General features: G+C 41.0%; 9 protein-coding genes, 1 non-coding gene and 4 pseudogenes across 17 annotated transcripts in view; 3 read left to right on the top strand and 11 right to left on the bottom strand.

Moving 5' to 3' along the window:
• Window positions 1-6111, top strand: part of LOC105056100 (uncharacterized) — an 8132-nt gene extending 2021 nt beyond the window's left edge. Inside the window, exons 5-9 of one of the 2 annotated variants that reach the window (XM_010938181.2) lie at window positions 1627-1837; window positions 3747-3792; window positions 4168-4288; window positions 4404-4476; window positions 5370-6111. In XM_010938181.2, the coding sequence (XP_010936483.2) occupies window positions 1627-1837; window positions 3747-3792; window positions 4168-4288; window positions 4404-4476; window positions 5370-5652 (734 nt within the window). In that variant the 3' untranslated portion in view covers window positions 5653-6111. The remainder of the gene's footprint in view (window positions 1-1626; window positions 1838-3746; window positions 3793-4167; window positions 4289-4403; window positions 4477-5369) is intronic. The other variant, XM_073247810.1, reaches the window with a different exon arrangement.
• Window positions 6112-15344: 9233 nt separating this feature from the next.
• On the top strand, window positions 15345-18860 carry LOC105056120 (F-box protein At5g07610-like). Its single transcript, XM_010938194.2, has 2 exons — window positions 15345-16311; window positions 18610-18860. The coding sequence occupies exons 1-2, from the start codon at window positions 15345-15347 to the stop codon at window positions 18858-18860; spliced, it is 1218 nt and encodes a 405-aa protein (XP_010936496.2).
• Window positions 18861-19230: 370 nt separating this feature from the next.
• Window positions 19231-19662, bottom strand: LOC105056121 (serine/threonine-protein phosphatase 7 long form homolog). Its single transcript, XM_010938195.2, has one exon. It carries the CDS (start codon window positions 19660-19662, stop codon window positions 19231-19233), a length of 432 nt encoding a protein of 143 aa, XP_010936497.2.
• A 2505-nt stretch (window positions 19663-22167) lies between these two features.
• Window positions 22168-39943, bottom strand: LOC105056101 (histone deacetylase 5). 5 transcript variants are annotated; one of them, XM_073248062.1, is made up of 13 exons: window positions 39651-39939; window positions 37925-38126; window positions 37556-37702; window positions 37318-37430; window positions 31884-32095; window positions 30598-30662; window positions 30098-30268; window positions 29912-30004; window positions 28305-28646; window positions 24641-24834; window positions 24369-24516; window positions 23897-23961; window positions 22168-22590 (listed from the first exon to the last, which is right to left on the bottom strand). In XM_073248062.1, the coding sequence occupies exons 1-13, from the start codon at window positions 39806-39808 to the stop codon at window positions 22461-22463; spliced, it is 2040 nt and encodes a 679-aa protein (XP_073104163.1). In that variant the 5' UTR covers window positions 39809-39939; the 3' UTR covers window positions 22168-22460. The 5 variants fall into 5 exon arrangements, with proteins under 5 accessions (XP_073104163.1, XP_073104164.1, XP_010936484.1 ...); XM_010938182.4 differs by lacking the exon at window positions 22168-22590 and adding an exon at window positions 22640-23384 and having other exon boundaries at window positions 39651-39937; XM_073248064.1 differs by lacking the exon at window positions 22168-22590 and adding an exon at window positions 23245-23384 and having other exon boundaries at window positions 24780-24834; window positions 39651-39941.
• Window positions 39944-51920: 11977 nt separating this feature from the next.
• On the bottom strand, window positions 51921-53032 carry LOC140853176 (uncharacterized; annotated as a pseudogene).
• A 198-nt stretch (window positions 53033-53230) lies between these two features.
• On the bottom strand, window positions 53231-54460 carry LOC140853228 (uncharacterized; annotated as a pseudogene).
• Window positions 54461-66544: 12084 nt separating this feature from the next.
• LOC105056122 (F-box protein At5g07610-like) lies at window positions 66545-70097 on the top strand. The gene is made up of 3 exons (XM_010938196.2): window positions 66545-67492; window positions 69850-69922; window positions 70006-70097. Exons 1-3 carry the CDS (start codon window positions 66545-66547, stop codon window positions 70095-70097), a joined length of 1113 nt encoding a protein of 370 aa, XP_010936498.2.
• Window positions 69640-123385, bottom strand: LOC105056123 (histone deacetylase 5-like). 2 transcript variants are annotated; one of them, XM_073248058.1, is made up of 13 exons: window positions 123109-123385; window positions 122014-122215; window positions 121645-121791; window positions 121407-121519; window positions 115235-115446; window positions 113947-114011; window positions 113445-113615; window positions 113259-113351; window positions 77668-78009; window positions 72065-72255; window positions 71790-71940; window positions 71318-71382; window positions 69640-70805 (listed from the first exon to the last, which is right to left on the bottom strand). In XM_073248058.1, the coding sequence occupies exons 1-13, from the start codon at window positions 123264-123266 to the stop codon at window positions 70640-70642; spliced, it is 2076 nt and encodes a 691-aa protein (XP_073104159.1). In that variant the 5' UTR covers window positions 123267-123385; the 3' UTR covers window positions 69640-70639. The 2 variants fall into 2 exon arrangements, 1 of the variants encoding a protein (XP_073104159.1); XR_012136477.1 differs by lacking the exon at window positions 113259-113351 and having other exon boundaries at window positions 70733-70805; window positions 71790-71927; window positions 72062-72255; window positions 123109-123381.
• TRNAY-GUA (transfer RNA tyrosine (anticodon GUA)) lies at window positions 80509-80592 on the bottom strand. Its single transcript has one exon. It is a non-coding gene; the product is annotated as a tRNA-Tyr (tRNA).
• Window positions 91654-92724, bottom strand: LOC140853289 (uncharacterized). Its single transcript, XM_073247739.1, has 2 exons — window positions 92254-92724; window positions 91654-92165 (listed from the first exon to the last, which is right to left on the bottom strand). Exons 1-2 carry the CDS (start codon window positions 92722-92724, stop codon window positions 91677-91679), a joined length of 960 nt encoding a protein of 319 aa, XP_073103840.1. The 3' UTR covers window positions 91654-91676.
• Window positions 103365-104506, bottom strand: LOC140853422 (uncharacterized). Its single transcript, XM_073248059.1, has 2 exons — window positions 103995-104506; window positions 103365-103906 (listed from the first exon to the last, which is right to left on the bottom strand). The coding sequence occupies exons 1-2, from the start codon at window positions 104463-104465 to the stop codon at window positions 103397-103399; spliced, it is 981 nt and encodes a 326-aa protein (XP_073104160.1). The 5' UTR covers window positions 104466-104506; the 3' UTR covers window positions 103365-103396.
• Window positions 123386-125608: 2223 nt separating the features above from the next.
• On the bottom strand, window positions 125609-126701 carry LOC140853244 (uncharacterized; annotated as a pseudogene).
• A 761-nt stretch (window positions 126702-127462) lies between these two features.
• Window positions 127463-128378, bottom strand: LOC140853175 (uncharacterized; annotated as a pseudogene).
• A 6495-nt stretch (window positions 128379-134873) lies between these two features.
• On the bottom strand, window positions 134874-141689 carry LOC105056103 (ureide permease 1). Of its 2 annotated transcripts, XM_019854373.3 has the most exons (9): window positions 141004-141266; window positions 140745-140912; window positions 139961-140243; window positions 138460-138598; window positions 137767-137941; window positions 136801-136841; window positions 136594-136718; window positions 135928-136302; window positions 134874-135405 (listed from the first exon to the last, which is right to left on the bottom strand). In XM_019854373.3, exons 3-9 carry the CDS (start codon window positions 140195-140197, stop codon window positions 135250-135252), a joined length of 1248 nt encoding a protein of 415 aa, XP_019709932.1. In that variant the 5' UTR covers window positions 140198-140243; window positions 140745-140912; window positions 141004-141266; the 3' UTR covers window positions 134874-135249. The 2 variants fall into 2 exon arrangements, with proteins under 2 accessions (XP_019709932.1, XP_010936487.1); XM_010938185.4 differs by lacking the exons at window positions 140745-140912; window positions 141004-141266 and adding an exon at window positions 141466-141689.
• Between the last annotated feature and the right edge of the window lie 2119 nt (window positions 141690-143808).

The raw sequence follows: 143808 nt of genomic DNA, 5'->3' as shown, positions 1-143808 counted from the left end.
TGACTTACATATATGGTGAACAAAAATGGGAACCTTGTAATCCTGCAATTCCATTGCTTCTGAAAAGTTAGATACTTTGGATGGTTCCTAACACATGGCCAAGATATCTAATCAAGGTTAAACACTTCAATTTTAGGATACGTTTTGCTCTTTTGACACATCGTTTCCGGCAAATTTAGGCCATAAATTAATGAAATTAAAAAAATAAATAAGAAGAAAGAAAAAAGAATCAACTATGGAGAAGGATAATAATACATCATGTTTGTAAACCATACTTACCTAGAATGTCATTTGTGCGTCAATATTTTGGAGCAAGAACAAGATGTGTTGAAAAATTTTATCTGCCACCAAGGAAAAAGAGTACATTTTATTGTGAAGATACCACATATTATGGTCTGCTATATCGTCATGTACTGTCCAGTATGAGATTAATGCCATATCAGTATACTATCTCATATTGTACGAGCTGCATACTGATACTATAATAGGATGGTGCCAATATGGGATCTGGTATTGAGACTGCAAACCTTGCTACATATTCTTCTGGAACTGATTAAAATATGTGTATGATTGCCATGGTGTTCTTCTAGGCTTTGGCAGGCAAAAGTTTAAACTTTTGGGAAGCTTGGCTTTTGGTTTGAAATTATGCATGGCTTCCAAAAACCATTGAACATAGATGGATCATGAGGAACATGTTTCCACAAGGGGGAATTTAACAATCATGCATGGTAAATTTCAAGAATTGATGCCTTCATATACTATTTAGCTACCTCTAGTCCACTAAATTACCAAGACATTTGAATAAACATGAAACATATTAAATTGTTAACATTGTTATGGGCAACCAAAATCATTGTCATAAATATGCATAAAGAATACGCAGTGTATCTTTTTTCTTAAATAAGTCAAGAATTGATGCCGTATTAGTGTGTAACATCAACATATAGCTTAGCGCTGATTTTCCAAAAGAATGTTGGTGGTAGACTGGTGGCCAGGGGGCAATGTAATGCTTAGGGGCTAGGCGAGTGCCCGAAGATCAAGGTGGTCCAGAAAATAAAGAAATAAAAAGATAGAAATATTAAAAGAATTTTAGTGATCTAAAAATGAAACTAAAACAATTCAATTTAGACGTGGTTAGTCATTGGGAAGAACCAACTTGGAAACATTTAACACTGATTCATAAATCAATATAATCCTCTATATTTGAACATGATTCAAAGCATTCCGATGGGTACCTAAAGTGGGTGCCTAGGTATCTGCCTGAACGATCCTATAGCACATTGCTAAATAGTACCTTCATTTTGAGAGAGAAGATGCTATACGTTTTTGATAAAAAATATGTGATGGGGATGATTATATATCCTACCTAAAAAGAACCATTTGCATCATTTATTTATTCATAGAGTCATAGTAAATATACAATCAATTGTCCTTGTGTAACTTGTAGGATTACTGAAATATTTTGCAGATTCATTTTTTTTTTTTTCTAACTTCGTTTTGCCCAGTCTGTGGTCATCGTCTATAAACTTAATTGTTAATTTTTATTATTTTGTCAAAAAACTACTGAAAGTTGATATTTTGAATAATAGATTTGTACCATTGTTTTGTTTTTCCTATTCTATTCAGGGGATACACTTGGCTCTTTTGTGTATGTGCCATGTGAAGTTATGAAACAGCGCATGCAAGTGCAAGGCACCAGAAAATCCTGGAGTTCAACTGTGATGAAAGGAAATGTCTCTCAAAAGTCTGGTATGCAGATGTATGGTTATTATACAGGAATGTTTCAAGCAGGTCACTCAATTTTGAAGGAGCATGGTCTGAAGGGATTATTTGCTGGGTATCATAATCTTCTCAATATTTATTAAGTCAAAGTTACAAATGCAAAAACATCAGCATAGCTTTTTTCACAATTTTAATTTTCTTTGGGTTGATTCAATTTGTACCCCCCCAGTTTGTAGATTCAACCTTTTCAGTTTTCAAATCTAAGATGAAGAGCTCAAATGTTTTTATGTGAGTGTATATGCCTTGTTCTGGCTCAGGCCGATTCTGCTGCCATTTAGAAAGAGTCAGGTTGGAAGACTGTTTTCCCTCTATTAAAATATCATTTAGGTTGGGAATTCTGATATGACTATTATCAAGTATCAAAAGCCGGTAGCCTGTCATCCAATTCCATGCACAATTTTTTCACATGCAATATTAATATTATTGCATGGTAAGGTTTAGTAACAGAATGGCCGATCCTCTGCTCCAATGTTCGAAAATCACAAGAGAAAACAATTGGTATTTGAGAAAACTTTGAGACATGGTAAATGGCTATCTCTGGGAAGTATATAGCAGCCACTGGTGCCAATATCTCCTAGGCATTTTATGGCATGGGTCTCAACATTGGAAGATTAAAGTAGAATAGGAGCATGTGGCTATGGCTAGAATGGGCGTCATTTGCTGTCTGTTCTTCTTATGTTTTTTCCTCAATTCTTTCTTCGTATAACCACTAAAAGAAGGATTTGGCATAGTTCATTAGTTCTTTTCCACATCAATGGTGCTTGCATTTACCCTGCTGATAACCATATAAGGGGAGTAAGTTTTCCTAAACATTGCTGACATAATTACACCTGGCTTCCTTCAATATCTCTTTGAATAAAGCCGACAGGTTTCCCTTCAATTATTGAAAAAAAAAAAAAGTAAAACTGTGCCAACTGTATGGGGGTCATTCATGTTAATGATCTAGACTGCTCATTGTCTTCTACATACCTCAAACCAATGTTTGAAAACTCGGTTTTGGTTGGATTTGTCCAGTTTAGATTTCAGCATTTCAGCGGTTTTGGAAGTTTCGCTCCAAGTTTCAAAATCTTGGTCAAGAAATTCAAGAAATATTAAAAAAAACAAAAAATAGAAGAAAAATAAAAGAAACTAGACAAGTTATTTGATGAAATTTTGGGTATTTTGTGTTCTATATAATCTGTATTTGTAGTTTTTGACAGTATGAGGCTGACAATATATTACTGTATTTTGCTTTGAACATATTATGTATAAAATATATAATATTTCCTTCTTGAACTTCAGATGTTAAAATTCATTATATTTACCAATTTTAAAGCCTTTTAGTACCAAGTGCATTCAAATATATTCTTATTTTCTAATAGAAGTCACAAATACATTGGAATCTTATGTTTTTGAAGTTAAGTTTCTATTTAATCATTTGCATTTAGTTAAAGAATGTTATTTATTTTATTGAAAGAAAGATACTATATCTTTGAAATCTCTCATATGTAGTTGTTTAAATTCATCTTCACAATATGTTGTCATAAATCTGTTTTTGGATGCCTTCGCTCATCAAGGTTATATTCACCCTTGATGCCATTTTTAACTCGAAAAAAAGAAAAACGATTGAAAATAATATTATATAGGCTGTATACTTAAATTTAAAAAAAAAAAATCATCTTGATATAATTGTAAACACCAAAATAATGCTTAAAAGAAGCATTTGTAGTTTTGGTCAGTTTCAGCCAGTATTGGCCAAAACAACTGAAACTGGACCAAAACCAATCAAAATTGTTGACATTGACCAAAACCCGAATCAAGGGGCAGTTCGGTTTGGTCCTGTCCAAGCTGATCAATTTCGACCAACATTTGAAACCTTGCTTCAAACCATTCATTTATAACCTGTACTTTTTTAATGCAGAGACAAGTTATGCATATATGGATTTCTCTTTTTCACGGTGATGTATATTGAGTTGTTTTTACAGATATTGGTCTACACTTGCAAGGGATGTGCCTTTTGCTGGACTGATGGTATGTCCTGGTCAATCACTTACATTACTTGATGGTGTTTTGATATTGTTGTTTTAGTTGCATGCTTGTTGGTGCATTAAGTCATAGAGCATTAGGTCTGATTGCCTGTCTTTCTCAAGTAGCTGCTCCACCACATTAACGAGTTCAAATTCCTAACCACTATAATGAGAGTTTATCCTCAAAATTGTGTATAGCTATCGTCTTTTTGGTCATGTTGCCTCTCTATTCTCTTATTGCTTGTCTTTAGTTTGTCCATTTCAGGTTCTGATATTTGTATCTAAATCAGAACTATTGTAAGCTTTTTGTTGCAATATGTAAATTTCATTGTTCCTTGAGTTCTAGTTTTTGATAAAATATTTTCTTTATAATTTGCAGGTTACTTTTTATGAAGCGCTGAAAGATTTGACGGAGCATGGGAGGCAAAAATTTATACCTGATGCTGACTTGCGTCTTGGTAGTTCTTTTGAGGGACTTGTATTGGGAGGATTAGCTGGCGGTAAGTTTTGCTCTTGCTTATGTATTGCCTTCTCTTCTCTCTCTTTGAAACTATGAGCTTCTTGTCTTGACATGTAAATGGGTAAAGTTTTCTATTGTTGTTAATGGTTCTGCAGGATTTAGTGCATATCTTACCACTCCTTTGGACGTAATAAAGACAAGAATGCAAGTACAAGGATCCGCTATGAGGTGCAATAGTTATTTCTATACTAAGGCTCCATATGTATTAAGTTTAACCCCCTCCATCCCCCCTTCTCTCTCTCTCTCTTTCACACACACACACCCAGATGGGGTGGTTTGTCTCACATAAAATTTTATTGTTGTAAATTTCACCACATGTTTACCAATTTCACATGGTGATGCTATACTTGTGCCTCTACTCTTTTTTTTTTACCTTTTCTCCTTCCCCTCCCCCTGATTATACAACCATAAAGAGCAAGCCCTGTCCTTATTTGGCTTGCTGTTTGATTTCTATTCCAGCATAAATTAGTTTCTACATACCCCTATATGCAAGCTTAAGAACCCTTTTACAAACTGCCGATCTCTTTAGTTCCTTTGTGAAATATGGTCCAACCACCTCAAATCAGTTCTATATATCCTTTTTTTTTTCCAGTTCTGAATTATTTACTGACCCTTTTTATCCTTTCTAGAAGTCACAACCGTTATTGCTTTTTCTTGCCAATCTTATTTGCTGGCCTTGAAGTTTTTACTGTTCTGTATTTATGATGACAGTGTAAGACAATTCTTAGGATTACCCGAAAGCATTTCCTTGTTTGCTACGATAATGTGCACTAGTTGATCCCGCTGTCAAACTGAGGAAATTTTGACTTTTGTCACTTTTATTTACTGTCTAAAGTACTCTAGTGATTCATATTTTCTTAAGCAGCTAATGTCATTGGTTTCTGATGTCATTTTCGGGCTGTTATCCTTTGTTATTTATTTATTTATTTTTAAATTTTAATTTGTGGTTAGTTGGTTTGAGGTCTCTTAAGCTAAATCCAGAAGAATCTGTCGGTAAGCTATTTCAGTGTCTACTGCTTGAACGGAAAGTTGCATCCTTTGATTTGGTTTTGCTTTGCCAGGTATAATGGATGGCTGGATGCTTTTAGAAGTATATGGGTGTATGAGGGCTTGAATGGTATGTTCAGAGGCAGTGTCCCTAGAATAATATGGTATGTCCCAGCCTCCGCCCTCACCTTTATGGCAGTGGAGTTCCTGAGAGGTCATTTCAATGAGAAATTGGATGCTGATGTCCGTGAAGTCAGTAAGTTAACAATTGACACCAGCTCTAAATTCGAGAAGCAGCTTAAGTTTCTGCACTTTCTCATGAAACCGTCATGGGATTGTGTTTTGATGCATTATTGAGGCTTTGAGAATGGAAGCCAAAGCTTCCCAGCAGAATCAGGCAATTAAAATAGAAATACTTGTATTCAATGGATTGTTCTACGGTCAAATCATTGATTGAACTATAAGATTCGCATCAGATTTTTCTATTTTCATCCGATAGAAAGGACACAAACTACAGTGTTATGGAAGCCTACTGCTTGTCTGATGTGTCCAGATGTACACAACCTGGTTTGAGGAAGCAACTTTCTTTTGGTACTTTGAGGGAGCAAGTTTTTGCTTCCATTTCAAACATGAAATGGAAGTATTTGGCCCCAAATTGGCAGGCAACTGCAATTTTTCAAGCAAGGGCAACATGTGCTTGTTCGAGGCTCATAGATATATTTTTTTTTTCCGAAGAAACTAAGAAATCCTTGGTGTTTGTGGCAATGAATTTTGCTAATGAGTAATGAAAATCGAGCGCTCCTTTCTTCCAAATAATGCACCTTATTATTTTGTACGTTACATGAATATAATAGTGCTTACGATGTTCCATGTAAATTTGATTTTTCTAAAGCTTTTGATAAGCTAAACATTAGTTTCCTCAATCTTTTGGAGGTAGAGGTTTCCCACCTTTATGGGCCCTTTGGATAAGAAAGATTCTATAATCATTCAAAGTTGTTGCTATCATCAATTAACGGGGATGTTGAAAATTGGATCTTATGTAAAAGTGGATTTCGATAGGGTTATCTTTTATCGTCCTACTTGTTTATTTTTGCTGTGGATGCTCTTCGTAAGCAATTCAATAAAATAGCTTTAGCCAACTCTTTGAGGGGGTTGAAAATTTATAGATTTGTGGAGGTACCAAGATATTCTTCTATGCTGATGATATTTTTATTTTTGGAAAAGCTAACAAGGATTATCTATCCATCCTCAAGGTGATTCTCTACTATTTTAAGACGGTCTCTGGTCTTGCAATTAACTACCATGAAAGTTCAATGTCCCTCATGGGCAATAAATCTAATTAACTACTTAAACTCTCTATCTGGCTCAATTGCAAATTTAAAACTTCCCTATATCTTATTTTGGTTTTTCTCTAAAAGATGGCAAATGAGCTAAGAATGATTGGATGTCACTAATCTGTAAAATGGAATCAAAGTTGGCTGCTTGGAAAGGAAGATTTCTTTCTTTTAGGGGGTGCTCATTTTGGGGAATGCTATTTTCTCTGTCATTTCTCTACAGTATTTATCTATTTTAAAATTCCAGAGTGGGTGGTGGAAAAGCTTGATAAACGTAGTTGCCTCTTTTCTTTGATGGGTTCAGATTTTGTTCATGATTTATGTTGCAAGGTGAATTGGACCAAGATCTGTGTACCTGAAAAATGAAGGTCTAAGCATTAAAAATTTGAAAATCTTCAACCTTTCCCTTCTTGCCAAGTGGGTTAGAGAGTCATCCAACATGACTTAGGTTCTTGATGTGGGCAAATAGGTTGGTTCTACCTCGAAAGATGCAAACTCTCTTCCATTTGGAAACCACAAAGAAATTGTTCATCTATTTGCTGTGACATTTCTTCTACTTTTCCTCACTTGTGGAATAGATCTCACTTTCTGATTGGCAATGGGCTTAAGGCTCAAGTATGGAAAGATTGTTAGATTTCCCATATACCTCTCTACTTGCTCTTTTAATTTATATCATTGCTCTAGATGTAAATCTGCTGTTATTCCCAAACATTTTAATTCCAAAAGCATGTGGATCTTATTCTGTCCTTTTAACATCCCTTTCAAGCTCAAAGGGAATTTGAGGATCTATATGATATATGTTGACAGCCTTGCCTATCCTGTCTTTTGATTCATGGCATTTTTCTGTTTAGATAATAATCGTGAATGATTTTTTTTGTTTAAGGGATAACCAAAAATAGATTATCATCTTCTTTTAAAGAGAATGAAAACTCTTGTATAAAATGGGGAGGACCCCTAAAGCTGTAATACGAAAAAAAATGAAAAGAGAATTCCTCCTTTCTCAAAAATTCCTCCTCCTCTCCCATCTCTAGTTTTCAACATGGTATCAGAGCTCCCGGGATCTGATCCATGATTTTTTTCTCTCCTTTCCGAATCCTTTCTGATCCATGATTTTTTTTCCAAATTTTTTTTCTCCCTTTGCTGTTGTCCTCAAAGTTTCTTTGAAACTGCAGCCCGCAGCCATCTCCTCCTCCTCTTCTTCTTCTTCTTCTCGTCACCACCCCGCCTCCATCACTGTCGCCTCCGTGCACGCTGTCGCAGATTGCTGTCCTCGCCGTCCAAACCCCATCACCACCGTAGATCGCTGTCCTTGCCGTCCAAACCCCATCGCCGCTGCCGCTTGACCCTCTTCCCCTATGCTTCGCAGATCAGCCCATCACCATCGTAGAACGCCACCGCAGATCGTCATCCATCGCCCATCATTGTCCTCGCCGTCTAAACCCCATCACTGCTCGTCGCTCGCCCTTCTTCCCCTCTACTCTTTCATTGCCGCCGCCTCTGTGCACACCGCCACCTCCTTCATCGACACGTCCATACCCCATCGCCACCGCAGACCGCCGCCCCCACCCCGAGCGCCTCCGCACACGCCCTCCGTGCACACGCCCACAACCCATCGAATGCCGCCCATCATCCATGCCCCCCTCCCACTGTGAAACAGGGAAAGGTCAGCCCTTTCCCTCTTTAGTTATTTCTTTTTTTTTTCTTCTTCCAAAAAAAAAAATGAAAATGAAAATCATCCGGTAGTTTTTTTGAGCATACTTGGAAGTGCCAGACGGTGTTATTGAAGAAGAGTTTGAGAAGCCAATCGATGAGGTGGTCCGCACCTCTGACTCTTGGTCTGTGATAGACAATCCTTCTCTCTTGATTAGCTCTGTTCGACTTGACGGACCTCTCACCTATCTTATGTGGTCTCGGAATGTGCAGCTATATATCAAAGCTCACGAATTTGAAGGATTTCTCACTGGAACTGCTGTTAAGCCGCAATCCGGAGATACAGAAATTTTGAAATGGGAATCAGAGAATTCCTTTGTCATGGCTTGGCTTCTCAACTCTATGGTGCCTTCTGTTGCTCAAGGTATGTCATTTTTTGAAACCACTCGAGAAATTTAGGAGGCTGCTACCCAAATTATTCACAACAGGGTAATACTGCTCAAGCGTTTGAGCTCAAACGTAAGGTGCGTACTCTTTGACAAGGGGATCTCTCTATCACTGCTTATATGGCAGAACTCCAATGTATATGATCTGAGCTGGATTTTTATCATCCCTTCAAAGCTTGTTGTTCTGAAGATGCTATTATGTTCAATAAATTCACTGACAAAGAGCGAATCTTTGATTTTCTTGCTGGACTCAATGATGAATTTGACCCAATCAAGGTTCAGATTCTGGGTCGGAGTACAGATCTGCCTTCCCTTGAGCAAATCTTCTCTCTGATTCTGAGTGAAGAGACTTGCTGTCGTGTGATGATTGTTCTGGATACTATCTGCTCTGCAATGGATGGTTGTCCAACCCTAGTCACAATCTTAACAATCTCATGGAGTGGAGATATGCGGATATGCTCCTATTGCAATAAAATGAAACATGTTCGTGATACCTATTGGTAGCTACATGGCCATCCCTCTGATTATGGTCGAGGTGGTCGTCGAGAAAGAGGACGTTCTGGTGCAACTATTGATCATCATCAGATCAATCTTTCTAAGCACACAGAGAAAGATGTTTCGTCTACGAAGGCATTAACTCCTCCACCCATTAATACTGGAAGTTCATTATCTACTGATGAGATGCTCCGTCGAATTATGGACCGACTTAATGTTCTTTCTGGCAGTGCTCCTTCTACTAACGGTTTGCCTAGCAAATCCTCCAGTTTTCCATCAATTTTCTTCTCTCATTTTGCACAATCCAAGCTCTCTCATATTAAATCTAGTTCATTAACTCTTGATACTTTTACCTCTTTCATTAATACTGATAAGATGTGGGTCATAGGCTCTGATGCCACTATGCATATGACTGGTACTTCTGATAGATTTACGTCTTACTCATTCTGTTTTGATAAAGTTCGTATAGCTGATGGCTCTTTTCGATCTGTGTCCGGAAAGGGATCCATCACCTGTACACAACCATAACACTGTCTTCTGCTTTGCATGTCCTTAGTTTTTTCACTAATCTATTGTCTATCCATTCCATTACAAATGATCTGAATTGCAAAGTTACATTCTTCCCTACTTATTGTGTTTTTCAGAAGCTGACAACGGAAGAGACAATTGGGCATGGTAAAATGCACAATGGGCTCTACTACCTAGATAACGGGAAGCTACAAAACTATCAGAAAGCTGGTATGGTTATTTCATCATTTACTGATGCCATGAATGAACTTCGGTTACAGCACCATAGACTTGGACATATCTCCTTTTCTGTGTTATCAAAACTATTTTTCAGTTTATATAATTCTTGTGCTAAAGAACAGTTAGTTTGTGATGCGTGTGAATATGCTAAGCACATTCGAAATACTTATCCGACTTCAAGAACTCGTAGTACTAAATCATTTGATGTTGTTCACTCTGATGTGTAGGGATTTTGTAGTACTGTTCTATTTCTGGACATCGTTATTTTGTGACTTTTATTAACTGCTATAGTAGAGTGACTTGGGTATATCTTCTAAAGGCTAAAGATAAGGTTATACGCTGTTTCAAAGAATTTTATAAATTAGTTGATACCCAGTTTAGTATCAAAATTAAAGTATTGAGATCTGATAATGGCACAGAATATATGCATAAGAATTTTATGAGTATTTAACTAATGGAATTATCCATCAAACTACCTGCGTTGACACACCAGCCCAGAATGGTGTTGCTGAACGGAAGAATCGACATCTTTTGAAAGTTTCTAGATCTTTGTTATTTGCTATGCAGGTTTCAAAAATCTTATGGGGTGAGGCAGTTCTCACTGCGGTTTATCTGATTAACCGGATGTCTCTTCGAACTCTGGAGTATAAGGCACCACTTGAATACCTATAGGAGTCTTTTTTTTATTGTACCTCCTCGGGTATTCAGGTGTGTGTGTTTTGTCCGAGATCATCGTCCTACAGTCGGCAAACTTGATTCAAAAGCTTTGAAGTGTGTCTTTGTAGGCTATCCTGCTACTTAAAAGGGTTATAAATGCTATTATCCTCCTGAAAGGCGGGTATTTGTCAGCATGGACGTCACTTTTCGAGAGACTGAAGCCTTCTTTGATAGTGTTTCAATAATTCAGCCAGCTACTCAACTATTTTTAGTCCAACAGTTCATTTGCTCTCCTAGTATCCCTTCTAGAGCTACTGGTCAAGAGGGAAAGATTATAGTAACTGAGGAGATTGAGCAGGAGCAGGAGCAAACTGATGAACAGCTGGATAGTGACTCCAATCGACAGGGGGAGTCTTCGACTGAGCCCATTATGCATTCTATCGCTATCCAACAGTCTTTCTTTGACTCAGCTCCAGCATCCTCATTTGACAATGGTGATATTCCTCCTCCTGACCCTACCTTGAATCTACCTATTACTCATAGAAAAGCTTCTCGTTTTCATATTCTTCCTTCTCGATATCATTATGATATTGCTAATTTTATTTTCTATGAGTCTACATCATCTACATATAGGTTATTTATTGCATCATTAGAAGCCATCTCTGTACCAATGCACTAGAAAGAGGCTATGATAAATCCTAAGTGGAGGGAAGCAATGCTTGAAGAAATGCGAGACTTGAAAAAAAAAATCAGACTTGGGAATTGGTTCTCTTACCTACTAAAAAACAATCAGTAGGTTGCAAATGGGTTTATACTGTGAAACAAACACCTGAGGGTATAGTTGATCGCTACAAAGCTCGTTTAGTTGCGAAAGGGTATACACAGACATACGACATTGATTATGAGGAGGCTTTCGCCCCCGTAGCCAAGATCAACACAGTTCGGACCCTTATTTCTTGTGCGGCAAATCTCGACTGGAGTTTATTCCAACTAGATGTGAAAATGCCTTTTTACATGGTAATCTTCAAGAGGAGGTGTATATAGAGATTCCTCCTGGATTCACTCGTACAGAAACTGCTGGCAAGATTTGCCGATTGCGCAGGTCACTCTATGGACTAAAGCAGTCACCCAAAACATGGTTTGATCGCTTCTGTCGTGCCATACCTGAAATTGGTTACCACCAGAGTAATGTAGATCATACTATGTTCTTCTATTATAATAAAGGGAAGGTTGCTATCCTAATTGTTTATGTTGATGATATTATTCTTACTGATGATGATCTCCCAGAATTGGCCCGTTTGAAGACTCAATTGGCACAATCTTTTGAAGTCAAAGATTTGGATAACTTGTGGTACTTCTTTGGGATTGAAGTAGCCAGATCGTCTCATGGCATCTTTCTTTCTCAATGAAAATACATTCTGGATTTATTGACTGAAACAGGAATATTAGAATGTCGACATGCTGTCACACCTATCGAGCAGAATCATCATCTTACTACTGATAGTGGTGAGCCAGTTGATCGTGAGCGATATCAATATCTTGTTGGCAGACTGATCTATCTATCTCACACAAGACCTGACATAGCCTTTACAGTCAGTGTTGTGAGTCAGTACATATATGATCCCCGTAAATGCCATTAGGAAGCTGTATATAGAATTCTTCGATATCTTAAGAGTTGCCCAGGGCGTGGTCTTCTTTTCTCTCATCATAAACATCTCAAAGTTGAAGTCTACTCTGATGCTGATTGGGCAGGCTCTATAGATGATCGTCGATCAACCTCAGGCTATTGTACTTTTGTTGGGGGTAATCTTGTGACTTGGCGCAATAAGAAATAAGATGTTGTTGCTCGATCTAGTGCGGAGGCTGAGTATCGAGCTATGGCTCAACGCATTTGTGAGGTCTTATGGTTGAAACAATTGCTCATTGAGTTACGTCTTTTTCAGCTCTTCTCTATTTCTGTACTATGATAATAAGACGGCTATTAATATTGCTAATAATCTTATTCAACATAACAGAACTAAGCATATAGAAATTGATCGCCATTTCATCAAAGAGAAGCTGGATTAGAAAGTTATCTGTTTATCATTTATTAAATCTTCAGAATAATTGGCAGGCATTCTAACGAAGGGTCTCAATGGTTATATGTTTTCTTCAATTTGCAGCAAGATGAGACTTCGTGATATCTTCATCTCATCTTAAGGAGGAGTGTTGACAGTCTTGTCTACCTTGTCTTTCCATCCATGGTATTTTCCTGTTTAGGTAATAATCGTGAATGATTTTTTTTGTTTAAGGAATAACCAAAAATAGGTCATCACTTTCTTTTAAAGAGAATGAAAACTCTTGTATAAAATGGGGAGGACCCTAAGGCTGTAATATGAAGAAAAATGAAAAGAAAATTCCTCCTTTCTTAAAAATTCCTCCTCCTCTCCCATCTCTAGTTTTCAACAATATACTTCCCTTAGTTCCTAATTTAAAAGATAAAGACAAATTTTTGTGCAACCTCAATTTTCGAGTGGCTTCTCCACTGCTTCCTTGTATAAATTTCTGATCTCCAGAGGTGTTAATTGGGCTCCTGCCAAATTAATTTGAAACTTACTACTCCTCAGAAGGTTAAATGTTTTCATTGACTCGCTATTTCCTACAAACTAAATACTAGAGATCTCCTTCAAAGAAAGCTGAATCGGAATTTGGATGGTTGTGTGCTTTGTGCCTGTATGGTGGAATCCACTGATCATATCTTTTGCTCTTGTTTTTTTGTTTCTGAAATTTAGGAGACTATGATAGTAACCTTCAATACTCTTCCTAAGTTGAAAATCAAGAATTTTTACAAAGAGCTGCATGGCTCCATTCTTATGCTCATTGTGGCGAAAAAGGTTATCTGGTGCTGTTGGATTGAAAGAAATTTTTGCATTTTCTTGAAGGAGTACTCTACTGTTGCCTCTGTTGCTGATCACAAGTCTTTCTCCTTATGTAACGATTGGTCCTCTCTTTGTAGCCATAAGGAGTTGGTTGCTTTTACTAATTTTTGGCATAATGTTAAGAGATGCTGGAGATCAATTTAAATTTATCCTTGGTTTGGTTTAAGCTGGGCTCAAGTTGTTTTTCCTTGCCGAAAATGATGAGTTGCCTTGCTTATCAAGATGAAGCCTGATTCATGGTTTCTCCTTTCTCTCTGATCCAGCTTTACTGCTTAATTCATGAGACTGATGATATTGATATGGTTCCTAATATGGTTGCTGCTCAAACCCATGATGCTTTGGCATTATTTCTGATGCTATTGTCCTATACTTTTCAGAAGTTTCTCTTAAAGTTTCTGTTGTCTTAAAAACTCAGAAGTTTTCTTGGGTTCCTGTCAGAGTTATTTTCAATATTTTGGTGCTTTTGAAGCTGTACTCCATGTTTTTTCCTGCTACGATCCTTAACTGATCCTCTACTTCTCCACTCTTTATATCAGATTGGATGGTAGGGGAAACTTCCTTTTGCAGCAGCTTGGTTCCTGTTTTTATTTTTAAACTCCATGCTTGTCTGAGCCTGTTTTTACCTTATTTTTGTTGTATTTCTTAGCATATATCTCCTCCTGTTTCTTGTACTTTCTCTTATCTAACATACATTTTATAATTATTTTATTATTAATAAGATGCCGGTGACTAATGGGTTAACTATCTGTTAGTCTCCAATTTCATCCAAAAAAAAAAAAAAAATAGAATGTTGAAATTGTAAGCAAGATTTGGTTTCTTCGCTTCATCATGTCTTGGTAAACATGTTTAAAGAGATCTCTATATTTTGACTTCTCTTTAATTGAGAATGTGGAATGAAGTATTTAAGAAAGTGGAAGATGTGTGGCTGGAAAACATCTTTATGGAATTTGCACCTAAGAAGCAGGGTAAGCTCCACTCGCCCAGTCTGCTTGGTGTTAGCATGTAACTGGGAGCATCGAGCTAGCAGTATTTTAGTAGATTTCAATAACATCTCGCGAGAAAATATCTCAAGTAAAATAATTTTATCCGGTAAATATATTAATGATGCCACCTTCAATTATAATTATTCAAATTTTGATCGGAGTCTATTCATAAAGAAATCCGAAGAAGAAGGCTTCTAAGTTATGCTTCCATGACAGTTATAAACCGATGGATATCACATGCTTGAATCGGTTAGTCCATAGATTCTTATAAGATAATCCAAATATTGTCGGTTTCCTTCCATCAAAGAAACCACCTCAGACATAATGGATAGTTACGAATAGCCCAACAACTAAACCTTGCTTGTGGCTACATATAGACACGTGTTCAACACATCACCTAGGCCGTGACTTTAGTACAGTTAGATTGACCTACGAAAATTAGTTCGAAAATTGGTGTAGCATCGACGTAGAACCCACCCATGCCAGATGAAGGCCGGATCCCAGAGCCACCAAGTGATGAATAGAATCTGACAACTGAAGCCAATTGGAGTTGGGTCCGGGTCAAGCCGAACGATGAGATGACCTGTCGACCTTGGGCTTCAGCTTTCGGGTATGATCCATCCGTCTACATGGACGCCAGTACGTTTCCTACTCCAATTGGGAGTTTACCCACTGCCAGCTTATGATCCATCCATCTACGTGGACAACTTCCTCACTAGATTAATTCTACTCGAACTTGGAGTACCTACGGCATATTATAAATAACCTTCACCTCGGCTACGTCAATCTCACGAAGCCCTTCTTTGTATTCCATCAGCCATGGCCTCCACACCAAGACGCCTCTGCGACGACGAAGTCTCCGAGATCCTCTCCTTCCTCCCAGCAAAATCCATCATGAAGCTCCGAACCCTCAGTCGGAACCTTCTGCAATGCTCCACATGCGACCACTTCCTCCTTACACAATCCCACCACACCAAAGCCGACTCCGGCTTCTTCACTCAGCCATACTCCGGCCTTCTCAACCTCACTCCCCTCGACCCCAATGCCGGCATACCCAGTGAAAACCTTCACTTCTTGCGGCGCACCCAAAGGGTCGTCCTCGCCTCAGCTAATGGTCTCCTATTCTGCTCGAACCAGTCTAGAAGCTTAAGCAGCTTGTGTGTGTACAATCCCGTGCATCCCATCGCCACGCTGCGCTTCATCCCGCCGCCGACGACCGGCGAAGAATACCACAACCGGTCATGCATCGCCGTCGCCGTCGACCCGATGTCGAGAGACTACAAGCTGGTGTGCCTCACAACGACGCCGGAGTGGTCCTCGTTTTACCGGTGCAGGGTCTACGTTTCAGCAGACAATGCATGGAAGTTCGACAGGATGGTAGACGGAGGTCCGAGAAATCTGCAACTGGAGTATCCGGTTATTTGCGACGGGGCAGTGTACGTGGCTTCCACTTGTGGGACCTACATGCGTACGGGTCCGTACATTGTCCGCTTCGATATCGAAGGGGAGGGCTCCGAGATTCTTCCGATGCCGGTGGAGGCAATGAAGACGTCTGCTTACGGCCATGAGGCTAAGATTGGAAGGTGGGGTGAGAAATCTTTGTGCTTGATAACTTGCGAGGGTTCTTCGATTTTTAAGCTGTGGGTGATGTCTCGGGATCAAGGGAACATAACATGGGCCGAAATATATCGAGTTAGCGTGATGGAAGTGGGGATTGCAAGCCCGGGAGAGGTGGACGCGTTTATATTGATCAATAGCGACACGCTGGTTTTTGGGATGAATGGGTGTATGTATAGCTACAGTGTCAAAGAACGAGCGTTGAAGGAGTTGCAAGAAGACTACCCATCGGGATATCCGATTTTGATTCCGTATGCGAACTCCCTACGGCCCTGCTGAAGATATGAAAAGCTCGGCTGCTGAAGATTAATTAGCGATTTTGGACGGGAGAAGTGGAAATATTTTCTCAGTCCAGTACAAGCGTTTGCTGTAATTAACTTCAGGAGTTTGTGTTTCCTCGCAAGCCTTCGCAGTACGAGACTACGAGCTGTTTTTTGATTTTTTTTTTTTGCTGGAAATGTAATTTCTTCGTTTATTAATTTGTTCAATACTCTGACCTAGTATTAAAATATGGTCATGAGATAAGAGCTTGATTGTTTATCTTCTGTCAGACTTTTGGATGCCTTTTTTTTTCTTTTTCTTTCAATAAATTACAAGAAAAAAATTCCTCCAATATATTTGACCTTCTTATGCAAACACTATGCATTTGATCACCCTCGGTACATGCTCTTGGATGCTTTTGCCCCTGTCGCCTCCTATGCAAGTAGGGATGGCAATCATATCAGGTCGAATCATATACGAGTCAGATTAAAAAATCTGAAATGTATAAGATTTGAAGTATGGATGTATTATATTTAATTAATAAGCAAGTAGTAACCTGAACCAGCATGTTTAATCTATTTGATAAACATATCGTATTGGGTCAGATCCGCTGGCAAATCTACTTACCTATTTATTATATGCATGTATAATTCTGCTTAACCGGCAATTAAAGTGGTTAACTCCCTGCTTAACCTGCTTGTTTGCGGCAATGGAGCATTTATGCTACAAATAACAAATATCTAATTGGAGGGTGATCGGTCGATAGTTATCAGCTGGCTTCTTGGCGGCGAATCTTTACTCCATCCTAACCTCTCTGATATTTTATGGCTTGTTACCGAATTAATATTAATTTTATAAAAAAATATTAAAATAATATTCTTTCAAAATTATTTATCAAAATATTGTTCAAAATAAAGCCGTCTTATGATAGGATGATTTTTTATGTTGGCTCACCAATCTGACCACAGCTGTAAAAGACAGGTAGACCATAGAATGAGTTGCTCTAGGATGATTTTGGGTTTAGTTATTCTTTTAATACTTCCTTTTTAGTCATTTATTTATTTAGGCATCAATTAGTTATCTTGATTGCTTATTTAGAATAGTATGTAGTGCTTTTCAATTTAGATTTTTGTTTGCAGCGGCTATTTGGCACGGATCGACCCATGGGATTCTCCATGCATCTCCAACTTGATGAAATGCTAATTTTGGCATTCTCCAAAGATCTTTATCTATTAAAAAATTTTTAATTTTTTTGAGATATAAATTCAAATTTCTCCAACCTTGTTTATAATTAACACTATAGGATATTTTAGAAATAATAGACAATCTCAAACTCCAACTATATAACCTGTATCAAGCTCAACAATTAATTTTTTGCGCAACTAACAAAAATTGTAACATGTGCTTTCAGATTGAAAAAAAAATTGTAATATTAATTTCAAAATAATATAATCCAATAGTTGATTATAAAGTTTTTTAGCAAAAAAAAATGTACAAGTATCGCAATGATCGAGAGGTGTATATATCAAGATAATGGAGCCTCCTCCACGTCCGCCTCTCATAAATGTATGTCATCTCTGGCCACTGGCGTGATGGCTCAGACACAGTATCGATCAGTGGGGAGGGAGGTATTGGCGTGCTTAGACTATCAACATGTGTCTGGCTCTACTTCAAAAAACTCTCAATCGACCCCTCCTCTGACCATCCCATGCTGATCGACGTGTTGCTCATCGAGTTGGTACGACGTGTCTCCTGACTCGCTCATCCTCTGTGATATAGATGCATCATCTACAGAGAGGTCAAAGTTCGAGAAGTCAGGATATGAGATGTGCTGGGCATATAAAGTGATACTCAGATCATCTGCCAATGACATAGTCTGAAGTCATCTATCCTCTGAGACGACTTACATAATATTGACAAGACCGTCCATAACATCGACAAGTGCTCGATCTTTGCATCCAACAGTGATCGAATGGAAGCCACTCATTTCTGTATGATATAGCGATGTGATTCTCTGAAACTGTCAGTATGAAAACGAAAACAAATATTATTCATAAGTATAACATTAACAATATAACAAAATGAGATAAATAAAATGTACTTATCACAATATCCATCATGCTGTCAGAAGGATGGATCTCATCTCGGGCCGCTTACTGATCAATGACGAGATAAATCACCTAGTGATGCTCTTGTACCATTACAGATATAGATCATAATAATTTATCACGGGAAACACGGGTGGACCAGCCACAATCAAATCCTCCTACTGCTCCCATATGTCAATACACTCCCGATGCTCTCGAGCCTAATCATGGTGATGCCGTCCTCGTCGATCCAAAATGTGGAGAGCATTATGAGTGTCGCATGGTGGGGGGACATCCTGATACATGCCAAACTGTTGCATCACTCGAAACAAATGAAAGGGATGCGTACCCTCCATACATGCTGATCTGATCGACATACCTCGGACAATATGGTCAATATTTTGGTATGTAAGGCACCCACACCATCTAATCGTTGCACTGCTGGTCAAGCTGATCCCTATAGTATATGACTGTATGCAGTATCAGATTGCTAGCACCAGTCAGTCAAGTCCTCCATCTGTCCGAAACAAAATTACTATGTTATTGTGTGAAAATATGCAATCATTTATCATATAAAATCAGTGCTACTTGATATATACCTGTATCCCAATGGATCAGCATGATCGTGTTGTGTGCTACTAAATGGGCCCTTAAAACCAGCATGATCCATATCTAACGGGCCATGTCCTACTACATTATCTCCCGTCGTCGGTTGGTGGGCTCCTACCCTGAGAAACATCCTATCTCAACACCAACGGCTCTGCTATCTCACATGTATCTGATTTGGTGGCCCTATAGAGCTTGCGATATAAGAAGACTAAAGTAGCGTTGCCCCAACTCAACTGTCCATATATATCAGGATCATGTGGTAAAGATAAGTACAACAACTGCACATGGGAATCGAACTTATCGGCGAACAAATGGCCACTGATAAAGCAAAGAATAAATGCTCGTGCATGCCTCCGCATGGTCTCATCATCTGCATCATTTGGTAAGTGGTGAAACGTATCGCGAAGCCAGTGAAATCTTAGTGAAGACCTCGACAATATCGTCTTTGACAGTTTAATACCAAACAACTCCTCATAGAAGTCTGACCAGATGATCTGTGCAGTACTGGTGATGACAGGCCCATGCACCCGTAATCCAAGGAGAACAGCAACGTCCTGCAACATGATCGTCACCTCTCCGACGTGGAGATGGAAAGTGTGAGTCTCCTGATGCCACGCTCTACCGTGATAAGGGCCTAATCAAGCTGTGTCGCAAACTCTAAAAACTTTATAAAATCTAGCCACACGAAAATACTCTACGATCCTCTCATGTAGCCGATAGGCGCATATCACAGTAGAGCCTCTATATCTGCAGTGTAGGGACCCCATATCCCCCCCAAAATATATACTGTCACTATAGTGTCGAGTCTGGAGATAAAGCATGGTAGGGTCAGTCGACTCCGGATGCATGTCAGAGTCTGAACCAGCCATGTCTGAGATGCAAAATATAAAGATGAGCATACGATAAAGATAGTAAGAAACATCAAAAATAGTAAGAATATCAAAGACGATAAATAGCCAACATTAACAATAGGATCATTTCATAAATTTTTCTAAGCGTTGATATGACTGTCCAAAAATCGTCCAAACTGGATAGTCAATTGATCAATGTACATAATTCTTCTATCCATATAACAAAAAAATATAAATGTATGGATGCTTTAGAACATGTACATTAATCAAAAGATAGGTCTATAGTTCTTTGCAATACAAAATTTTTAAAAACAAACGACTGAATAAGAAATTATTTTAATAATTTATTTATAAATTAATATTATTTAGATAAAATTAATATTATTTATAAATTAAAATTATCATCCACCATCTGAAGAAATAAATTTATAATTTATGTAAAAAAATAAAAACAAAGAAATATACCTCTGGATGGTCGGATGGGGGGTGGGGCGGCGCAACAGGGACCACCGAGAGGAGGAGGGGGGTGCGGGAAGCACCCCGGGGACCGTCGGGAGGGAGGGAGGGGCACCGAGGACTGTTGAGAGGAGAGAGAAAGGGGGTGGGGAGGGGTGCCGGGGATCGCCAAGAGGAGGGATGGGCGTTCTCATGCGGGGGACCGCAAGGGTAGTTGGGGGGGCATGTGAGGAGGGGCGGCAGGGACTGAGAATCAGTTAGGGAGGGTTTAGCACTTTTTTTTCTAAGTGACGGAGAGAGGGCAGGGAGGAATTTTAATCGGGATTTATAGTCACGACTAAATTATCGTATGGTAGGACGACTCTATCGTGGGGATTATAGTCACGGCTATGAGTCGCCCTACCATAGAGCGGATCTCTTATTGCATACTTCACACTCTTGCTGGCAGGAAAGGTGATGAGTCAGCACACAAAATCGTCCTATCATAGGGTGATTTTGTTTCCGACAGTATTTTGATAAATAATTTTGAAAAAATATTTTTTAATAATTTTTTTAAAAAATATTATTATTTTGATAAAAAATCTAATATTTTACATGTGAAGCAATAGGACATATGTTGGCATGCTCTCATATTTATCCCGAAGGAAATCCAGTCACTAATGTCATTGCAAATCTTGGTTGCAGACTTAGCACGCTCTATTTTGGAATATCAATTTCCCACTGGGTCCCTTAGTTATAGCTGATACTTCATCAAGCTATCAGCCCAAGGTGATGGGTAGGATATTGGCACATGCTCAATCAAGCTGTATCGAGTAGCCATAGGCTCGAACCCGATACATTTTAAAGTATTCTAACTAGAAACTTGGCTCGGATCAATTGGATCACAGTATCCAAGTTCAAGTTTGATTAGATCAAAAAAATAAAAAATTTGAGATAGATTCAACTTAGCTAAAATATTAACCAAGCCACACTCGAGCTTAAATTTGGGCTTTGTTCATATTTAAAATTAAAAAAAAAAAAATCATGCCGTGCCGATTATCGTCTTTGCAGAAACCGTGCAACCAATCTTGAAATCTTGGATCTGTATGCCCAGAATTTTGTCTAGGAAAATGAGATTTGTCATAACTCCATGACCTTTGAGAATATGATAAATTATACTGAACAAGTATGTTCGCTTTGATTGTTCAAATATTTTGTTGCGTGTTGACAAAGTTTGCAAGTTTTTCTTTGTGAACTGACTCCTTGGACTGTATGAATCAGGCAACCTCAAAGGCTCCTAGTAATGCATATGAGACGTAGAGAGAGCTTTGAATCAAGGTGCTTCGATAGGTGTTATTTTCTAGTCATTATTTTATATTTTCTTGAATATTTTTCCCCTTCATATTCTTTTGATTTTCAGTGCCGATCAAGTCTGAGTGATCTTTATTTTGTCAGAAACAAATTGTTTGCACATTTAGATGACACAGGCCACGAACTTTATGGCTTTGATACTTTTAAGACATGGAATTGCGATCTCTGGCCTCACCATCTTAATGAGCTCTCATGCAACATAAAAGTTGAAATAAAACTTCTACAACATTCCTTCATTAACCAATCAACCAGGGCACCGTCTTTTGAGCTCAGCAGAGAGAGGAAGACTCTTATCTATAATAAGCATTACCTTTAGCCTCAAACATGATCAGAAACGCACTATATTTTATGTGGGAATGAAATCCACTCGAGTTCTATGAAAGAAGCTAATGAAAGCTGCTTCTGATTCCATTAAATAGAAGTGAAATAAAAGTGACAGGAGAGTTACAAATGCATTAAGCAACCTTCCTTACAAACAGAGTTGTATGATCGGACCAGCAGAACGTGTGGAGTTTAGACCTAGTTCATACCCTACAGGAACTCTTTCACCCTTCAGAGGGACCGTGCATCCATGCCTTTGAATCCACATCAGAGTTTGAATCAAGGAAAACATGATTCACGAAAGCTGTTGATGTCCATATGAATGGCAACAAAGTTTCTGGTGATTTGCAGGAACTCGAGGTAAACCAGGTCTTGGATTTTGGCTATGATGCATTCTTTTGCTCTCTGTGCAGCATCAAGCCCAGTGTGCAGTGATACATTGCCATGATACACAATGAAGAATCAAGCTGTATGCTTTTTGATTCAGTCTTTTCATTATACCTACAGAACTTGCTAATACAAGTGGCACAAGGAGTATTTATAAATCCGCAGCAGCAGCATTAACAGAAGCAATGGCTTCCTCTCAAAGGTTATTATAGGCAAGTCACCCAGATAATTCAACAATAAAATTAGAACATTTTAGAGATGAACATGAGCTGACAACAAGATAATCAACCTTGATGTCTAAGGTCTATGAATGGGTATTTAGATGATATCCATATCAGATTTGTCAAAGCTTGTAATATCAATGCCCTAACTAAAATTTTCATGACCTCTTTCCAATTCTCTGCTGCAACATAATGATCAATATTTTGCAAAAGGCACAAATCATACTCCAGTGGCAGTCACTGTTCTTAGAATGAACAAAGCAAGCACATGGAATAAAGTTTGCAATCCTACAAATTTAACTCTTGTCGATTTCATAATCAAATACAAACCCAAACCAAATTAAAGACAAACCATATCAACAAAAAAACCATTCAGACATCTTCTTATCAAACACTCTTTGTGCGGTTCATACAAAAACTTCTAAAACACAAGCTATATACAGTGAAGAATTGAGCTTGTATGCTTTTGATCCAGTGTTAATCGTTGTACCTACACAACTTGCTATGCAAAAAATGAGAGGCCTAAGGAGTAATTATAACTCTCTCATAGCAGCATCATTAATGTAAGCAATTGCTTCCTCTCTTGTAATCTGTTTCCCTTCTACCAATCCTCTCACTAATGTATTCATGTAATCATTTGAAGGGCCAGATACAGGTAATTCACCAGATCTAAATTGATCAATCTCTGAGCATGAGCACCTGTTTGGTTACAAGTTGAATATATATCATATGTAGGGCAAACACTTCATTAGTTTAATTGTAGAAATCAGCATGTAGAAACAATATCAGATATGTGAGGAAACACTGAAAGTTGTCAATGAGAAAGCGCTATCTTATTCCCACCCCTTGGGATTGGCAATTACTAGAAACATGCAGGTCATTAATTGAATTGAAAAAAAGTAACATATCAGAATCACTGAAAAATGTCCATGAGAAGACAATATTCCAACTTCTGCAGATAGCAATTAAAAGTTAAAACAAACTCAGCATAATGGCTTTTAAACTTTTTTAATCCATGATAACTTGAACAATGCACTAGCAACATGGAATTACAGAAACTACCTCACAACAGCAATAACAGAAAAATGACTTCTGCAACAAGTTATTTCCAATAAATAGGACTTACTATTTACGTTAGAACTTCCATGAGCTTCAAAACAGGTCAAGAAAAACAAGAAAAATTAAGAATATATATAGAGAGAAAAACGTACGTCATAGTTAAGATAGGAAGGTTATCCTCCTCCCCTAAATAAAGGATGTTAGAATACCATCCAGCCTGCAGTAAATCCCAGCAATGTTAGATATCCAGTGGAAACAATTAAGCTATCAATACAAAGCATGTGCATACAGAACCATGTATACTGTGCAGACATATAAGAAGGGCATGAAACATTTAAATTAGTAAGTATGAAAGTGTATAGAGATGCTAACATAAATTCTTCCAAGCATATCAACCATTAGAATACCAAAATAAATTTTATCCTTTAGAAAGTAGAAAGCAAAATGATATCATAAAGAATAATTTAGACATAAACACAACTGCATGTCTTAATCATGGATATAGTTGAGCATTATCAGCAACAACAAGCATTAAAACTAACGATGTTCTCTTGTCAAGTAAAGCATTCAAATAGGAATCCACAATACAGTGCCTTCTATAGCATCAACGAGGAAAGTCAGTACCTTGAGAGCCTCCAGAGGCAATGACTTGTTTTCAGCAACAACACCAATATCAGATAGATCCAATAAAGGTGCTCCTGCACCTTGGCTTTTACCATTCTCTTGATGTAGACTATTCTCTTGAAGCAATACATCATTGAACTGCTCGAGTCTGTATACAGAATGTCAAACCAGAACACAACATGAGGTGCTCGATATAAACAGTTCGATCAATTAAACTTGGTCTGCTTCAACATATACTACAACAAGATATATCACAGTTCAGAAATTATTACGTTATTCTATACATGCACATGTAGGCTTTGTCATTTTTGTTGCTTTCAGGATGAAGAAAAGCAACTCCTCCTTTACCCCATGTGCGGGTGAGAGATCTTGCAAAGAATAGCTGATGGGGCACAGTTTTCCAGATGACACCTTTTGGCGAACTTTTATCTTGTGATCCAGGACATGGTTCATTCATACCTTCCACCTATTAAAATGATGGGTAAAAAAATAATAAATTATTATCAAGTAGCCTTTTCAGAGGTCCAAAGAAATAAGATGGAGGGAGATAGTACGCATCAACTTTTATAAGGGGGAACACAATATATATCTGTAATCAAAGAAAAACTTTGTTGCCCCACCCACCAAGGCATATCCATTCCCCTTTCCATGAAAAAGCTACTAAAGTCAAGTAGTGAATATACAATGAGTGATGTTAACAGACACGGGATCCAGTCTAACTACAATTCCAAGATCTAAATATTTGTATTCACATTTTAATCACCTTACTATAGTTAACCATACTATGGTTGTTAAACCTACCCAATATTGTTTGCCTGAGTAAAAATAAAACCTACACTTATAAAAAAATTATGTAATAAGTGTATCCTGGATGAATTTCTTAAGCTGATCTACCGTCAATGCCGGAAAACTCATGCGACAAACAAACTTGATTTGAAAGCACCCATGCCTTCTGGAGTGGCTGACTGAATTCAGCACATAATCTAGAACAGCTAAAAGTGGCAAAAATTTAATAAGTCATGTAATGAATCACTGTAACTGATGGCTTACAGATTGAGGTATCTGCTAGGAAGTTTAAAGAGTGAAATAGCAGCAGAGTTACAGCCAAGGGAGGGATTTGGATCGCTCAAGAAACTCCAAAATTTTTCCTAGACTTCTTTTCAACCCTCAAGTTGGAACTTTTTCTTTCTAGTTTCCCTGGATTAGATAGAAAAAGCACAACAGGAATCTAGAACCTATGAAACACGGATACTTAAAACTGCATGCTATGTCCATATCCCATTAATATCAAATACCGATACTTGTTGGATTCTTCTAGGACACATGTCAGATGCTTCCTTTTAGTACCCAACTTTTCAAAATTAAGGTCTCATGACACTTCCCAGTAATAACTGGAATACTTCACTGATACCTTCATAATATGGGAGAGGGTTCTTTCCTTTACTTTTTCTGTTTTAATTTTTCTTTACTGAATGTTAAACTTTTGTTGATGGATGATTAACTTTAAAGTGCATGATGTTGATCTTATATGTGGAGCACAGATTGTAGTAGATGGATTTTAGTTACAATTCATGTTGCTAGGGCCTTTTGATTTGCAACAACGTGCTGACACCTGACACTTAGTAATGGTAAGGTACAACACTTGGACACAGGTATACATGGAGAAATTCATAAATAATGGAAGGATTGGACACTTACACAGTTACACATGTAATGACACTGGATATCTATACTAAGACCATGTAACATAGATCAAGACAAAGATGGAGTTTGTGGATGTTAATCTATCATATAAAGTTAGACCACATTATTTTCACAAACTACTATGCCTTATGAAAGCTTTTCTTTACATATATGTACAGAGTATATATTTATTCTTTGTTCTATCGTCATCATGTCATATCCTACTGTTCAGTAGTTGTCATATCATTATGTCCATATCATGTTGTATTTGTATCTTGTATCCATGTCCATCTTCACACTCTAGTACTCATGCTTTATTAAGAAGTTGTAATTTCTTCCAAAACATCAATAATTAGTGAAAATATTAGGATCTTTCAAGTTGTGAAAGACTGTTAGTTGTATCAAAACTGGTTCGAAGTTGTATCAAAACTGGTTCGAAGTTTCGCTTGAAACCAATTTCTTTTGGCTGAATAAAGTGGAGTGGAAGGTTTTGGTCAAAATATAAAACAACACCCAAGACTCAGTTCCACATTTTCGATCCAGTTAATCCAAAATCGGTCAATTCAGTTCACTTTCAGTTATTTTCGATAAAAATTCAGTAAATTAGCCTGAGACAATTTTGATGTTTTATTTGGTATTTAATATCATATCTGGGGTATTGTTATTTTTTAGCATACGGCCATGTTGTGTCAATTAGGGATGATTTTTTTTCATTTATATATCTTCAGTAAATGGAGAATTACCTATGGATGATACATATAACCCTCGATATGCCAAGGTCTCCTGAGAGGCCCCTATTTTAGTACTTTATAAAGACTGATTTGCATAACTAAATAAATACAAGAGAACATCATTCAGTAAAAAGCATCTTTTTTACACATAATACATTGATACATAAAAAAGAAATCCTATAGCTGCATTCATTTCCATGTAATCTGAATAATATTAGAAAGAAATGTCTGAATTTATGTATTTGTGACTGCAACTAAAAAATGACGAACACTGAGCATTGAAAAGCTACATATTTTTTATATCACTAAAAAAAAGCTACACATTTTTCTAAGAAAAGATTGGGAGACCCGTCCCAATAAAAAGCTTCATATTGCTAGTAGTAAATTTTTAAGCAACTAAACTTCAATAAGTAAATAACATATATGCCTACTAAGCATCACACCAAGGATTGTAGTGCTGATATCAGGACCCGTACTGGTTGTCTAGTTGTGTTGTTCCATGCCAGACCCATGCTGGCACAATAGAGCTGGGGGAGGGCAAGGGAGAGAGAGAACAAGAGAGACAGACAGGGAGGGAGGGAGAGGGAGGGACGAAGATGGCCAGTGAAAGGTCCAGGAGGGGTGTAGAGGTTGCCAACTTCACTTAATTTTTCAAAATAAAAAAGAGCCCCCTCTAGGACCCTTATTTTGAACAAAATAGGGGAACCAAAATGTGGAGCCCTTCGCCCTTTGCAAACCTCCGTCATCTTCCTCTGGCCATCCTCCTCCCTCTCCTTCCCTCTTCTCCTCTCTCCCATTCTCCCTCTCCTCCACCCTCACCGGTATCTCGAAATGGAGGGGTAGAACCATGCCAGTCGCCCCTGGCATAGCTTGATGCACCCCAAACCGAACTGTTCAGGACAGTATGACAGACCTAGCATCACACCAGTATGCTTTACAAAATCCATTTGAATGCATCATTAACTTTAGCCTAAAACTATTATTGATACCACACAATTATAGAACATTTATGACACAATATTTAAATGTTGTGTCATAAGTAATTACCTTTCTTTGCTTCTTTTGTTCACTTCTATGTTTTAATTTCTAATAATATAAATGGCAATCATTTGAAAAAAGTTAAACATCTTGAGGTTACTTGGTCATATTTTTGGTTGTTATTAAATCAGTACCAAAAGTTTAAGATCCTCAACTTGCCAAGGTTGTAGTCGGCATATGAAAATAAGTACAAGATATTCAGGAATACAATAAAAAATTTACAGCACCCAACACTAAAACTGAAGAACTTAAGGAAATTAAGGGAAGTATTTTAATTTTTCAAACATAGTGATCATACATCTTTTTACAATAGGGTGCAACGAGATATAAATTATAGGTTTTGTATGAAGACCCTTTGGGTCAAGCATGATGAACCCAAAGGAAAGAACTTTGACAGGATTATGCATTTTGAAGCAAAGAATGCTTTGCAACCATGTAATTAAAAGGAAAACTTCTTTAACTGTCCATACGACAAGCATCTTACCTTTCCACCTTTGATGTAGCAGAGAAACCCTGGTTTCCACATATTTGATCCATAACTGCCATACCAAACTTCAGTTTTTGATAAAACTGATCTCCAACGTGTACAACCATCAACATTCTTATCAGGCATCAATGCTTGAGCATTAGGACATTCTTCAGATAAAACAACAGGACTTTTGTCAGTTGCAATGTGGTCCAAGGTGATTGCTTTCCCATGATTATCTTCATCAATATTCAACTTTGAAAGGGGCTCAATAATCTCAACGAAGTTTGTGGCACATATAGTGACAGAAGCTCCTCCGTCATTCTCCACAATAGACTCAGAGCTAGAGCTCAAGTTTAGCTGGAAGTAGAACGATATATAGTCATAAGTGCAAGTAAAAGAAGTATATAATTGTAACAAGTAATAGCTACTGTTGGTTAAACTTCAATGCTCCAGTCATCACCAACATTTAACCTTGAACTCCGGTTCATCCTATAACAGAGTGATTATTCTAGATGGGACAAACAGTTCATGGAAAATAAAAGTTGCCATTGATCAGTGCAGAGCCCAGGGAGAATCTTCCCACTTCAATATCTCTGAAATCATTATATTCCCCTGCCCATACATTGTGATCCCCTCTCCTAAAATTTATGTACCTTGGATTCTGCTTCACATATATTGTGGAACTAAAAGTTCACCAGACTTAATATTATTAATCCATTCCCCAGGCGCCCTAGTAAGGTCCAGCTCCAAAAGGAACCCTCCCTTAAAAATCTGCATGATGTTACACGAACAGTTTCAGTTTGTTGTCTGAAACATGTCTCCCAGAAAGGGTGGCTTATAAGAATAAAGAGATAGGTGGGAAAGGAAGAATAAAAGAATCCATCAAAAGATGAGAAAAACCAGAACTTTGGGCCAACGATGCCCTTTTGACCATCAATTTTGCACTATAATTACACAGTAGCATTGAGATTGCTACCAGGAGAACAGAAGAGGAAATTTAAGTGGTGAAAATATTTACATTCAACATGATGCAACATAGCAGGAGGGTTGATAAGAGAACACTATTTTAGAATCGTGGATACTTATTCATATGTTGTCCCCTATCCCTCTTTCATCTATGTTATCTTTAATTAAATTCAAGTGAGAAGTATATTCTTTAACATAAAAGACTTAACATTGTCAGCAGCACAAGAGTCATGGTGAACAAAACCTTGACATATATTTCCACAAATTAAAAAAGTCTAATTCACAAACTATCAAAGTACAATGTGAGGATAAAACTGTCAAAAAAAATAACAAGATTAATTTTAATTATGCAAATTTACAATTTTTTTGAAAATTTAATGTTGATTATTAGTACTAGATAAAAATGTGAAAAATGTCTTGGGAAATAGTCGGAAATGACAACATTAAAAAATCACATCTGATTGGATGGGTTTGAAGGCACAGTTTTCTATAATATATTATTAGGAAAACCAAACACATGATTAATCCATAAGAGGCTTAATAACTCAAAATCAATATATTAGACATGATGAGCTCTATAGAGTCCATTATGGCTTGGCTTAAGCAATACAAAAAACAAAAAAAAAAAGGAAGAAACTAAAAAGAAAATTCGGCACCTCAACTGAGCAAGGTCTCCAGTTGCTAACCAATACTTTCTGTGGTAACTCAACAGACAATGCTGGCCAGAATGTCTTTAGTTCATGACGAACCTGGACAAAGAGGACAACATCAAGAGGGGCATATATCTCAGTAAGGACATAAAATCAATCAAAAGATACGTATGGGATAAACAAACAACATACCTCCTGTATTACACGCCATGTGGACTCTAAAGGTTGTGCCTTTATGGATCCAACCAAGGGTTTTTCTTCCAACAAAACTTTTGCACAAGCAAGAACTGAATCTGCTATAGACTTGAGATTGTAACCTCCTTCCAGAGCCATCACTATCTTTCCTTGAGCAAACCCCATCAGCTTAAAAAGTAATTGTTAAATATTACAATAGTTCAGACAGAAGAAATTGGATTCCATAAGGGAGTACAGATAGAGACATGACAATCTTAAATATACAAACAGATGCTTTCAAGAATGGTTGAAATAAAAATAAAGTGCCAGTGGTTTTTTTTTTTAAAAAAAAGTAGCAGCAGCAAAATGTTGATGCTCTAGAGATGGAGAATTAATATAATGTCACAAAATTTAACATGACAAAGACAATAAATGTTTTCATACTGGTTAAGGAATTTCTGTGAGGGACATTTTAAAATTTTCACAAAAGAGAAAAAGACAGTGTAGAAGCAACTCACCTTTTTCAACATGAGCGAATATCCATATGGGGTGATGCAACAACCACCAAGCGGATCATCAACAGCTGTTGAAAAAGCATGTTAGAAAAATATTTTAGAAGAAGGAAAAGTAAATAAATTGTGTAACACCCAGCCCAACATGTTGATTTTAAATTGATGAATTTAGCAAATTAGCAAAACAAGAAAAATGTCTTTAAAACAAATAATGCTATATGAGAGTTAAGTTGCTTCACTAAGATTAAGGATAGAGGAATTAGCTTTTCTTATTTGCTAGGTAATCAATACCCCTATATGCACCTCTGCTAGGTGTTCAGTGAAAGCTTCTGACCAGTAAACCAAATATGAGCTCGAGCCTTGCAGGATATCACATCTACATGGTTGCCAACTTAAGATGTTTTGACCTGTCCATCAAGTTGGTCCTCCATAAATGTTAATACTTTTAGCCTGCTGAACCAATATAGGAAGCCAAAAGAAGTGGATATATTTTAGGCCCTAGTTTCCCCCCATTTTAGGATCAAGCATCACCAAAGTAACGTGAAAAAACATAATTTGGACTCAGTGAAACCATCTGAATTTTGTTAGAGTCCTAGGAATGAAAACCCAAAAGACCAAGACATGTTTGTCAAGTGATTTAGTAAATATTTCCATCTACAAAAGTGACTGGTCATCTTTACATCATTAGCAACTTTGTATTGCATTAATTGGATGGAATGTGTATAACTTTCAAATTGATTGTCTGAGTTGATCCAATGAAGCATTAATCAAACAATTTGAGGAATTCATTCCGTCACAATAGAAAAACTTATAGTAGAAGTTGTCTAAAACTCTTTTCTGATTTTTTAAATTATAATTATTATGTTTTAATGATGTCAATCTCAATTTATCAAGTTTAACGGATAAATTTTTCAATTTTGGACTGTTCCAACAGAAACCATTTGAATCACATGAGAAGCTGAAAAGTCTAAGCTTAAACCATTTGAAACAACACATTAGGCCTAAAGCTGCACGAAGAAACACTGGAAAGCCAAAATTTTGAATTTTGCTATGCAATCAGCTTGCTGGTGGATTAATTAATTATTAATCTAATATCAACAGATCTATGTGAGAGCATCTATATATAAGTGTGCATATTGTTCAGACAAGTAGACATGCAAAAGGCACCAAGATAAACAATTTCCATGACATGTCAATAATACATATCGTACAAAATCCTAAAATGAATAGATGGTTTGCAGACATGCAGTGAAAGAAAAGTAATGTCAAAAAAAGGGTAAACAGAAAATAACCTGCATCAAATCCAGCAGAAATCAATATTATGTCAGGATCGTAAGATTCAGCTACAGGAAGCAATACATGGTCCCAGACAGCTACATAATCTGCATCACCACATTGTCCTTGTTCCCAAGGAACATTGATGTTGTATCCTGCACCCGGCCCTTCACCAATCATGCAATATGAACCATCACCACTAGCAGGATAGAACATTCCAAAATCAAACCTACAATATGTAACATGCTTGTTATGATAAGCCATGTCAATGAGATCACTTCACAGTGAACTAACGTTCGCAAAAAAATAAAACAGCATAATCTACTTGTTCATTATTAAATATCAGATAGCTACATGATTGGCTGATTTTGTAGATAGATGTCCAGCATGACTCTTTTTTTTTTTTGATGAAGAAGAAGAAGAAGAGTGTCAGAAGAGTGGTATTTGATTAGATACAAATTATACAAAATAAGTCCACCTCGACATATGAGACCAGCATTTGATAGCCCAACGAGAAAGGATGCTTTTTGGCAGGACACGTAGGATAGAGCGCTCTAAAACACAAATTTGTCAAAGCATGCAAATCTATTGAATAATCAGTTGTCACATGGAACTTTATTTATTAAGTTGAAGGTAGGCCTTGTTTGACCATCTGTTTGAAAAGAGCTCCATAAAATACAACAAAGTTAGCCCCTTTCTTGAAAGTCTCAACATGCACATTAGAGGATTACAAGTATGTATTCATCTATGCCAAAAACCTCATATTTTTCGTCCACAGTGTTCATTAAATTCTAAGAAAACCTCAAATTTTTTAATTGAAAGTGTGAGAGAGACTGTTCTGAACATTATGGATCATATGCAACTGTTTTTGTGCATGTCATTACTTAGAAACAATAAAAAGAACCCAGATCAAGGGAATGGTTGGCCTAGACAATTACCGTAAACTTTCACCAATAGCAAGGATGCAACAACTAACAAGTGTTAAGCACATTCAGTAGTGACAGAAGCATGGTTTCCAGTGCTGGCTTCTGCTGGCTGGCACATATTGGGCCAGGCCAGTACCAGAACTAATTAGATATCAACTACTAGGCATGCCAACCTGCACGATCCATGCAAATCTGGTTCCAATCTGGTATAGGTTAATATGGCTCAGCACCAACTATCAAGCAAAACATACTTTGATTTTGGCCAGATTACCATGTTTCGAGATGACAAAGCACATGGCATGCCAGCTATTGGCCAACATAGCCTATGCATACAGCAATGAATCATTGGAAAGAAATCAATAGAGTAACAAGGTTTAATTCCCAATCTGATCGTGGGGAAAGCAAAAAAATTGAATGTTATTAAAAAAGAGAAAGGATGCCGACCGTGAGTTGATTCTGAATAATAAATTGTGAAGGATCTGAACTGACTAGAAACATCATGCTCAAGACAAAGGTCAACCTTTTGAGGCTTGGTCTTGGTCTCTCAGAATGTATGACGACCAAGAGTGACAGGAAAAGCAGGCTTTTCAAATACCATCAGGCATGAGACAGTATGAACAGTATCACATTGCTCTGCCAAGTCTCTGGCACTAATACACAGTGTGCTGATACATGACTCAGTCTTGTACCATGTGTCGATACTTGGAACTGTGCTATTTCAGCAAAAAAAAAAAATCAATATATGGTCCCACACCAGTATATGAAACCTTGACCAAGAGGGATGGGGGAAGAGATAAGTACATAGTAGAGACAGCATCACATGAAGTGCGCCTTAAGGGCAACAAATGAAAGCAATATGGTCCAGAATAGCTCAATTTTTCATATCAACAGCAATAGGTTGCTAAGATCAAGTGAATGTCACACAACACCTATTGGCAATGTCCAACAAGAAAAAGGGCATTGGTGTTTCAATTACATGGCAGAGATTGTTATGGTTAGACTAAAATTCTACTGCATAACCCAAAAGCATTTGTCCAGATCTAGGTTGGCAATCCAAGCTCATGTATTATGAAACTCAAGTGTCAAGGGATAGACAGAATAAAGCCACATGCAAATACATCATGCTAGTGCATTATAGATTTAATGCATAAATGATGATCTCCAGTGTACATTGAAGTTATGCAAGTAAATGGTTGAAACATGCATACTGTCACACCCCAATTTTGGAACATAACATGGCCATGCTACCAAAGGGTGCCGTCCTCGATAACATGAAGCCAACATTCATAATCAGCAAAAATCCATCACAAATAAAATATAATAAAAAATTCAATTCCATCATTAATCAAGTAATTAAATCAAGATTGGTTCAAAGCATCTAAATCCAAAATCAAATATCAAACCAATGTCTCACAATTCATAAATAATTGACTACAAATCCATAATCATCCTATAATTTTCAAACTTGCTAGCATAGACCTCCAAGACTAGATCATCCATCGTTCCTAACCTTATTCTTCTGTGAAAGAAAAAAAAGAAAGAAAAAAAAGCAAATGAAGAGGTATGAGCTACACTAGCTCAGTAAATAAATTTTATGCTATCTTACCTGGATCATGCATAAATTTATACATATATCAATAAATCATTTAGAGAAAATGTTTATCATTGTAAGATAAAACTTTCAAAATATCATTATATCTAAATCAATCATACTCTTGCATATATATAAATCATACAATTTACATAAATATAATTTTCAATGCATAAAATAAATAAATTTATAAATCATGATAACATAAAGTCATAAATCATCTGTCATTTTGTCGCATCATAATTCTTAATAATTCTTTCAAGCTAAATGCTATAGTCATCTTATACCCATGATAAGACCAAAATCAAATCACGCCAACTACTATAACCTATTGGTGAGGGCCGTATGCCAAGCTATTATAATCCACTGACGAGGGCCGTATGCCGAGCTATTATAACTCACTGACGAGTGCCGTATGCCGAGCTACTATAACTCATTGGCGAGGGCCGTATATCGAGCTACTATAATCCGCTGGCGAGGACTATACACCGAACTACTATAACCCGCTAACAAGGATCATATGCCAAGCTACCATAAGCCGCTAGCAATGGCTGTGCCAACTATTGTAAACCACTGGTGGGTCCATAGTACATATCTATTTGAGAGCCCATAGTCATATTTCTTAAATCATATTTTCTTAAAATATGTGTTCTTACATCATAAATAGATAAGTTGAAAGATATTTAACGACTTTACAGAGTTCATAATCCATAAAGTGAAACAATCATAAAATCAATGTTTTCATATCAGCTATACCGATTTTGATGAATAACAAGTCCATAGTTCATAAACAAACTGTTAATATTAGAATATCCATAAAGCCATACTTTTCATAAAAATACATGATTTACATAATATCATATGCTTGATCTTTAATTTAAGAAAACATAGAATCATTGATGTCAACTATTCTTTTTATTTTTCTTAAAGTCTTAAGTATTGAAAGCATTCAGTAATTCAAAAATAAGGAGTGTCAGAGTTACCTCTTCCGCCCTAACCCTTCAAACTTCGCTGGATGAATTTATTGAACCTATTTAACATATTAAAAACATAATTCATTCCTATTCGATAAATTTAATTATGAAAAAAGAAGACTATAGATTGGATGGTCAGTCCAACAAACTATCCAGGCACCGGGGCAATTCAAGGCCTTCTAGCTGAGAGTCAGATCCAAGCGACTCAATCAAGGAATTATCAAACTCGGATTGAATCAAGATCAAGATCGATCAACAAAATTCATCAATAATAGATTTCAAAGATGCTCGACATGGTCGGGATAATCGGTTCGACAAGCTACATGAATATCAAAACAATTTCGGATCTCTTTGGAAAGGTCGTCACAAGTTTATACTAGGGTTTATAGATCAGATAGAGAAAAAAAGAGAGAGGATAGAGAGAGACATAAGAGAGAAGGAGACGAGAGAGAGAGAACCCTTCTCTCTCTTTTTCTTTTTCTTGTCTTTTTTCTTTTCTTCTTCCAATTCTTGGCTTAATAAGGGAGGAAAAAGGGTGGTAGTTGGTGCTCCAGTGGGGTGCGGTGGCACAATCGAAGGTTCAATAGTAGGCTGCCGATGAAGATGAGGTAGGGACAACTGATCACAAGGATCGACCAATGGAAAATCACGAGAAAAAGGCCCAAAAATATGGTATCCAGGCCATTCTTGGCTTTTCTTCAATGGCCATTCATCAATGGCCATGATCTCATTGGGAAGGGTCGTGGGGAGGCCGAGGAACCTAGCTTACGGCCCGGCTTCAAGGGACGGCCATGCTAGTGGCTAGAAAAAGCAAAAGTAATGTAAGAAAAACAAGGAATTCTTCTTTATGGTGGGTTTCCGACAAAATCAATGGCCAACAGTAGTGCCCAAAGCCATGAGAAGATGAGGAAGAGAGAGAGAAGGAAGGATCGAGTCCTTATCTTGACTCCGATGGCATCTCTAGCCCAATTTTCGATAGGCATGGAGAAAGAAATTTGGTGAAAATCAAGAGAAAGAGAGAGGAGAACTCGATAATCTTCAGTGGAGGATCATGGGAGGGATAAGGGGGGCCCATTTATAGAGAGCTCTAGGGTTTAATTGCCCTATAACTCCGGCTTCTTCCCAGATTCAATCGAAGATTGGGAGTCTTCTTCCAATGTTTTTGTTTTTTTTGGCCGCCTTAAAATTCATGTGACTGGTCTTAATTGAACCAGGTTATCACATATACAACATACCAAAATTGTATATGCCATAATGTAGATATGATACATTATGATGCTATACTTTCTCTAGAAGCACGAAAATGAGGTTCGGTATGCCACAGGGGCCAAACCAGCCTGTATTGGGTGGAATCGACTCCTCCAGGTTTCTTGTTGTATAGATACATGTTGACTATTGCGAATGACACCATAGATTAGCATGAGAAGGCCTCCAAACCCTGTGTTAATACAAGAGCTGTATCATGCTGTATTGAGCATACTGTATTATACTAGTAGGGTACCTATATGATACCCAATACTAGTACAACAAACCTTGGTTGACAATAACAATTTCCAAGCACTAAACATGTAATGGTAAGTTAATACTGGAATTTGGTCATTCTAAATTCTAAAGAGCATAATAGTTGATTATGATATTGTAAGTTCAAGAGTTCCCAAGTCACATCCATGTATAATGATACAAAATGGTCAAAATCACATGAACATGAACAACAAAGATGAAAAATTTCACCACATAGAAAGGGATAATATCTGTGCTAAACACAAGAACAAGTAAGAACTAAGGAAACTTGGCTAATAGTTGTAAGAAAGGGCACCTAGAGACTTGCATTGATAGAACATGCCCTTGATAGGAACAATCAACTAAAGAGTTAACATGGACCACCCTAAATTGATGGTACAAGGGATGTCAGTTATGTTTGTGCTGCTAAATAAGTAACCAGAGATACTCAATGTCATACCTGTGAACAGAAAAGAACAGTACCCGAGGGTCATTGTAAAACATATTTTGAGTGCCATTACCATGGTGAACATCCCAATCCACAATTAGTATCTTTCTTATACCTAACTCTGGCTGTAAAGGACAACAAAAGTGAATAGCAATGGAAAAGCAATATTATATAATTTACAAAAAGTCATGACACCACCCTCACATAGGGTTTTTGTACAGAAGATTTGCAAACAAAAATTACTACATACCCTTTCATTCAAGAGAAAATTAGCTGCAATTGCAACATTATTGAACAGACAAAACCCCATAGCTTCATCAGATTCTGCATGATGGCCAGGAGGCCTCACAATGGCAATAGCCGAATCCAAATCCCCTTTGGCCACCTTTTCAGATACCTACTCGAGGAATAAGCAAAAACAGCATTTGATGTTAACCTAGAATGTACTATTATTATTTTATATGAGTAGAATGGAGCTGACTGAGGTGCTTTATTTTTATAAAATTCAGTAACTAGCCCAGTTAAGAGATAGTGTGAAATTATTTTTAAAATGTTTCTAACCAATTGGGTGGAGATGTGTTAAACTGCAACTGGTTAAGAAAATTGAACATGAAATTACCTCCATAACTGAGCCTGCTGCAAGGTAAGAAGCTTCAGATGAACCCTTGTTAAAATATATAGAATTGAACTCTGAGGCAATCCTAAGACGTTGAGAATTAAATTTTTTTGAGCTGATATTCTTGATCAGCTTGATATGCCTTGCGGTATGAACAGATGCTATGTACTTATCCTCAGCTTCCTTGGCACTCAGAACTACACACCTGGAAAAAGAAAAGGATAAATAAAACTAAATAGAGATAGCAATACTACTAAATAGGTGGCAGAAAAAAAAAAAAAAAAAACAGAAGTTCAATAATTATGCATAGTTCCCACCAAACAGATAGTAAAGGGTCCAGTGAGACAGGGGAAAGGAATAGATTTCCTTGGTTATTACCGCAGGCAACATGGATATCAATTTCTAAAATGCTATAGAAATGGCACCTGTTGTGCGCACGTGTCAAGCAGGTCGTCGGAGACCGCACGCTTCGCCCCACGAAGTATTGCCCGCTTTGGCTGGGTCCAGACCGGGAGCGTGCCCAGTGGTCCCCACCGGGGTTGTCCCGCCCGGCGTCACGCAGACGGCCTCACGGTTTTGTCCTTGGCCCTATGGGCAAAAGGCGCCTCGTGAGGGAAGGTGTGCTCGTATCCCTCTTAAGCACATGCACACACCAGAGTTGCCCGATGTGGGACTATTAAGGGAGGTCCCCCCACAGCCTGCCCACAACAGATGCCCCCCACTCTGGAGGGTGCAGGTGTTGAGCGACAGGGGGCGGGTTACCCCTACCTGGCGCGCCACTGTTGTGCGCACGTGTCAAGCAGGTCGTCGGAGACCGCACGCTTCGCCCCACGAAGTATTGCCCGCTTTGGCTGGGTCCAGACCGGGAGCGTGCCCAGTGGTCCCCACCGGGGGTTGTCCCGCCCGGCGTCACGCAGACGGCCTCACGGTTTTGTCTTTGGCCCTATGGGCAAAAGGCGCCTCGTGAGGGAAGGTGTGCTCGTATCCCTCTTAAGCACATGCACACACCAGAGTTGCCCGATGTGGGACTATTAAGGGAGGTCCCCCCACAGCCTGCCCACAACAGCACCTATAACAGTTTATACATGAAGCTGAACAATTCAGAAAACACCAACAATTGAGACTGCAGAAATGACTGAATGCATCATACATAGATTCAGTCATCAACCATAAAAAGTCATTAACCAAACCCAAACCCTTGCAAAATTTCGAGGTCGGTTAACATGGAATGAAAGATATTCTCTTTTGAAAGGAAAAAGGTTGTCAGTAACACACCATGTTCAACCAAGCGAACGCTGAGTTGAATTCACGATATAAACAGAGTGACAGTTCTAAAATCGTGCGAAAAGGTGAAATGAACTTATTCACTTTAAAAACTACTAGCCTAATCAAGATTTCAATAAAAAACGTATAATCTCATGCTATAACAAGGTTTGGTTAGCTCAATGAATTTCTTTCCGCTTTGATATACAGATCATTACAGAAGTTATAGGCAAAAAGCATTAGTCACAAGCCATTAACATCGCGCATAACTTTCTAAATCAAAACCTTTCATTCCCTATCAGAAACGCATGATATCATAAGAAAAGACTCGAACTTTTAGAGTTTTAAAAACCCATCGTCAAGTTGCGAGAACGAAACAGAGGAAAGAAGAGTCTTTTTCCACTCTTCCTCACTTCCATTACCGCCAACAGTCCTCGAAGCAAAGGGGGAGAAGAGAGAAAGATACCTTAGGGGAATCCCCTCGGACTCGAGCTTCTGCCAGATGGCGCGGATCCGGTCGGGATTCTCCGGATGAATCTCGCCGTCGGGGGTGGCGTGGCGGCACATCCGCTCGTCGTACAGGAGGCCGACGCGCCGGCGGTGGGGATCTTCCGGTGCTGCCATTATCGACGCCAAGAGAGCTCGGGCGACCGGAACGAAGAGGGTCAGGAGTGGAGTTGAAAAGCACCAGATATTTTGGGCATTGGAATAGGAGTGGAGTATTTCATTTTAAAGAAGTTAAGAGTAGTTTATGAAAGGAAATGGATTGGGTACGGACAATTCAGGAAGTCGCCTTCTATTAGACTTTTCTGCTAACTTTAAATACGGGAGAGACTTGGAGGGAAAATGTTCTTTTTCTCTCTCTGAAGTTTTTGAAGTTTTTTGAACTAAAGAATGGAGCATGGTCCTACATGTTATGATGCTATCAAACCAACAATGTGCATCGCCTCTGGTGAATATGTGTATGTGTGTGATAGAATTGATGGTGAGTGTCATGCCTATTTAGGTCCTACCACAGCTCCACTGAAGGATTTTTTTTTCCTTTCCCCCCTCTCATTTTATCGTGGTAAAAATGATGCTATAAGATTAAGAAAAGATTGCTTACAACTCACTAAAAATGTTAATGGCATTATAACAATCATTATGGCAATGTTACAAGCCTTCCCTATGTTATACTAAGGGATTATTATAATATATTTATTTAAGTGGTACCTAAATGATGATGTTAATTCGGTTGTTATCCTAATACAGAGGCCACTAGGGACAAAATACTGGTCATTATTTGGTAGCTTCATTGTTTATCTAGGGAAAGTAATATCTGGTCTACTATTTCTTTATACAGCGAACCTAGTCTGAATCAAGTAGTCATTATTCTTATTCCTCATTATTTCTGATTATAACATCAAATAAAAATTATTTTAATACCAATTGTTATTTCCATTATAGCAATAAATAAGTGTTCAGACTTTTAATTCTGATCCATTACGAAGGACTAGTTTGGTTCGTAAGAAAAATTTTTCTTCCCAGTAAGTTACTTCCTGAAAACTGACTTCTCAAGAAATTACTTTTCAAAAAAATAATTTTGGCATGTTTGGTTGGCCATGGGAAGTTACATATTTTATAGTGGCTTATGTTTGGTTGAACATCCATCTTTTTGGAAAAACTGTATAAAACACCTATTATACCCTTAATAGATATAGGACCATACATTTTTGCTCCCAAACTATATATAAATAATAATATTATATTTATATTTATATAAATATAATATTAATATATATAATATTTATATAATAATAATTTATTACATTGATATAATACTAATTGTTGGGTATAAAATACCCTCAGCCGAAGTTCATAAGAGGCCAACTCTCCCGAGATCCCTCCGACTTAGTGCGGCATCTTTTCTGGATTTCTCCGGCAGCCGAATTTTCGATCTGGTGCGACGTTTTTCTAAACTCCCCCAACTGTCTGAGCTATGATAACGCCCTTCCGGACTTCTCCAACGACGAACTTCTTCAGTCGTCCACCGGACTGCTTCAAATGCTCTCCGGGCTTCACTATCTACCGACCTTCTATAATGATCGACCGTTCTTCGGACCTCTTCCAGATCTCTTCCAGCCATGATAGATTCCAATCCGAATTTCCCAAACTTCGTCCACGGCCGAATTTCCTCAAGGACAGATTTCTACAGCAATCCGACTCCACCCATATTTCTACGGCGGTCGACCATCTTTCTGATTTCATCCGAGCTCCTACGGGAGCCGGACCTCTGCCCCGAATTTCTATTACAGGTAGATTTCATCCGAGCTCCTACTACAAACAGTCTACTCCGAACTCCTACTACAAATGGTCTACTCCGAGCTTCTATTACAAGCGACCTACTCTGAATTTCTACTACGAGCGGTCCACGTCGGATCTCTACTGTAAGCCTCCATCCGAGCTTCTATTGTGAACGAATTCCTTCCGAACTCCTGTCGCAGGCGGGCTTCAGCCGAGCTTCTTCAATAAACAATCTCCATCCGGACTTCTACGAGAATCAGACTCCGATCGAACTTCTGTAGCGGATAGATGTCGGACGAACTCCTACGACAGATGGGTTCCAGCAGCCGGACTCCCCCAACAGCCAATTGCCCCCGACGTCCATCGTACCTCCCCAGCCATCGACCTCAAATAATGTCAGTCGGACTTCAACAGCGCCGATCGAATTTCCTCAGAACCCTCCAGACCCCCTCCCAGCGGGTGACCCTCTCCAACGCCATCCAAAATCCACCATCGATCGACCTTCTGTCGAGTTCCGCATGAAACCGAACGTCACTAACAGAAAGCTTTCGTCCGAGCTCCTACAGCAGATGACTTTTGCCTGAAATATCAGTGACCTCGAAACATCCGGGCCTCTCCCAGAACGATGATGTGAAGAGTCGCTCTGCTTCATCAGGCATCCTAGTCGAGCTTCGACCGACAAATCTGAACTCTCTGACAAGCCACGACAAGAGCCGCCACCCTGCTCCACTCCCTGCAATGGATTTCACACAGCTCCACCACTCTCTAGCAAGTCACGATAATAGACACCACTCCACTCCCTGCGACAAGCTCCACATGGCTCTGAACAGCCCCTAACTCCACTACTCTCCGTAACAAACTCCTCATGGCCCTGAACGGCCCACTACTAGGCAGTTACAAACGTCGCTATCAATCTGTTACGCCCTCCACCTATAAAAAGGGGACCCCAGATACGTTATTCTCTAAGCTCTAATTTCTATCTCAAAACTCTGCTAAAATTTTCATTCGAGCACTCCATTTTTGTTGAGGCAGAGAACTGACTTGAGCATCAGAGGGTCTTGCTAGAGCACCTCCAACTTCGGTTTAGACTTTTTTTGCAGGTCCCGACGATAACCGCGACTCCCTCAACTCCAGCTTCTCCGACGTCGGTGGATTTTTGCACCAACAGAATTGGCGCTGGAGGAAGGGCTGTGTCTTCACGGTACCCTTGTTCTTAAAGGAGTGCTCAACGGAACTGATTTCGGTCATCTTCTCCGACATCCTCTTCTCCTTCCTCTACTAAATCTTCACCCAATACCTCCCCGCAGAGCATCCACCAGGCGATCCACGGTCTCTGCGGCCAGATCTCAGGCTCCGACCTCACCTCCAATCTTTCAGGCTCCTCCTCCTCCGACGATGGTGGTCGGCGCGGAGCAATTCGACCTGTGGCTCAGCAGGTCAGAGGTCTCGCTGAAGCAGTGTAGGCCATGCAACAGCAACAACAGCCACAGGCGTCGGTGCGGTTGGAGAGAACGTCGTCGAAATTCCAAAATCCGGCAGTTGGGCGGGCTACTTGGGCCAGTCACCCCATCTTTCCCGAAAAGATAAATCCGAGGGTGGAGAGCCCTCAGTCCGATCACGATTCTACTCCTAGAAGGTCTCTACCTCCATTCTGCCCGAAGACCCTCGAGACCCGCAGTCACGAAGACTTTCTGGATCGAAGGCTCCAGGAGATGAACCCGCGGATTGAAGAACTCCGCCATGCTCCTCCTGCTTATGGTGAGGATATTTGTACTGACCCTCCTTTTTCTCAAATGATCATGCAAGAACCGATCCCGGCAAACTCAAGCTCTCCCAATTCGAAAGCTATGACGGGACCTCGGACCCGATCGACCACCTGGAAGCTTTCCGGATAATGATGCTGCTCCATGGCGCGCCAGACGCCATTCTGTGCCAAGCTTTTCCATCCACCCTGAAGGGAGCAGCAAGGAACTGGTACTCAACATTGAAGTCGGGTACCATTTTTTTCTTTGATCAGATGAGCTACCAGTTCGCGACGCATTTTGTTAGCAGCCGGTGTCCCCGGAGGGGTTCGGAGTCCCTCATCAACATCAAGCAGAGGGAGGGGGAGTCCATCCGGGCTTACGTCAATCGTTTCAACGTCGCCGCATTGGAGGTCCGGAACTTGGACCAATCGATCGCGATGGTCGCTCTGAAAGACGGCTTTCAAAAGAACGACCTTCTGTTCTCTCTGAAAAAGAAGTACCTCAGAAATTTTGTCGATTTGCTGGCTCGAGCCGAAGGATATGCCCGAACAGAAGAAGCCTTCAAGATGAAGAACGAGGTGACCGCGAGAGAGCGGCAGGCGGGGGACTCGAACAAGCCCGCAGTCGAAAAAGGGTCGAGTGAAGCTCGGCCACGCTCTCGAACTCCTCCCAGGCATGGGCGCGCCCGGACTCCTCCCTGAGCTCGTAAACAGAGAAGCCCGGACCATCGAGTTCGATGAGGCTCTCCTCCCAGAAGATTTCGCTGCTACGTCCCTCTCAACGCATCGAAAACTCAAGTGCTGATGGAGGTCAGGGAGCAGCTCCCAAGGCCGGAGAGGATGCGCTCGCACCCTGAAAAATGCAATCCGAACAAATTCTGCCTCTATCATCGTGACCACGGCCACGATACGAAGGAATATATTCAGCTCCGAGATGAGATCGAGGAGCTCATCAGACGAGGTCGACTCGACAGATTCATTCGACGTCGATCTGAAGGAAAAGAAGATCGACCTAGGGCCCTGCCGCAGCCGGAACCGCCAAGGAGGGAGGAGCAGCCAGAAGATCGGCCTCCAATTGGGATTATCAACTCCATCTCGGGGGGACCCCAGTGAGGAGCAGACCTTCCGCGGTTATAGAGTTTGAAAAATCTATGAATGTATTACCAATAACTTTGCCCTGAATGAAAATTCTCTTCATATTTGTGCATTCTTTCTTTTGGTATGAGCTTATAACGACGGGAGATAACTCCCCCATACAAACGAAACTAAGCGTGTTAGGAACAGGAGGAGAACCTCGTCCTAACATGAGCAAAGTCGAAGGTCCGATTTCCTAAAGATCGGATGGGAGGAGAGGTCCTTACAACGGCCTTTATGTGCCCCCACAGTCTTGTTAGGAACAGGAGGAGAACCTCGTTCTAACATGAGCAAAATCGAAGGCCCAGTTTCGTAAAGACCGGATGGGGGGAGAGGCCCTCACAACGGCCCTAATGTGCCCCCACAGTCTTGTTAGGAACAGGAGGAGAATCTCATCCTAACATGAGCAAAGTCGAAGATTCGATTTTCTAAAGACCGGATGGGGAGAGAGGCCCTCACAACGACCCTTATGTGCCCCCACAGTCTTGTTAGGAACAGGAGGAGAATCTCGTCCTAACATGAGCAAAGTCGAATGCCCAGTTTTTTAAAGACCAGATGGGGAGAGAGGCCCTCACAACGATCCTTATGTGCCCCTATAGTCTTGTTAGGAACAGGAGGAGAACCTCGTCCTAACATGAGCAAAGTCGAAGGCCCGATTTTTTAAAGATCGGATGGAGGGAGAGGCCCTTACAACGGCCCTTATGTGCCCCCACAGTCGTGTTAGGAACAGGAGGAGAACCTCATCTTAACACGGGCAAAGTCGAATGTCTGGTTTTGTAAAGACTGGATGGGGAGAGAGGCCCTCACCACGGCCCTTATGTGCCCCCGCAGCCTTGTTAGAAACAGGAGGAGAACCTCGTCCTAACGCGAGCTGAAGCCGGCTGTCGGGAACAAGGTGAGGACCTCGTCCCGATGCAAGCAAAGACTCGGTTGATCGACAAGGAGGAAAGCTTCCCCAATGACTCCTTTATACTCTCACGATCCCGTCAAAGAGCAGAGGGAAGACCCTCACTCAAATATAGAAGAAAAGGAGAAGCGAAAAGAAAAAGCGACGAACTACACCAGCGATAGGTAAGAAACGAACTACATCAAAAGCACAAGGGACCTTGTCTCGACGGAAGAGAAAACCCCTGTCGAAAATCTCTGGTCCCTAAAGGCAAATCGACACGGCAACGGCCAGGAACCTTCAAACTACGTCGTCATCGAACAAGATGGAAGACAAAAAAAATTCAGCAAATGATGACTCAAAGCAAGAATCGGCGAGGGATTACGAACTCCATCGACGCAGAACAAGACATAAGACAAATGGAGTTTGGTAAACAACCATTTAATACCAGAATAGACAAGGTAACGGATAATTTCATTTTCATTACATTGGTGAAGTACTCATTACAAAGCCTTAAAGGCCAAAAAATAAAAAGATAAGGAAGAAGAAAAGAAAAAGAGGCTCTAAGAAAGCCCAGTTTCTTCCGATTTCGAGCTCTCGGTTCCAGCCCCCGCTATGGATTATCTCAAATTTTCGACTTCCTTTTCTAGCTTCATCTTTTTCAGCAGCATATTCTGGAACATCCGGTGGAATCGTCGGCACTTGTCCTCTGACTCTCGAAGCCTCCTCCTCAAGACCTCAGACTCTGCCTCGACGTCCTTGACTACCTGCTGCTCGTGGACCAGCTGAATTTTCAGCCGTCGTACTTCAGCTTCCTCCCACCCAAGAGCCACGGACAGTTTCGCCATAGTCCCCCTCAAGGGGCAAAGCTCATCAGAACCTTGTGCAGGGACAAGCTGGACTCCCTCGGACAACCGCCTTTGAAGGCGGGCAACTTCGTCAGTCACCGTCTAGAGCCTCTTTCGGTAGTCCTCTACTTGTCTGCTCCAGCTGATCCGATAGGTGTCGTAAGTCACCTCGGCATCCCGCAGCTATTTTTGAAGGTCGGAGAACTTCTTTGACCAGTCTTGATCGCGGTCAGTCCGGACTGTGAGCCGGGATGAGCTCTCTTCCAGTCGATCGATCTTCTCTCGTGCGGCCGCCAGCTCAACTTTAAGGGAGCTGATCTTGGAAGCCTGAGTCCACGACTGGTCGCTGGCACGTTTTCAGAGTTCCTCAAGCTCCGTGATGAAGTCGGCTTTCTTTTTGGTGTATTCCATGAGACTTTTCCTGTGGAGGTCCCGAAACCGAGTAGCCTCTGCGGTGACCTCTGAATGGCTCTCCTTCAGCCGGCGAAGTTCATCTTTCAGCTTTCTGGATTTTCTTGTCAGCTGATGAACTTCCTTTTGAAGGTCTCGTATCATCGACTTCAAGGGAACACCCTTCGACAGGGGAAGAGCTTCAGCAGGACACTGTCGTTGGAGGACAAGAGCGCCACGACTCAAATTAATGCCAGAAGATAAAAAGAAGGAAAAGGATACAAAAAAAAAGAGAGGGGGGGATCCTCCGTAAAGACAAATCCGACTTAATTGATCAAATAAACTTCAAGTACACGAGAACGAAGGAACAATCACCACAAAGGAAAAATACAAAACTAGAGATTTCGGACCTCTGGGGTAGAAGTAGAGGGGGTCGGCATCCCCGAAAGATCGTCAGCGGCGGCCACAGCAGTCGATGAGGTCCCGACTGGAAGAGGATCGACGGTGATGTCAGATGGTCCGGCTTCATCATCGGACGCCTCGTTCAGAAAGCTGAGATCCAATTCGGGAAACCTCCTAGCCACCTTCTCTTGACAGAGCTCGAATCCCTTGATGAAGACGTCCGGGTCGAACTGGACCTTCAGATCTTCCATCTCGGAGGAGCCTTTGAACTCCTCTACTGCTCAAGCCCTTGCCTCCAAGACTAGGGATGGAATCCACGCTTTCAGCTCGAAAATCTACTCCTTCAATGCGGAAGCCTGCTCCTTCCACTTAGAAACCTGCACCCTCAATGCGGAGACCTCGGCCTCAGCCTTCCCTCTCTCCTCCTCCAAGATAGTCCTCAGATCGGACGAGGTTTGTCTCTCCTTTTCCAGCACCTCCTGAAGGCTCAGGACCTCGGCGATCTTCTCCTCAAGACGGGCGGCCCCGGCTAGGCGACCTTCTTCTGCTCGAGCTGCCTCCCTCTTGGCGATCTTCACCGCCTCGACGTTGGCGACGAGCTGATGCCCAATCTGCAAGAAAGGTCGGAGAGTCGATATGAGAGCTTAAGACTAAGTTGAAGAAGAAGGAGGGAGGAAAAAGGCGAGTTAGCCTACTTCGAGAAATGATCCCAGAGAGTCCCAGACCCGCAGCTCGAGATCAGCGAGAACGATCCTCTCGACGACCTCGGACAGGATGCACCCTTCGATCAGCCTCTTTATCAAGTCCCTGTTGTTGAAGGGATTCTTCCCCAGGTCTTCCTCGGAGCCACCGACCCCCTCGGCAGTAGCCCTGCGACTGCGACTCCTCCAGGCTAGGGTCTTCTTTCTCTTCCTCCCTTTGGCCCCAGGCGCCCCCTCGGGATGAACCTCCGAAACGGGACCCTCAATCGGGGGGCTCTGTGAAAGGGTTCGGGAGACTTCAGGTTCGACGTCGGAGGGGATTTCAACGGCGACGGGCGTCAGAGTAGGCGCGGTCGAGCTTGTCCCCTCTGTCCTAACTTTCTTCACCGACCCCAAAGTTGAGGCATCCTTTCTCTTGTGGGTCTTGAGACCCTGGGCTAACCTCCGAGTCACGCTTGCATCTATGTCTGCGATAAAAGAAGATCAGCATGGCTTCGAGATGGAACAAGAAGAATGGGAAGTACCCAAAAAAAAAAAAAAAAAAAAAAAAGAGAGAAGAGGAAAAAAGAAACAAAAAGAGGAGAGATACCGGCAGGGTTAAGGGGACTCAGGCCGACGTTGAACAAAAGTTGCTCCCTCAGAAGTTCGAGGAGAAGGGGAGCTTGATAGGCCTCGAGTTTTTTTGAGGCCTCGAGGTCGTCCCTTTCCAGGCTAGAGGCCCGGCGGGCGAAATCCCTCAGAGAACCCCAAGGGGGTAACCCTAGCTCTAAGGTTGGGCATCGAACGTAGAAGAACCTCTCCTTCCAGTTATGGACAGAAGACGGGGCACCTTTCAGCAACCCCTTTCTACCGAACTGGGGAGAGAAGTATCATCAATCTTTTGCCGAGGGATGGCACTTGAAGGTGTAGAAGTTCCTAAACAATGGAAGAGTCGGCCGAACTTCGGCTAAACTACAAAGGAAAAAAAATCCTATCAAAAATCTAAAGGAGTTCGACACGACGAAAATTAGAGAAATGTTCAGAAAATGAAAGAGAGCAACAACGAAGGGCGGCAGCGGGAGCCGAAGTCCAGTACGGAAGGTCTCCTGGTACAGACAGAAGCGGCTGAGAGGAGGGGCGCTAGCTCGGCCAGATGGCTCAGAAAGCTCCAGCTCGTACTCCGGAGGAACTCCATACTGAATCCTTATCAGTGAGAGTTCATCTGGAGTCAAGGAACCGGGGATGGTGTCCGACGCAAAGATCGGACAAGGTTCGATCCTAGCTACGGGTTCGTCTACAGTATCAGTACTATGGGGAACTGGGGCTGACGAACTCCTAGAACTACTAGAGGAGGAGATATCAGAGGATATTTTGGATCAGACGGAAGCCACAAAAATCTCAAAAAATTAGAAAAAATAGCAGACAGGCCCCCGAGAAAGCTAAATAAACAGAATACGAAAAAGAAAGGACAGAAAAATAATAGAAAGTTCCAGAACTAACCTAGATCAACCCCAGGAGCACAGGGGAACGACGAGAATGATGGAGGTCGACTCGACGAACGCCTAAGGTCGGGAAGGATGCTAGATAAAACTAGAGCTCTCAGAGAAGAAGAGGAGAATCGAGGGATTCTCTCAAGCAAAGTGAAACCTATGAAAGAGGAGAACGCGTTTAAATAGACCCTGGGATCCAACGCACTTATGATTTTGGATCCCCGTTGGCCGGTCTGTATTCGCGGCATGTCCCACCCACCTTGACAGGCTGTTGGAAATGGCAGGTGGCTGGCAAAATCATTATTACGCCGTATCTAGAGCCACGTCCTGACGAAAATTCCAAAAAGAAGAAATCTTTTTCGAAAAGACTCCGGTACCAGCATGCCGAACGTCAAATATCTGGCAACCGCCAAGCATGAAAATCGAGGGAGCAACTTCGGTTGTGAAAATTTCTCTGTACTTCATTCGAAACTCGAACTCAGAAGTAGGGGGACTGGTGTTGGGTATAAAATACCCCCAGTCGAAGTTCATAAGAGGCCAACTCTCCTGAGATCCCTCTAACTTAGTGCGGCATCTTTTCTGGATTTCTCCGATAGCCGAATTTCCAACCTGGTGCGATGCTTTTCTAAACTCCCCCAACTGTCTGAGCTATGATAACGTCCTTCCGAACTTCTCCAACGATGAACTTCTTCAGTCATCCACCGAACTGCTTCAAATGCTCTCCGGGCTTCACTATCTACCGACCTTCTATAATGATCGATCGTTCTCCGGACCTCTTCCAGATCTCTTCCAGCCATGATAGATTCCAATCCGAATTTCCTAGACTTCGTCCACGGTCGAACTTTCCCAAGGATAGATTTCTACAGCAACCCGACTCTACCCATATTTCTACGGCGGTCGATCACCTTTCTGATTTCATCCGAGCTCCTACGAGAGCCGGATCTCTGCCCCGAATTTCTATTGCAGGTAGACTTCATTCGAGCCCCTACTACAAACGGTCTACTCCGAACTCCTACTACAAATGGTCTACTCTGAGCTTCTATTACAAGCGACCTACTCCGAATTTCTACTACGAGCGGTCTACATCGGATCTCTACTGTAAGCCTCCATCCGAGCTTCTATTGTGAACGAATTCCTTTCGGACTTCTGTCGCAGGCGGGCTTCAGCCGAGCTTCTTCAATAAACGATCCCCATCCGAACTTCTATGAGAATCAGACTCCGACTGAACTCTGTAGCAGATAGATGTCGAACGAACTCCTACGACAGATGGGTTCCAGCAGTCGGGCTCCCCCAACAGCCAATTTCCCCCGACGTCCATCGTACCTCCCCAGCCATCGGCCTCAAATAATGTCAGTCGGAATTCAATAGCGCCGATCGAATTTTCTCAGAACCCTCCAAACCCCCTCCCAGCAGGTGACCCTCTCCAACGCCATCCGAAATCTACCACTGGTCGACCTTCTCTAAACTCTAAAAGGAGATCCTAGATACGTTATTCTCTAAGCTCTAATTTCTATCTCAAAACTCTGCTAAAATTCTCATTCGAGCACTCTATTTTTGTTGAGGCAGAAAACTGACTTGAGCATCGGAGGATCTTGCCGGAGCACCCCCAACTCCGGTTTAGACTTTCTTTGCAGGTCCTGATGGTGACCGCGACTCCCTTAACTCCAGCTTCTCCGACGTCGGTGGATTTTTGCACCAACACTAATATATGTATTAATATTATATTTATATAATACTAATATCTTAATATTATTAAAATAGATATAATATAATATTAAATATAGTATTATACTAATATGAATATTAATATATATATGCTATATTAATATTAATAAAAATATTAAATTAGTATGAATATTAAAATAATATTAATATATTATAAATATTATATTATTTATATTAATATAAATATTAGGATAATATTTATATAAAATTATATTAATACTTATAAGGACAATATGTAAATAGTATTTTCGAGAATTTATATGCTCCACAATCATATATTTGCAAAATTATCATCATCATTATTATTTTTAATTTATAATAATTGATCTTGTAAGCTATACATAGATTTCAAATTTGACTAGTTGTTTAAATGCAATCATGATATTTATCTCAAAAAAATCAATCTTTTCTTCTTATTTTATACAATCTTTTCATCTTATTAATCTAACTACTAAAACTATCATTAAAGTTGTTAGTTATTAGCATATTGTAACACAAGATATTTGCTGATTGATATGCGTATCAGTATGTAAATGATCAAAATACTCTTTGAATGCAAAAGTCCAATATATCAAACTATTACTATTTTATTGTTTTATTCAGTGTACCAATAGCTATACTAAGATATGTTGGTTTCAAGTTGTTTGTCATTTGGTCAGTCTAGGCTTGATGAGATAACAGGTAAATATAAACAAATTTTTTAGATAAAAAATTTGCTGACACCAATCAAATTATAACATTTGAAACAAAAGTCCAAGAGACATCAGGTCTATAATGATCTGCCACAACCAAATACCAATACTACTTTCAAACAAGACTGAGTTTTTGGTAAAGCTTGATTGTTTCAACAAAACCTATCCATTTCAGCTGAAACAGATCAATTTCGGCTAAGAGCCTGAGACAGATCCATCTTAATTAAATAAAATAGATCATTTTGCGGTGATAATTATTATCCATATAAATAACCATCCAAATCTATAAAAATAACCAGCTTGCATCATGTGAAATAAGAAACAAAAATTAGCATCCAAAACATAAACTTATAGTTGATCTAAAAGCAGTGTTTGCATACACTGTTATCAATAAGACCTTCACCAAAAAGGTACCCAATGTATAATATTCAAAAGGGATACACAAGGTCCACAATAACTTAGCTACATTCCACTTTAAAAGTCAGGCAAGCAAAAGGTTAGAACATATGCCCGTCTATAGTCCTCTGGAAGATTGAAAAAGTAATCAGTCTCCAGTGGATCCGTGGTAATTTTTTTATCCACCCTAAGAATCTTGGCTTGAGAAAAACCCTGCACCTTCATCACCTCGGATACCACTACCATTCTTCTATCTACAGCCTCAGACTCATGTTTAAAATATGAAGTCAATTTGCCAATATGGTCTCCAGCTGTTGCCATCAAGTTTCTTACCTTAGTCATTTCACATGCAAGCTCTATCACTATCTCAATTGTCTCATACCTAGCTTTCTTAATTTTGGTTGGCCAACTTGGATCTACAGCTTCAATATTAGCAGTCATTTGTGGAGTATGCATCATGAAACTCTGACTAGCATAATTGCTTTCCTCTTCTTGGCTCTCGTTGATAGCTGATGGTGTGTGTGGAAACTGTTGCTCCTCAATCTCTATTTCTTCAACAGCATCTATAGGTGCTTCAGCTCCCATTCCGGTCGCACAATCCTTTCCAAAGATATTAGTCAGGTCCTCAAAGTAAGAAAAAGGCTTATTCCTTATACCGTGAGCATTTGGGTGATCCTGTATTAAAAAAAGATGGGGCAACGTAGTAAGTAAGAAAAGTTTTCAAATAAAATATGAATAACTTTATAATGCCAATTTATTTTAACCCATTCTTTGAAGGTATCCTCCTCACAAGTCACACACTTGTTGATGTCATCCCATCCAAATCCACTATAGTTAGGTCCCAACATCTCTGCGATACCATTGTATTGCTTCTTCAAAAGTTTGACTCGAGACTCAATATGGGGTGTTGCTTTCAATCCACACCCAGGAAGCTTATCTTCCCCCAGCCTTTCTAATTGTTGCAAATACCCACTCCTAAAAGTCCTATTGTCGGCCCTCCAACTTCCTTGGGTTACCAACTTAACTAATGACTCAACTAACTTGGCATCTTCCGTAGAACCCCACTTTCTTATGCACTTTATCCTTTTATTTTCTGTAAATATTTTTCCTGCCACTGAGGTACTTATATCTACATTCACAATCTCATATGTTATAATTATATAATCATAATTTACCATATTAGGTTGTATTGCATGAATAAGTATAAAAGAGCTATTAAACAAGGATTTGATATAACACAAGATTATAACATAACACAACAAGTATTATAACATAGTAAGAAAAATACTAAAAAGGGATGATAACATAACATATAATGTTCACACAAAGTTTAAGCGCCCTAAATATTAAACACAACAACGATGATAATTATTTTTTCAAATTTTATTTTGTTGCCACTCTATAAATATTTGAGTTGCAAGATTAGCCCTCAATGTATTCCAAGATGCAAATGACTCAATGTGCTCGATATATGCACCATGCTCATGTGGAAAACTATCATGAGATTGCTCCTCTTTATTGTATATAGCCTCAATAGGATCTACAGACATCTCTCTTTTAATATAGTTGTGCAGCAAGCAATATACAGAAATGATCCTACACATTGTCTTAATAGGATATCAAGTATGGCTCCTTAAGATTGCCCATCTTAGCTTTAGTAGGCCAAAATATCTTTCAATTACATTTCTAGCCTTTGAGTGCCTCCTATTATAGAGCTCCTCAGGTGTAGTGGGTTGATGACCTTGTCTCCACTCATTGAGATGATATCTTTGACTTCTAAATGGAGTTAAGAAACCCTCAGAATTTGTGTATCCAGCATCACACAGATAGTAATAACCTACTTGTTCAAAAGTAAGCAAAAAAATAAAGTAAGAAAAAATTATCAATTCTAATCATTCAAGTGTAGTAGTAATAAAGGACTTAAAATTATCTTGTGGGACTTTTAATCCATTTCTATGAGAAATGGCATCTCTGAGGACCCTATTATCATGTGCTGACCCCTCCCATCTAGGTCAGACGTAAATAAATTGCATATCCTATGAGCACACATCAAGTATATTTGTAGAAATTTCATTCTTTCTCGACCGATATCTAGATTTATCTTTCTCTGAAACTCGCACTCTAATATGAGTACCATCCAATGCACCTAAACCATCTATAGTACAAATATAAACATAATAGTGAGTATTTAACAGTTTAATAAATGAAAATAGTGCCTTTAATTTAAACTATAATATATATTAACTCATCTTGAACCACTTTCATTTCTCATTTGTTGATGTTTCTGTGATAGGCTCAGGCTTCTTTAGTAAGTATGTATGAAGTCTCAAAATAGCATTAAGAACAGTATTAAAATGCCTACTTACTGTTTCACCCGATCTATGAAAGTACAATTGCATAACTCTATTTTTCGAGTGATGGCTTAGGATATGAAGGAATATCACAACCATCTCTTCTACTTGAACATTTCTGTTTCCCTTCAATTTGCCAACCGATTTAAGTATTTCACAAAATTTTCAAAATACCCTCCTATCCATTCTAAGTTGATCGATACAAACTTGATCACTCTCTATTATCATAAGCCTGAGAGTAGCTATTCTATTCATCACCCTCTTGTCAGGTGTTCTATCAAAAACATACACCACTTCTCTAGGAATTCTAATATTCAGCCGTGCCAAGGTTTCGAAAATCATAACCTTCATTAACATTATCATCAACATCATCTCTGTGTATATCATCAAAATGCTAATTATCATCTTCTTTTTTTTAGACAGATAAACGAGCCATAACTGCCATAAGCAAACAACACAATCATGGGATAAGAATCAATTAAATAATCTTTAGAAGTGCATTTAGGACAATTATAGGATAAATCAAAATAGTAAATATTTCAGAAGTATTTTCTAAATATAATTCATTAATAAGTGAGACTCATCATATTATCGAGCTAAAAGTATATGGCTAAAAGATCTTAATAGCAAATATTTTAGAGATCACGATTTTTATGTTTCTTCAATATAAATTAAAAAAAAGATAAATCAGAGCCCTTAAAAGGATCGATGTGACAAACTAGAGCCCTTAAAAATCTTGTTAACAGGAGGAATATGGACAAACCACAGACCTTAAAGAAGACCAACATGACAACAGGAGGAATAAATATAAAAAAGATAAGCTTTCATACTTGAGTTCATGGTGATTAATAGGGTAAAATATTTTTTAATTCCAAATATTAACAAAAGTGTATGCATTCACATGAATTGATAAATAATTATTTAAATAATATTATTAAATTATATAGACATTCGTATACATAAAATGGGAACAAACATTTGTCAAATATTTTTTAAACTAATCAAACAGATGAAATATGCTATAAAAAAAAAAAGATCAGACAGTGAAACAAAAAATACTTCCACCATATGAACATTCCCAATTCAACTTGAGAAGCATGAAATCAAAGGGAAAAAAATAATAAAAAAATAAAAGAAGAGAGGAGAAGACTTACTTGAGAGCTAGATTGGGTGAAGATGCCAGCCATCCTCTCTTGAAAATTTTTCTAGGATTTTTGCAAGAAGAAGAAAATAAAAATCTGAACGTATATCACTATTCAATTTCATCTTAACCATCCATTCATATATTGCATATTTTTAGCCACTGATCTTATAAGGGCATTTTTGGAAAGAAAAGATAGCCATCAATTTTCATCCCATGGAAAGACCCAAAATCCACCTCTCTCGTGAGTTTTCATTTCTCATGAAATATGAAAAATGTCTTCCCATGAGAACAGTCTTTTTTTGTCTCTCTCATCTTAAAACTCCAACTAAACAAGATAACTTCTCTCCACTTCTCAGGAACTGCTACTTCCCCCCTCCACTTCCTATGAACCAAACGAGTCCAATGGAAAACTGGGGTTACTGAAACCATGGTGGAAGAGGCAAAGGATTAGCATAAAAAGGCATGTGGGATTTGTTCTTCTCTTTCTTTGATGCATATTCAAAGCTAGATAAGATCTCAACCAATACAGGCACAGCCAATTCTTCAGATATTTGTCTCCCATATCAAGATGAACCAGTCTGCTGCTTTGTTTAGAAGCATGCTGTGGAAATGTACATCATAGAATTCACAGCGTAGCAGTGATGTTTTCTGAACCAATATGTCGTACCCTTGGGGAAGGGGGGGGTGAGGGTACCTTGTCAAAAGTGGAAAGAGCGCAATCTATGACCAAACTCAATTGATATGTGGACTTTCGCATCTAAACTCAGTATCCACGTCTACAATTAAGAATCTGAATCTAAAAAAAAAAAATTTTACAAGCTCGATAGTCTAGTAAGTAATGAATATCTCAATTAAATATTTCAGATATTATCATAAAATATGATATTTAAAATCAAATGCTATGAATAAATATAAGAACATATTTCATACTAATTAGTGCAAATTAAATCCTTTCAAATATTTATAGACATATATAATCATAAATTTAATTCAAAATAAATCATATTTAACTCAACAATCTTTGATTATGACCACACTTATACCCTATGGCAGGGTCAGAGCTTAATAATAATCAGAATGCCGATGCATAACCTCTATTAACAGGGTCTATTGAATACGAATACATAATCCTCATTGGTAGAGTCCACTGAATATCAATGTATAGTCTCTATTGACAGGATCCACTGAATATCAATGCATAACTCTCACCGACAAAATCTACTAAATATAGTTAGGCTGAGAGTTCAAATTCGATGCAAAAATAAAAATATATTTGTAAGATAACATGTATATCATAATTCCAGTCAAGACATGCATATTCCATAAAGGTGAGGCCTCCGCCCTCACCTTTATGGCAGTGGAGTTCCTGAGAGGTCATTTCAATGAGAAATTGGATGCTGATGTCCGAGAAGTTAGTAAGTTAACAATTGACACCAGCTCTAAAATTCGAGAAGCAGCTTAAGTTTCTGCACTTTCTCATTAAACCGTCATGGGATTGTGTTTTGATGCATTATTGAGGCTTTGAGAATGGAAGCCAAAGCTTCCCAGCGGAATCAGGAAATTAAAATAGAAATACTTGTATTCAATGGATTGTTCTACGGTCAAATCATTGATTGAACTATAAGATTCGCATCAGATTCTTCTGTTTTTATCCGATAGAAAGGACACAAACTACAGTGTTATAGAAGCCTACTGCTTGTCTGATGTGTCCAGATGTACACAACCTGGTTTGAGGAAGCAACTTTCTTTTGGTACTTTGAGGGAGCAAGTTTTTGCTTCCATTTCAAACATGAAATGGAAGTATTTGGCCCCAAATTAGTAGGCAACTGCAATTTTTCAAGCAAGGACAACATATGCTTGTTCAAGGCTCATAGATATATTTTTTTTTTCGAAGAAACTAAGAAATCCTTGATATTTGTGGCAATGAATTTTGCTAATGAGTAATGAAAATCGAGCGTTCCTCTCTTCCAAATAATGCATCTTATTATTTTGTACGTTACATGAATATAATAGTGCTTACGATGTTCCATGTAAATTTGATTTTTCTAAAGCTTTTGATAAGCTAAACATTAGTTTCCTCAATCTTTTGGAGGCAGAGGTTTCCCACCTTTATGGGCCCTTTGGATAAGAAAGATTCTATAATCATTCAAAGTTGCTGCTATCATCAATTAACGGGGATGTTGGAAATTGGATCTTATGTAAAAGTGAATTTCGATAGGGTTAACTTTTATCATCCTACTTGCTTATTTTTGCTGTGGATGCTCTTCATAAACAATTCAATAAAATAGCTTTAGCCAACACTTTGAGGGTCTTGAAAATTTATAGATTTGCGGAGGTACCAAGATATTCTACTATACTGATGATATTTTTATTTTTGGAAAAGCTAACAAGGATTATCTATCCATCCTCAAGGTGATTCTCTACTATTTTAAGACGGTCTCTGGTCTTGCAATTAACTACCATGAAAGTTCAATGTCCCTCGTGGGCAATAAATCTAATCAACTACTTAAACTCTCTATCTGGCTCAATTGCAAATTTGAAAACTTCCCTATATCTTATTTTAGTTTTTCTCTAAAAGATGACAAATGAGCTAAGAATGATTGGATGTCACTAATCTGTAAAATGGAATCAAAGTTGGCTGCTTGGAAAGGAAGATTTCTTTCTTTTAGGGGGTGCTCATTTTGGTGAATGCTATTTTCTTTGTCATTTCTCTACAGTATTTATCCATTTTCAAAATTCCAGAGTGGGTGGTGGAAAAGCTTGATAAACGTCGTTGCCTCTTTCCTTTGATGGGTTCAGATTTTGTTCATGATTTATGTTGCAAGGTGAATTGGACCAAGATCTGTTTACCTGAAAATGAAGGTCTAAGCATTAAAAATTTGAAAATCTTCAACCTTTCCCTTCTTGCCAAGTGGGTTAGAGAGTCATCCAACATGACTTAGGTTCTTGATGTGGGCAAATAGGTTGCTTCTACTTCGAAAGATGCAGACTCTCTCCCATTTGGAAACCACAAAGAAATTGTTCACCTATTTGCTGTGATATTTCTTCTACTTTTCCTCACTTGTGGAATAGATCTCACTTTCTGATTGGCAATGGGCTTAAGGCTCAAGTATGGAAAGATTGTTAGATTTCCCATATACCTCTCTACTTGCTCTTCCTTAATTTATATCATTGCTCTAGATGTAAATCTGCTGTTATTCCCAAATATTTTAATTCCAAAAGGCATGTGGATCTTATTCTGTCCTTTTAACATCCCTTTCAAGCTCAAAGGGAATTTGAGGATCTATATGATATATGTTGACAGCCTTGTCTATCCTGTCTTTCCATTCATGGCATTTTTCTGTTTAGATAATAATCGTGAATGATTTTTCTTGTTTAAGAGATAACCAAAAATAGATTATCATCTTCCTTTAAAGAGAATGAAAACTCTTGTATAAAATGAGGAGGACCCCTAAGGCTGTAATATGAAGAAAAATGAAAAGAGAATTCCTCCTTTCTCAAAAATTCCTTCTCCTCTCCCATCTCTAGTTTTCAACATGGTATCAAAGCTCCCAGGATTTGATCCATGATTTTTTTCTCTCCTCTTCCGAATCCTTTCTGATCCATGATTTTTTGTCCAAAACTTTTTTTCTCCCTTTGCTGTTGTCCTCAAAGTTTCTTTGAAATTGCAGCCCGCAGCCATCTCCTCCTCTTCTTCTTCTTCTTCTTCTCGTCACCACCCCGCCTCCTTCATCGCTACCGCCTCCGTGCATGCCGTCGCAGATTGCTGTCCTCTTCGTCCAAACCCCATCACCACCGTAGATCGCTGTCCTCGCCATCCAAACCCCATCACCACTCGTCGCTCGACCCTCTTCCCTTATGCTCGGCAGATCAGCCCATCACCGTTGTAGAACACCACCGCAGATCGTCGTCCATCGCCCATCGCCCATCGCTGTCCTTGCCATCCAAACCCCATCACCTCTTGCTGCTCGCCCTTCTTCCCCTCTACTCCTTCATTGCCGCTGCCTCTATGCACACTGCCACCTCCTTCATCGACACGTCCATACCCCATTGCCACCGTAGACCGCCGCCCCCACCCCGAGTGCCTCCGCACATGCCCTCCGTGCACACGCCAACAACCCATTGAATGCCGCCCATCATCCATGCCCCCCCTCCTGCTGTGAAACAGGGAAAGGTCAGCCCTTTTCCTCTTTAGTTATTTTCTTTTTTTTTCCTTTCTCCAAAAAAAAAGAAAAAAAATGAAAATCATCTGATAGTTTTTTTTAGCATACTTGGAAGTGCCGGGCGGTGTTATTGAAGAAGAGTTTGAGAAGCCAATTGATGAGGTGGTTCTTTGACTCTTGGTCTGTGATGGACAATCCTTCTCTCTTGATTAGCTCTGTTCGATTTGACAGACCTCTCACCTATCTTGTGTGGCCTCGGAATGTGTGGCTATATATCAAAGCTCACGAATTTGAAGGATTTCTCACTGAAACTGCTGTTAAGCCGCAATCCGGAGATACAGAAATTTTGAAATGAAAATCGGAGAATTCCTTTGTCATGGCTTGGCTTCTCAACTCTATGGTGCCTTCTGTTGCTCAAGGTATGTCATTTTTTGAAACCACCCGAGAAATTTAGGAGGCTGCTACCCAAATTATTTACAACAAGGTAATACTGCTCAAGCGTTTGAGCTCAAACGTAAGGTGCGTACTCTTCGACAAGGGGATCTCTCTATCACTGCTTATATGGCAGAACTCTAATGTATACGGTCTGAGTTGGATTTTTATCATCCTTTCAAAGCTTGTTGTTCTGAAGATGCTATTATATTCAAGAAATTCACTGACGAAGAGCGAATCTTTGATTTTCTTGCTAGACTCAATGATGAATTTGACCCAATCAAGGTTCAGATTCTGGGTCGGAGTACAGATCTGCCTTCTCTTGAGTAAATCTTCTCTCTGATTCTGAGTGAAGAGACTCGCTGTCGTGTGATGATTATTCTGGATACAATCCGCTCTGCAATGGTTGTCCAATCCCAGTCACAATCTCATGGACGTGGAGATATGCGGATATGCTCCTATTGCAATAAAATAAAACATGTTCGTGATACCTATTGGCAGCTATATGGCCGTCCCTCTGATTATGGTAGAGGTGATCGTTGAGAAAGAGGACGTTTTGGTGCAACTATTGATCATCATCAGGTCAATCTTTCTAAGCACACAGAGAAAGGTGTTTCGTCTATGAAGGCATTAACTCCTCCTCCACCTATTAATGCTGGAAGTTCATTATCTACTGATGAGATGCTCCGTCGAATTATGGACCGACTTAATGTTCTTTCTGGCAGTGCTCCTTCCACTAACAGTTTGCCTAGCAAATCCTCCAGTTCTCCTTCAATTTTCTTCTCTCATTTTGCACAATCCAAGCTCTCTCATATTAAATCTAGTGCATTAACTCTTGATACATTTACCTCTTCCATTAATACTGATAAGATGTGGGTCATAGGCTCTGGTGCCACTATGCATATGACAGGTACTTCTGATAGATTTACGTCTTACTCATTCTGTTTTGATAAAGTTCGTATAGCTGATGGCTCTTTTCGACCTGTGTCCAGAAAGAGATCCATCACCTGTACACCAACCATAACACTATCTTCTGCTTTGCATGTCCTTAGTTTTTTCACTAATCTATTGTCTATCCATTCCATTACAAATGATCTGAATTGCAAAGTTACATTCTTCCCTACTTATTGTGTTTTTTAGAAGCTGACAATGGAGGAGACAATTGGGCATGGTAAAATGCACAATGGGCTCTACTATCTGGATAACGGGAAGCTACAAAACTATCAGAAAGTTGGTATGGTTATTTCATCATTTATTGATGCCATGAATGAACTTCGGTTACAGCACCATAGACTTGGACATATCTCCTTTTCTGTGTTATCAAAACTATTTTTCAGTTTATATAATTCTTGTGCTAAAGGACAGTTAGTTTGTGATGCGTGTGAATATGCTAAGCACACTCGAAATACTTATCCGACTTCAGGAACTCGTAGTACTAAATCATTTGATATTGTTCACTCTGATGTGTGGGGATCTTGTAGTACTGTCTCTATTTCTGGACATCGTTATTTTGTGACTTTTATTAACTGCTATAGTAGAGTGACTTGGGTATATCTTCTAAAGGCTAAAGATAAGGTTATACGCTGTTTCAAAGAATTTCATAAATTAGTTGATACCCAGTTTAGTATCAAAATTAAAGTATTGAGATTTGATAATGGCACAAAATATATGCATAAAAAATTTTATGAGTATTTAACTACTCATGGAATTATCCATCAAACTACCTGCATTGACACACCAGCCTAGAATGGTGTTGCTGAATGGAAGAATCAACATCTTTTGAAAGTTTCTAGATCTTTGTTATTTGCTATGCAGGTTCCAAAAATCTTATGGGGTGAAGCAGTTCTCACTGCGGTTTATCTGATTAACCGGATGTCTCTTCGAACTCTGGAGTATAAGGCACCACTTGAATACCTATAGGAGTCTTTTTTTTATTGTACCTCCTCGGATATTCAGGTGTGTGTGTTTTATCCGAGATCATCATCCTACAGTCAGCAAACTTGATTCAAAAGCTTTGAAGTGTGTCTTTGTAAGCTATCCTGCTACTTAAAAAGGTTATAAATGCTATTATCCTCCTGAAAGACGGGTATTTGTCAGCATGGACATCACTTTTTGAGAGACTGAAGCCTTCTTTGATAGTGTTTCAATAATTCAGCCAGCTACTCAACTATCTTTAGTCCAACAGTTCATTTGCTCTCCTAGTATCTCTTCTAAAGCTACTGGTCAAGAGGGAAAGATTATAGTAACTGAGGAGACTGAGCAGGAGCAGGAGCAAACTGATGAATAGCAGGATAGTGACTCTAATCGACAGGGAGAGTCTTCGACTGAGCCCATTATGCATTCTATCGCTATCCAACAGTCTTTCTCTGACTCAGCTCCAGCATTCTCATTTGACAATGGTGATATTCCTCCTCCTGACCCTACCTTGAATCTACCTATTACTCATAGAAAAGCTTCTCATTCTCATATTCTTTCTTTTCGATATCATTATGATATTGCTAATTTTATTTTCTATGAGTCTACATCATCTACATATAGGTCAGTTATTGCATCATTAGAAGCTATCTCTGTACCAACGTACTAGAAAGAGGCTATGATAAATCCTAAGTGGAGGGAAGCAATGCTTGAAGAAATGCGAGACTTGAAAAAAAATCAAACTTGGGAATTGGTTCTCTTACCTACTGAAAAATAATCAGTAGGTTGCAAATGGGTTTATACTGTGAAACAAACACTTGAGGGTAAAGTTGATCGCTACAAAGCTTGTTTAGTTGTGAAAGGGTATACACAGACATACGACATTGATTATGAGGAGGCTTTCGCCCTTGTAGCCAAGATCAACACAGTTCGGACCCTCATTTTTTGTGCGGCAAATCTCGACTGGAGTTTATTCCAACTAGATGTGAAAAATACCTTTTTACATGGTAATCTTCAAGAGGAGGTGTATATAGAGATTCCTCCTGAATTCACTAGTACAGAAACTGCAGGCAAGATTTGCCGACTGCGCAGGTCACTCTATGGACTAAAGCAGTCACCCAAAATATGGTTTGATCGCTTCTATCGTGCCATACTTGAAATTGGTTACCACCAGAGTAATGTAGATCATACTATGTTCTTCTGTTATAATAAAGGGAAGGTTGCTATCCTAATTGTTTATGTTGATGATATTATTCGTACTGATGATGATCTCTTAGAATTGGCCCGTTTGAAGACTCAATTGACACAATCTTTTGAAGTCAAAGATTTGGATAACTTGTAGTACTTCCTTGGGATTGAAATAGCCAGATCATCTCATAGCATCTTTCTTTCTCAATGAAAATACATTCTGGATTTATTGACTGAGACAGGAATATTAGACTATCAACATACTGTCACACCTATCGAGCAGCATCATCGTCTTACTACTGATAGTAGTGAGCCAGTTGATCGTGAGCGATATCAATGTCTTGTTGGCAGACTGATCTATCTATCTCACACAAGACCTGACATAGCCTTTACAGTCAGTATTGTGAGTCAGTACATACATGATCCCCGTAAATGCCATCAGGAAGCTGCATATAGAATTCTTCGATATCTTAAGAGTTGCCCAGGGCGTGGTCTTCTTTTCTCTCATCATAAACATCTCAAAGTTGAAGTCTACTTTGATGCTGATTGGGCAGGCTCCATAGATGATCGTCGATCAACCTCAGGCTATTGTACTTTTGTTGGTGGTAATCTTGTGACTTGGCCAGTAAGAAATAAGATGTTGTTGCTCGATCTAGTGCGGAGGCTGAGTATCGAGCTATGGCTCAAGGCATTTGTGAGGTCTTATGGTTGAAACAACTGCTCATTGAGTTACGTCTTTTTCAGTCCTCTTTCCTTATTTTTTACTATAATAATAAGGCGGCCATTAATATTGCCAACAATCATATTCAACATAATAGAACTAAGCATATAGAAATTGATCGCCATTTCATCAAAGAGAAGCTCGATCAGAAAGTTATCTGTTTATCATTTATTAAATCTTCAGAATAATTGGCAGACATTCTAACGAAGGGTTTCAATGGTTATATGTTTTCTTCAATTTGCAGCAAGATCAGACTTCGTGATATCTTCATCTCATCTTGAGGAGGAGTGTTGACAGCCTTGCCTACCCCGTCTTTCCATCCATGGCATTTTCCTGTTTAGGTAATAATCGTGAATGATTTTTCTTGTTTAAGGAATAACCAAAAATAAGTTATCACTTTCTTTTAAAGAGAATGAAAACTCTTGTATAAAATGGGGAGGACCCTAAGGCTGTAATATGAAGAAAAATGAAAAGAGAATTCCTCCTTTCTCAAAAATTCCTCCTCCTCTCCCATCTCTAGTTTTCAACAATATACTTTCCTTAGTTCCTAATTTAAAAGATAAAGACAAATTTTTGTGCAACCTCAATTCTTCGAGTGGCTTCTCCACTGCTTCCTTGTATAAATTTCTGATCTCCAGAGGTGTTAACTGGGCTCGTGCCAAATTAATTTGAAATTTACTACTCCTCAGAAGGTTAAATGTTTTCTTTGACTCGCTATTTCCTACAAACTAAATACTAGAGATCTCCTTCAAAGAAAGCTGAATCGGAATTTGGATGGTTGTGTGCTTTGTGCCTGTATGGTGGAATCCACTGATCATACCTTTTGCTCTTGTTCCTTTGTTTCTGAAATTTAGGAGACTATGATGGTAACCTTCAATACTCTTCCTAAGCCGAAAATCAAGAATTTTTACAAAGAGCTGCATGGCTCCATTCTTATGCTCATTGTGGCGAAAAAGGTTATCTGGTGCTATTGGATTGAAAGAAATTTTTGCATTTTCTTGAAGGAGTACTCTACTGTTGCCTCTGTTGCTGATCACAAGGCTTTCTCCTTATGTAACAATTGGTCCTCTCTTTGTAGCCATAAGGAGTTGGTTGCTTTTACTAATTTTTGGCATAATGTTAAGAGATGCTGGAGATCAATTTAAATTTATCCTTGGTTTGGTTTAAGCTGGGTTTAAGCTGGGCTCAAGTTGTTTTTCCTTGCCGAAAATGATGAGTTGCCTTGCTTATCAAGATGAAGCCTGATTCATGGTTTCTCCTTTCTCTCTGATCCAGCTTTACTGCTTAATTCATGAGACTGATGATATTGATATGGTTCCTAATATGGTTGCTGCTAAAACCCATGATGCTTTGGCATTATTTCTGATGCTATTGTCCTATACTTTTCAGAAGTTTCTCTTAAAGTTTCTGTTGTCTTAAAAACTCAGAAGTTTTCTTGGGTTCCTGTCAGAGTTATTTTCAATATTTTGGTGCTTTTGAAGCTGTACTCCATGTTTTTTCGTGCTACGATCCTTAACTGATCCTCTACTTCTCCACTCTTTATATAAGATTGGATGGTAGGGAAACTTCCTTTTGCAGCAGCTTAATTCTTGTTTTTATTTTTACACTCCATGCTTGTCTGAGCCTGTTTTTACCTTATTTTTGTTGTATTTCTTAGCATATATTTCCTCCTGTTTCTTGTACTTTCTCTTATCTAACATACGTTTTATAATTATTTTATTATTAATAAGATTGCCGGTGACTAATGGGTTAACTATCTGTTAGTCTCCAATTTCATCCAAACAAAAAAAAAAAAAAAACAAAAATAGAATGTTGAAATTGTAAGCAAGATTTGGTTTCTTCGCTTCATCATGTCTTGGTAAACATGTTTAAAGAGATCTCTATATTTTGACTTCTCTTTAATTGAGAATGTGGAATGAAGTATTTAAGAAAGTGGAAGATGTGTGGCTGGAAAACATCTTTTATGGAATTTGCACCTAAGAAGCAGGGTAAGCTCCACTCGTCCAGTCTGCTTGGTGTTAGCATGTAACTGGGAGCATCGAGCTAGCAGTATTTTAGTAGATTTCAATAACATCTTGTGAGAAAATATCTCAAGTAAAATAATTTTATACAGTAAATATATTAATGATGCCACCTTCAATCATAATTATTAAAATTTTGATCGGAGTCTATCCATAAAGAAATCTGAAGAAGAAGGCTTCTAAGTCCAAAATTAGATTCTTATAAGATAATCCAAATATTGTCGGTTTCCTTCCGTCAAAGAAACCATCTCAGACATAATGGATAGTTACGAAGGGCCCAACAACTAAACCTTTTGCTTGGGGCTACATATGGACACGTGTTCAACACATCAACCTAGGCCGTGACTTTAGTACAGTTAGATTGACCTACGAAAATTAGTTCGAAAATTGGTGTAGCATCGACGTAGAACCCACCCATGCCAGATGAAGGCCGGATCCCAGAGCCACCAAGTGATGAATAGAATCTGACAGCTGAAGCCAATTGGAGTTGGGTCCGGGTCAAGCCGAACGATGAGATGACCTGTCGACCTTGGGCTTCAGCTTTCGGGTGTGATCCATCCGTCTACATGGACGCCAGTACGTTTCCTACTCGAATTGGGAGTTTACCCACTGCCAGCTTATGATCCATCCATCTACGTGGACAACTTCCTCACTAGATTAATTCTACTCGAACTTGGAGTACCTACGGCATATTATAAATAACCTTCACCTCGGCTACGTCAATCTCACGAAGCCCTTCTTTGTATTCCATCAGCCATGGCCTCCACACCAAGACGCCTCTGCGACGACGAAGTCTCCGAGATCCTCTCCTTCCTCCCAGCAAAATCCATCATGAAGCTCCGAACCCTCAGTCGGAACCTTCTGCAATGCTCCGCATGCGACCACTTCCTCCTTACACAATCCCACCACACCAAAGCCGACTCCGGCTTCTTCACTCAGCCATACTCCGGCCTTCTCAACCTCACTCCCCTCGACCCCAATGCCGGCATACCCGGTGAAAACCTTCACTTCTTGCGGCGCACCCAAAGGGTCGTCCTCGCCTCAGCTAATGGTCTCCTATTCTGCTCGAACCAGTCTAGAAGCTTAAGCAGCTTGTGTGTCTACAATCCCGTGCATCACATCGCCACGCTGCGCTTCATCCCGCCGCCGACGACCGGCGAAGAATACCACAACCGGTTATGCATCGCCGTCGCCGTCGACCCGATGTCGAGAGACTACAAGCTGGTGTGCCTCACAACGACGCCGGAGTGGTCCTCGTTTTACCGGTGCAGGGTCTACGTTTCAGCAGACAATGCATGGAAGTTCGACAGGATGGTGGACGGAGGTCCGAGAAATCTGCAACTGGAGTATCCGGTTATTTGCGACGGGGCAGTGTACGTGGCTTCCACTTGTGGGACCTACATGCGTACGGATCCGTACGTTGTCCGCTTCGATATCGAAGGGGAGGGCTCCGAGATTCTTCCGACGCCGGTGGAGGCAATGAAGACGTCTGCTTACGGCCATGAGGCTAAGATTGGAAGGTGGGGTGAGAAATCTTTGTGCTTGATAACTTGCGAGGGTTCTTCGATTTTTAAGCTGTGGGTGATGTCTCGGGATCAAGGGAACATAACATGGGCCGAAATATATCGAGTTAGCGTGATGGAAGTGGGGATTGCAAGCCCGGGAGAGGTGGACGCGTTTATATTGATCAATAGCGACACGCTGGTTTTTGGGATGAATGGGTGTATGTATAGCTACAGTATCAAAGAACGAGCGTTGAAGGAGTTGCAAGAAGACTACCCATCGGGATATCCGATTTTGATTCCGTATGCGAACTCCCTACGGCCCTGCTGAAGATATGAAAAGCTCGGCTGCTGAAGATTAATTTGCGATTTTTGACAGGAGAAGTGGAAATATTATCTCAGTCCGGTACAAGCGTTTACTGAAACTTCAGGAGTTTGTGTTTTCTTACAAGCCTTCGCAGCACGAGGCTCCGAGCTGTTTTTGGATTTTTTTTTTTTTTTTTGCTGGAAATAATTTGTTCAATACTCTGACCTAGTATTAAAATATGGTCATGAGATAAGAGCTTGATTGTTTATCTTCTGTCAGACTTTTGGATGGCTTTTTTTTTTTCTTTTTCTTTTTTTTTTTAATAAATTACATGAAAAAATTTCCTCCGATATATTTGACCTTCTTGTGCAAACACTATGCCTTTGTTTGCTATTTCTGCACTCACCCTTGGTACATGCTCTTGGATGCTTTTGCCCCTGTCGCCTCCTATGCAAGTAGGGATGGCAATCATATCAGGTCGAATCATATACGAGTCAGATTAAAAAATCTCAAATGTATAAGATTTGAAGTATGGATGTATTATGTTTAATTAATAAGCAAGTAGTAACCTGAACCAGCATGTTTAATCTATTTGATAAACATATCGTATTGGGTCAGATCCGCTGGCAAATCTACTTACCTATTTATTATATGCATGTATAATTCTGCTTAACCGACAATTAAAGTAGTTAACTCCCTGCCTAACCTGCTTGTTTGTGGCAATGGAGCGTTTATGCTACAAATATCTAATTGGAGGGTGATCGGTCGATAGTTATCAGCTGGCTTCTTGGCAGCGAATCTTCACTTCATCCTAACCTCTCTGACATTTTACATCTGAAGCAATAGGACATATATTGGCATGCTCTCATATTTGTCGCGAAGGAAATCCTGCCACTAATTTCATTGCAAATCTTGGTTGCAGACTTAGCACGCTCTATTTTGGGATATCAATTTCCCATTGGGTCCCTTTAGTTATAGCTGATATTTCATCAAGCCCAAGGTGATGGGTGGGACATTGGCACATGCTCAATCAAGCTGGATCGAGTAGCTACAGGCCCGAGCTCAATTCATTTTTAAAGTATTCTAACTTGAAATTTGGCTCGGATCAATTGGATCTCAGTATCTAAGTTCAAGCTCGATAAGGTCAAAAAAATAAAAAAATTGAGATAGACTTGATTTAGCTCAAATATTAACCAAGCCACACTCGAACTTGAGTTTGAGCTTAATTTATAATTAAAATAAACAAAAATTATACCGTGCTGTTTATTGTCTTTGCAGAAACCATTCAACCAATCTTGAAATCTTGGATCTGTATGCCCAGAATTTTGCCTAGGAAAATGAGATTTGTCATAACTCCATGACCTTTGAGAATATGATAAATTATACTGAACAAGTATGTTCGCTTTGATTGTTCAAATATTTTGTTGCGTATTGACAGAGTTTGCAAGTTTTTCTTTGTGAACTGACTCCTTAGATTGTTTGAATCAAGCAATCTCAAAGGCTCCTAGTAATGCATATGAGACGTAGTGAGAGCTTTGAATCAAGGTGCTTCGATAGGTGTTATTTTCTAGTCATTATTTTATATTTTCTTGAATATTTTTCCCCTTCATATTCTTTTGATTTTCAGTGCCGATCAAGTCTGAGTGATCTTTATTTTGTCAGAAACAAATTGTTTGAACATTTAGGTGACACAGGCCACGAACTTTATGGCTTTGATACTTTTAAGACATATGGAATTGCGATCTCTGGCCTCACCATCTTAATGAGCTCTCATGCAACATAAAAGTTGAAATAAAACTTCTACAACATTCCTTCATTAACCAATCAACCAGGGCACCGTCTTTTGAGCTCAGCAGAGAAAGGAAGACTCTTATCTATAATAAGCATTACCTTTAGCCTCAAACATGATCAGAAACACACTATATTTTCTGTGGGAATGAAATCCACTCGAGTTCTATGAAAGAAGCTAATGAAAGCTGCTTCTGATTCCGTTAAATAGAAGTGAAATAAAAGTGACAGGAGAGTTACAAATGCATTAAGCAACCTTCCTTACAAACAGAGTTGTATGGTCGGACGAGCAGAAAGTGTGGAGTTTAGACCTCGTTTATACCCTACAGGAACTCTTGCACCCTTCAGAGGGACCGTGCATCCATGCCTTTGAATCCACATCAGAGTTTGAATCAAGGAAAACATGATTCACGAAAGCTGTTGATGTCCATATGAATGGCAACAAAGTTTCTGGTGATTTGCAGGAACTCGAGGTAAACCAGGTCTTGGATTTTGGCTATGATGCATTCTTTTGCTCTCTGTGCAGCATCAAGCCCAGTGTGCAGTGATACATTGCCATGATACACAATGAAGAATCAAGCTGTATGCTTTTTGATTCAGTCTTTTCATTATACCTACAGAACTTGCTAATACAAGTGGCACAAGGAGCATTTATAAATCCGCAGCAGCAGCATTGACAGAAGCAATGGCTTCCTCTCAAAGGTTATTATAGGCAAGTCACCCAGATAATTCAACAATAAAATTAGAACATTTTAGAGATGAACATGAGCTGACAACAAGATAATCAACCTTGATGTCTAAGGTCTATGAATGGGTATTTAGATGACATCCATATCAGATTTGTCAAAGCTTGTAATATCAATGCCCTAACTAAAATTTTCATGACCTCTTTCCAATTCTCTGCTGCAACATAATGATCAATATTTTGCAAAAGGCACAAATCATACTCCAGTGGCAGTCACTGTTCTTAGAATGAACAAAGCAAGCACATGGAATAAAGTTTGCAATCCTACAAATTTGACTCTTGTTGATTTGATAATCAAATACAAACCCAAACCAAATTAAAGACAAACCATATCAACAAAAAAACCATTCAGACATCTTCTAATCAAACGCTCTTTGTGCGGTTCATACAAAAACTTCTAAAACACAAGCTATATACAGTGAAGAATTGAGCTTGTATGCTTTTGATCCAGTGTTAATCATTGTACCTACACAGCTTGCTATGCAAAAAATGAGAGGCCTAAGGAGTAATTATAACTCTCTCATAGCAGCATCATTAATGTAAGCAATTGCTTCCTCTCTGGTAATCTGTTTCCCTTCTACCAATCCTCTCACTAATGTATTCATGTAATCATTTGAAGGGCCAGATATAGGTAATTCACCAGATCTAAATTGATCAATCTCTGAGCATGAGCACCTGTTTGGTTACAAGTTGAATATATATCATATGTAGGGCAAACACTTCATTAGTTTAATTGTAGAAATCAGCATGTAGAAAACATATCAGATATGTGAGGAAACACTGAAAGTTGTCAATGAGAAAGCGCTATCTTATTCCCACCCCTTGGGATGGGCAATTACTAGAAACATGCAGGTCATTAATTGAATTGAAAAAAAGTAACATATCAGAATCACTGAAAAATGTCCATGAGAAGACAATATTCCAACTTCTGCAGATAGCAATTAAAAGTTAAAACAAACTCAGGATAATGGCTTTTAAACTTTTTTAATCCATGATAACTTGAACAATGCACTAGCAACATGGAATTACAGAAACTACCTCACAACAGCAATAACAGAAAAATGACTTCTGCAACATGTTATTTCCAATAACTAGGACTTACTATTTACGTTAGAACTTCCATGAGCTTCAAAACAGGTCAAGAAAAACAAGAAAAATTAAGAATATATATAGAGAGAAAAACATACGTCATAGTTAAGATAGGAAGGTTATCCTCCTCCCCTAAATAAAGGATGTTAGAATACCATCCAGCCTGCAGTAAATCCCAGCAATGTTAGATATCCAGTGGAAACAATTAAGCTATCAATACAAAGCATGGGCATAAAGAACCATGTATACTGTGCAGACAGATAAGAAGGGCATGCAACATTTAAATTAGTAAGCATGAAAGTGTATAGAGATGCTAACATAAATTTTTCCAAGCACATCAACCATTAGAATACCAAAATAAATTTTATCCTTTAGAAAGTAGAAAGCAAAATGATATCATAAAGAATAATTTAGACATAAACACAACTGCATGTCTTAATCATGGATATAGTCGAGCAGTATCAGCAACAAAAAGCATTAAAACTAACGATGTTCTCTTGTCAAGTAAAGCATTCAAAGAGGAATCCACAATACAGTGCTTTCTATAGCATCAAAGAGGAAAGTCAGTACCTTGAGAGCCTCTAGAGGCAATGACTTGTTTTCAGCAACAACACCAATATCAGATAGATCCAATAAAGTTGCTCCTGCACCTTGACTTTTACCATTCTCTTGATGTAGACTATTCTCTTGAAGCAATACATCATTGAACTGCTCGAGTGTGTATACAGATTGTCAAACCAGAACACAACATGAGGTGCTCGATATAAACAGTTCGATCAATTAAACTTGGCCTGCTGCAACATATACTACAACAAGATATATCACAGTTCAGAAATTATTACGTTATTCTATACATGCACATGTAGGCTTTGTCATTTTTGTTGCTTTCAGGATGAAGAAAAGCAACTCCTCCTTTACCCCATGTGCGGGTGAGAGATCTTGCAAAGAATAGCTGATGGGGCACAGTTTTCCAGATGACACCTTTTGGTGAACTTTTATCTTGTGATCCAGGACATGGTTCATTCATACCTTCCACCTATTAAAATGATGGGTAAAAAAATAATAAGTTATTATCAAGTAGCCTTTTCAGAGGTCCAAAGCAATAAGATGGAGGAAGATAGTACGCATCAACTTTTATAAGGGGAACACAATATATATCCTAAAAACTGTAATCAAAGAAAGACCTTGTTGCCCCACCCACCGAGGCATATCCATTCCCCTCTCCATGAAAAAGCTACTAAAGTCAAGTAGTGAATAACTGAATATACAATGAATGATGTTAACAGACACGGGATCCAGTCTAACTACAATTCCAAGATCTAAATTTTTGCATGCACATTTTAAAAACCTTACTATAGTTAACCATACTATGGTTGTTAAACCTACCCAATATTGTTTGCCTGAGTAAAAATAAAACCTACACTTACAAAAAAATTATGTAATAAGTGTATCCTGGATGAATTTCTTAAGCTGATCTACCGTCAATGCCGGAAAACTCATGCAACAAACAAACTTGATTTGAAAGCACCCATGCCTTCTGGAGTGGCTGACTGAATTTGGCACAGAATCTAGAACAGCTAAAAGTGGCAAAAATTTAATAAGTCATGTAATGAATCACTGTAACTGATGACTTAGAGATTGAGGTATCTGCTAGGAAGTTTAAAGAGTGAAATAGCAGCAGAGTTACAGCCAAGGGAGGGATTTGGATCGCTTAAGAAACTCCAAAATTTTTCCTAGACTTCTTTTTAACCCTCAAGTTGGAACTTTTTCTTTCTAGTTTCCCTGGATTAGATAGAAAAAGCACAACAGGAATGTAGAACCTATGAAACACGGATACTTAAAACTGCATGATATGTCCCAAGGTTCGCTGTACCGGTACCGGACGACGTGCCGGTGCCGGACCAGTATGGTACGGTACCGGTACCGTACCGACACACGATACGCCCAGGCGTACCGGTCTGGTATCGGTATACAATATTTTTTCGATTTTTAAATTTTTTTTTTGAATTTTTGAAGTTAATAATTGATAAATACAACCTCAATATGACATTATATTGCATATTATTGACATATTTGGGTTCAATTTGGAGTTAGGTTGCGATACAAAGACTCTTGATCCAAAATTTCAAACATATATTTATTTACATTATATTTCAACTATATCATCTTAAAATTAAAGAAAAAATATATAAAATACGCATTAAAATGTATCTAAATAATTAAGTACAAAGCGCAATAACTGATATACGAATCTTAAAATGTACTCTGCATTTAATTTCTTATCGAGTGTCTGTGACGCTCATAGATGTCTGGATCATCAACATAGTCTGAAGGGATATCAGTCCAACCTTCTAGCCAAGCTGCACCGTACTCTCGAATATTCATCATCCCATAAGGCATCCTCTCTGGATTGTAAGACATCTCAGACCTCTCCCTAAAATTTTGATTCTGAGAAGTATTCTCGAGATGATGGTACGATTGTGGAGGAGCCTATCCAAATATGCCAGTAGCAAAATCTGATTCGTAAGATGCTCCAAGCTGCATAGGGTAGTAACCACTAGAAGATGATGCCTCGGATGCACCATATGCATATGGATCATAAGGTGGCTGTGGATAATAGGATCCATAATGCGAGGATGATCCAGATACATCCATGGACCCTACTCCACGTACAAGATCGTCCGCAGTATATATATATAATTAAAATATATACAAATATAACAAAACACGATAGTTTAATGATAATTAAAATAATTATATATAATTTTAAAATAATTTTAATAATTATTTTAAAACTTATAAATTCAAAATAAATATGCTATATGCTTCAAATAATATTTTTAAATTAACTAAAATATAACACTATTTTTATAATATTTTTTATTTTATAATTAAATTTTTTAATTTAAATAATTAAAAAAATATTTTTTTAATTTTAAATATTTGAAAAAAAATTTGAAATTAGATTTAAGTAGCTTGAATCATTCTAAACATGATTTCCAAACTCTAATTTTTTTTCCTAAAATTTAATTTTTTTAAATTTTTAAATAAATAAATATTTAAAAATATTTAAAAAATATATAATTAACGAAAATTAACAATTTTGGTGTCATCGTGTAGATCTTCCAAAGATCTATCACATATAATTAAATCATACCAAAATTATAAGATTTTGGCAAGATTTTCTCCTATTTTTACTTTACCTCATTTTTATCCTATTTCTAACAACAAAAACAAAAAAAAATATTTACTAACAAAATAACAGATTATCTTACCTCCGGCCAAAGATCAGCCTCTTCTCAAATCACTCCAATTTCACAAAATTGTCTTCTTTTCTAATTTTTTGGAGATCTCAACGATTAAGTTGCCCACGGCCATGGGTGTTCTCTGAGAACTCTCAAAGAACACCGAAGGCCTGGTGCTTATTAAAGCACCAGGCCCTCCCCGCATGTGAAGTGGGCCACGCCCATTTCTCTTCCCCCTCCCTCCCCCCAACCATGTGAAAAGGCCCCCACCTTCCCCCCTCCCCCATGTGAAATGGTCCCTTGGGCGGTACGGTTCGGTTCACCCCGAACCGACGGCGAACCGAGTTGTACCGCCCGATTCCAAGCGGTATGGGCCCGAACCGGGTGGTTCGGTGCGGTTCGGGGTCATTTTCCGAAAAACAGGCCCGAACCAGACCGGTAAGGGACCGGTCCGACTCGGTACGCCCCGTACCGGGCGGTTCGGCCCCGTACGGCAAACCATGCTATGTCCATATCCCATTTATATCAAATACTGATACTTGTTGGATTCTTCCAGGACACATGTCAGATACTTCCTTTTAGTACCTAACTTTTCAAAATTAAGATCTCATGACACTTCCCAGTAATAACTGGAATACTTCACTGATACCTTGGTAATATGGGAGAGGGTTCTTTCCTTTTCTTTTTCTGTTTTAATTTTTCTTTACTGAATGTTAACCTTTTGTTGATGGATGATTAACTTTAAAGTGCATGATGTTGATCTTATATATGGAGCACAGATTGTAGTAGATGGATTTTAGTTACGACTCATGTTGCCAGGGCCTTTTGATTTGCAACAACGACACCTGACACTTAGTAATGGTAAGGTACAACACTTGGACACAGGTATACATGGAGAACTTCATAAATAATGGAAGGATTGGACACTTACACAGTTACACATGTAATGACACTGGATATCTATACTAAGACCATGTAACATAGATCAAGACAAAGATGGAGTTTGTGGATGTTAATCTATCATATAAAGTCAGACCACATTAGTTTCACAAAGTACAATGCCTTATGAAAGCTTTTCTTTGCATATATGTACAGAGTATATATTTATTCTTTGTTCTATCATCTTCATGTCATATCCTACTGTTCAGCAGTCGTCATATCATTATGTCCATATCATGTTGCATTTGTATCTTGTATCCATGTCCATCTTCACACTCTAGTACTCATGCTTTATTAAGAAGTTGTAATTTCTTCCAAAACATCAATAATTAGTGAAAATATTAGGATCTTTCAAGTTGTGAAAGACTATTAGTTGTATCAAAACTGGTTTGAAGTTTCGCTTGAAACCAATTTCTTTTGGCTGAATAAAGTGGAGTGGAAGGTTTTGGTCAAAATACAAAACAACACCCAAGACTCAGTTCCACATTTTCGATCAAGTTAATCCAAAATTGGTCAATTCAGTTCACTTTCAGTTATTTTCCATAAAAATTCAGTAAATTAGCCTGAGACAATTTCGACATTTTATTTGGTATTTAATATCATTTCTAGGGTATTGTTATTTTTTAGCATACAGCCATGTTGTGTCAATTAGGGATGATTTTTTTCATTTATATATCTTCAGTAAATGAAGAATTACCTATGGATGATACATATAACCCTCGATATGCCAAGGTCTCCTGAGAGGCCCCTATTTTAGTACTTTATAAAGACTGATTTGCATAACTCAATAAATACAAGAGAACATCGTTCAGTAAAAAGCATCTTTTTTACACATAATACATTGATTCATAAAAAAGAAATCCTATAGCTGCATTCATTTCCATGTAATCTGAATAATATTAGAAAGAAATGTCTGAATTTATGTATTCGTGGCTGCAACTAAAAAATGATGAACACTGAGCACTGAAAGGCTACATATTTTTTATATCACCAAAAAAAAGCTACACATTTTTCTAAGAAAAGATTGGGAGACCTATCCAACCAAAAAGCTTCATATTGCTAGTAGTAAATTTTTAAGCAATTAAACTTCAATAAGTAAATAACATATATGCCTACTAAGGATCACACCAAGGATTGTAGTGCTGATATCAGGACCCGTACTGGTTGTCTGGTTGTGTTGTTCCATGTCAGACCCATGCTGGCACAATAGAGCTGGGGGAGGGCAAGGAAGAGAGAGAACAAGAGAGAGGAAAAGAGAGAAAGAGAGACAGACAGGGAGGGAGGGACGAAGATGGCCAGTGAAAGGTCCAGGAGGGGTGTAGAGGTTGCCAACTTCACTTAATTTTTCAAAATAAAAAAGAGCCCCCTCTAGGACCCTTATTTCGAACAAAATAGGGGAACCAAAATGTGGAGCCCTTCGCCCTTTGCAGCCCTCCATCATCATCCTCCGGCCATCCTCCTCTCTGTCCCTCCCACTTCTCCTCTCTCCCATTCTCCCTCTCCTCCACCCTCATCGGTATCTTGAAATGGAGGGGTAGAACCATGCCAGTCGCCCCTGGCATAGCTCGATGCACCCCAAACCAAACTGTTCAGGGCAGTCGCCCCTGGCATAGCTCGATGCACCCCAAACCAAACTGTTCAGGGCAGTATGACAGACCTAGCATCACACGAATATGCTTTATGAAATCCTTTTGAATGCATCATTAACTTTAGCCTAAAACTATTATTGATACCACACAATTATAGAACATTTATGACCATATTTAAATGTTGTGTAATAAGTAATTACTTTTTTTTGCTTCTTTTGTTCACTTCTATGTTTTAATTTCTAATAATATAAATGGCAATCATTTGAAAAAAGTTAAACATCTTGAGGTTACTTGGTAATATTTTTGGTTGTTTTTAAATCGGTACCAAAAGTTTAAGATCCTCAACTTGCTAAGGTTGTGGTCGGCATATGAAAATAAGTACAAGATATTCAGGAATACAATGGAAAATTTACAGCACCCAACACTAAAACTGAAGAACTTAAGGAAATTAAGGGAAGTATTTTAATTTTTCAAACATAGTGATCATACATCTTTCTACAATAGGGTGCAACGAGATATAAATTATAGGTTTTGTATGGTGAGCTTTAGGGTCAAGCATGATGAACCCAAAGGAAAGAACTTTGACAGGATTATGCATTTTGAAGCAAAGAATGCTTTGCAACCATGTAATTAAAAGGAAAACTTCTTTAGCTGTCCATACGACAAGCATCTTACCTTTCCACCTTTGATGTAGCAGAGAAACCCTGGTTTCCACATATTTGATCCATAACTGCCATACCAAACTTCATTTTTTGATAAAACTGATCTCCAATGTGTACAACCATCAACATTCTTATCAGGCATCAATGCTTGAGCATTAGGACATTCTTCAGATAAAACAACAGGACTTTTGTCAGTTGGAATGTGGTCCAAGGTGATTGCTTTCCCATGATTATCTTCATCCATATTCAACTTTGAAAGGGGCTCAATAATCTCAACAAAGTTTGTGGCACATATAGTGATGGAAGCTCCCCCGTCATTCTCCACAGTAGACTCAGAGCTAGAGCTCAAGTTTAGCTGGAAGTAGAACAATATATAGTCATAAGTGCGAGTAAAAGAAGTATATAATTGTAACAAGTAATAGCTACTGTTGGTTAAACTTCAATGCTCCAGTCATCACCAACATTTAACCTTGAACTCCGGTTCATACTATAACAGAGTGATTATTCTAGATTGGACAAACAGTTCATGGAAAATAAAAGTTGCCATTGATCAGTGCAAATCCCGGGGAGAATTTTCCCACTTCAATATCTCTGAAATCATTACATTCCCCTGCCCATACATTGTGATCCCCTCTCCTAAAATTTATGTACCTTGGATTCTGCTTCACATATATTATGGAACTAAAAGTTCACCAGACTTAATATTATTAATCCACTCCCCAGGCACCCTAGTAAGGTCCAACTCCAAAAGGAACCCTCCCTTAAAAATCTGCATGATGTTACACGAACAGTTTCAGTTTGTTGTCTGAAACATGTCTCCCACAAAGGGTGGCTTATAAGAATAAAGAGATAAGTGGGAAAGGAAGAATAAAAGAATCCATCAAAAGATGAGAAAAACCAGAACTTCGGGCCAACGATGCCCTTTTGACCATCAATTTTGCACTATAATTACACAGTAGCATTGAGATTGCTACCAGGAGAACAGGAGGAAATTTAAGTGGTGAAAATATTTACATTCAACATGATGCAACATAGCAGGAGGGTTGATAAGAGAACACTATTTTAGAATGATTGCGGATGCTTATTCATATGTTGTCCCCTATGCCTCTTTCATCTATGTTATCTTTAATTAAATTCAAGTGAGAAGTATATTCTTTAACATAAAAGACTTAACATTGTCAGCAGCACAAGAGTCATGGTGAACAAAACCTTGACATATATTTCCGCAAATCAAAAAAGTCTAATTCACAAACTATCAAAGTACAATGTGAGGATAAGACCATCAAAAAAAATAACAAGATTAATTTTAATTATGCAAATTTGAAAAATTAATGTTGATTATTAGTACCAGATAAAAACGTTAAAAATGTCTTGGGAAATAGTCGGAAATGACAACATTAAAAAGTCACATCTGATTGGATGGGTTTGAAGTCGCAGTTTTCTATAATATATTATTAGGAAAACCAAACACATGATTAATCCATAAGAGGCTTAATAACTCAAAATCAATATTGTTGGGTATAAAATAACCCCAGCCGAAGTTCGTAAGAAGCCGACCCTCCCAGGACTCTTCCGGCTTCCGACCTTGTGCGGCATCTTTCTGAACTCCTCCGGCTGTCCGAGCTTCCATAATACCATCCGAACTCCCCCAGCAGTCGACCTTCCACAGTGTCCTCCAGATTCCTCCAACGGACGAACTCCTATCGTGCCATCCGGACTTCTCCAATAATGGGATTCTTCGTCGAGAATTGAATAGTATAACATAAGAAAATCTTTTATTTTATCCATACTAAATCCGAAATGGGATTCTTTATTGGATCAGGAATTCCATTGAATTTTTCATCCTTTTTTCCACTTCTTTTCCATAACCTACTGTCTTTGTCTTCCTTATACAACTCTCTTTCCTTATACATACAATTACATACGATTATGAGATAAAAAATTCAGTGTGCAATTTGCATGAGAATAGATAGATTGTTTCCAATTAGTCATTGAGGATACACAAACAAAGTCGAGGTAATTATGTTAAGTTCATTGTGTATCGTACAATAAACGAATACTATTTGTGTATGTACTCCCAGTAAAAATAGGGGAACTCTATTCCATTTCATTGTTTAAGAACAATTGAAAAAGAAAGTCAGACGAGTATGGTATCTATTAAAATACTGAATATAGTAATGCCACCGATTGTACCAACTTACATATGTCTCCCCTTATCAATCGGTATTAGTGAAAGAAATTGAAATTCCCGTACTTGTCTGATGATAAATGCGAAACGAAAAACAAAAGAAATAAGGATCCCCGCTCCACTGGGGATTAGATCTTGCTACCTGTCCCCCCTTTCACAGAAAATAGGGAGATGAATTTATCAATTCATCGGATCCTAGTTCGGGACTGATGGGGCTCGAACCCGCAGCTTCCGCCTTGACAGGGCGGTGCTCTGACCGATTGAACTACAATCCCAGCAAGGTGTATGGCATACATATTCTTACTAGTTTGATAAGAACATTCTATTCGTTGTGTTGTAACAGAAACACGAATGATATACTGAATATCCACATGGATATGGAATATAGTGAGAGCGACACGGATTACTAGTAACGAGTGGTTATTTTATTGCCAAAAAAATAGGTAATAAATTTTTCAATGAGAAAAAGAACTATTTTTTTTATTTTTATGATACTTACTTAATCTTAATTAAGTATCATTAATCTAGATCGTTAGAAAAATCAGAACGAATGAGAAAAACATGGATAGAGAAAAAATTGACTCTTTCTCTTCATTTCTACGGATCAGGCATTTCTGTTTCTGGAGGACAAATTGGTTATTTCATATTCATGGAGCAACGAATTATTGGGTCGAGCTGGATTTGAACCAGCGTAGACATATCGTCAACGAATTTACAGTCCGTCCCCATTAACCGCTCGGGCATCGACCCAGGAAGAATTAATTCTAGATTTATTGATAATCTACGATCAACTTCCTCCCTACCCCCAGGGGAAGTCGAATCCCCGCTGCCTCCTTGAAAGAGAGATATCCTGAACCACTAGACGATAGGGGCATATCCACCCGACCGTCATCATACTATGATAATCATCATCATAGTATTATCATACTATGAACAGTTTTTTTGGAATTGTCAATAGAATCTAATGGTATGACTAGATCCGAAGAGTCTTTCCTACTTTTTTTATGTTATGATTCCATAGAATTTTTTTATTTGATGGTTCTTGTATGAACCCCTATGCATATATGTACATATATACATATATGCAGACACATGCATATGCAGACATATATGCATTAGACTCATAATGGAAAATTCATGAATTGAATAAAACGGGCCCTTTTAACTCAGCGGTAGAGTAACGCCATGGTAAGGCGTAAGTCATCAGTTCAAATCCGATAAAGGGCTTTTTCCACTAAACTCAAGATTTAGTCTTCATTTTTCAGCGGAGAACAGAGATATTTTTTTTTCTAAAAAAAGAAAAAGGTAACCACCATTATAATGAGTTCTGATTATTATGAGTTATAGTTAGAAAGTTGAACATTTATTCATTATCATAATAACTAATTGCACTTATTAGGAGTAGTCTATCCTGTAGTGACATAGTAGTCCTTTATCCAATCCCTATTATTAATAACCAAACCAAAGTATTCTTACTTCTCCATTGTTCTTATCAAACCCACCATAAAATTATAAATCAATAAAAAGTAAGTGGACCTGACCCATTGAATGATGACTATATCAGCTATTCTGATATTTAAATTCGATATAGATTAATTCGATATAGATTAAATTGTACAAGCGGATTGATTTTTTTTTTTTCCTTAGACCACGCAAGGCAAGAATTTGTCGATATTTCTGATTTAATCTTCTTGTTACTGGATACTTCATAGGAATAAATCGCTATTCTTTTCCGCTACATATAAAAGTTGATTTCGAAAATTTATTTTTCAATATCTTTCCTTGATTTCAAGGAATCAGATATTGTTTTGTTTTTACGCCAATGCAATAGAGAACGAATGCGAGAAAGGGACTTTCATTTCCAGTCTACCATTATTTCATCTACCGGACTTCTCCAAATTCTCTCTGAACTTCACTATCAGTCGATTTTCTACAGTGATCGACTACTCTCCGAATCTCTTCCAGACTTCTTCCTGCCGCGATCGACTTCACTCTGAGCTTCTTCCGGACTTCGTTAATGTCCGAGCTTCTCCAGCAGCAGGACTTCTACAGTAACCAGACTCCATCCAAGCTTTTACGATGGTCGACCGCCTTCCAGATTTCATCCGAGCTCCTACAAGAGCCGGACTCAGTCCGAACTTCTACAGCGGATGGATCCTAGACGAACTTCTACAACGGACGGGCTCCACCAGCCGGATCTCTACTCCGAACTTCTATTGCAAGCGGACTTCATCCGAGCTTCTACAATAACAAGTCTTCATCCGAGCTTCCACGGCAACCGGTCTTCGTCCGAGTTTTCACAGTAAGCGGTCTCCTTTCGGACTCCTACAAGAACCGGACTCCATCCGAACTTCTACAATAGAATTGAATTCCAGACTCCTCCAGCGGTCGACCTTCTACAGTGTCCTCCAAGCTCCTCCAGCCACAATGTCCTCCAGGCTCCTCCAGCGGATGAACTTCCACAACGCCATCCGAACTCCACTATCGATCGACCTTCTGTCGGATTCCTCATGGAACCGGACCTCTCCAGCGGACAGTCTTCAGACGAGCTTCTACATCAGATAAATTTCAAACGGACTTCTCTAGCAATCGGACACCTGTCGGACTTCTCCAACAGAAAGTTTCCGTCCGAGCTTCTATAGCAGACGACTTCGGTCTACAGCATCAATGCCTAAGGCACCCAACAACAGCCCGTCAGCAACCTCGAAAACATCCGAGCTTCTATTAAATTGCTGAGATAGAGAGCCATTCCGCTCCATCAGACGTCCCAGCCGAGCTTCAGCCGTCCAGCCCGAACTCTCTGGCAAGTCGTGACAACGGACACTACCCCACTCCGCCCTCCGTAACAAACTCCACGTGACCCCACTATTCTCTGGCAAGTCACGACAACGGACACCATTCCACTCTCTGTAACAGATTTCACATGGCCCCACCACTCTCTGGCAAGTCGCGACGACGGACACCACTCCACTCTCCATAACAAACTCCACGTGACCCTGAACGGCCCACTACCAGGCAGTTACAGATGTCGCTGTCAAGTGGTTACGCTCTCCTATCTATAAAAGAGAACCTCCAGATACGTTCTCCTCTAAACTCTAAACTCTATCTCGAAACTCTGCTAAAATCCCATTCGAGTGCTCCATTTCTGTTGAAGCAGAGTACTGACTTGAGCGTCGGAGGGTCTTGCCGGAGCACCCCCAACTCCGATTTAGACTTTCCTTGCAGGTCCCGACGGCGGCTGCGATCTCCTCGACTCCAGCTTCTCCAGCGTCGGCGGAATTCTGCACCAACAGAATTGACGCTAGAGGAAGGACCCTGTGTCTTCGCAGGATCCTTGTTCTTAAAGGAGTACTCAACGGGACTGTCTCCGGTTATCTTTTTCGACATTTTCTTCCTCTTCTCCTACTAGATCCCCACCTGATGCCTCCCCGAAAGGCATCCACCAGACGATCTACGGCCTCCGTGGCTAGATCTCAGCGAGATCCGCAAGCTCCGGCCTCGTCTTCAATTTTTCAAGCTCCTCCTCCTCCGGCAACGGCAGTCGACATGGAGCAGTTCGATCTGCTGGTTCAGCGGGTCAGTAGACTCACTGAAGCAGTGCAGGTCATGTAGCAGCAGCAGCAGCAACCGCAGGCATCTGTGCGGCTGGAAAGAGCATCGTCGGAGTTCCAGAATCCGGCGATCGGACAACCCACTTGGGCCAGTCGCCCTGTCTTCCCTGGAAAGGGGAAATAGAGGACGGAGAACCCCCCGTCTGATCACAATTCCACCCCCAAAAGGTCCCTACCTCCGTTCTGCCAGAAGACCCTCGAGACTTGCAGTCAAGAGGATCTTCTGCATCAAAGGTTCCAGGAGATGAGCCGGCGGATCGAAGAGCTCCGCCATGCTCCCCCTGCTTACAGTGAGGATATCTGTACTAACCCTCCTTTCTCTCAAATGATTATGCAGGAACCGATCCCGCCGAACTTCAAGCTCCCCCAATTTGAGAACTACGACGGAACCAAGAAGAAGCAAAAATTCAACGGCCGATCTACTACATAAGTCGAGTATTGAGAGACGCCGAAACCAGGTATACTAAGTTAGAGAAACTAACTTATGCCTTGTTGATTGCAGCTCGAAGGCTCCGACCTTACTTTCAAAGGCACACCATAACACTGCTCACCGACCAGTCGATTAAGGTGGTTCTGCATCGGGCGGATGCTTCCGAAAGGATAGCAAAATGGGCAGTCAAGCTCACGAAATTCGACATTAACTATCAACCTCGACCGACGATAAAAGCCCAGATATTAGCAGACTTCATAGTGGAATGCACTATTCCGGAAGAGGCCGAACTTAAACGAGGTGAAGCTGACAACCCAGGGCTCCAGCCGAACTCCCCTGAAGAAAGAACAGATCTCCCTGATGGTTTTTGGACCCTCTACATGGACGGTTCCTCCAACATGTCAGGCACAGGCGCGGGCCTAATCTTAGTCAATCCGGAAGGAATTATCGCGGAGTACGCACTGCGCTTCGAATTTTCTGCGACAAATAACGGGACAGAATATGAAGCTCTAATTGCAGGACTGAGGATCGCCAAAGAGTTAGAAGTAGATCGGCTCCAAGTCTACAGCGACTCCCAATTGGTAGTGGGCAAGTCAGCGAAAACTATGAAGCTCGGGAGGACAGTATGGCCAAGTATCTCGAAAAGGTAAAAGAGATCATCCCCGCCTTTGGCAACTTTGACATTAGGCAAATTCCAAGAGCAGAAAATACCAGGACCGATCTTCTCTCCAAGTTGGCTACACTGGCTCCGGCTAAACTATCCAAAGAAGTCTTCTTCGAAGTTCTGAAGTGTCCAAGCACAGAAGAACCGCAGCATATGATGGAGATCAGCCATGAACCCAGCTGGATTGACCCACTGATTGCATACCTCAAGGACGGGGTTCTTCCTCATGATGCAAAAGAAGCTCGGAAGCTTAAGAACCAGGCATCCCATACATCCTTTATGAAGGCAAGCTGTATAAGAGGTCGTACTCTTTGTCCCTTCTAAAATGTCTCCGGCCTTCTGAAGCCGATTTCGCTTTGTGGGAGGTACATGAAGGAGTCTGCGGAAGTCACCTGGGGGCCAGATCTTTATCCCACAAACTACTCCGACAAGGTTATTACTAGCCTATAATGTACCACGACTCCATCGAATATGTCAGAAGGTGTGATCGGTGTCAGAGATATGCGAATATCCAAAGACAACCCGCCTCCGAACTTACACCCTTAAGTGCCCTGTTGGGTATAAAATACCCCCCAGCCGAAGTTCATATTAGGAGTGGCCCTCCCGGGACTCTACCGACGTCCGACTTTGGGCGACATCTTTCCGATCCTCTCCGACGGTCGAGCTTCTGCAATGTTCCCAAGTTCTTCCGACGGATAAACTCCCGCAGCTCCTTCCACAAGTGTCGATCGGATTCTCTCGACGGACGAACTCCTGCCGCATCTCCCGGGCTTCTCCAATGATAAGCTTCTTCAGTCGTCTATCAGGCTGCTCTAAGTGCTCTCTGGATTCCACTATCGGCCGACCTCCTACAATGGTCAATCGTTCTCCGGACCTCTTCCAGATCTTTTCCAACAGGATTCGATCGACTCCAATCCGAATTTCTTCCAGAACTTCGTCAGTGGCCGAACTTTCCCAACAGCAGATCTCCACGACGGACAGACTCCATCCAAGTTTCTACGGCGGTCGACCGCCTTCTAGATTTCATCCGAGCTCCTACGGGAGCCGGACTTCTGCCTCGAAATCCTATTGCAGGAAGGCTTCGTCCGAGCTCCTACGAGAGCTTGACTTCTGCCCCGAACTCCTACTGTAGGTAGGCTTCGTCCGAGCTCCTATGGGAGCCGGACTTCTGCACTGAGCTCCTATAGCAGGTAGACCTCATCCGAACTCTTACAAGGGCCGGACTCCGAGCCCCCACCACAAGCGATCTACTCCGAGCTTCTATTACAAGCAATCTACTCCGAGCTACTACTACAAGCGATCTACTTCAAATTTCAACTACAAGCGGTCCACGTCAGATTTCTACTGTAAGCCTCCACCCGAGCCTCTATTGTGAATGAATTCCTTCCGGACTTCTATTGCAGGCAGGCTTCGACCGAGCTTCTTCAACAAATGATCCCCATCCAGACTTCTACGGGAACCAGACTCCGACCGAACTTCTGTAGCGGACAGATTCCGGACGAACTCCTACGACACGGGCTCCAGCAGCCGGACCCCTCCAGCGAGTGAACCTCTCCAGCACCATCCGACATCCACTGCCGGTCGACCTTCTGTCGGATTCTGCATGAAACCGAACTTCGTCCACAGAAAGCCCCTGACCGAGCTTCGGTCGACAGGTCTGGACTCCTTGACAGGCCACAGTAATAGCCACGACTCTGCTCCACTTCCTGTAACGGATCCCACGCGGCTCCATCATACTCTGGCAAGCCACGATAACGGACATCACTCCACTCCACAACAGGCTCCACGTGGCAGGCCACGGCGATGGCCACGACTCCACTCCACTACTCTCCGTAACAAACTCCTCATGGCCCCGAACGGCCCACTACCAAGCGGTTACAGACGTCGCTGTCAATCTGTTACGCCCTCCGCCTATAAAAAGGGGATCCCCAGATACGTTATTCTCTAAGCTCTAATCTCTATCTCAAAATTCTGCTAAAATTTTCGTTCGAGCACTCCATTCTTGTTGAGGTAGAGAATTGACTTGAGCATCGGAGGATCTTGCCGGAGCACCCCCAACTCCGGTTTAGACTTTCTTTGCAGGTCCCGACGGCGACCGCGACTCCCTCGACTCCAGCCTCTCTGGCGCCGGCGGATTTTTGCACCAACAGGATTGGCGCTAGAGGAAGGGGACTGTGTCTTCGCAATACCCTTGTTCTTAAAGGAGCGCTCAACGAGACCCCCTCCGATCATCTTCTCCGACATCTTCTCCTCCAGTTTCCTGCCTAATCTCCACCTGATGCCTCCCCGAAGGGCATCCACCAGGCGGTCAACGGCCTCCACGGCCAGATCTCAACGAGCTCCGCAAGCCCCGGCCTCATCTCCGATTTCTCAGGCTCCTCTTCTTCCGGCGACAGCAGTCGGCATGGAGCAGTTTGACCTGCTGGTTCAACAGGTCAGAGGCCTCACCGAAGCAGTGCAGACCATGCAGCAGAAGCCGCAGCAGCCGCGGGCATCAGTGCGGCTAGAAAGAGCGTCGTCGGAGTTCCAGAATCCGATGACTGGGCGGGCCACATGGGCCAGCCACCCTGTCTTTCCCAGAAGAGAGAAACAAAAGGCGGAGAGCCCTCCGTCCGATCATGATTCAACCCCCGGAGAGTCCCTGCCTCCGCTCCACCAGAAGACCCTCGAGGCCCGCAATCGAGAGGACCTCCTGGATCAGAGATTCCAGGAGATGAACCGGCGGATCGAAGAGCTCCGTCGTGCTCCCACTGCTTACGGTGAGGACATCTGTACTGACCCTCCTTTCTCTCAAATGATCATGCAGGAACCCATCCCGCCGAACTTCAAGCTCCTCCAATTCGAGAGCTACGACGGGACCTTGGACCTGGTCGACCACCTGGAGGCCTTCCGAACCATGATGCTGCTCCATGGCGCGCCAGACGCCATCTTGTGTCGAGCTTTCCCGTCTACTTTGAAGGGAGCAACAAGGAACTGGTACTCGGCACTGAACCGGGTATAATCTTCTCCTTTGATCAGATGAGTCACCAGTTCGTGGCTCATTTCGTCAGCAGCCGACGTCCCCAGCGAGGTTCGGAGTCCCTCATTAACATCAAGCAAAAGGAGGGAGAATCCATCCGAGCTTACGTCAACCGCTTCAACAACGCCGCCTTGGAGGTCCGGAACCTGGACCAATCGGTTGCGATGGCCGCCTTAAAGAGTGACCTTCAAAAGAATGACCTCCTCTTCTCTCTGGAAAAGAAGTATCCCAGAGACTTTGCCGATCTGCTGGCTCGGGCCGAAGGATATGCCCGAGCGGAGGAAGCCTTCAAGCTGAAGGACGAGGAGGCCGCGAAGGAGCGGCAGGCGGGCGACTCCAGCAGGCCCGCAGTTGAAAGAGGGCCGAGTGAAGCTCGGCCACGTTCTCGGACTCCTCCCGGGCACAAACGCGCCCAGACTCCTCCCCGAGCACGCAGGCAGAGAAGCCCGGACCGCAGAGTTCGGCGGGGCTCTCCCCCAGGAAGATTCCGCAGCTATGCCCCCCTCAATGCATCGAAAACCCAAGTGCTGATGGAGGTCAGGGAGCAGCTCCCAAGGCCGGAAAGGATGCGCACACACCTCGGGAAGCGCAATCCTAACAAGTTCTGCCTCTACCATCGTGACCACGGCCACGACACAGAGGAATGCATTCAACTCCGAGACGAGATCGAGGAGCTCATCAGACGAGGTCGGCTCGACAGGTTCATTCGACGCCGGCCTGAAGGTAGAGAGGATCGACCAAGGGCCCTGCCGCAACCTGAGCCGTCGAGGAAGGAAGAGCAGCTCGGAGATCGACCTCCAATCGAGATCATCAACTCCATCTCTGGAGGACCTCGACGGAGAGCAGACCTTCTACGACCATGGGACTTGAAAAATCTGTAAATGTATTACTAACGACTTTGCTTTAAATCAAGATTCTTTTCAGATTTGCATATCTTTCCCTTTCGGCATGGACTTGTAACGACAGGGGATAACCCCTTCAGACAATCAAAACAAAGCCATGGTAAGAACAAGAGGAGAACCTCGTCCTAACATGAGCAAAATTAGAAGTCCGGTTGTTGTAAGACCGGACGGGAGGAGAGGCCCATATAACGGCCCTTATGTGCCCCCACAGCCATGTTAGGAACAGGTGGAGAACCTCGTCCTAACATGAGCAAAATTGAAAGTCCGATTGTTTTAAGACCGGACGGGGGGAGAGGCCCATATAACGGTCCTTATGTGCCCCCACAGCCATGTTAGGAATAGGAGGAGAACCTCGTCCTAACATGAGCAAAATTGGAAGTCCGGTTGTTTTAAGACCGGATGGAGGGAGAGGTCCATATAACGACCCTTATGTGCCCCCACAGCCATGTTAGGAATAGGAGGAAACCTCGTCCTAACATGAGCAAAGTTAGAAGTCCGGTTGTTTTAAGACCGGACGGGGGGAGAGGCCCATATAACGGCCCTTATGTGCCCCCACAGCCATGTTAGGAACAGGAGGAGAACCTCGTCCTAACATGAGCAAAGTTAGAAGTCCGATTGTTTTAAGACCGGACGGGGGAGAGACCCATATAACGGCCCTTATGTGCCCCCACAGACATGTTAGGAACAGGAGGAGAACCTCGTTCTAACATGAGCAAAATTGGAAGTCCAGTTGTTTTAAAACCGGACGGGGGGAGAGGCCCATATAACGGCCCTTATGTGCCCCCACAGCCATGTTAGGAACAGGAGGAGAACCTCGTCCTAACATGAGCAAAATTAGAAGTCCGGTTGTTTTAAGACCGGACAGGAAGAGAGGCCCATATAACGGCCCTTATGTGCCCCCACAGCCATGTTAGGAATAGGAGGAGAGAACCTCGTCCTAACATGAGCAAAGTTGAAGGCTCGGTTCTCCTTAGACCGGATGGGGGGAGAGGCCCTACAACGCCCTTATGTGCCCCCACAGCCATGTTAGGGACAGGAGGAGAACCTCGCCCTAACATGAGCAAAGTCGAAGGCCCGATTCTCCTTAGACCGGATGGGGGGAGAGGTCCTACAACGCCCTTATGTGCCCCCACAGCCATGTTAGGGACAGGAGGAGAACCTCGCCCTAACATGAGCAAAGTCGAAGGCCCGGTTACTTTTAGACCGGATGGGGGGAGAGGCCCTACAACGCCCTTATGTGCCCCCACAGCCATGTTAGGGACAAGAGGAGAACCTCGCCCTAACCTGAGCAAAGTCGAAGGTCCGATTACTTTTAGACCGGATGGGGGGAGAGGCCCTGCAACGCCCTTATGTGCCCCCACAGCCATGTTAGGAACAGGAGGAGAACCTCGTCCTAACATGAGCAAAGTCGAAGGCCCGATTATTTTCAGATCGGATGGGGGGAGAGGCTCTCACAACGGCCCATATGTGCCCCCACAGCCCTGTTAGGAACAGGAGGAGAACCTCGTCCGAATCTGAGCTGAAATTGACTACATCAAGAATAGGAGGAGAACCTCGTCCTGACGCCAACTAAGATCCGATCACTCAAGACCTGATAAGAAAAAAGAGAACCTTCTCGACGGCCCCTCTACGCTCCCGCGACCCCGTAAAGAGTTGGGGAGAACCCTTACCTAAAAAGAGGAGGGAGATGCGAAGGAAAAGCGACGGACTACACCAGTGAAAAATGGAAGCCAAACTATAACAAAGATACAAAGGACCTCGTCTCAATGAAGAAGAAGACCCCCCATTAAAAACCCTCAGTCTCTAAGAGGGAACTCAATACAGGCCAAGGACAAATCGACTTCCTCAAGGCAACTCAAACGGCCCAAAAAAAAAAAAAAGAGAAGGAGAAAGTGAAAGAGAGACCTACGGTCATGAACGAAAAGGCAAATCAACACGACAACGGCTAGGAACCTACAAACGATGTCGACGTCGAACAAGTCAAAAGATAAAAGAAATTCGGTAACGACGACCTAATACAAGAATAAACAAGGTAATAAAAAATTTCTTTTTCATTTCATTAGCAAAATATACTTTACAGAGCCCAGAAGGCCAAAAAAGAAAAACGACAAGAACAGAAAAAGAGAACATATAGAAGGACGGAAGGCAAAAAGAGCCCTAAGGGCGCTCGGCTTCTTTCGACTTCGAACTTTTGGTCTCGACCCTCATCAGGGAGTGCCTTAAGCTTTCGACTTCTTCTTCCAATTCTTTCTTCCTTATCAGCATCTCCAGATACATCCAATGAAACCGTTGGCTTTCGTTCTCCGCCTCTCGGAGCCTTTTTCTTAGGACCTCGGACTCCGCATCCTTGACCGCCTGCTGCTCGTATGCCAGCTGGATCTTCAACTGCTGCAGCTCGGTCCTCCCCTCTCCAAGGGCGACGGATAGCTCTTCTATGGTTCCTCTCAGAGATCGGAGTTCGTCGGGGTCCCGAACAGGGACGAACTGGGCTCCTTCAAATAACTGCCTTTGAAAGCGGGCAACCTCGTCGGTCGCCATCCTGAGCTTCCTCCTGTAGTCATCCACCTGCTTGCACCAACCGACCCGATATGCATTGTAGTTCGACTCGGCATCCTGGAGCTGCTGCTGAAGGTCGGAGAACTTTTTCGACCATTCTCGATCGTGGTCGACCCAAGTCGAAAGCCAGGACGAGCTTCCTTCCAGCTGGCCGATCTTCTCCCGTGCAGCCGACAGCTCCGCTTCAAAAGAGCTGATCTTGGAAGCCTGAGCCCAGGATCGATCGCTGGCGCACTTCTGATGTTCCTCGAGCTCCTTCTCGAAGTTTGCTTTCTTCCGGCTATAATCCATGATCCCTTTCACGTGGAGGTTTCGGAAGTGGGTGGCCTCCGCAGTGGCCTCTGAGTGGCTCTCCCTCAGCCTGCGAAGTTCGTCCTCCATCTCCTTCGACTTTTTTATTAAATGACAAACTTTCTTCCTCAGATGTCGGATCGTGGACTTCAACGGAACTCCCTGTGGCAAGGGAAGCGCTTTGGCATGACACTACCATCGGGAGACAAAAGCGTCAAGACGCGGCTCATTGCAGAAAGAAAAAAGAAAAGAGAAGAGAAGTCCCCCATAAGGAGGAGCCCAATTTTATTGATTGAATGTTTCTTAAAGACAAAAGGAAAAAGAAAAATCGCAGTGAAAGAAAAATACAAAGTCAGAGGTCTCAGACATCCGATGTAGGAGTTGGGGCGCTCGGTGTTCTTGGAAGGGGGGCTGTGGTGGCAGCGACAGTAGAAGAGGGTCCGGCTTCATCTTCAGACGCCTGATCCAAGAAGCTGAAGTCGAGCTCGGGAAATTTCTTGACCATCTTCTCTTGGCAGAGCTCCAATCCTTTGATGAATGCATCTTGGCCGAACTTGACGTTCAGGTCCCTCAATTCGACGGAGGTCTTGAACTCCTCCACCGCTTGGCCCCTGGCCTCCGAGATCAGAGCCGGAATCTGCTTCGTCAAATTTGCGACCTCGGCCTCCGCCTTCCTCACCATCTCCTCCGAGGCCTGCTTTTCTTTCTCAAGTGCCTCTTGGAGGTTGGCTACCTCGGCAGCCTTTTCCTTGAGGCGGGCGGCCTCAGCCCGGCAACCTTCCTCCGCCTGGATAGCGTCCCTCCTCACCTTGTTCATCGCCTCGATGTTGGCGAGGAGCTGGTGCCCGATCTGCAAGAGCGGCCAGAAAGCCAGAATGAAAGCTGAGAAGTTAATTGAATGAAGGAGCGAGGGGAAGGAGGAAAGTGAATCGGCTTACCTCGAGAAAGGACCCCAGAGAGTCCCAAACCCGCTGTTCGGGATCGGCGCGGACGATCCTCTGGACGACTTCGGGCAGGACGCACCCATCGACCAGTCGCTTTATCAGGTCCCTGTCATTAAAGGGATTCTCCACCGGCTCTTCCTCGGAGCCGTGGGATTCTTCGATGGCAGCTCGGCGACCGCTGACCCTGCGGGCCACCGTCTTCTTTCTCCTTCCCCTCTCAACCCCTGGCACCTCCTCGGAGCGGGCCCCCGGAGCGGAAACCTCGGCGGGAGAACTCCTCGAAGAGGCTCGGAGAACTGGGGGCTCGACGTCTGAAGGAACATCGACAGTGAGGGCCGCTTGGGCAGGCGTGGCCGAGCTCGTCTCCTCCGTTCTGGCCTTCTTCGCCGACCCAGAGGCCGCAGCGCCTTTTCTTTTGTGAGCCTTGAGGCCCCTGGCAAGCATCCGTGCTGCTTCGGCGTCCATTCCTAAAAAAAAAAAAAAAAGAGAAAAAGAGAGAGAAAAGAGATCAGTAACGGAGTGAAAAAAAAGAAGAGGTGACGCATGGTTAAAAAAAAAAAAAAAAAAGAAGAAGAGAAGAAGAAAAGAAGAAGAAAAGGAAAGATGGAATACTCGCAGGATCCAGGGGACCCAGGCCGATGTTGAACAGGAATTGCTCCTTCAGAAGGTTGGGAAGGGAAGAAGTTGGATAACTAAGGAGTTTCTAGGCGGCTTGAAGATCGTCCTCCCCCAAGCTAGGAGCCCGGCGGATGGAGTCCCTCAGGAAGCCCCAAGGGGGCAATCCCAGCCTCAAGGTCGGACATTGGACATAGAGGTACTTCCCCTTCCAGTTATGGATAGAAGGAGCACCTTTCAGCAACCCTTTCTTACCGAACTGGGGGGAGAAGTACCACCAGTCCTTCGCTGAGGGGTGGCGTTTGAAGGTGTAAAAATACCTAAACAAAAGAAGGGATCGTTGAACTTCGACTATGTGGCAAAGGGAGAGGAACCCTATCAAAAACCTAAAGGAGTTCGGTGCGACTAGAAAACGAAAAAGAGCGACGATGAAGGATGGAAGTGGGAGCCGGAGTCCGACACGGAAGGCCTCCTGGTACAGACAGAAACAGCTAGGTGGGGGGGTGCTGGCCCGGTCGGTCGGATCAGGAAACTCCAGATCGTACTCCGGAGGAACTCCATACTGAATCCTTATCAGTAGGAGTTCGTCCAGAGTTAGAGAACAGGGAATGGCGTCCGGCGCAAAAACCTAACGAGGTCCAGCCCTAGTTATGGGTTCATCTACGGTATGAGGGTTCTGAGGGACTGAGGCAGACAAACTCCTAGAACCGCTAGAGGCGGAGGTGCTAGAAGACATTTCAAGCAAAAACCCTAAAAATCCCAGAAAAATCGGGAGAAATAAGAGACGAAAGGTTCGTGGGGAACCAAACAGGTGGAATGCGGCAGAAGAAAAATGAAGAAGGAACACCTAAATGAGAAGAGAAGGAACGAAAGTTCTGGAACTAACCTAAGTTGCTCTGAAGGATGCAGAGATGCAGGGATAGGGATGACTCGAAGAACACCTAGGGCCAAAACGGACGCCGAAGAAGGTCAGAGCTCTCAGAAAGAAGACGGGCACCAACAGGACTTTCAGGCAGAATGAAACTCCCGGAGGAAGAAGGGCGGGTTTAAATAGACCCTGGGATCCGACGTAATAATGATTGCGGATATCCCTAGGCCGACCAATGCCCGCCACGTGTCCCACTCACCATGGCGTACGGTTGACTGCTGACGGGGCCATTATTGCGTGGCACTTGGGACAGCGCTCCAGTGGAAATTTCGAAAAGTCTCTTCGGATCGCCCCAATTTGAAAAGACTCCGGCACGCGCGCATTAAATGCCAAGATATCTGAGGGCGATCGCGCGCAGAATTCAAGGGAGCAACTTCAGCTGTGAAAATTTCTCTATACTTCATTCGAAACTCGAACTCGGAAGTAGGAGACTGGTGTTGGGTATAAAATATCCCCCAGCCGAAGTTCGTATCAGGAGTGGCCCTCCCGGGACTCTACCGACGTCCGACCTTGGGCGACATCTTTTCGATCCTCTCCGATGGCCGAGCTTCCGCAATGTTCTCAAGTTCTTCCGACGGATAAACTCCTACAGCTCCTTCCACAAGTGTCGATCGGATTCTCCCGACGGACGAACTCCTGCCGCATCTCCCGGGCTTCTCCAACGATAAGCTTCTTCAGTCGTCTATCAGGCTGCTCCAAGTGCTCTCTAGATTCCATTATCGGTCGACCTCCTACAATGATCAACCGTTCTCCGGACCTCTTCCAGATCTTTTCCAACAGGATTCGATCGACTCCAATCTGAATTTCTTTCAGAACTTCGTCAGTGGCCGAACTTTCCCAACAGCAGATCTCCACGACGGACGGACTCCATCCAAGTTTCTACGGCGGTTGACCGCCTTCTAGATTTCATCCGAGCTCCTACGCGAGCCGGACTTCTGCCTCGAACTCCTACTGCAGGAAGGCTTCGTCCGAGCTCCTACGGGAGCCTGACTTCTGCCCCGAACTCCTACTGTAGGTAGGCTTCGTCCAAGCTCCTACGGGAGCCGAACTTCTGCCTTGAGCTCCTATTGCAGGTAGACCTCATCCGAACTCTTACAAGGGCCGGACTCCGAGCCCCTACCACAAGCGATCTACTCCGAGCTACTACTACAAGCGATCTACTTCAAATTTCTACTACGAGCGGTCCACGTCGGATTTCTACTGTAAGCCTCCACCCGAGCCTCTATTGTGAACGAATTCCTTCCGGACTTCTATTGCAGGTAGGCTTCGGCCGAGCTTCTTCAACAAATGATCCCCATCCAGACTTCTACGGGAACCAGACTCCGACCGAACTTCTGTAGCGGACAGATTCCGGACGAACTCCTACGACACATGGGCTCTAGCAGCCGGACCTCTCCAGCGGGTGAATCTCTCCAGCGCCATCCGACATCCACTGTCGGTCGACCTTCTGTCAGATTCTGCATGAAACCGAACTTCGTCCACATAAAGCCCCTGACCGAGCTTCGACCGACAGGCCTGGACTCCCTGGCAGGCCACAGTAATGGCCACGACTCTGCTCCACTTTCTGTAACGGATCCCACGCGGCTCCATTATACTATGGCAAGCCACAACAATGGACATCACTCCACTCTCCACAAGCAAACGGCGAAGCCGAGGTTACTAACAGGACTGTTGCAAGGAATCAAGGCGAGACTTGAAAAATCAAAGGAAACTTGGGCAGATGAGCTTTATCATGTGTTATGGGCATACCGAACTACCCAAAGACTGCCCACAGGGGAGACTCCCTTTGCCTTATTAGCCTTCGGCACAGAAGCCATGATCCCAATCGAACTCAAGCTTCCGTCGGCGCAAATCGTGGCATTCGACGAGCAACGCAACTCACAGGATCTCAAGGCCAACCTCGAGTTGTTAGAAGAAAAGCGAGAGACAGCTCAAATTCGGATGACAGCCTACAAGCAGAAAGCAGCCCGCTATTACAACTCCCGAGTCAAGAGCAAAGCCTTCAGAGCGGGGGACTTAGTACTTCGACGAGCCGCTGTTTCATAACCTCAGAACCAAGGAAAACTTGCCCCGAACTGGGAAGGCCCGTATGAAGTCAAGGAGGTAGTCCGGCCCGGAACATACTATCTAAAAGAGCTCGGAGGAGCAGACCTTCCGCGATCATGAAATTCGAAAAATCTACGAATGTATTACCGATAACTTTGCCTTAAATAAAAATTTCATATTCGCATATCTTTTCTTTTGGTATGAGCTATAATAACAGGGAGTAGCTCCTTCAGACAATCGAAATTAAGCATGTCAGGAACAAGAGGAGAACCTCGTCCTGACACAAACGAAGGCCCGATTATTTAGAGACCGGATGGGAGGAGAGGCCCTTGCAACGGCCCATATGCGTCCCCACAGCCATGTTAAGAACAGGAGGAGAACCTCGTCCTAACATGAGCAAGATCGAAGGCCCGATTATTTAGAGACCGGATGAGGGGAGAGGCCCTTGGAACGGCCCTTATGCGCCCCCATAGCCATGTTAGGAATAGGAGGAGAACCTCGTCCAAACATGAGTAAGATCGAAGGCTCGATTATTTAGATACCGGATGGGAGGAGAGGCCCTTGCAACGGTCCTTATGCGCCCCCACAGCCATGTTAGGAACAGGAGGAGAACCTCATCCTAACATGAGCAAGATCGAAGACCCGATTATTTAGAGATCGGATGAGGGGAGAGGCCCTTGCAACGGCCCTTATGCACCCCCACAGCCATGTTAGTAACAGGAGGAGAACCTCGTCCTAACATGAGCAAGGTCGAAGATCCGGCTATTTAGAGACCGGATGGGGGGAGAGGCCCTTACAACGGCCCTTATGTGCCCCCGCAGTCCTGTTAGGAACAGAAGGAAAACCTCGTCCTAACATGAGCTGAAGTTGATTGTGTCAGGAACAGGAGGAGAATCCTGTCCTGAAACAAACGAAAATCTGATCGTTTGAGGCCGGATGAAGGGAAAAGCCCCTCAGCAGCTCCTTTACAACCCTACAATCCCGTTAGGAACAGAGGAAAAACCCTCACCCAAACATAAAGAAAGGGGGAGAGAAAAAGAAAAAGCGACGAGCTACACCAGAGATAAGAAAAAAACGAACTACATCTAAGACTCAAGGGACCTCGTCTCAACGAGGAAGAAAACCCTTGTCAAAAATGTTCAGTCTCTAAGGGGGAGCTCAACACTAGCAGGAGAAAATAGATTTCCTCAAAGTAACGAGAAGTTCGGGCCCCAAGCTCGAACACCGGGAAGCGTTAAACTCGAATGGCCTCGAAAAGACCTTTGGTCGTGAACAAAAAGGGCGAGTCAACACCACTGTTGGGTATAAAATACCCCCCAGTCGAAGTTCGCGACAGGAATGACCCTCCGGGGATTCTACCGGCTTCCGACCTTCGGCGACATCTCTCCGAACCTCTCTAGCGGCCGAGCCTCCGCAACACCCCCAAGTTTTGCCGACGGATAAGCCCCCACCAGCGTCGACCGGATTCTTCACGACGGACGGACTCCACCAAAGTTTCCATGATGATCAACCACCTTCTAGACTTCGCCCGGACTCCTACAGGAGCCGGACTTCGCCCCCGGCTTCAATTGCAGGTAGACTTCGCCCGGACTCCTACGGGAGTCGGACTTCGCCCCCGACGTCAATTGCAGGTAGACTTCGCCCGGACTCCTACGGGAGCCGGACTTCGGCCCGACGTCAATTGCAGGAAGACTTCGTCCGGACTCCTACGGGAGTCGGACTTCGTTCCCGACTCCGGCTGTAGGAGGACTTCGCCTGGACTCCTACGGAAGCCGGACTTCGCCCCCGACGTCAATTGCAGGTAGACTTCGTCCGGACTCCTACGGGAGCCGGACTTCGCCCCCGACTTCAATTACAGGTAGACTTCGCCCGGACTCCTACGGGAGCCGGACTTCGCCCCGACGTCAATTGCAGGAAGACTTCATCCGGACTCCTACGGGAGCCGGACTTCGTCCCCGACTCCGGCTGCAGGAGGACTTCGTCCGGACTCCTACGGAAGCCGGACTTCGCCCCCGACTTCAATTGCAGGTAGACTTCGTCCGGACTCCTACAGGAGCCGGACTTCGCCCCCGACTTCAATTGCAGGTAGACTTCGCCCGGACTCCTACGGGAGCCGGACTTCGCCCCCGACTTCAATTACAGGTAGACTTCGCCCGGACTCCTACGGGAGCAGGACTTCGCCCCGACGTCAATTGCAAGAAGACTTCGTCCAGACTCCTACGGGAGCCGGACTTCGTCCCCGACTCTGACTGCAGGAGGACTTCGTCCGGACTCCTACGGGAGCCGGACTTCGCCCCCGACTTCAATTGCAAGTAGACTTCGTCCGGACTCCTACGGGAGCCGGACTTCGCCCCCGACTTCAATTGCAGGTAGACTTCGTCCGGACTCCTACGGGAGCCGGACTTCGCCCCCGACGTCAATTGCAGGTAGACTTCGTCCGGACTCCTACGGGAGCCGGACTTCGCCCCCGACTTCAATTGCAGGTAGACTTCGCCTAGACTCCGACGGGAGCCGGACTTCGCCCCCGACGTCAATTGAAGGTAGACTTCGCCCGGACTCCTACGGGAGCCGGACTTCGCCCCGACGTCAATTGCAGGAAGACTTCGTCCGGACTCCTACGAGAGCCGGACTTCGTCCCCGACTTCGACTGTAGGAAGACTTCGTCCTGACTCCTACGGGAGCTGGACTCCGGGCTCCTACTGCAAGCGATCCACTCCGAGTTTCCGCTACAAACGATCTACTTCAAATTTCTGCCGCGAGCGGTCCGTGCCGAATTCCCACCGTAAGCCTTCGCTCAAGCTTCCATTATGGACGAATTCCTTTCGGATTTCTGTTGCAGACAGGCCTTGGTCGAGACTCCTCGACAAATGATCCCCATCCAGGCTTCTACGGAGATCGGACTCCAACCGAACTTCGACCGACAGGCCTGGACCCCCTGGCAGGCCGCAGTAACAGCCACGACTCTGCTCCACTTCCTGCAACAGATTCCGCGCGGCTCCATCACTCCCTGGCAGGCCGCAGTAACGGCCACGACTCTGCTCCATTTTCTGCGATGGATTCAATGCGGCTTCATCACTCTCTGGCAGACCACAATAATGGCCACAATTCTGCTCCACTTCCTGCGACGGATACCGCGCGGTTCCTCCACCCTCTGGCAAGTCGCGACAACGGACGCCGCTCCACTCCCCGCAACAGACTTCACGTGGCATGTCCCGGTGATGGCCACGAGTCCACTCCACTACTCTTCGCAATAAACTCCTCCTGACCCTGAGCAGCCCACTGCCAGATGGTTACAAGCATCGCTATCAGTCTGTTGCCCCCTCTGCTTATAAAAGGGGACCCCAGATACGTTATTCTCTAAGCTCTAATTTTCTATCCTAAAATTCTACTAAAATTTTCGTTCGAGCACTCCATTTTTGTTGAGGCAGAGAACTGACTTGAGCGTCGGAGGGTCTTGCCGGAGCAACCCCAACTCTGGTTTAGACTTCTTTTGCAAGTCCCGACGGCGACCGCGACTCCCTCGACTCCAGCTTCTCCGACGCAGACGGATTTTTGCACCAACAGGATTGGCACTAGAGGAAGGGACTGAACCTTCGCGGTACCCTTGTTCTTAAAGGAGCGCTCAACGGGACCGCCTTCGGTCATCTTTTCCGGCGTCCTCTCCTCCTTCCCCCACTAGGTCTTCGCCCGATGCCTCCCCGCAAAGCGTCCACGCGGCGATCCACGGCCTCCGCGGCCAGATCTCAGGCTCCGACCCCACCTCCAGTTTTCCAGCCTCCGCCCCCACCTCCGGCAACGGCGGTTGGCGCGGAGCAATTCGACCTACTGGTGCAGCAGGTCAGAGGCCTCACTGAAGCTGTGCAGGTCATGCAACAGCAGCAGTAGCCGCAGGCATCAGTGCGACTGGAGAGAGCGTCACCAGAACTCCAAAACCCGATGGTAGGACGGGCCACTTGGGCCAGCCGCCCCGTCTTTCCCGGAAAGATGAATCCGAGGGTGGAGAGCCCTCAGTCAGATCACGATTCCAACCCTGGAAGATCTCTACCTCTATTCTGCCAGAAGACCCTCGAGACCCGTAGTCGAGAGGATTTCCTGGACCGGAGGCTCCAGGAGATGAACCGGCGGATCGAAGAACTCCGCCACGCTCCCCCCGCTTATGGTGAGGATATTTGTACTGACCCTCCCTTTTCTCAAATGATCATGCAGGAACCGATCCCGCCAAACTTCAAGCTCCCTCAATTTGAAAGCTACGACGGGACTTCGGACCCAGTTGACCACCTGGAAGCCTTCCGGACGATGATGCTGCTTCATGGCACGCCCGACGCCATTCTATGCCGAGCCTTCCCATCCACCTTGAAGGGAGCGACGAGAAACTGGTACTCGGTGCTGAAGCCGGGTACCATCTTTTCCTTTGATCAGATGAGCCACTAGTTTGTGGCTCATTTTGTTAGCAGCCGGCGTCCCCGAAAGGGTTCGGAGTCCCTCATCAACATCAAGTAGAGGGAGGGGGAGTCCATTCGGGCTTACATCAACCGTTTTAATATCGCCGCGTTGGAGGTCCGGAACTTGGACCAATCGGTAGCGATGGCCGCCCTGAAAGACGGCCTTCAGAAGAACGATCTTTTATTCTCCCTGGAAAAGAAGTACGCCCGAGCGGAAGAAGCCTTCAAAATGAAGGACGAGGAGACCGCGAGAGAGCGGCAGGCGGGAGACTCGAGTAAGCCTGCAATCGAAAAAGGGCCGAGAGAAGCTCGGCCACGTTCTCGAACTCCTCCCAGGCACAAGCACGTCCAGACTCCTCCCCAAGCACGCAGGCAGGGAAGCCCGAAGCGCCGGGCTCGGCGGGACTCTCCCCCAGGAAGATTCCGCAGCTACGCCCCCCTCAACACATCGAAAACCCAGGTGCTGATGGAGGTCAGAGAGCAGCTCTCAAGGCCAGAGAGGATGCGCACGCACCCCAGGAAGCACAATCCTGACAAGTTATGCCTCTACCATTGTGACCACGGCCACGACACGGAGGAATGCATCCAGCTCCGAGACGAGATCGAAGAGCTCATCCGACGAGGTCGACTCGATAGGTTCATTCGGCGCCGGCCTGAGGGTAGAGAAGATCGGCCAAGGGCCCTGCCGCAGCCTTAGCCAGCAAAGGGGGAAGAGCAACCCGGAGATCGGCCTCCAATTGGGATTATCAACTCCGTCTCCGGAGGACCTTGACAGGAAGCAGACCTTCCACGGCCCTGAGATTCGAAAACTTGTAAATATATAACGAACGACTCTACTTTAAATCAAGATTCCTTTCAGATCTGCACATCTTTTCCTTTTAGCATGGACTTGTAACGACAGGGGATGACCCCGTCGGACAACGAAAACAAACCCCAATGTGGGCAACGTCGAAGGCTCGATTATTTGTAGACCGAATGGGGGGAGAGGCCATACAGCGCCCATATGCGCCCCCACAGCCATGTTAGGGACAGGAGGAGAACCTCGCCCTAACATGAGCAAGGTCGAAGGCCCGGTTATTTATAGACCGGATGGGGGGAGAGGCCATACAGCACCCATATGCGCCCCCACAGCCATGTTAGGGACAGGAGGAGAACCTCGCCCTAACATGAGCAAGGTCGAAGGCCCGGTTATTTGTAGACCGGATGAGAGGAGAGGCCATACAGCGTCCATATGCACCCCCACAGCCATGTTAGGGACAGGAGGAGAACCTCGCCCTAACATGAGCAAGGTCGAAGGCCCGGTTGTTTGTAGACCGGATGGGAGGAGAGGCCATACAGCGCCCATATGTGCCCCCACAGCCCCGTTAGGAACAGAAGGAGAACCTCGTCCTAACCTGAGCTGAAATCGATCACATCGGAAATAGGGAAAGAACCTCGTCTCGACACCAATTAAGGTAAGGCCATTCGAGACCCAGCAAGAAAGGAGGGAAATGTGAAGGAACAGCGGCGGGCTATCCCAACGAAAAATGGAGGCCGAACTATACTAAAAGCACAAAGGACCTCATCTCCATGAAGAGGGAGGAAGAGAAAGTAAGATCTACGGTCACGAACAAAGAGGCAAATCGACACGGCGATGGCTAGAAACCTCCAAGCGGCGTCGACACCGAACCAATCAAAAGCACAAGGAACTCGATAATGACGAGCAAGGAACCTTCGAACAACATCGACATCGTGCAGAACAGAAATGAAAGAAGTCCGGTGCACGACAATTCAACACGACGTATGGGTAAGGTAACAAAAACCTCTTCATTTCATTAGCAAAATGTGCATTACAGAGCCCTTGAAGCTGAAGAAGAAAGATGACAAGAAAAGCAAACCGATGCGGCGACGACCAAGAACCTCCCGACGACACCGGCATCAAAAAGAAAAAGAAAAACAACGACAACAACAACAACAAAAACAACCACAACAACAACAACGGCGACAACAAACAGACAAGCGGCAAAAGAAGACACTTAGAGGGACGAAGGACAAAAAGAGCCCTAAGGGGGCCCGGCTTCCTCCGACTTCGAACTTGCGGCTTCGACCCTCATCAGGGAGTGCCTTAAGCTCTCGACTTCTCCTTCCAATTCCTTCTCTCTCATTAGCATTTCCATATATCTCCGATGAAGTCGCTGGCTTTCGTTCTCCGCCTCTCGACGCCTCTTTCTCAGGACCTCGGATTCTGCCTCCGCGTCCTTGACTGCCCGCTGCTCGTACACCAGCTGGATCTTCAATTGCTGCAGTTCGATCTTCCCCTCCCCAAGGGTGAAGGATAGCTCTTCTACGATTTTTCTCAGTGATTGGAGTTCGTCGGGACTCTGAACGGGAGCAAATTGAGCCCCTTCAGCTAGCTGCCTTTGAAGGCGGGCAACCTCGTCGGTCGCCATCTTGAGCTTCCCCCTGTATTCATCCACCTGCCTGTACCAGCCGGCCCGGTACGCGTCATAGCTCGCCTCGGCATCTTGGAGCTATTGCTGAAGGTCGGAGACCTTCGACCATTCCCGGTTGCTATCGGCCCGAGTCGAAAGCCGGGACTAGCTTGCTGCCAACTGGCTAATCCTCTCCTGTGCAGCCGACAGCTCCACTCTGAGAGAACTGATCTTGGCAGCTTGAGCCCAAGATCGATCGCCGGCGCGCTTCTTGTGTTCCTCGAGCTCCTTCTCGAAGTTCGCTTTCCTCCGGCTGTACTCCATGATCCCCTTCACGTGGAGGTTCCGAAAGCGGGTGGCCTCCGCGGTAGCTTCAGAGTGGCTCTCCCTCAACCTGCGAAGCTCGCCATCCATCTCTTTCGACCTTTTTGTTAAATGATGAACTTTCTTCTTCAGGCGTTGGATCGCGGACTTCAGCGGAATCTCCTGTGACAGGGGAAGTGCTTCGGCAGGACACTGCCATCGGGAGACAAAAGCATCAAGGCGCATCTCATTGCATAAAGCAAAACAAAAAAGAGGGGAGCAAAGTGGAGAAGCCCTCCAAAAGAGAAACCCAATTTTATTGATTGAATGTTTCTTAAAGACAAGAGGGAAAAGAAAAATTGCAATAAAAGAAAAATACAAAGTCAGAGGTCTCAGACCTCTGAAGTAGGAGTTGGGGAGCTCGGTGTCCCCGGAAGGGGGGCTGCAGTGGCAGTAGCAGTGGGAGAGGGACCGGCTTTGTCTTCAGACGCCTCGTCCAAGAAGCTGAGATCGAGCTCGGGAAATCTCCTGGCCACCTTCTCCTGGCAAAGCTCAAATCCCTTAATGAATGCTTCTTGGCCGAACTTGACGTTCAGGTCCCTCATCTCCGCAGAGGCCTTGAACTCCTCCACCACCAAAATCCTGGCCTCCGAGACCAGGACCGGGATCTGCTCCTCCAAATTTGCGACCTCGGCCTCCGCCTTCCTCACCGTCTCCTCCGAGGTCTGCTTCTCTTTCTCCAGGGCCTGCTTTTCTCTCTCCAGGGCCTCTTGGAGGGTGACTACCTCGGCTGCCTTTTCTTTGAGGCGAGCGACTTCGGCCCGGCGACTCTCCTCCGCCTGGATGGCATCCCTCCTCGCCCGATTCGTCGCCTTGATATTGGCAAGGAGCTGGTGCCCGAACTGCAAGGACGGCTAGGAGGTCAGAACGAAGGTTGAGAAGCTAATTAAACGAAGGAGCGAGAAGAAGGGGGAAGGTGAATCTGTTTACCTCAAGAAAAGACCCTAGGAAGTCCCAAACCCGCTGTTCGGGATCGGCGCGATCAATCCTCTGGACGACCTCGGGCAGGATGCAGCCGTCAATCAGCCGCTTTATCAAGTCCCTGTCATTGAAGGGATTCTCCCCCGGCTCTTCTTCGGAACTGTGGGACTCTTCGATGGCGGCCCGACGGCTACTCACCCTGCGGGCCACTGACTTCCTTCTCCTCCCCCTCTCGACCCCGGGCGCCTCCGCGGAACGGACCCCCGAAATGGGAACCTCAGTGGGGGGACTCCTTGAAGAGGCCCGAGGAGCAGGAGGTTCGACGTCCGAAGGAACGTCGACTGCGAAGGCCGCCTGGGCAGACGTGGCCGAGCTCGTCTCCTCCGTTCTAACCTTCTTTGCCGATCCGGAGGCCGCGACGCCTTTCCTCTTGTGAGCCTTGAGGCCTCTGGCGAGCATCCGTGCTGCTTCGGCGTCCATTCCTGAAAAAAAAGAAAAGAAGAGAGAGAAAAAGAGATCAGTAATAAAAAAAAAAGAGAAAGGAAAAGAGAGAGAGAAGAAGAGCGGGAGAAAAGAAAAGGAAGGGAAAGATGGGATACTCGCCGGATCCAGGGGACTCAAGCCGATGTTGAACAAAAACTGCTCCTTCAGAAGGTTGGGAAGGGAAGGAGTCCGGCACGGAAGGCCTCCTGATACAAGCAGAACGACCAGGTGGGGGGGTGCTAGCCCGGTCGGAGGGACCAGGAAGCTCCAGATCATACTCCGAAGGAACTCCATACTGAACCCTTATCAGTAGAAGTTCGTCCGGAGTCAGAGAACAAGGAATGGCACCCGGCACAAAAACCGGACAAGGCCCAGCCCTAGATGTGGGTTCGTCTGCAATTTGGGGGTTCTGGGGGGCTGAGGCGGACGAACTCCTGGAACCACTAGAGACGGAGGTGCCGGAGGACATTTCAAACAAAAACCCAAAAGATCCTGGAGAAATCAGACAGGGCAAGAGGCGAAAGGTTTACGGGGGACCAAACCAGAGGAATGCGACAGAAGAAAAATGGAGAAAGGGCCCCTAGATGGCAAAAAGAGAAACGAAAGTTCCGGAACTAACCTAGATCGCTCCGAAAGATGCAGAGGGGCGAGGACAGGGATGACTCGAAGAACGCTTAGGGCCAAGGTGGACGCCAAAGAGGGTCAAAGCTCTTGGAGAGAAGGCAGACACCAACAGAACTCTCAAGCGGAATGAGACTCCTGAAGGCGGAAATGCGGGTTTAAATAGACCCTGGGATCCGGTGCTATAATGATCGCGGATCTCCCCAGGCCGACCCACGCTCGCCACATGTCCCACTCGCCACCGCAGGCGGCTAAAAACGGTTGACAGCTGACAGAGCCATTACTGCGCCATACCTGGGCCAACGCACTAGCGGGAATTCCGAAAGGTCCCTTCGGATCGTCCCGATTTGAAAAGACCCCAGCAGGTGCGCATTAAATGCCAGAATAACTGAGGGCGATCGTGCACGGGATTCAAGGGGACAACTTCGGCTGTGAAAATTTCTCTGTACTTCCTTCATTCGAAACTCGAACTTGAAAGTAGGGGGACTGATGTTGGGTATAAAATACCCCCCAGCCGAAGTTCGCGACAGGAATGACCCTCCGGGGATTCTATCGGCTTCCGACCTTCGGCGACATCTCTCCGAACTTCTCTGGCGACCGAGGCTCCGCAACACCCCCAAGTTTTGCCGACGGATAAGCCCCCACCAGCGTCGACCGGATTCTTCGCGACGGACGGACTCCACCCAAGTTTCCACGATGATCGACCACCTTCTAGACTTCGCCCGAACTCCTACGGGAGCCAGACTTCGTCCCCGACTCCGACTGCAGGTAGACTTCGCTCGGACTCCTACGGGAGCCGGACTTCGCCCCCGACTTCAATTGCAGCTAGACTTCGTCCGGACTCTTACGGGAGCCGGACTTTGCCCCGACGTCAATTGCAGGAAGACTTCGTCCGGACTCCTACGGGAGCCGGACTTCGTCCCCGACTCCGGCTGCAGGAGGACTTCGCCCGAACTCCTACGGGAGCCGGACTTTGCCCCCGACGTCAATTGCAGGTAGACTTCGCCCGGACTTCTACGGGAGCCGGACTTCGCCCCGACGTCAATTGCAGGAAGACTTCGTCCGGACTCCTACGGGAGCCGGACTTCGTCCCCGACTCCGGCTGCAGGTGGACTTCGTCCGGACTCCTACGGGAGCCGGACTTCGCCCCCGACTTCAATTGCAGGTAGACTTCGTCCGGACTCCTACGAGAGCCGAACTTCGCCCCCGACTTCAATTGCAGGTAGACTTCGCCCGGACTCCTACGGGAGCCGGACTTCGCCCCCGACTTCAATTGCAAGTAGACTTCGCCCGGACTCCTACGGGAGCCGGACTTCGCCCCGACGTCAATTGCAGGAAGACTTCGTCCGGACTCCTACGGGAGCCGGACTTCGTCCCCGACTTCGGCTGCAGGAGGACTTCGTCCGGACTCCTAAGGGAGCCGGACTTCGCCCCCGACTTCAATTGCAGGTAGACTTCGTCCGGACTCCTACAGGAGCCGGACTTCGCCCCCGACTTCAATTGCAGGTAGACTTCGTCCGGACTCCTACGGGAGCCGGACTTCGCCCCCGACGTCAATTGCAGGTAAACTTCGTCCGGACTCCTACGGGAGCCGGACTTCGCCCCCGGCTTCAATTGCAGGTAGACTTCGCCCGGACTCCTACGGGAGTCGGACTTCGCCCCCGACGTCAATTGCAGGTAGACTTCGCCCGGACTCCTACGGGAGCCGGACTTCGCCCCGACGTCAATTGTAGGAAGACTTCGTCCGGACTCCTACGGGAGCCGGACTTCGTCCCCGACTTCGACTGCAGGAAGACTTCGTCCGGACTCCTATGGGAGCCGGACTCCGGGCTCCTACTGCAAGTGATCCACTCCGAGTTTTCGCTACAAACGATCTACTTCAAATTTCTACCGCGAGCGATCCGTGCCGAATTCCCACCGTAAGCCTTCGCTCAAGCTTCCATTATGGACGAATTCCTTTCGGATTTCTGTTGCAGACAGGCCTTGGCCGAGACTCCTCGATAAATGATCCCCATCCGAGCTTCTACGGAGACCGGACTCCAACCGAACTTCGACCGACAGGCCTGGACCCCCTGGCAGGCCGCAGTAACGGCCACGACTCTGCTCCACTTCCTGCAACAGATTCCGTGCGGCTCCATCACTCCCTGGCAGAGCCACAATTCTGCTCCACTTCCTGCGACGGATACCGCGCGGTTCCTCCACCCTCTGGCAAGTCGCGACAACGGACGCCGCTCCACTCCCCGCAACAGACTCCATGTGGCATGTCCCGGTGATGGCCACGAGTCCACTCCACTACTCTTCGCAATAAACTCCTCCTGACCCTGAGCAGCCCACTGCCAGACGGTTACAAACATCGCTATCAGTCTGTTGCCCCCTCCGCCTATAAAAGGGGGACCCCAAATACGTTATTCTCTAAGCTCTAATTTTTTATCCCAAAACTCTGCTAAAATTTTCGTTCGAGCACTTTGAGTCAGAGAACTGACTTGAGCGTCGGAAGGTCTTGCCGGAGCAACCCCAACTCCGGTTTAGACTTCTTTTGCAGGTCCCGACGGCGACCGCGACTCCCTCGACTCCAGCTTCTCCGATGCAGGCGGATTTTTGCACCAACAACCGCGATGACCAGGAACCTTCAAACAACATCGACATCAAACAAGATAAAAGACAAGAGAGGTTCGGCAAGCGACAACTCAGAGCAATAGTACACAAGGTGATGAGAAAATTTTATTTTATTTCATTAGTAAAGAATGCATTACAAAAGCCTTTGAAGGCCAAAAAAAAAAAAAGAAACAACCAAAAAAAAAAAGAATACATAGAATAAAAGGTAAAAAAGCTCTAAGGAAGCTCGACTTCTTCATACTTCGGACTCTCGGTTTCAGCCATTGTCAGGGATTGCTTTAAGTTCTCAACTTCTTCTTCCAGTTTCTTCTTTCTTAAAAGCATCTCCCGGTACATTTGGTGGAACTGCTGGCTTTCGCCTTCCGACTCCCGAAGCATCTTCCTCAGAACCTCGGACTTTGCCTCGACATCCTTGACCACCTGCTGCTCGTAGGCCAGCTAAATCTTCAACCGCTGCAGTTCGGCCTTCTCCTGCCCAAGGGCCATGGACAGTTCTTCCATGGTCCCCCTCAAGGAGCGAAGCTCGTCGGAGCCTTGTACTGAAATGGCCTGGACTCTCTCAAACAACTGCCTCTGAAGGCCGGCAACCTCGTCGGTCGCCGTCTTGAGCCTCATTCGGTAGTCGTCTACTTGCCCGCACCAGCCGCTCGGTAGGCGTTGTAGTTCGCCTCGACGTCCTGCAGCTGCTTCTGGAGGTCGGAGAATTTCTTCGACCAATCCTGATCGTGGTCGGCCTGAGTCGTGAGCCAGGACAAGCTCCCTTCCAACTGGCCGATCTTCTCCCGTGCGGCCGCCAGCTCAACCTCAAGGGAGCTGATCTTGGAAGTCTGAGTCCAAAATCGATCGCTGGCGCATTTTCGGAGTTCCTCAAGCTCCTTCACGAAGTCAGCCTTCTTCCGAATGTAGTCCACGAAGCCCTTTTTGTGAAGGTCCCGAAGACGAGTAACCTCCGCAGTGGCTTCCGAATGGCTCTTCTTCAGCCGGTGAAGTTCGTCATCCAGCTTCTTTGATTTCTTCGTTAGATGACGAACTTTCCTTCTGAGGTCCCGGATCATCGACTTCAGAGGAATCCCCTGTGGTAGGGGAAGAGCTTCGGTAGGGCACTGTTGTTCGGAGACAAGAGCATCACAACACAAATCAGTGCAAGAAAACAAAAGAGAAGAAAAGGATGCAGAGTATAAAAAAGAAGCTCTCTGTAAAGAAGAATCTGATTTCATTGATTAAATAGTTCTTAAGTACAAGAGAACGAGAAAAGTTACAACAAAGGAAAAAATACAAAATTAGAGGTTTCGGACCTCTGGGGCAGAAGTGGAGGAGCTCGACGCCCCCGGAAGGTCGGCCGCGACAGTTGAAGAAGTCCCGACTGGAGAAAGACCGGCAGCGGCTTCAGAAGGTCCGGCTTCATCGTCGGACGCCTCATCTAGGAAGCCGAGGTCCAGCTCGGGAAACTTCCCAACCACCTTCTCCTGGCAGAGCTTGAAGCCCTTGATGAAGGCAGCCTGGCCGAACTGGACCTTCAAATCCCTCATCTCGGAGGAGGTTTTGAACTCCTCCACTGCTCGGACTATTGCCTTCGAGATCAGGGTTGGGATCTGCGCCTTCAGCTCGGAGACCTCGATCTCCACCTTCTTTCTTTCCTCCTCCAAGGCGGCCCTCAGATCTGCCGAGATTTGTCCCTCCTTCTGCAGCGCCTCTTGGAGACTCGCGACTTCGGTGATCTTCTCCTTGAGGCGGGTGGCCTCGGCCAGGCGACCTTCCTCCGCCTGGACCGCTTCCTTCTTAGCGTTGTTCATCGCCTCGATGTTGGCAATGAGCTGGTGTCCAATCTGCAAGAGCGGCCAGGGAGTCAATATAAAAGCTAAGGAATAAGCTAAGTAAAAAAGCGAGAAAAAGAAAGAAGTAAATTGACCTACCTCGAGAAAGGACCCCAGAGAGTCCCAGACCCGCTGCTCAGGATCGATGTGGACGATCCTGTGGACAACCTCGGGCAGGACGCACCCGTCGACCAATCTCTTTATTAAATCCCTATTATTGAAGGGATTCTCCCCCGGATCTTCTTCGGAGCCATCGGCCCCCTCGATGGCAGCCTTGCTGCTGCGGCTCTTGCGGGCCAACGTCTTCTTCCTCCTCCTCCTTTCGGCCCCCGGCGCCTCCTCGGGACGAGCCTCTGAAGCAGGAACCTCGGTCGGGGGGCTTCTTGAAGAGGCCCGAGGGACTGCGAGCTCGACATCGGAGGGGGCGTCGACGGCAATGGCCACCTGGGCAGGTGTGGCTGAGCTCGTCTCCCTACCCTTGCCTCTTCGCCGACCCGGAGGTCGCGGCGCCCTTCCTCTTGTGGGCCTTGAGACCCTGGGCCAGCATCCGAGCTGCGTCTGCGTCCATATCTGCAATGAAAGAAGATCGGCACAGCTTAGAAAAAGAACAAGAAGAAAGGGGAAGCAGCGAATGACAAAAAAAAATACCGACAGGGTTGAGAGGGCTTAGGCCGACGTTAAATAAGAGTTGCTCTTTCAGGAGGTCGGAGAGGAGAGGAGCTGGAAAAGCCTCGAGTTTATTGGAGACTTCAAGGTCGTCCTGTCCCAGGCTAGAAGCCCGACGGACGGAATCCCTCAGGGAGCCCCAGGGGGCCAACCCCAACTCCAAGATCAGGCATCGGACATAGAAGTACCTCTCCTTCCAGTTGTGGATAGAAGAGGGGGCGCCTTTCAGCAACCCCTTTCTACCGAACTGGAGGGAGAAGTACCACCAGTCCTTGGCTGAAGGGTGACGCTTGAAGGTATAGAAATTCCTAAACAAAGAAAGGGTTGGCCGAATTTCAGCTAAGCGACAGAGGGAAAGAAATCCTATTAGGAACCTAAAGGAGTTCGGCGCTACAGAAACTAGAGAAATATTCAAGAAACGAAAAAGAGCGATGACAAAAGGGGGAAGTGGAAGTCAAAGCCCGATGCGGAAAACTTCTTGATATAAGCAGAAGCGGCCAGGAGGAGGGGCGCTAGCCGAATCAATTGGCCCGGAAAGCTCAAACTCATACTCCGGAGGAACTCCGTACTGAATCCTGATCAGCGAGAGTTCGTCCGAAGTCAGAGTGCTAGGAATGGTGTCTGGTACGAAGATCGGACGAGGTTCATCTACGGAACTAAGGTTTTAGGGGGCTGGAACGGACGAACTCTTAGAACTGCTACAGGAGGGAGTATTGGAGGACATTTTGAATCAAGAGAAAACCCTAAAAAATCCTGAAAAAATTAGAAAAAATAAGAGACAGGATGCTCGCGGAAAACCGAACAGGCGGAATGCAAAGGAGGAAAAATGAAAGAACAGCGAAAAAGAAAAGGGGGTTCTGAAACTAACCTAAGCTGGTCCGAGAGATGCAGAGATGGGGGTCGACCCGAAAAATGCCTAAGGCCGAGAGAGACGCTGGAGGAGGATGAAACTCTCGAGAAGGAGGGACCAAAGAAACTCTCAGGCAAAGTGAAACCCCTGAAGGAGGGGGGCAGGTTTAAATAGGCAATAGGGTCCGATGCAATAATGATTGCAGATCTCCTCTAGCCGATCTACAACCGCCGCGTGTCCCACTCATCATGGCAGGTGACTGGAAGCGGCTGATGACTGACAGAATCATTATTGCACCGTACCTAGAGCAACGCTCCAACAAAAATTCCGAAAAAATCTTTTCGGATCGCCTCGATTTGAAAAGACTCCAGCACCAGCGCGCCAAACGCCAAAATATCTGGACACAACCGAGTACGAAAATCGAGGGAGGCAACTTCGGCTGTGAAATTTTCTCTGTACTTCCTTCATTCGGAATCCGAACTCGAAAGTAGGAGGACTGGTGTTGGGTATAAAATAACCCCAATCGAAGTTCGTAAGAGGCCGACCCTCCCAGGGCTCTTCCGACTTCCAACTTTGTGCGGCGTCTTTCTGAACTCCCCCGACTGTCCGAGCTTCCATAATACCATCCGGACTCCCCCAACAGTCGACCTTCCACAGTGTCCTCCAGATTCCTCCAACGGACGAACTCCTATCGTGCCATCCGGACTTCTCCAATAATGAGCTCCTCCATTCATCTACCAGACTGCTCCAAATACTCTCTAGGCTTCACTATCAATCGATTTTCTACAGTGATCGACTACTCTCTGAATCTCTTCCAGACTTCTTCCTGCCTCGATCGACTTCACTCCGAGCTTCTTCCGGATTTCATCAATGTCCGAGCTTCTCCAGCAGCAGAACTTCTACGGTAACCAGACTCCATCCAAATTTCTACGATGGTCGACCGTCTTCCGGATTTCATCCGAGCTCCTACAAGAGCCGGACTCAGTCTAAACTTCTACAACGAATGGATTCCAGACGAACTTCTACAACGGATGGACTCCACCAGTCGGATCTCTACTCCGAACTTCTATTGCAAGCGGACTTCATCCGAGCTTATACAATAAGAAGTCTTCATCCGAACTTCTACGGCAACCAGTCTTCGTCCGAGCTTCCACAGTAAGCGGTCTCCTTTCGGACTCCTACAAGAACCGGACTCCGTCCGAACTTCTACAATAGAATTGAATTTCAGACTCCTCCAGCAGTCGACCTTCCACAGTGTCCTCCAGACTCCTCCAGCGAATGAACTTCCACAACGCCATCCGAACTCTACTATCAGTCGATCTTCTGTCGGATTCCTCATGAAACCGGACCTCTCCAGCGGACAGTCTTCAAACGAGCTTCTACATCAGACAAATTTCAGATGGACTTCTCTAGCAATCGGACTCCTGCCGAACTTCTCCAACAGAAAGTTTCTGTCCGAGCTTCTACAGCAGATGACTTCGGTCTACAGTATCAATGCCTAAGGCACCCAACAACAGTCCGTCAGCAACCTCGAAAACATCCGAGCTTCTCTTAGATTGCTGAGATAGAGAGCCATTCCGCTCCATCAGACGTCCCAGCCGAGCTTCAGCCATCCAGCTCGAACTCTCTGGCAAGTCGTGACAACGGACACTATCCCACTCCGCCTTCCGTAACAAACTCCACGTGGCCCCACCATTTTCTGGCAAGTCACGACAATAGACACCACTCTACTCTCTGTAACAGATTCCACATGGCCCCACCACTCTCTGGCAAATCGCGACAACGGACACCACTCCATTTATCGTAACAAACTCCACGTGACCCTGAACGGCCCACTACCAGGCAGTTACGGACGTCGCTGTCAAGCGGTTACGCTCCCCCGTATATAAAAGAGACCCCCCAGATACATTCTCCTCTAAGCTCTCAACTCTATCTCGAAACTCTGCTAAAATCCCATTCGAGTGCTCCATTTCTGTTGAAGTAGAGTACTAACCTGAGCGTCGGAGGGTCTTGCCGGAGCACCCCCAACTCCGGTTTAGACTTTCCTTGCAGGTCCCGACGGCGGCCGCGATCCCCTCGACTCCAACTTCTCCGATGTCGGCGGAATTCTGCACCAACAAATATATTAGACATGATGAGCTCTATAGAGTCCATTATGGCTTGGCTTAAGCAATACAAAAAACAAAAAAAAAAAAGGAAGAAACTAAAAAGAAAATTCGACACCTCAACTGAGCAAGGTCTCCAGTTGCTAACCAATACTTTCTGTGGTAACTCAACAGACAATGCTAGCCAGAATGTCTTTAGTTCATGACAAACCTGGACAAAGAGGACAACATCAAGAAGGGCATATATCTCAGTAAGGACATAAAATCAATCAAAAGATACGTATGGGATAAACAAACAACATACCTCCTGTATTACGCGCCATGTGGACTCTAAAGGTTGCGCCTTTATGGATCCAACTAAGGGTTTTTCTTCCAACAAAACTTTTACACAAGCAAGAACTGAATCTGCTATAGACTTAAGATTGTAACCTCCTTCCAAAGCCATCACTATCTTTCCTTGAGCAAACCCCGTCAGCTTAAAAAGTAATTGTTAAATATTAGAATAGTTCAGACAGAAGAAATTGGATTCCATAAGGGAGTACAGATAGAGACATGACAATCTTAAATATACAGACAGATGCTTTCAAGAATGGTTGAAATAAAAATAAAGTGCCAGTGGTTTTTTTTTTTTTTTTTTTAAGTCGCAGCAGCAAAATGTTGATGCTCTAGAGATGGAGAATTAATATAATGTCACAAAATTTAACATGACAAAGACAATAAATGTTTTCATACTGGTTAAGGAATTTCTGTGAGGGACATTTTAAAATTTTCACAAAAGAGAAAAAGACAGTGTAGAAGCAACTCACCTTTTTCAACATGAGCGAATATCCATATGGGGTGATGCAACAACCACCAAGCGGATCATCAACAGCTGTTGAAAAAGCATGTTAGAAAAATATTTTAGAAAAAAGAAAAGTAAATAAATTGTGTAACACCCAGCCCAACATGTTGATTTTAATTGATGAATTTAGCAAATTAGCAAAACAAGAAAAATGTCTTGAAAACAAATAATGCTATATGAGAGTTAAGTTGCTTCACTAAGATTAAGGATAGAGGAATTAGCTTTTCTTATTTGCTAGGTAATCAATACCCCTATATGCACCTTTGCTAGGTGTTCAGTGAAAGCTTCTGACCAGTAAACCAAATATGAGCTCAAGCCTTGCAGGATATCACATCTACATGGTTGCCAACTTAAGATGTTTTGACCTGTCCAACAAGTTGGTCCTCCATAAATGTTAATACTTTTAGCCTGCTGAACCAATATAGGAAGCCAAAAGAAGTGGATATATTTTAGGCCCTAGTTGCCCCCCAATTTAGGATCAAGCATCACCAAAGTAACATGAAAAAACATAATTTGGACTCAGTGAAACCACCTAAATTTTGTTAGAGTCCTAGGAATGAAAACCCAAAAGACCAAGACATGTTTGTCAAGTGACTTAGTAAATATTTCCATCTACAAAAGTGACTGTTCATCTTTACATCATTAGCAACTTTGTATTGCATTAATTGGATGGAATGCGTATAACTTTCAAATTGATTGTCTGAGTTGATCCAATGAAGCATTAATCAAACAATTTGAGGAATTCATTCCATCACAATAGAAAAACTTAGAGTAGAAGTTGTCTAAAAACTCTTTTCTGATCTTTTAAATTATAATTATTATGTTTTAATGATGTCAATCTCAATTTATCAAGTTTAACGGATAAATTTTTCAATTTTGGACTGTTCCAATAGAAACCATTTGATATCACATGAGAAGCTGAAAAGTCTAAGCTTAAACCATTTGAAACAACACATTAGGCCTAAAGCTACACGAAGAAACACTGGAAAGCCAAAATTTTGAATTTTGCTATGCAATCAGCTTGCTGGTGGATTAATTAATTATTAATCTAATATCAACAGATCTATGTGAGAGCATCTATATATAAGTGTGCATATTGTTCAGACAAGTAGATATGCAAAAGGCACAAAGATAAACAATTTCCATGACACGTCAATAATACATATCGTACAAAATCCTAAAATGAACAGATGGTTTGCAGACATGCAGTGAAAGAAAAATAATGTCAAAAAAAAGGGTAAACAGAAAATAACCTGCATCAAATCCAGCAGAAATCAATATTATGTCAGGATCGTAAGATTCAGCTACAGGAAGCAATACATGGTCCCAGACAGCTACATAGTCTGCATCACCACATTGTCCTTGTTCCCAAGGAACATTGATGTTGTATCCTGCACCTGGCCCTTCACCAATCATGCAATATGAACCATCACCACTAGCAGGATAGAACATTCCAAAATCAAACCTACAATATGTAATATGCTTGTTATGATAAGCCATGTTAATGAGATCACTTCACAGTGAACTAACGTTCGCAAAAAAATAAAACAGCATAATCTACTTGTTCATTATTAAATATCAGATAGCTACATGATTGGCTGATTTTGTAGATAGATGTCCAGCATGACTCTTTTTTTTTTTGACGAAGAAGAAGAAGAAGAGTGTTGGAAGAGTGGTATTTGATTAGATACAAATTATACAAAATAAGTCCACCTCAACATATGAGATCAGCATTTGATAGCCCAACGAGAAAGGATGCTTTTTGGCAGGACATGTAGGATAGAGCGCTCTAAAACACAAATTTGTCAAAGCATGCAAATCTATTGAATAATCAGCTGTCACATGGAACTTTATTTATTAAGTTGAAGGTAGGCCTTGTTTGACCATCTGTTTGAAAAGAGCTCCATAAAATACAACAAAATTAGCCCCTTTCTTGAAAGTCTCAACATGCACATTAGAGGATTACAAGTATGTATTCATCTATGGCAAAAACCTCATATTTTTCGTCCACAGTGTTCATTAAATTCTAAGAAAACCTCAAATTTTTTATCTGAAAGTGTGAGAGAGACTGTTCTGAACATTGTGGATCATATGCAACTGTTTTTGTGCATGTCATTACTTAGAAACAATAAAAAGAACCCAGATCAAGGGAATGGTTGGCCTAGACAATTACCGTAAACTTTCACCAATGGCAAGGATGTAACAACTGACAAGTGTTAAGCACATTCAGTAGTGACAGAAGCATGGTTTCCAGTGCTGGCTTCCGCTGGCTGGCACATATTGGGCCAGGCCAGTACCAGAACTAATTAGATATCTACTACTAGGCATGCCAACCTGCATGATCCATGCGAATCTGGTTCCAATCTGGTACAGGTTAATATGGCTCAGCACCAACTATCAAGCAAAACATACTTTGATTTTGGCCTGATCAGCATGTTTCGAGATGACAAAGCACATGGCATGCCAGCTATTGGCCAACATAGCCTATGCATACAGCAATGAATCACTGGAAAGAAATCAATAGAGCAACAAGCTTTAATTCCCAATCTGATCGTGGGGAAAGCAAAAAAATTGAATGTTATTAAAAAAGAGAAAGGATGCCGACCGTGAGTTGATTCTGAATAATAAATTGTGAAGGATCTGAACTGACTAGAAACATCATGCTCAAGACAAAGGTCAACCTTTTGAGGCTTGGTCTTTGTCTCTCAGGATGTATGATGACCAAGAGTGACAGGAAAAGCAGGCTTTTCAAATACCATCAGATATGAGACAGTATGAACAGTATCATATTGCTTTGCCAAGTTTCTGGCACTAATACACAGTGTGCTGATACATGACTCAGTCTTGTACCATGTGTCGATACTTGGAACGGTGCTATTTCAGCAAAAAAAAAATCAATATATAGTCCCGCACCAGTATATGAAACCTTGACCAAAAGGGATGGGGGAAGAGATAAGTACATAGTAGAGACAGCATCACATGAAGTGTGTCATAAGGGCAACAAATGAAAGCAATATGGTCCAGAATAGCTCAATTTTTCATATCAACAGCAACAGGTTGCTAAAATCAAGTGAATGTCACACAACACCTATTGGCAATGTCCAACAAGAAAAAGGGCATTGGTGTTTCAATTACATGGCAGAGATTGTTATGGTTAGACTAAAATGCTACTGCATAACCCGAAAGCATTTGTCCAGATCTAGGTTGGCAATCCAAGCTCATGTATTATGAAACTCAAGTGTCAAGGCATAGACAGAAAAAAACCACATGCAAATACATCATGCTGGAATGTGCATTATAGATTTGATGCATAGATGATGATCTCCAGCATACATTGAAGTTATGCAAGTAAATAGCTGAAACATACATACTGTCACACCCCAAATTTGGAACATAACATGCCCATGCTACCAAGGGGTGCCGCCCTCAATAACACGAAGCAAGCATTCATAATCAGCAAAAATCCATCACAAATAAAATATAATAAAAAATTCAATTCCATCATCCATCAAGTAATTAAATCAAGATTGGTTTAAAGTATCTAAATCTAAAATCAAATATCAAACCTATGTCTCATAATTCATAAATAATTGACTACAAATCCATAATCATCCTATAATTTTCAAACTTGCTAGCATAGACCTCCAAGCCTAGATCATCCATCGTTCCTAACCTTATTCCTTTATGAAAGAAAAAAAAAGCAAATAAAGAGATATGAGCTACACTAGCTCAGTAAGTAAATCTTATACTATCTTACCTGGATCATGCATAAATTTATACATACATCAATAAATCATTTAGAGAAAATGATTATAATTGTAAGATAAAACTTTCAAAATATCATTATATCTAAATCAATCATACTCTTGCATATGCATAAATTATACAATTTACATAAATATAATTTTCAATGCATAAAATAAATAAATTTATAAATCATGATAACTTTATAGATAAAGTCATAAATCATCTGTCATTTTGTCGCATCATAATTCTTAATAATTCTCTCAGACTAAATGCTATAGTCACCTTATACCCATAAGAAGACCAAAATCAAATCACGCTAACTACTATAACCTACTGGTGAGGGCCGTATGCCAAGCTACTATAATCTACTGACGAGGGCCGTATGTCGAGCTATTATAACTCACTGGCGAGTGCCGTATGCCGAGCTACTATAATCCATTGGCGAGGGCCGTATACTAAGCTACTATAATCCGCTGGCGAGGACTATACACCGAGCTACTATAACCCGCTGACAAGGACCATGTGCCAAGCTACCATAAGCCGCTAGCAATGGCTGTGCCAACTATTGTAAACCACTGGTGGGTCCATAGTACATATCTATTTGAGAGCCCATAGTCATACTTTTTAAATCATATCTTTTTAAAATATGTGTTCTTACATCATAAATAGATAAGTTGAAAGATATTTAACGACTTTACAATGTTCATAATCCATAAAGTGAAACAATCATAAAATCAATGTTTTCATATCAGCTATACAGATTTTGATAAATATAAAGTTCATAGTTCATAAACAAACTGTTAATATTAAAATATCCATAAAGCCATACTTTTTATAAAAATACATGATTTACATAATATCATATGCTTGATCTTTAATTTAAGAAAACATAGAATCATCGATGTCAACTATTCTTTTTATTTTTCTTAAAGTCTTAAGTATTGAAATCATTCAGTAATTCAAAAATAAGGAGTGTCAGAGTTACCTCTTCTGCCCTAACCCTTCAAACTTCGCTAGATGAATTTATTGAACCTATTTAACATATTAAAAATATAATTAATTCCTATTCGATAAATTTAATTATGAGAAAAGAAGACTATAGATTGGATGGTCGGTCCAACAAACTATCCAGGCATCGGGGCAATTCAAGGCCTTCTAGCTGAGAGTCAAATCTAAGCGACCCAATCAAAGAATTATGAAACTCGGATTGGATCAAGATCAAGATCGATCAACAGAATTCATCTATAATAGATTTGAAAGATGCTCGATATGGTCGGGATAATCAGTTTGACAAGCTACATGGCAAGGTCTGCGGAACCGATACCGATGGCCGAATCGACCGGCCGGTGGTATGGTTCGACACGCCTCTGTTCCGTTCCAAATCGAGGCAAACCGACGAAGGAAAACAGAGCCGAATCGGAGAAGAAAAAGAGAGAAAGAGAGAGAAATATAGAGAGAGAGGGAGGAAGAAAGAAAAAGAGGGAGGGAGGTCTGCCAGAGGGGCCGTCGGAGGGCCTCCAACAGGCCATCGGAGGGCCTCCAACAGGCCATCGGAGGGCCTCCAGCGGGCCGTCGTGGCCCGCAAGGAGCGTTTATGGCCCCTGCGGCTCCGCAGCATGAAACAGGGGTGATCCGCCCTTGTTTTCGTGTTTTTAAAAAAAAAAAATTAAATGAAGCAGGCACTTACCCCATGCCGGCTTCATTTAAAAAAATATTTTTTAAAAAAATATGAAAAATAGGGGCAAATCGCCACTGTTTCACGCTGCAGAGCCGCGGGAGGCGTTTCGCCGCCCGACGGCCACGACGGCCTGCTGGAGGCCCTCTGACGGCCCCTCCGATGGACCCCCCTCTCTCTTTTTCTTCCTCTCTCTTTCTCTTCCTCTCTTTTCCTCTTTTTCTCTCTTTTCTTCCCCGACACCGGCATGTGTCGTTTTCCATGCCGGAACAATCTCGGTTCCCCACCGGGATGGTTCAGCACGCCCCGTACCTAACGATTCGGTGTGGTACGGCATTCCTTGCTACATGGATATCAAAACAATTTCAAATCTCTTTGAAAAGATCATCACAAGTTTATACTAGTGTTTATAGATCAGATAGAGAGAAAAAGAGAGAGGATAGAGAGAGACATAAGAGAGAAGGAGAGAGGAGACAAAAGAGAGAGAACCCTTCTCTCTCTTTTTCTTTTTCTTTTTCTTGTCTTCTCTTCTTTTCTTTTCTTCTTCCTATTCTTGGCTTAATAAGGGAGGAATAAGGGTGGTGGTTGGTGCTCCAGTGGCATGCAGTGGCACAATCGAAGGTTCGATAGCAGGCTATCGATGAAGATGGGGTAGGGACAACCGGTGGCGAGATTCGACCGATGGAAAATCATGAGACAAAGGCCCAAAAATATGGTATCCAGGCCATTCTTGGCTTTTCTTCAATGGCCATTCACCAGTGGCCATGATATCATTGGGGAGGATCGTGGGGAGGCCGAGGAACCTAGCTTACGGCCCGGCTTCAAGGGACGGCCACGCTAGTGGCTAGAAAAAGTGAAAGTAATGTAAGAAAAACAAGAAATTCTTCTTTATGGTGGGTTTCTGACAAAATCGATGGCCAACAACAGTGCCCAAAGCCATGAGAAGATGAGGAAGAGAGAGAGAAGGAAGGATCGGGGCCTTATCTTGACTCCGATGGCATCTCTAACCCAATTTTCGATAGGCATGGAGAAAGGAATCTAGTGAAAATCGGGAGAAAGAGAGAGGAGAACTCAATAATCTCCAATAGAGGATCATGGGAGGGATAAGGGGGGCCCATTTATAGAGAGCTCTAGGGTTTAATTGCCCTATAACTATGGCTTCTTCCCAAATTCAATCAAAGATTGGGAGTCTTCTTCCAATGTTTTTGTTTTTTTTGGCCGCCTTAAAATTCATGCGACTGGTCTTAATTGAACCAGGTTATCACATATACAACATACCAAAATTGTGTATGCCATAATGTAGATATGATACATTATGATGCTATACTTTCTCTAGAAGCACGAAAATGAGGTTCGGTATGCCACAGGGGCCAAACCGGCCTATATTGGGTGGAACCAACTCCTCCAGGTTTCTTATTGTATACATATATGCTGACTATTGCGAATGACACCATGGATTAGTATGAGAAGGCCTCCCAACCCTGTGTTAATACAAGAGCTGTATCATGCTGTATTGAGCATGCTGTATTATACTAGTAGGGTACCTATATGATACCCAATACTAGTACAGCAAACCTTGGTTGACAATAACAATTTCCATGCACTAAACATGTAATGGTAAGTTAATATTGGAATTTGGTTATTCTAAACTCTAAAGAGCATAATAGTTGATTATGATATTGTAAGTTCAAGAGTTGCCAAGTCACATCCATGTATAATGATACAAAATGGTCAAAATCACATGAACATGAACAACAAAGATGAAAATTTTCACCACATAGAAAGGGATAATATCTGTGCTAAACACAAGAACAAGTAAGAACTAAGGAAACTTGGCTAATAGTTGTAAGAAAGGACACCTAGAGACTTGCATTGATAGAACATGCCCTTGATAGGAACGATCAACTAAGGAGTTAACATGGACCACCCTAAATTGATTGTACAAGGGATGTCAGTTATGTTTGTGCTGCTAAATAAGTAACCAGAGATACTCAATGTCATACCTGTGAACAGAAAAGAACAGTACCCGAGGGTCCTTGTAAAACATATTTTGAGTGCCATTACCATGGTGAACATCCCAATCCACAATTAGTATCTTTCTTATACCTAACTCTGGCTGTAAAGGACAACAAAAGTGAATAGCAATGGAAAAGCAATGTAATATAATTTACAAAATGCCATGACACCACCCTCACATTGGGTTTTTGTACAGAAGATTTGCAAACAAAAATTACTACATACCCTTTCATTCAAGAGAAAATTAGCTGCAATAGCAACATTATTGAACAGACAAAACCCCATAGCTTCATCAGATTCTGCATGATGGCCAGGAGGCCTCACAATGGCAATAGCAGAATCCAAATCCCCTTTGGCCACCTTTTCAGATACCTACTCGAGGAATAAGCAAAAACAGCATTTGATGTTAACCTAGAATGTACTATTATTATTTTATATGAGTAGAATGGAGCTGACTGAGGTGCTTTATTTTTATAAAATTCAGTAACTAGTCCAGTTAAGAGATAGTGTGAAATTATTTTTAAAATGTTTCTAACCAATTGGGTGGAGATGAGTTAAACTGCAACTGGTTAAGAAAATTGAACATGAAATTACCTCCATAACTGAGCCTACTGCAAGGTAAGCAGCTTCAGATGAACCCTTGTTAAAATATATAGAATTGAACTCTGAGGCAATCCTAAGATGTTGAGAATTAAATTTTTTTGAGCTGATATTCTTGATCAGCTTGATATGCCTTGGGGTATGAACAGATGCTATGTACTTATCCTCAGCTTCCTTGGCACTCAGAACTACACACCTGGAAAAAGAAAAGGATAAATAAAACTAAATAGAGATAGCGATACTACTAAATAGGTGGCAGAAAAAAAAAACAAAAAACAGAAGTTCAATAATTATGCATAGTTCCCACCAAACAGATAGTAAAGGGTCCAGTGAGACAGGGAAAAGGAATAGATTTTCTAGGTTATTACCGCAGGTGACATGGATATCAATTTCTAAAATGCTATAGAAATGGCACCTATAACAGTTTATACATGAAGCTGAACAATTCAGAAAACACCAACAATTGAGACTGCAGAAATGACTAAATGCATCATACATAGATTCAGTCATCAACCATAAAAAGTCATCAACCAAGCCCAAACCCTTGCAAAATTTCGAGGCCCATTAACATGGAATGAAAGATATTCTCCGTTGAAAGGAAAAAGGTTGTCAGTAACACACCATGTTCAACCAAGCAAACGCTGAGTTGAATTCACGATATAAACAGAATGACAGTTCTAAAATCGTGCGAAAAGGTGAAATGAACTTATTCACATTAAAAACTACGAGCCTAATCAAGATTTCAAAAAAAAAAAACGTATAATCTCAGGCTATAACAAGGTTTGGTTGGCTCAATGAATTTCTTTCCTCTTTGATGTACAGATCATTACAGAAGTTACAGGCAAAAAGCACTAGTCATCAGCCATTAACATCGCGCATAACTTTCTAGATCAAAACCTTTCATTCCCTATCAGGAACGCATGAAATCATAAGAAAAGACTCGAACTTTTAGAGTTTTAAAAACCCATCGTCAAGTTGCGAGAACGAAACAGAGGAAAGAAGAGTCTTTTTCCACTCTTCCTCACTTCCATTACCGCCAACAGTCCTCGAAGCAAAGGGGGAGAAGAGGGGGAGAAGAGACAAAGATACCTCTGGGGAATCCCCTCGGACTCGAGCTTCTGCCAGATGGCGCGGATCCGGTCGGGATTCTCCGGATGAATCTCGCCGTCCGGGGTGGCGTGGTGGCACATCCGCTCGTCGTACAGGAGGCCGACGCGCCGGCGGCGGGGATCTTCCGGTGCTGCCATTATCGACGCCAAGAGAGCTCGGGCGACAGGAACGAAGAGGGTCAGGAGTGGAGTTGAAAAGTACCAGATATTTTGGGCATTGGAATGGGAGTGGAGTATTTCATTTTAAAGAAGTTAAGAGTACGTTATGAAAGGCAATGGATTGGGTACGGACAATTCAGGAAGTCGCCTACTATTAGACTTTTCTGCTAACTTTAAATACGGAAGAGACTTGGAGGGAAAATGTTCTTTTTCTCTCTCTGAAGTTTTTGAAGTTTTTTGAACTAAAGAATGGAGCATGGTCCTACATGTTATGATGCTATCAAACCAACAATGTGCATCGCCTCTGGTGAATATGTGTATGTGTGTGATAGAATTGATGGTGAGTGTCATGCCTATTTAGGTCCTACCACAGCTCCACTGAAGGATTTTTTTTTCCTTTCCCCCCTCTCATTTTATCTTGGTAAAAATGATGCTATAAGATTAAGAAAAGATTGCTTACAACTCACTAAAAATGTTAATGGCATTATAACAATCATTATGGCAATGTTACAAGCCTTCCCTATGTTATACTAAGAGATTATTATAATATATTTATTTAAGTGGTACCTAAATGATGATGTTAATTCGGTTGTTATCCTAATACAGAGGCCACTAGGGACAAAATACTGGTCATTATTTGGTAGTTTCATTGTTTATCCAGGGAAAATAATATGTGGTCTACTATTTCTTTATACAGCGAACCTAGTCTGAATCAAGTAGTCATTATTCTTATTCCTCATTATTTCTGATTATAACATCAAATAAAGGTTATTTTAATACCAATTGTTATTTCCATTATAGCAATAAATAAGTGTTCAGATTTTTAATTCTGATCCATTACGAAAGACTAGTTTGGTTCCCAGGAAGAATTTTTCTTCCCAGTAAGTTACTTCCTGGAAACTGACTTCCCAAGAAATTACTTTTCAGGAATATAATTTTGGCATATTTGGTTGGCCATGGAAAGTTACATATTTCATAGTGGCTTATGTTTGGTTGAATATCCATCTTTTTGGAAAAACTGTATAAAACATCTATTTTACCCTTAATAGATATAGAACCACATATTTTTGCTCCTAAACTATATATAAATAATAATATTATATTCATATTCATATAAATATAATATTAATATATATAACATTTATATAATAATAATTTATTACATTGATATAATACTAATTTATGTATTAATATTATATTTATATAATACTAATATCTTAATATTATTAAAATAGATATAATATAATATTAAAAATAGTATTATATTAATATGAATATTAATATATATATGCTATATTGATATTAATAAAAATATTAAATTAGTCTGAATATTAAAATAATATTAATATATTATAAATATTATATTATTTATATTAATATAAATATTAGGATAATATTTATATAAAATTATATTAATACTTATAAGAACAATATGTAAATAGTATTTTCGAGAATTTATATTCTCCACAATCATATATTTGCAAAATTATCATCATCATTATTATTTTTAATTTATAATAATTGATCTTGAATGCTATACATAGATTTCTAATTTGACTACTTGTTTAAATGCAATCATGATATTTATCTCAAAAAAATCAATCTTTTCTTCTTATTTTACACAATCTTTTCATCTTATTAATCTAACTACTAAAACCATCATTAAAGCTATTAGTTATTAGCATATTGTAACACAAGATATTTGCTGATTGATATGCGTATCAGTATGTAAATGATCAAAATACTCTTTGATTGCAAAAGTCCAATATATCAAACTATTACTATTTTATTGTTTTATTCAGTGTACCAATAGCTATACTAAGATATGTTGGTTTCAAGTTGTTTGTCATTTGGTCAGTCTAGGCCTGATGAGATAACAGGTAAATATAAACAAATTTTTTAGATAAAAAATTTGCTGACACCAATCAAATTATAACATTTGAAACAAAAGTCCAAGAGACATCAGGTCTATAATAATCTACCACAACCAAATACCAATACTACTTTCAAACAAGACTGAGTTTTTGGTAAAGCTTGACTGTTTCAACAAAACCTATCCATTTCAGCTGAAACAGATCAATTTCGGCTAAGAGCCTGAGACAGATCCATCTTAATTAAATAAAATAGATCATTTTGCGGCAATAATTATTATCCATATAAATAACCATCCAAATCTATAAAAATAATCAGCTTGCATCATGTGAAATAAGAAACAAAAATTAGCATCCAAAACATAAACTTATAGTTGATCTAAAAGCAGTGTTTGCATACACTGTTATCAATAAGACCTTCACCAAAAAGGTACCCAATATATAATATTCAAAATAGATACACAAGGTCCACAACAACTTAGCTACATTCCACTTTGAAAGTCAGGCAAGCAAAAGGTTAGAACATATGCCCGTCCATAGTCCTCTGGAAGACTGAAAAAGTAATCAGTCTCCAGTGGATCCGTGATAATTTTTTTATCCACCCTAAGAATCTTGGCTTAAGAAAAACTCTGTACCTTCATCACCTCGGATACCACTGCCATTTTTCTATCTACAGCCTCAGACTCATGTTTAAAATATGAAGCCAATTTGCCAATATGGTCTCCAGCTGTTGCCATCAAGTTTCTTACCTTAGCCATTTCACATGCAAGCTCTCTCACTATCTCAATTGTCTCATACCTAGCTTTCTTAATTTTGGTTGGCCAACTTGGACCTACAGCTTCAGTATTAACAGTCATTTGTGGAGTATGCTTCATGAAACTCTGACTAGCATAATTGCTTTCCTCTTCTTGGCTCTCATTGATAGCTGATGGTGTGTGTGGAAACTGTTGCTCCTCAATCTCTATTTCTTCAACAGCATCTATAGGTGCTTCAACTCCCATTCCGGTCGCACAATCCTTTCCAAAGATATTAGTCAGGTCCTCAAAGTAAGAAAAAGGCTTATTCCTTATACCGTGAGCATTTGGGTGATCCTGTATTAAAAAAAGATGGGGCAACATAGTAAGTAAGAAAAGTTTTCAAATAAAATATGAATAACTTTATAATGCCAATTTATTTTAACCCATTCTTTGAAGGTATCCTCCTCACAAGTCACATACTTGTTGATGTCATCCTATCCAAATCCACTATAGTTAGGTCCCAACATCTCTACGATACCATTGTATTGCTTCTTCAAAAGTTTGACCCGAGACTCAATATGGGGTGTTGCTTTCAATCCACACCCAGGAAGCTTATCTTCCATCAGCCTTTCTAATTATTGCAAATATCCACTCCTAAAAGTCCTATTGTCGGCCCTCTAACTTCCTTGGGTTACCAACTCAACTAATAACTCAACTAACTTGGCATCCTCCGTAGAACCCCACTTTCTTATGCACTTTATCCTTTAATTTTATGTTGATATTTTTCCTGCCACTGAGGTGCTCATATCTACATTCACAATCTCATATGTTATAATTATATAATCATAATTTATCATATTAGGTTGTATTGCATGAATAAGTATAAAAGAGCTATTAAACAAGGATTTGACATAACACAAGATTATAACATAACACAACAAGTATTATAACATAGTAAGAAAAATACTAAAAAGGGATGATAACGTAACATATAATGTTCACACAAAGTTTAAACGCCCTAAATATTAAACACAACAACGATGATAATTATTTCTTCAAATTCTATTTTGTTGCCACTCTATAAATATTTGAGTTGCAAGATTAGCTCTGAATGTATTCCAAGATGCAGATGACTCAATGTGCTCGATATATGCACCATGCTCATGTGGAAAACTATCATGAGATTGCTTCTCTTTATTGTATATAGCCTCAATAAGATCTACAGACATCTCTCTTCTAATATAGTTGTGCAGCAAGCAATATACAGAAATGATCCTACACATTGTCTTAATAGGATACCAAGTATGGCTCCTTAAGATTGCCCATCTTAGCTTTAGTAGGCCAAAACATCTTTCAATTACATTCCTAGCCTTTGAGTGCCTCCTATTATAGAGCTCCTCAGGTGTAGTGGGTTGATGGCCTTGTCTCTACTCATTGAGATGATATCTTTGACTTCTAAATGGAGTTAAGAAACCCTCAGAATTTGTGTATCCAGCATCACACAGGTAGTAATAACCTACTTGTTCAAAAGTAAGCAAAAAAATAAAGTGAGAAAAAATTATCAATCCTAATCATGCAAAGAAAGTATAGTAGTAATAAAGAACTTAAAATTATCTTGTGGGACTTTTAATCCATTTCTATGAGAAATGACATCCTTGAGGACCCTATTATCATGTGCTGACCCCTCCCATCTAGATAAGACATAAATAAATTGCATATCCTGTGAGCACACATCAAGTATATTTGTAGAAATTTCATTCTTTCTCGATCGATATCTAGGTTTATCTTTCTCTGAAACTCGCACTCTAATATGAGTACCATCCAATGCACCTAAACCATTCTATAGTACAAATATAAACATAATAGTGAGTATTTAATAATTTAATAAATAAAAATAGTGCCTTTAATTTAAACTATAATATATATTAACTCATCTTGAACCACTTCCATTTCTCATCTGTTGATGTTTCTATGATAGGCTCAGGCTTCTTTAGTAAGCATGTATGAAGTCTCAAAATAGCATTAAGAATAGTATTAAAATGCCTACTTACTGTTTCACCTGATCTATGAAAGTACAATTGCATAACTCTATTTTTCGAGTGATGGCTTAGGATATGAAGGAATATCGCAACCATCTTTTCCACTTGAACATTTCTGTTCCCCTCCAATTTGCCAACCGATTTAAGTATTTCACAAAGTTTTCAAAATGCCCTCTTATCTATTCTAAGTTGATCGATACAAACTTGATCACTCTCTATTATCATAAGCCTGAGAGTAGCTATTCTATTCATCACCCTCTTGTCAGGTGTTCTATCAAAAACATACACCACTTCTCTAGGAATTCTAATATTCAGCCGTGCCAAGGTTTCAAGAATCATAACCTTCATTAACATTATCATCAACATCATCTTCGTGTATATAATCAAAATGCTAATTATCATCTTCTTTTTTTTAGACACAGATAAACGAGCCATAACTGCCATAAGCAAACAACAGACAATCATGGGATAAGAATCAATTAAATAATCTTTAGAAGTGCATTTAGAATAATTATAGGATAAATCAAAATAGTAAATATTTCAGAAGTATTTTCTAAATATAATTCATTAATAAGTGAGACTCATCAAATTATCGAGCTAAAAGTATATGGCTAAGAGATCTTAATAGCAAATATTTTAGAGATCACGATTTTTATGTTTCTTCGATATAAATTAAAAAAAAAGATAAATCAGAGCCCTTAAAAAGATCGATGTGATAAACCAGAGCCCTTAAAAATCTTGTTAACAAAAAGGAATATGGACAAACCACAGACCTTAAAGAAGACCAACATGACAACAGGAGGAATAAATATAAAAAAGATAAGCTTTCATACTCGAGTTCATGGTGATTAATAGGGTAAAATATTTTTTAATTCTAAATATTAACAGAAGTGTATGCATTCACATGAATTGATAAATAATTATTTAAATAATATTATTAAATTATATAGACATTCGTATACACCAAATGGGGACAAATATTTGTCAGATTTTTTTAAACTAATCAAACAAATGAAATATGCTACAAAAAAAAAGACCAGACAGCAAAACAAAAAATACTTCCACCATATGAACACTCCCGATTCAACTTGAGAAGCATGAAATCAAAGAAAAAAAATAATAAAAAAATAAAAGAAGAGCGGAGAAGACTTGAGAGCTAGATTGGGTGAAGATGCTAGCCATTCTCTCTTGAAAACTTTTCTAGGGCTTTTGCAAAAAGAAGAAAATAAAAATCTGAACATATATCACTATTCAATTTCATCTTAACCATCCTTTCATATATTGCATATTTTTAGCCACTGATCTTATAAGGGCATTTTTGGAAAGAAAAGATAGCCATCAATTTTCATCCCATGGGAAGACCCAAAACCCACCTCTCTCGTGAGTTTTCACTTCTCATGAAATATAAAAAGTATCTTCCTATGAGAACAGCTTTTTTTTGTCTCTCTCATCTTAAAACTCCAACCAAACAAGAAGACTTCTCTCTACTTCCCAGAAACTGCTACTTCCCCCCTCCACTTCCCATGAACCAAATGAGTCCAAAGGAAAACTGGGGTTACTGAAACCATGGTGGAAGAGGCAAAGGATTAGCATAAAAAGGCATGTGGGATTTGTTCTTCTCTTTCTTTGAAGCATATTCAAAGCTAGATAAGATCTCAACCAATGTAGACACAGCCAATTGTTCAGATATTTGTCTCCCATATCAAGATGAACCAGTATGCTGCTTTGTTTAGAAGCATGCTGTGGAAATGTACATCATAGAATTCACAGCTTAGCAGTGAGGTTTTCTGAACCAATATGTCGTACCCTTGGGGAAAGGGGGTTGGGGCACCTTGCCAAAAGTGGAAAGAGCGCAATCTATGACCAAACTCAATTGATATGTGGACTTTCGCATCTAAACTCAGTATCCACGTCTGCAATTAAGAATCTGAATCTAAAAAAAAAATATTTTTACGACCTCGATAGTCTAGTAAGTAATGAATATCTCAATTAAATATTTTAGATATTATCATAAAATATAATATTTAAAATCAAATGCTATGAATAAATATAAGAACATATTCCATACTAATTAGTGTAAATTAAATCCTTTCAAATATTCATAGACATACATAATCATAAATTTAATTCAAAATAAATCATATATAACTCAACAACCTTTGATTATGACCACACTTATACCCTATGGCAGGGTCAGGGTTTAATAATAATAATCAGAATGCTGATGCATAACCTCTATTAACAGGGTCTACTGAATACCAATACATAATCCTCATTGGTAGAGTCCACTGAATATCAATGTATAGTCTCTATTGACAGGATCCACTGAATATTAATGCATAACTCTCACCGACAAAATCTACTAAATATAGTTAGGCTGAGAATTCAAATTCGATGCAAAAATAAAAATATATTTGTAAGATAACATGTATATCATAATTCCAATCAAGACATGCATATTCCATAATAAATAAACAAATCATAGTTTTCTAAAAATCTCAATATTTATAAATTACTCTCTGTTCAAACATAATTTTATAAATCATATATGAATTAAAGACTAATTATTTATTTTCAAAATAAATTATGAAATATCTTGAAAAAATAATTTATTACTTATCTCTGTAAAAATAATGAATAGACAGATACAATCGATCTTGAGAGGATCTTTCAGAATCTATTATTCAAAATATATTTTTTTATCAAAATTTGATTATAAATATTTAAAAATAAAAATCTTAAGTTCTGACATCTTTATAAGGCTGGCAAAGTGGTAGCATCCAATATACTGGTCGGTCCAATCAAGATTATTTTATCTGATCAGATAAGAATAGGAAACAGATGATTTAATAGAGATCAATGGTAATCAAATCTATTGGTGCTCGATAAAAATCAAAATGGAGAGTGGTATGCCATCCAATGGTCAAAAAAATTTGATCAAGTAGCTTTATCTAATCAAAATCACTTAAGATATAATGACTTAATAGTGATCAACATGGATCTGATCTTGTTATGCTCGATGAGGACTTGGATAGTGTGGGCATGTTATCTGACCAATAGAGTAGTTCAAAATCTCCTATCGAAATCAACTCGGATTCAAAGCAACAGGACTTGAGTGTTAGATGTATGCCCTAAAAGCCAATCAGGCCAACACATACATTGATTTCAGAATATAATTTTATATTTATTATTTTTATTATTAATAAAATTAGGTTATTAATTTCATTCATATTGCGTATGTGTTCATAAATCATCCAAAAAATTAATAAGATGATGACACATATTCTCAAGAGTTGAGAATTTGAGGCATATGTCATTAGTAATTAATTTTTAAATACTTTCGATCAATGGATCATCATGGAGATGATGATAGATCTGATAAGATTGATGCACAAATCATTTTTTTTAAGATAGATGAATTTTGAGGCTATAGAATAAGGACACTGGAGCGAGAGTGCAGGTGATTGTTAGAGAACAAGGATACCAAGCGTGACAAATACAATAAGTTACTTGGATGTCTACTCATTCATTAGTGACTTACTCGATATTGCAGTAGTGTGATTAGTCCATTGACTTATAGTGCCTCAGCTATTCACAATGTAATTACTGTAATTTGACTGCACATATACTTGGTCCCTAGCATATGGGTCCTTACGATGTATGTTAGCTACAGTAGGTTCATTGTAGGAGTACGATGTATATCTATATGGAATATATCACTCTTAGTAGATAAGAGAGACGATCCTATGTGATTTATGAGATTGAGTTCAGAAAATCTTGATCAGGACAGTATGAATAGTAGAAAAAAATTCTCATCATTTTCACATCAGGAACTCAAGTCGCATAAATTTGACATATGACAAATAATAGAATTTGACAAGTAATTTCATAATCTTCGTCTAGTTGGAACTCTTGATAAAAAGATTAAATCACATAGTAACTACACCTAGAGGTTCATCGATTCCATTCTATTGGAATGCCACTATATATTGCTAGACATCACAGTGGATTGCGAGACTCATAAGAATTATCTTGATAGTCAATAATTTTTATTGGATGATTTGAAATTATTTCAATCTATTAAAAAATATTTCAATGATATTGATAATAGAGATCACAACATATCTTACTATCAAATATAATGAGAACTTATAGAATTACACACAAAAGAGAATTGGTCAAGGACTTAAGATTAAGACTTGAAGGTCCTAATTGAATTAGGATTTATGAGAAATCTTAAAAGATTTTGGATTTTCATACTAGCATATGGTTAAACCCTAAAATGGTCAAAGCACACGCCAACATGAGTGGATGCCAAGAGTTGTGCACCCAAAACACTTATTCAACACTAAGAGTAAGAGGGTGTGTGTCTAAGAGTTGGATGCCCAAGGCTAGCGCCCAAAGAATCCTTCTCAAACAAGGATTTGATTAGTCAAAAAGTTCGACATGTCAAAGATCTATGGAACTAGGACTCCTATATAAATTCATTCACTTAAGATCAAATCTAATAAAAGTCTGATGCCTCTATCTCTCATGCCTTCTATGTGCATTGATTTTTCCATGTTAAAAGGAGTTTTAATGTGGAAAGAACTCTTGACACATCTTAGACTTGATGCGTCGATACACCACGTGAAAGAGTCCTTGTGCGCCCCACATCCTCACATTAGAAGGAGTTATAATGTGGGAAAAATTCTTGGATGCCTAAGAGAATAGTGCGTGAAGGAGTTCATGCCTAGAAGAGGGCGCTCAATGCGTTGGTGTGTTTAAGAGCAATTCTCTCTAGTGCCTTACATTTCTTAGAGTCTTTTCTCATGCCTCCCTTCATGCCCTAGAGAGGTCTTCACGTGAAGAATTTTTTCACGCCCTAAGTGCTCACATCTAAGAGTTAGATGGCCCAAGTTTTCTCAAGGGTTTCACACCAAGAAAGATTCTTGGAAAAGAAAGAAAGAAAAGAAAAGAAAAAGGTTGCATGCTGATTTTCTTGCAAAGGAAATCAAAAAGGATTTAGGAAGAGTCTTTGATCTTTCTTATGTGGATACCTGTAGAGGTCGAATATTTATACGGCTTCAAAAAAATCATGAAAACAACCATGATCATCAGATGATGGTGAAGAACTATTCGTACAAAGGTAAAGATCTGATCTTTCTTCTCCTAATCTTAATCTTAATAACTACGAGGAATCTGGAGTTAATTCGAAATGAGATATCATGTGATTAATCTAAAAATTATTCATTCACTGCATTTAATCACAAAATTTTTATTTTTCACTGTACATATCAACCCCTGATTTCTAACATTGGGATCTTTCTTTGGATTCATAGATTAAGTAGAGAGAGAATATCAGAAGAGAGAGAAATTAAGAAGATGAAATAAGATTGATCAGCCAACACTGTCCGATATATATCCCAATCAGTTCAATCAAGATGATTTAATCAATCATGATTAAACTAGTATATATATGATCCAATGAACATCATGGATAATCAAATCTAGAAGAATCTAGTCTGCCTAGGGTTGGTGTTGGTAAGTTGCCCAGTGACCACGAGTGGAGATCCTTTCCACTAGGATCCAATCAAAATTATTAAAAGAAAGCTCTTCATTGGACTAATCTTAGAGACATAAATTTCATAGAGAGGAAGGAAATTCTAGAAAAAGTTGTAGAGAGAGAAACTAAAGAGAAAGTGAAACTTTCTAGAGAGAGAAAGTAGTAGAAAGAGAAAGTAAGAGAAATAAGAGAGAGAAGGGAGAGAAAAAAATCCCTCTTCTTTTTTCTTTTTCTTTTTTTTCTTGTTTTGTTTCTTTGGTTTTCCTTGGCAAAACATGGGAGATTGCCCTAACCCTCTCTAGAACATAGAAATGAGAAGGACCCTCATGGGTCCGGTGGTGGTATGGCCGGTGAGGTGCAATGGCGCAGCTGACCATCTGACAATAGTCGAGTGTGCAACCAGTGGTGGTGGGTGTCGGGTGGAAGAAAGCCCAAGAAAAATGAAGGATTGGGGTAAGATCCAAAGGAAAAACAAAAGGATTTGAGGTTAAATTGTGATGGTGAAAGGAGGCCATCATCCATGGCATCTATGGGTACCGCAAGCGGCCACTATTATGAACAACAATTAGGGGAAAACAAAGGATTCAACTAGGAGAAATGTGATGAAACAAAGGATTCAAATAGGGCATCCCAAGTTCCGATCAAACCTAGTGATTTTCTAGCCGGAATTCATAGTTCCAAGGCTTAAAAATATAGAAAAATGATTAATTAAAAAGTGATTGATTCTTACCTTCAGTCTGGTGATCAGTGACCCGATTTTCAATGGGCATGATAAAAGAACAAAGCGAACTGAGAAAAAAAGAGGACTTCTTGAATGAGGATTTGACGGCCGATGGTTGTGGGTTTCACAAGGGACTTGATCCTTTTAAATAGAGGTAGAAGGGGGAGGAGTTGGAGTCCTCTCTGGCTTTGATTTCTACTAGAAATTAGGAGGAAGAAGTCTCTGAATCAGTCATCTTCATCGCTCTTTTTTTTTTTTTTTTGGAGGGGTGCTTTAAAAATCATGCAAGATTTTTTTTCACCACTTTAAAATTCATACAGTTTAATTGGCTTGGTGCCAGAGCCCCAATCCCCCAAACCCCAATCATTACTCTTTTTTAGTATTCAATCTAATTCTGATTTCAATTTCAAACACAAATCAATTGTATTGAAAGATATAGCCATTCTAATTTCAGTCATGAACCAAATGCATCCAAGATTGAATCCTATCTTATTTGCCTAGCTTGGTTCAATGATGTTCACCAACAATCAGGGCTTTGTCAATACTTGTATCCCAAAATAAGTAGACTATTCGTGATGCATCAGGAAAAAAAAAAGTTTAAATTTGAATTGGATGTTGAACACCAATTACCCTTTTTGAGAGAAGACGTACTTGTGAAGACAAGAGAATAGGTCAACCAATATAACTGTTGAGTTAATTCATATTTGTTTAGGGAGGAGTACTTGAAAGAAAGTGAACCATCATTTCAAGTTTACACTTTGTTGCAAGAAGAAAATATGATATCTAACTAATAATATTTGTCGCAACCAAGAAGAAAATATGACATCTAATCCACAACATTTTTTACCATGACTATACAGGAAATAGCTGTTAAATTCACAAACATGTCTATCAAAGGCCTTCTGGCTGGGTATATAGTTTCCTTCTGATAAATTATCTGTGTCACTTTGCCTTTTATGTACTTGTACAATGAAATAGTTCTGATGCTTTGGAGAAGAGTGGATCTTAAATGAGAATTTGTGAAAGCAAGGCATTGTTTCCATCCCGAATCAAGTCTTTCTATGCCCAGATGAAGCCATGAGAACAGCTACAGCAACAATAAACATAAGCAGCATGCCTGCGAGTAACACATAGGTCCTTCTTGATGACCTTCGGTACTCTCCAAAGAGGACTACCCCCCAGAATGTGCTTACGAGTGGCAGCGCCTGATTGACATTATCACACATTCAGTAATCAGTCGTGTATAGTTTTAACATACCAAAACCAATGGCAGAACATTCTCATATAAAGAAGTTTTTCTGTTATCTATACAGATATAGCAACATTTTGTGGTTGCAAGTAATGAAATTGATGGCAGGCATTGAAACAAAAAGATTTAGTATCACCTAATAAATGGCATCAAAAGCTTCTGTCCATATGTTTTAGCAGAAAAGTTTTTCGATGTCAGAGGTTTTTGCTTATGTCTGCAAAAACCTAAAGGCAGGAACGTTGCCATTAACAAGTAACACTCATTCTTCCATTAGAAATCTTGATAGCTACTTGTCAACCTATATACAGTTACCACAGACATGTTACTTTTGAGCATACAAGTAGCAGGCTGGTATAGTTTAGTGTAATTTTTTTTTAAAAAAAAATCTTGAGACTCTTGCTAATGTAGGAAGTTCAAGCAGGTGTCAAAAGCAAAGCATAAGTAAAAACCAAGGATTGGAAGAATTATATGTACTAACCTGAACAGCATCAGCTGCAGCATATCCAGCTGCTTGCCCACCCATGAATTGAAAGCCATTTCCAAACCCACATAGCAGCCCTGCCAGAAGAGCCCAATGTCTGCCTTTCCAATCCTTCAAATAAGCTGTGAAGGATGAACTTGGTAGCCCAAGCACGGGTTTGTAGAGAAACCAGATATTTAGACCAATTCCAACAACAAAACAGGAGACAGAGAAGTAGAAGAATGCAGTGTAGACCACTAAATGTGGCACCCCTTCTTTCAGGGTGTGCCACTGGTCATTGGTAGCCAAGTTGAATGCTGGAGAGAAGAGCGAGAAGCAAACGCCTGCAAAGAACACAATGCTGAGGCCAAGACAAGTGTTGGACCCGATAACCTGCAAGCAAAAAATTCTTATTGGATGAGTATTTGCTATTATAGGCTAAAATAGGATTCAAGCTCCAAAAGTAGTCAGTTTGCTGACAAGGAATAAATAGCTACTAGATGTTGCTCATAGGCGCAAATATGCAATTATGGATCGAGTTCCTGAAGAAAGTAATATTGCATCACTGTATATGGATGGATAGAAGCATGAATACATATGTATGTATAAAATATTCTTTTGGTCATAAAATGAAGTGATCATAAAGGATACTGATCATAGACAGAATGCTGCAGAACTAGTGACCTTAATTGATCTTTTGTTTTCAAGCTGTATGAGAAATTCTGCTGTTCCAGCTTTTGCTTTCTCATCATTGAAATTGGCATATGAAACATCAGAAACTCCATCTTCCAAGTCTTGGGGTACTCCAGCTACAGGAAGTGAAGAAACGAAAAGTCACAAGGGACCCATCTTGGAATATAATATCAAAATCTTGGCATCTGGCATGGGTACCTCTGTTTGAAACATTGCTGAGCTCTTTATCTCCATTAGTACTGCAAAAAAAAAAAGTTTAGATGTTAGATTCAGTTGAAAACTAGGCTTGCAAACAATGAAAAGAAAGGTATAGTTTTAATTATTAGTATGATCTTTCTATGGTTCAGTTATTTTAATTGCTTGTCATGGGCAGCGCGAGAAGAGACCATGAACTTGACATGGGTTCAGTGAAACTTTTAGTTTTTTTAAGGGAAATTTTAGTTGTGTGATGGAACTCATAAGCATAAAGTTGACCATGATTTCATGGTTGGGGGTGGCAACAAAAGAGGATGCAGCAAGGGAAAGCAGTTTGAGATGGTTTGAACTTGGAACATTTCCATCATGGGTGAAGCCCCAGCACAGAGAGTGTCGCTGCATGGATTATAGGGTCACTGACTGGAGAGAGAAAAATGATATACAAGTAAAGAGACATCTTGAAGCTAGACATGTTTTCAGTTGATTATAGGGTCACTGATTGGAGAGGTAAAAAATGATATACAAGTAAAGAGGTATCCTGAAGCTAGACATGCAGGTTTTCTGTTTTGGAGGAGTTAGTATTGGATACAAACTAATCATGAAATGATGATTCATAATAGCCAAGAGAAAATTAACAAACTAAAATTTGTCTTACATAATGTTCAAGTATTGCTTAGAACTTTAGGAGAATAATTATCCATGGAACACTCGCAACTGCATCAGTGACAAAGGTGAAGGTTTTCAACTATTTTCAGAATTATAAAGGGCCTAGAGAACAATAGGTTTACCAAGACCTCGTGTCCTACTTATTTGTAATATCAATATAAAGTTATGGAGTTTATAAGAAGTTAAAAGTGATAGAAAAAAGTGTATAAAGATCTGCTCGATGATATTGCTAAACTTGATTTTTCTTAATTTTCAAGTTCCAAGGAGGTAAGAAGAACCAAAAGTGATGAAAAAAAAAAATACCCATTCGTATTCTGGTTTTTATTTGAGGAATCACTAAGTTTCTTCTCATTATCAGCTGCATTGGAGGAGTGAACAGCAGATCCAAGACAAACTGCAATCAAGAAGCACCCAACTCCAGGGAAAAGAATCTCAGCTCTATTGATGCGGTCGTCTAGAAAATAGTTGAAGGTTGTGCCTAAGATGTCAGGAAGGGTAGGTAAGATATCAGCTGAAGCCTGATGCAAAATTATAAGAGATGAAACACAAAGTGTTGCTCCACTGAAGCATAATGATTTCATTTTATGAGTACTTTTGTACAAAATTCTAGATGGTGAAATGCTGAAATTATCAATAAGAAACTCCAATTCATTTAATCATGCAATGCCCATGCAAAAAATTATCTAAGAGAAGAAAAACTTATCAAACATAAATATCTGCTTTTAGTTCCCCAGCGAACTGTTGATATGTGTCCTACCAGAGAATGAGATGTGAGACATCAGTTTTGATGTTGTGCCCCACTTATTTTCAAATATAACGATGTTGATGGAGCCCGAGTTACATGACAAGCGTATATAACAAAGTCAACTTTTAGATCAGATGTGATGGAAGGCCACAAGAAATTAACAACTTCAGCTAAAAGACTATAAGAATGTAAAGTTTGTGGCAAGGAGAAAACATTGCAGTATAATGGAGATTAGCTTTAGAAATGGATACCTATAACAACTGTCATACTTGAAGAGATGACCTCTGTAACTGAAAGACCAACATAAGCCCAAGCATACTGTGTGGCCAGATTCCCAAGGCTGAGCACAATTCCACCTGCCATTGCGAACAAGACTGAAGGCCAGTTGTCCTGCATGTGAAAAACAGTTGTTCAATAGGGGACTAGAATACTGATGCAATTTATATGCACCAAAAGAGTCAAATGAGCAAATAAATAAACCGCAGTGATAATTAGATTACTTCCATTTCCATGCAAAAATAAAAAAAATCATCTAAGTCAATATAAAACTGAGTATAGCATATGGTCACTGCTCAACAAAAGAAAATAAGAGATATATCAATACCTGACAGCAATATTACATAATTTTTATAATAACTACTGAGATAAGTAAACATGCCGGTTCAGAAAGACAATAACAAAAATGAACAGATTATATCTTTTGATTTACTGGGTCTGAGTTTGTGTTAAATAAGAATGAAAAAGCCTTAATTACTTCATCCTTATTGTGCATCATATGCTTTAAAAGCAAGTTCAGATTTCCGACAAACAAGACAATGCATACAATATAACATCTTGTTCTTGCCTATGCTCAGAATATACACAATAAAGTGGACCCTCCACAATCTTGTGAAGTTTAGAACTAGAAACTTTCAAGAAGCAGTATATCTTACACCCTCCAACTGTATGGATGTTTCATGACAGAGATTAACTGGCAGACATCCAGACAAATGTATGACATTAGTCCTTCACAAGTAATCATTCATGTGACATGTTTGGTGCCAGCATTCTAAATAAAGGCAGATGCCCATTATCTACTGCCTTTTAGATCAGACATTGATTGGGAGAAGAACAGTCAAAAGCTGCAAATTATTAAGCCTTTACCATGTAATGCACATAGATGAGGTGTCAGTCATTGTTTAAATTCATGAAACAAGTAGGAGCTCTTCACAGGTGGTTTTAACTAGATATGAGAATGAAGTAATGACAAAATTGGCTGTACTTCAAAATGCGATGGTGCTTCCTGTGCTTCACATCTACCATGATTTTAAGAAAAAGAAATAAAGACCTTGTAACCTAAATGCACAACTACAAATTTTTATTAACTACTCAAGGTAGACAACATTCTCAGATTTCATCAATGTAGACAACATTCAATAGTCACACAATGTACCTGGTATTTTTTGAAACAAATTGTGATGCAGTTCAGTGAAAAACTAAAAAGGTAATGTATCTTTCACTGATGCACTTCTGTGATCCATTAGAATTCAGATTTTAAATAGTACGAAGTATCCCAACTATAAAAAACTAATTAAAAAATATACCAGCTAAAAAAGAACTCAGGAACCATGCTTGGTTTCATCTGTCACAAGCTAAATAATGCCAAATTCTTCATCTACCTTTGACCAAGTCGTAGACTTCTACCAACCCCCAACAACATTTTCATTTAACAAAAAGACGGTTTAACAATTAAAGATCAAAGAAATGACCAACCTGAGCAAGCTGGGTGAAGAAATTTGGCATATTAGGTTTGCTATCTCCAATCTGACCAATTGTTAGAGCAATAAGCACAGCAGCCAAGAGATTTGTGAGGGAGTAATCAAGGTATGTATGCTGAGGCAGACGACCCCTCCGCTCTAAGAGAGTCATAACAGCTGGCCAAGTGCCCAAGAATGAAAGAGCAGCCAGCATGAGGGCAATGGCACCTCCTTTATCTTCTACCAAATACATCGTCTGAAAAAGTTTTGTTGCTCGAAGAAAGAATCAGAGGAAAAACCTGAAGAAGATGTAAAGAATTCACCAGATATTTTATGTAAACCATGCTATTTCAAAGATGGAAGGACCACAAGATTTAAAAGCCATGCTGATAATTCACGAATAAACATATGAGTGGGGAAAGATGAAGCAGAAGTTTCTGCAAAAATAGAAAACTTATATAGGAACATAAGAAATTAGATGAGAGAAAGATCAAAAAAGATTAGGAAGACTAACTACGAAGATGCCACATCAAGATACACATTAAATTTATCCAACCAAAGCTTGGGCAATAAAGCAGCCTAGTTGATAACACTCATATAAACTCAAAATAGCATTCAATCATGAAAACAATCTTCAAGAATGAAATCTCCTTAAAAGGATCTGATTTTCAGAAGAATACAACAGAACAACAACAAACTCAAATCTATATATTCACACCAAAAAATGAAAAGAAAAGAAAAGTAATGAGAAGCTTCAAAAGAGAAGGAAATCCCAGGAAATGAAAGTTTAGAACATATACCAATAAATCAGTGTCTGATGTGGATTTTTTTCTTGCTGAGGTTAAAGAGAAGTCTTGTTATGGCCCATAGAACCCACAGATGTTATTTGCAAGTGTTGGTACAGTAGAAAATGAAGCCCCGGTCTGCTACAAAAAGAATAAAACAGAAAATTGCTGGAGCTGATCCGGCTAGAGGGCTCCAGTGCTTAAGTCAGATAGGATTTTGAGAAACAGCAGAGAGACAAACAATGTAGAATAATCTGAGATGAATATATGGGACCTTCTTTATTGAGGTAAGTCCTCATCTGGTTGCCTACATCCTAGAAATATGAATCCAACTAAACATGATCAAGCTATGCCACGTGTTGGTGATTGGAGGTTGGATTTTGGCCACCCAGCAACCAAATAAGTTCTTCACAGAATAAAACCTATTGGAAGCAGGTTAGCTTGGTTCATAGCTTGAATGGGATATGCTTTTGGAAGGGAATAATATATAGCCGACCAGTGAAATCCCAAAAAAACCACCAAATGAAATTAAAAAGAACTATTGGAAGAGAAAAAAAATGAAGAAGAAGAAGAAAAAATAATGAGTAAACCAACTTGCGTCGAAGACTTGCAATCATCAACAAACAACGAAAAAATACTAATATTAAAGCACTCATGAGTCAAAAGATTCCAAGGAAAAATCCATCCAAATAAATGATACTGAAAGCGAGAGAAAATTTTTCAAAGAATAACAAACCTTATGCTTTTCTTCTCTTTGACTATTCTTTGTTATAATATATAGCAGCAATTTGGGCTGGAAGACCAGGCATCACTTCTTCCAGTAAAAAATTCCTCCACAATTACAGTACCCATTAGAACAATGAATAATTCTGAATGCAGGGTGTTGCAGCTTTATTTCTTCCAAGGATCCAAATATAACAACTAGAAAGAGAAAAATAAGCCAAAAGGATCCAAATCAAAGATCACAATCTAACAGTAGCAAATCCATGCGCCACCTTGGAGGAAGAAGATGGAGAAAAGGTCTACAAAGGAAGCTCCGATACCAACAAAAGAGCTTGGCGTCTCCACCTTGCTTACCTCCAAAAGGAGTATGAGAACGACCTCGGCATCCGAGAACCCAATAGGTGATGAGAAATGGTCTAAGGCAGGTCACAATCGGCAGAGATTTTTGGAAGGAATTTATAAAGAATCCGTTTCTGATATTTCGAGGCCATGTCGGCATTTTTTTAAGGAAGGATGTGAGAAGAGTCAAGAGGAGAGACCACGCGAAGTGGATTTGAGTCTTTTTCCTAAATAATACATAAAAAAAATTATTTATTTAAATAATATAAATTTTAATTTATTTATAAATCTAATGTAAAAACATAAAACGTCATTTTGAATAACATTTTATCCAAACCACGTCACCCACAATTTTCACGTAGATATCGTCCAAAAAAAATAAAAATAAAAAAAAGCTATTTTGAATGGCGTTTTTAAAAACGCCATTCAAAATGATATTTTTTAATTTTTTTAAAAAAATAAAAAAATGAGAAAAAAATGAAAAAAAAATTAAATTTAAATTTTAAATTTATAAATAAATAAAAATTTTAATTTTGAATGAAATTTAAGATATAAAAATTTAAATTTTTAATTCAAATAAAAAAGATAATTTTAGATGGTTTTTTCTTTTCAAATTAATTTTTTAAAAAAATATCTAAATAAAAATCTTAAAAATTTAAAAATTTAAAAATATTATAGAAAAAGAAAAAAGGAGAAAGAAATGGGAAAGAAATAAAAATTATAAATTTGAATTTAAAAAAATAAAAATTTTAAATTTAATTCAAAAACATCATTTCAAATTCTTTTTCCATTTCAAATTAATTTTTAAAAAAAATGTTCAAAAAATAAAAAAATTAAAAAATTAAAAAGTGCCATTAAAAAATTAAAAATTAAAAAGTGCCATTAAAAAATTAAAAATTAAAAAATTGAAAAAAAAAGAATTATAATTTGAAATTTAAAAGAAATAAAATTTTTAAAATTAATTAAAATAAAAAATATCATTTCAAATTACTTTCTCAATTTTAAATTAATTTATTTAAAAAATATTCCAAACAAATAAAAAAATAGCCTAAAAAAATTTCATAAAAATAAAAAAAATGAAAAAAAATAGAAAAATTATATAATTATAAATTTAAATTAAAAAAATTAAATTTTTAATTTGAATTAAATTTTGATAAAAAAAGAAATGCCATAAAAAGTGAAAAAAAGATGAAAAAATGTGAAAAAAAATTTATAAATTAAAATTAAAAAAAATAAGAATTTTAACTTTAATTCAAATAAAAATATCATTTCAAATTACATTGTCCATTTCAAATTATTTTTTAAAAAAATTATCTGAAGAAAAGAAAAAAAATATTGTAAAAAAATAAAAAATATCATAAAAAAAGAAAAAAATAGAATTGAAAAAAAATAAGAATTATAATTCTAATTGAAAAACAAAATTTATAATTTTAAATATTAAGAAATAAAAATTCTAATTATAATTGAAATAAAAAATATCATTTTAATTAACTAAAGGAAAAAATGAAAAAAATAAAATATATAATTTTAAATTTATAAATAAATAAAAATTTTAAATTTGAATGAAATTTAAAATATAAAAATGTGAATTTTTAATTAAAATAAAAAAGATAATTTTAAATTATTTTTTTCTTTTCAAATTAATTTTTTTTAAAAATATCTAAACAAAAATCTTAAAAATTTAAAAAATTAAAAATATAATAGAAAAAAAAGAAAAAGAAATACAAAAAAATAAAGATTATAAATTTGAATTTAAAGAAATAAAAATTTTAATTAAAAATTAAAAATTTAAAATTTAAAAAAATAAGAATTTTAACTTTAATTTAAATAAAAAAATATCATTTCAAATTATTTTATCTCTTTTAAATTATTTTTTGAAAAAAATATCTGAAGAAAAAAAATTGATGTAAAAAAATAAAAAATACCATAAAAAAGAAAAAAAGAAAAAAAATAGAATTAAAAAAAAATAAGAATTGTAATTCTAATTCAAAAATAAAATTTATAATTTTGAATTTAA

This window comes from Elaeis guineensis, chromosome 13 (genome assembly GCF_000442705.2).
Source record: "Elaeis guineensis isolate ETL-2024a chromosome 13, EG11, whole genome shotgun sequence".
NCBI lineage: Eukaryota > Viridiplantae > Streptophyta > Magnoliopsida > Arecales > Arecaceae > Elaeis > Elaeis guineensis.
The sequence above is the reverse complement of the archived record's forward strand: the minus strand, read 5'-3'. Positions and strand labels throughout refer to the sequence as shown.

Excerpts from the sequence above, each read along its gene's own strand:
- LOC105056122 (XM_010938196.2), top strand. The coding sequence starts at position 66,545 with ATGGCCTCCACACCAAGACGCCTCTGCGACGACGAAGTCTCCGAGATC. Across the intron at positions 67,493-69,849 it reads TGATCAATAGCGACACGCTG|GAACTCGAGGTAAACCAGGT; the intron begins GTTTTTGGGATG and ends GGTGATTTGCAG. Across the intron at positions 69,923-70,005 it reads TCTGTGCAGCATCAAGCCCA|AACTTGCTAATACAAGTGGC; the intron begins GTGTGCAGTGAT and ends TTATACCTACAG.
- LOC140853422 (XM_073248059.1), bottom strand. The coding sequence starts at position 104,465 with ATGGACGCCGAAGCAGCACGGATGCTCGCCAGAGGCCTCAAGGCTCAC. Across the intron at positions 103,907-103,994 it reads TCCTAGGGTCTTTTCTTGAG|TTCGGGCACCAGCTCCTTGC; the intron begins GTAAACAGATTC and ends CCGTCCTTGCAG.
- LOC140853289 (XM_073247739.1), bottom strand. The coding sequence starts at position 92,724 with ATGGACGCCGAAGCAGCACGGATGCTTGCCAGGGGCCTCAAGGCTCAC. Across the intron at positions 92,166-92,253 it reads CTCTGGGGTCCTTTCTCGAG|ATCGGGCACCAGCTCCTCGC; the intron begins GTAAGCCGATTC and ends CCGCTCTTGCAG.
- LOC105056101 (XM_010938182.4), bottom strand. The coding sequence starts at position 39,808 with ATGGCAGCACCGGAAGATCCCCACCGCCGGCGCGTCGGCCTCCTGTAC. Across the intron at positions 38,127-39,650 it reads TCCGAGGGGATTCCCCTAAG|GTGTGTAGTTCTGAGTGCCA; the intron begins GTATCTTTCTCT and ends TTCTTTTTCCAG. Across the intron at positions 30,005-30,097 it reads CATGGCGTGTAATACAGGAG|GTTCGTCATGAACTAAAGAC; the intron begins GTATGTTGTTTG and ends CTCTTTGTCCAG.
- LOC105056120 (XM_010938194.2), top strand. The coding sequence starts at position 15,345 with ATGGCCTCCACACCAAGACGCCTCTGCGACGACGAAGTCTCCGAGATC. Across the intron at positions 16,312-18,609 it reads GGTTTTTGGGATGAATGGGT|ATATAGATCATAATAATTTA; the intron begins GTATGTATAGCT and ends GTACCATTACAG.
- LOC105056121 (XM_010938195.2), bottom strand. The coding sequence starts at position 19,662 with ATGTTGCAGGACGTTGCTGTTCTCCTTGGATTACGGGTGCATGGGCCT.
- LOC105056123 (XM_073248058.1), bottom strand. The coding sequence starts at position 123,266 with ATGGCAGCACCGGAAGATCCCCGCCGCCGGCGCGTCGGCCTCCTGTAC. Across the intron at positions 121,792-122,013 it reads CAGTAGGCTCAGTTATGGAG|GTATCTGAAAAGGTGGCCAA; the intron begins GTAATTTCATGT and ends TTCCTCGAGTAG. Across the intron at positions 71,941-72,064 it reads TACATGTGCATGTATAGAAT|CACACTCGAGCAGTTCAATG; the intron begins AACGTAATAATT and ends ACAATCTGTATA.
- LOC105056103 (XM_010938185.4), bottom strand. The coding sequence starts at position 140,197 with ATGTATTTGGTAGAAGATAAAGGAGGTGCCATTGCCCTCATGCTGGCT. Across the intron at positions 137,942-138,459 it reads AAGTATGACAGTTGTTATAG|GCACAACCTTCAACTATTTT; the intron begins GTATCCATTTCT and ends CTGACATCTTAG. Across the intron at positions 136,719-136,800 it reads CAGCAATGTTTCAAACAGAG|CTGGAGTACCCCAAGACTTG; the intron begins GTACCCATGCCA and ends CACTTCCTGTAG.